At 39.8% G+C, this 128,362-nt stretch overlaps 4 protein-coding genes and 1 long non-coding RNA gene across 17 annotated transcripts; 2 read left to right on the top strand and 3 right to left on the bottom strand.

The window, feature by feature from the left end:
* Positions 1 to 7,346: 7,346 nt before the first annotated feature.
* PLEKHS1 (pleckstrin homology domain containing S1) lies at positions 7,347 to 23,980 on the bottom strand. Of its 5 annotated transcripts, XM_048947060.1 has the most exons (17): positions 23,657 to 23,978; positions 23,397 to 23,579; positions 22,375 to 22,533; positions 22,010 to 22,138; positions 20,770 to 20,861; positions 20,558 to 20,664; positions 19,937 to 20,071; positions 18,912 to 18,984; positions 18,300 to 18,407; positions 17,618 to 17,713; positions 14,107 to 14,214; positions 13,022 to 13,137; positions 11,341 to 11,526; positions 11,125 to 11,226; positions 10,521 to 10,656; positions 9,696 to 9,784; positions 7,348 to 8,049 (listed from the first exon to the last, which is right to left on the bottom strand). In XM_048947060.1, the coding sequence occupies exons 4-16, from the start codon at positions 22,038 to 22,040 to the stop codon at positions 9,716 to 9,718; spliced, it is 1,359 nt and encodes a 452-aa protein (XP_048803017.1). In that variant the 5' UTR covers positions 22,041 to 22,138; positions 22,375 to 22,533; positions 23,397 to 23,579; positions 23,657 to 23,978; the 3' UTR covers positions 7,348 to 8,049; positions 9,696 to 9,715. The 5 variants fall into 5 exon arrangements, with proteins under 5 accessions (XP_048803019.1, XP_048803017.1, XP_048803018.1 ...); XM_048947061.1 differs by having other exon boundaries at positions 20,770 to 20,858; positions 23,397 to 23,980; XM_048947058.1 differs by having other exon boundaries at positions 23,397 to 23,978.
* Positions 23,981 to 25,726: 1,746 nt separating this feature from the next.
* On the bottom strand, positions 25,727 to 46,630 carry CASP7 (caspase 7). 2 transcript variants are annotated; one of them, XM_048947063.1, is made up of 8 exons: positions 46,590 to 46,618; positions 46,216 to 46,301; positions 45,722 to 45,849; positions 30,388 to 30,536; positions 29,317 to 29,445; positions 28,668 to 28,843; positions 27,962 to 28,100; positions 25,727 to 27,295 (listed from the first exon to the last, which is right to left on the bottom strand). In XM_048947063.1, the coding sequence occupies exons 3-8, from the start codon at positions 45,847 to 45,849 to the stop codon at positions 27,072 to 27,074; spliced, it is 945 nt and encodes a 314-aa protein (XP_048803020.1). In that variant the 5' UTR covers positions 46,216 to 46,301; positions 46,590 to 46,618; the 3' UTR covers positions 25,727 to 27,071. The 2 variants fall into 2 exon arrangements, with proteins under 2 accessions (XP_048803020.1, XP_048803021.1); XM_048947064.1 differs by lacking the exon at positions 46,216 to 46,301 and having other exon boundaries at positions 46,590 to 46,630.
* LOC125694198 (uncharacterized) lies at positions 46,313 to 47,961 on the top strand. Its single transcript, XR_007377450.1, has 3 exons — positions 46,313 to 46,504; positions 47,200 to 47,474; positions 47,835 to 47,961. It is a non-coding gene; the product is annotated as an uncharacterized LOC125694198 (long non-coding RNA).
* Positions 47,962 to 53,046: 5,085 nt separating this feature from the next.
* LOC125694191 (nebulin related anchoring protein) lies at positions 53,047 to 98,530 on the top strand. Of its 2 annotated transcripts, none has more exons than XM_048947047.1 (42): positions 53,047 to 53,309; positions 53,576 to 53,670; positions 54,363 to 54,441; positions 56,854 to 56,958; positions 57,436 to 57,540; positions 58,406 to 58,513; positions 59,341 to 59,445; positions 59,712 to 59,819; positions 61,270 to 61,374; positions 63,812 to 63,916; positions 65,859 to 65,975; positions 67,566 to 67,670; positions 68,196 to 68,303; positions 68,995 to 69,099; positions 70,814 to 70,912; positions 71,424 to 71,528; positions 72,539 to 72,646; positions 73,499 to 73,600; positions 73,997 to 74,194; positions 74,419 to 74,523; positions 76,107 to 76,205; positions 78,118 to 78,222; positions 78,683 to 78,790; positions 79,412 to 79,723; positions 80,688 to 80,792; positions 82,943 to 83,041; positions 84,824 to 84,928; positions 85,307 to 85,414; positions 85,753 to 85,866; positions 86,766 to 86,963; positions 87,689 to 87,793; positions 88,779 to 88,877; positions 89,669 to 89,773; positions 90,127 to 90,234; positions 91,877 to 92,188; positions 93,528 to 93,632; positions 94,306 to 94,404; positions 94,514 to 94,618; positions 95,492 to 95,599; positions 96,221 to 96,532; positions 96,795 to 96,947; positions 98,093 to 98,530. In XM_048947047.1, exons 1-42 carry the CDS (start codon positions 53,238 to 53,240, stop codon positions 98,189 to 98,191), a joined length of 5,202 nt encoding a protein of 1,733 aa, XP_048803004.1. In that variant the 5' UTR covers positions 53,047 to 53,237; the 3' UTR covers positions 98,192 to 98,530. The 2 variants fall into 2 exon arrangements, with proteins under 2 accessions (XP_048803004.1, XP_048803003.1); XM_048947046.1 differs by having other exon boundaries at positions 54,363 to 54,450.
* HABP2 (hyaluronan binding protein 2) lies at positions 98,066 to 117,833 on the bottom strand. Of its 7 annotated transcripts, XM_048947057.1 has the most exons (15): positions 111,300 to 112,854; positions 110,749 to 110,782; positions 107,414 to 107,545; positions 107,147 to 107,229; positions 106,436 to 106,546; positions 105,619 to 105,735; positions 105,229 to 105,348; positions 104,529 to 104,700; positions 104,079 to 104,173; positions 103,726 to 103,975; positions 102,909 to 103,051; positions 102,443 to 102,577; positions 100,779 to 100,924; positions 99,681 to 99,878; positions 98,066 to 98,179 (listed from the first exon to the last, which is right to left on the bottom strand). In XM_048947057.1, exons 5-14 carry the CDS (start codon positions 106,497 to 106,499, stop codon positions 99,705 to 99,707), a joined length of 1,416 nt encoding a protein of 471 aa, XP_048803014.1. In that variant the 5' UTR covers positions 106,500 to 106,546; positions 107,147 to 107,229; positions 107,414 to 107,545; positions 110,749 to 110,782; positions 111,300 to 112,854; the 3' UTR covers positions 98,066 to 98,179; positions 99,681 to 99,704. The 7 variants fall into 7 exon arrangements, with proteins under 7 accessions (XP_048803014.1, XP_048803007.1, XP_048803011.1 ...); XM_048947050.1 differs by lacking the exons at positions 107,147 to 107,229; positions 111,300 to 112,854 and adding an exon at positions 117,700 to 117,833; XM_048947054.1 differs by lacking the exons at positions 107,147 to 107,229; positions 111,300 to 112,854 and adding an exon at positions 117,700 to 117,833 and having other exon boundaries at positions 103,726 to 103,948.
* Between the last annotated feature and the right edge of the window lie 10,529 nt (positions 117,834 to 128,362).

Genomic DNA, 128,362 nt, shown 5'->3' with positions numbered 1-128,362 from the left:
TAGTCATGTCTCTGACGTCCTCTTGCTTTTATAGCTGCAGTTTCAAGAATGAATATCCCTGCAGAGAATGAGTAAGTGTGTGGGTTGTGAACATGCTGACATTTTTATGGGCTTGCAGTGCAATTAGTTAGCCTTTATGCAGATTCTAACAGAACCTAAGTAAAGTGGCTTTCACTGCAGCTGCTAGGTGTGAGGCAGCTGGTCCCCCCCACAAGGCTCTGCTTTCTGGTCGCACTTTCTATGCTACCACCCAGAGCAAAGGTTGGGTTTTGTTTACTTTCAAAAGCAAACTTCAATTTCTGCATCTAACCACAAAAATGATGTGTATTGGGAGATGCTGGCATCGGCATCGCTGGGCTGATACAGTTAATGTCCTGACTTGGAACAGATGCCCATAGACTCACAGAGCAAAAGCAGAAGAAGAATGGCATTTGTACTGAATTCCTTTTTTGTCTGTGTGTGCTGGGGTCTGGTTTCAGTTGCCTGCTTTGCTGTAGCTATTCATGTGTCAGCCTCCTGCGTGTTCTTATCCCCTCTTTCTCAATTGTATTTGCACCTCTACCTACCTTCATCTATTTTTGTCAGGGTAGATTTGTCATCCATCTTCTTATTAGGAGTTGTCCATGCTATCGTATATTTAGCCTCCTTCATATGGAATGACAAAAGATCAGAATCTCAACTTGGAAGAAAGGTTTTGGTTGTTTGGGTTTGTTGTTGGTTTGTTTTTTTTTTTTTTGTTCTTCTCCGTATTGTAAAGGAAGAAGGTTAATAATGGGATTAGATTTCTTAGATCGCCACAAGGGACACATAAGCAGATGTGGAAAACCATTTAATTAAGAATTTTGTGGAAAGATTTATAGCAGGATATTTTCTCTTTCCTTTCTGAGATTGTTCCTTAGGGAAGGCTCTCTGATCACAGCTGGTTGAGTCCTCTGAGGGGCACTGATACAATAAACCTCATTTCAGAGTTGGTGTAATTAATTAGGACTTCAGTGACTGCTTTTCCTAATGGCAGAGTGAATATTTTCAGTCTATTAGCAGCATTGGAATTGTAAATACATGAGAAAAAAACCCTTTCCTTTGGTTAAAATTGTTGGCTCCAACTGAAGATGCTGTTGTTTAAAGTCAGTAGATGAGGATTTTTGGTCTGTGTTTTGTTACAGTCAGACTGCACCTGGGTGCCCTGTGTGGTGGATGGGGGAATCGGGCTCTGTGTTCACCACCGCATCCAATGAGTGGCACATGTCAATGTAAATTACAGATTTCACTAAAGCAGAATGGGTTTGTGAGCACTTCCAGTTTGTCTGTTGCTGACAGACTTGGGGCAGAAAGCAAAGCAAAAAGGGCAGCAGTAACACGTGACAATCAGTGCCCAGAACGGTTTTCAAAGCCAACCACTCTAAAGAGCCGCTTTGTATTTCCCATCTGCGCTCTGATTACGTATCTCCCCAATAGCAGATAAATGAGCTAAAAGCAGCCCTGTTTGAACAGGGCAGCGGGAGAGGAGAGGGAAGGGAAGGAAAGCAACTTGCTGAATGTGCTGAGTCAGGTAGAGAGGTTCAGACCGGTTGTGATAAATGAAAACAGCCACAGCAAGCCTGTTCTTTCTCTCACACAGAGCCCTTAGGTGCTGTTAGGGTGAAACTGCTCTGTGGAGCTGCTGGAAGCCTGGAGGACCGCGTGCTGAGCTCTAGCAGGCAGAGCCCTGCGTCCTCCACACATCTCTTGTTCCCGCTTGTTCATCTGAACCTTCACCCGCTGTCGTGTGGTGGCACCTCATTATCGAATCTCCAACAAATACTTTGGCAGGGAAGAGGCTTTTCCACTCGGTCACATTTACATGTGCTGTGCTATCTCAGAGCAGATAGTGTCTTGTTTGTGCCAGTTCCCAGCGAGTGCTCGCATAAGGATTTTTAAAACAGTTTAAGTTTTCCTAATTGCTGTTTGAAAGTAACTTTACTCACCTTTCCTTCTGTGTGCTGCATTGATCGTCATGGATTGAAGAGGAAAATGCACTGTCTTAGGGGAAAAAAGACACAAATACTGCATGTGAGGAAAAGGTGATATGAGGACACAAGTGTAAACAAAGGTGACAGTTTGGCGGGAAGAGCTGGTGATGAGCTCCTGCTCCCCCCTCCTGCGAGACCATTGCTTTCCCTCATAGTTTTCCTGCAACTCCTTCATGTTTCTTCCTGGGACAGGCAATTCCTCCCAGTAGGGAGAGCGCCAGCAGGGCTGATCCTCAGGGCACCCCTCAGCACGGCTGGGGCTGATGTCTTGGGGGTGGAAACAAGGCCTTGGGCTGTGGGGAGGTGCACTGAGGGCTATCGCTGCTGCTGGGGCTGCACAGAGGTCTCCAGGAGCGTGTCAGGGTTTCTGGGTTTCTGCCTTGTGACAGTAAGTGCAGGAACCTGCTGTGAGCTGCCATGCTATGGAGGAACTGATGCTGCAGGGCCTTGGCAGCACCTGTGAGAGCCCGTGGCCTTACCAGATGCTCTCTCCATTTTAATCTCTTGAGGAGTACTGGTGTCAACTGGAGATGCTCAGTGGCTGAGGAGAGAGTCCAGGAAAAGCAGCCGAAGGGCTTTGGGTGCATCTGCAGTAAATAAATAGTGGTGGGGCTTGCCAAAGTGGATGAATATTTGAGAGAGTTGCACGCTGCACCAGCCAATGAAATGTGATGCTGAATCAGTTAGGGAAATTTCAGGGATTTCATAGCAATGGAACTGAATGATGAATGTCTTCTCAGTGGAAGCTGACAGATGTTACAGCTCTTGTTTCCTGCTTTTGTTCTTTCTAGTTTGCTCCCAGGATGTTTATTCTAACAAGCAGCCTGATGCCCACTGGGGACAGAAAGCACTGCTGTCTGCTCAGATCTGGCTGCAGCCCAGGCTGTTCTAGGAAGGAGCATCAGGAGAAGGCTCACAAGAGCCAGCCAGGCAGGATGGCCACTCACTGAGACGAAGGCTCAGGTCATGCCCCCAGGTATCCCTCAATCTGTTATTTCCTTTACCCTTCTTAGAGGTTACAATACATTGCCACAGGCCTGGGACCAAGCGGTTCTGTGCCAGGAGAAGACCAAAGACCACAACCAAGCAGAGGTGCAGAAGCACACCATGAGAAGACACTGATTGCTAGCCATGGGTACAAGCAAAGATGCACTGAGGTGGCCCAGGGCTGGCTGAGGTCTACATCCTGCAGGGGGGCTGGGCTGGGCAGGAACAGCCCTGTGCACACTGGAGCTGTGTAAGTAGCACTAAAGAGTTTGTAGAAGCACTAAACAGCTTGTTGCTCAGTAGCCCCTGGACAAGATAGTTGCTTACTGGCTCTGTTCTGCAGGGGTACGTTGTGTTCCATAATCTTCCTGTCTTGCTGCAATGCCAAAATCTTGCACTCCCTGTAACCTCTTGCTCTTCTGATCAGCAGGACAAGTACAAATGGATGGAAGTGCTCTGGGTGCCAGGAGTATGGAGCTGTTGAATTTAGCAATGTTTCATCATGCTACCAGAGAGACTGGATGCAGTTTTACTCTGAGTTATTCCAGTACTTTAGCTGGGCTTGAAGAACGGATACTGCCATCTGAAGCTTGGGAATCACTGTGAGCTGATTATTTTCAAATCACCAAATATAGCAGATGTATTTACAGCAGAGAATTCCACTTTTACCGTCTTTGATTCTATTTTTTCCTACCATCTTGCTGTTTATAGCAACTCTTCATGACTCTTCACAACCTTTCTCTATCTGTGCTTTCTCCCCATCTACCCTTCCTTTGCTGGGGATTTCTCAGAAATGTTACTCTACCAGCATTCACCTTTGTTCCTAGAAAAAGGAGCACAAGAACATTTGCTTGGAAGCAAGCTGACATCTGTGAAGAATGACACTGGCTTTGGATATGGAATAAAAGCGAAAAGAGGCAAATCAGAGGGCAGGAGGAAGTTCAAGGGCATTTAGCTTGTAAATGGGGTTATTTTGGCAAAACGTGTCCTGGTGTGAAATGTGCCACTGATCAGCTGAGGCTTCTAAGGAGAAATAACTTGAAAATAGGAGATCCTCTTTGGTGAAAAAGTTGTACCACCTTTATGGCTGCTGCTGGTGATATTGGAACAGTGCTTGGAAGGACGTAAATCTGCGGAGACCACCTTAGCAGCACAGGCATGCTGGGGTGGGTGCATCACAGTGCTGCATGGATTTGGGAACTTGGAGAGCCCAGAATTCCTGGGCAAATGTACAAGATTCTTGCAGTTTGCCAGACCAATGTTTCTAGGTTGAAACAGGCATGTCTGAGAAATGCAAATGCGTGAGGGGCTTTTTCAAATGGGTTTGTTTCAAGGCATGCTGCTCATAACCCAGCACACAAGGCCTATGTTCTAAATCTTCCAAGCTATATTTTTTTTTTCCTTTCTCAATTTTCTTCAGGGATTACAAGAGATGGAGACTGAGATTGACTTGTTTTTCTCTTCTGGAGTGTTTGGGGGGATTTTACTTTTCAGAGGAACTTCTGCTATGTGGAGAAAGGTTGGTGGTTTTTTTTTTTTTTTTTAAGTAGGAAGAGGCAGCAGCATCCTTTGTGCTCACGTGGATGCTTTGGATTTTCAGGTAGATTTGGTTAGCTGGAGCACACACAGAGGCAGATATTCTCAACTCCATTTTTTTCATCTGGAAATGAATCAAACCAAGGAGAGTCTGGGGAACCCTGCAGATATAAGCTCTGCACTGATGCATATGTTTTGCTTTGATGGAAGAGATGCTGAGCTCTCTGGGGAAGAAAACCCTGTTCTGGGATCCTGTGGCTTTGAAGCAATGTTTACAATACAGTAACAGACATGACATTTTAAACCATGAGGTTAACACCACTGCTAGCCGTGTCTTAGTACTCCTGCTTGTATCTGAACTTCTTTACTCTCTCTTGCCAGGTTATAAAGGAAACCAGCTTTCAGGCATAGACTTGAACTTGGACAGCTCAGGATGAAAAACGCAACATGACCAGGCTCTTGCCACTGTAAATGCAGTCCTGCTGTACAACAGTGGCTTTGTGCCTGAAGAAGAGCTGATCCTGCTGTCATTTCAGAGTGGGAAGGGTCAGACAATATCAAGAAAACTTCTGCTGAGCATCCTCACTGCTGTCAGACAGAGATACAATTTCTCTTCAGGTGCTTTTGCTGATTGAAAGATTCACATCAACATTGGCTGCCCTCTCATTTTCTTTTAATGATGCAATAAATTAGAAAATGATAAGGCACCAAAGGGAACATTTGAAATTCCAGTGGCATTTCTAGGAATGGCCTGAGATGCTCCAAGTTCCTTGCAGCCTGCTGGCCAGCCTGCAGGAGGGAAGGGGTTGCCTGTGGAAAGGAGTATACTGGGGAGGGGTGACTGTCCCTGAAAAGCAAACCAAAACAGCCCTCAGTACAACTCAGAATACATTATCAGCTTCCTGACAGGCCTGTGGTTAAGGCTTCCTGCTGAGGATTCAGTTTGTGCTCTTCTTCTAATGACCAAAGGAACACCAAGGAGGAAATACCCTTATAAATATTATCATACCCCTTAATGGGGCATGAAGTATTGGCCAGTTGTCCAACCTAAAGGATTTCTGTTTGCTTGCTGCAACTCTACATGAGCTGCACACAACAGCATTGAGCTCTCTGTGGGAGCATCAGCTCTTGTTCACCCATGACTGTGCTCTCTCATGTTCCTGTTGGGCACTAGGGTTGGCTTCTCCATTAGAATCAAGTGGGCACCCCACCACCTCCCCATGGTGCATGTCTCCAGTCTCAAGGAGGTGTCTCCAGGAGATATTCTGGAAGTGAGAGCAGTTGACAGCACTGGATGTGATACTGGAGACCACTGTCATTGTAAGAAGCTACACGCTCTGTCCCTGGAGATGGATGCTCAGTCTTTGGAGGTTCTCAGTGCCAGTTTGGCTGGAGTGCTGGGCAGCCTAATATGGTGAAGTGGCAAGCCTGCCCACAGCAGGCAGGATGAAACTGGATGATCTGTAAGATCCTAAGTTGTTCTATGATTCTACTGCCACAGGTCACCCAGAATACTGGGAACAAAACACTGTCTGGTGCCTGCTGTGTTCATATCACCACTAATCTAGTCTTTGTTCTGTACAAGGTAATACTGCTGTTCTCTATTGCAATTCTCCTTTATTGCTTCTACTTGCTGAAAGCACAGCCCCACCAAACATGCCTGGCTTGGTACTCCAGGTCAAGGGGACTGAAAATCACAGCATTGCTGTGGCTGGGCAGTGCACTGAGAGAGCTTGTCTGTCTATCAGGTTGCGATGGATGCAGGCAGGTAGCACAGAACTCCTTCCTGGCTGGACTCATTCTGCTGCTGTTCTCGTGCTGTCTGATCAGTATATCAGGCCCCATCCCTGGTTCTCAGTCATGTTGCCTTCCAGAGGAAATGCTGGGGCTGTGTGGTTTGTGGTGTCTTGTGCTTTCTATATAATGGGCTTTTTAAAAAAAAAACAAAAAACAAAAAACAAAAAACAAAAAAAAACCCGACCAAACTTAATCGCATCCGTTTGGAGACTTCTCTTCCTGTTAATTTCTCTCCAAGACTTGCTTTTCTCCTGGATGGTTGCCACTTTTCTACTGGAGAAAGTACTAGAGATGCAGAAAGAGCATGATTCATATTTGGGAATTCAGGAGGAAATTAGCAGCCAGTAATAAATGAGTGCAGCATGGGAACGTGCCATGAACTAACAGTCAGGGAAAGAGCCTAAATACACGGGAATAAAATACAGCTGGTGAGGAGCATGTTAATCACTAAACATCGATCATGGAGCCTGTGATGCAGGCTGTTGGTTTTTGTCTCTTACACGCTTAATTTGAAGGCACAGAGCAATTCAAACTTGCAGGTATTGCAGCTCTTCTTCCATGCCTGTAACTTTTTGTTGCCAATGGTACAAGATGTCTTCAGGATCTGCAGCCTTCTGGCTGTGCTTTACAAAGATGTGCTCGTCTGTATGTTTACTGAATTTCAGCTCATGACCGTTTAATCATCTGTGCCAGGAACCCTCCACAGACCAGAAGCTGAGGCCATTTTTAACAGCACAGATCACACTGCAGAAAGAAGTCATGACAATACCTGCTTCTTTAGGTGTCTAACACAGCACCTATAATATGCTACAGGTGATTGAAAAGGTTAGCAGTTCCACATCAGCTGGCATGGACTTAAAGACAGTCTGTTCAGGTCTGCTGGAATTAAATATGAGTGCTGGGTGATGCTGTGCATGTAGGTATTTCTCTTTGCCGTTGCTTCTAGAGGCGAATTAGCAGAATTTGATCATTTGGAGAAGGGTAAAATTTTCAGACTGTGGAAAAATGTTACAGAAGGTTGTTCTTGTTTTAGAAGGGTAGTTTGTTTGCTCGTTTTGTTTTTAATATGACTTGTTTGGTGACCTATCTGGAAGTTACTGGGAAGTTATAGATTGTCTTTGGTGGATGAGGAGGGACCGTATTGGGAAAAGTGAGGTAGCTAGGGAATGCAGTATGTGTTGTAAAGTGGTAACGTATTTATTAATTACACATGCACAGACAGCTTCAGACATCCTAGCAGAATTTACTGTACAGATCTAACTTTCATATCATATGTCTAGCAAGTGTTGTGAATCAGACATTGTGTAAACACTCATCATTTGCATTTAGTGTTGTGCAAATTGACATAATTGATGATCATCACTTGATGATCATCAATTGATAATCAATTGATGTAACACTTCAGTAACTGCTTATAGAAGTACAGAAATAACTCTCAGGTTTTCTGAAATATTCTAGAACCCTTTTGTGTTTGATATCTCTACTGATAGCCCATTCTTGTTCAAAAGTAATGTTCTCCCATGGCTGAGAGGTGCTGTGTGTGTCACTCAAAGTCTGCTTCAGCAGCAATGTTACATGCAAGTTCCAGGGTGGTGGCTTCTTTCTTCTCACCACCATATATGGTTTGGAGCTCCTCTTTGTTTATCTCTTCTTAGACATGATTCCCACAGAGTTTCAGGAAGTTGCTTTAAGGCCGTCTCACCTCTTTGTTCGCTCCTGACTGGAAAAGGAAGTATTTGTTTTGCTGATCAGTGTCATGTGAATGTTTTTGGAAAATGTTAAAAAAAAAAAGTTGAAAGAAAATGCGTGGTAGAAAATAAAGCATTCCCCTTTCCCATTGAAAAGAGCAAGAAAAATCCTAATCACACAGAGATACAAGTCTTGGAACAAGACAGGAGGGCTTCAAGTTTTCTATCGTTCAGAAGAAGAGTTTCTGCAAACCTCTGGCAGGGAAGGTTCAGTAAGAGTCATCAGTGGATACTTGTGACCTCTATGAGCTGTGATTTCAGGATTCTGGCCTACAGGCACATGGTTACGGAGCTGGAAGCAGCCCTTTGTGGTAATGCCCTGGCCACCCCACCCTGCAGGGACTCCTTAGGGCAGAGGAGGAGTTGTTAGGCCCAGGAAAACAGCCTGGAGCAAAGGAACCAATGTAGCAACTTTGGAGCAGGGCTCCTAAGGAATTATTTTTCTTCCATTCTCAGTCTCTGTTATTCCAGATTTCCTTCTGTCTTTATGCAGAATTCAGCACAATTATGCCTTTGAACAAAACTGAAACAAATAGTAAAACATGATCCTTTCCCAATGTAAGGAATCGACATATCACACTTACCCAAAAGCAGAGATGGGCTGTGGAAACACTCTGTGAAAATTAATATTTTGAATAGGAACAGAGTCTGAATTGGTTATACAAATATTTTTGTTTCTTTCGAGTTACTGATGCTGTTTGCATCTCAAGCTAAATATATTTTTATAAATTTTTATTTTTATTTTTTTTTAATGAAACTTCAGATTGGATTTTAATGCCAGTATAGAAATCACCTTTGTCAAATTTGCTACTGGAGTTAAGTGGAGTTAAGTGGCAGCAACTCTGATTTTAGTAAGTGTAGTTTCTTGATTTGGACTAACTTAGCTGGAAGCCAGACAAATGTCTTCATTCGGCCAAATTCACCTTGATGAAAGCTTACATCAGTATGTTAGTAACAGCAAAACTAGGCCTGCTAAACCCAATTGCTATGCTGGTTTATCTGGCAAAACAGAATGATCTGTACTCAAAAATGGTTATGTGGTTCGTTGCCATACTGTCATGTATTAACTGTATATATTTATGTATGTAAATACACACATACACGTATATATGCCAATGTGCACATATCCATATAGAATATACTCTGTTTCTCTATGCATTTTTGAGGTTTTAACGTGAGGGATATAACACCAGAGGAGCTCCCCTGAATCACTACTCAGCTCTCCACCAGCCTTCCAAGACCGCAATTCTCGGTTTGCCTTTGCTTTTCTGAAGCTGAGAGTAAGGTGTTCCAAACTCACTTTGTTCCCACACTCCTAGCTGATTCAAGAGATAGAGGTAAGTCAATATAATGCTGTAAAGAGGCAAGCAGAGACATGAAACTGTACTTCCTACTGCATTACAAGGAATATAGATTTCAAAGGTTATATAAATGATTTATCTTCAGCCTTGCTCGTGTAACAGAAATAGATACATAGGAAAAACACAACCATTCGTTCCACCAAAACAAGCTACTAAGACATAAAATGGAATCTTTTCTGTCTATCGTACAGAATATCTCTGTATGCTACATTTTCCATTCTTCTCCCTGATCCTTTCCCTTGAACTTTGGCACTTACTTCATCATTGACTTCTTTTTTCAGGAACATGAACAGCCTTTAGCATGGAAGGTATCTGAATGTGGAATCCTACATACAGTAAGTTTCACCTTAAAAAGAAAAGGTAGGAGATGCTGCTTTATAGATTGTTACTAATGATAAATATTTGTGCTGCCATGTGACTTGTGTTGTAACTAAGTAAAAAATATTCTGGTTAGAGAGATTAATAGTTTTTTTTTTCTTGTTGAAACTGGCTTACTTTTCTTTAGGTGGCAACAACATCTGCAGACCTCAAGTTTCTCAGCAAAACTAAATATGAAGATATTCCTGTATGGTTCAAAGAACTTCAGTATTGAAATACTGAAAATCTGAAATCTCAGAGAAACATAGATATCTACATGTAACAGATTACTGCAGTGTTAAGCTATCACTTAGAAATCTTACAAACAACCAAAAAAAAGTGGTTAAGCACCAGACAGTGAGTTTGTATAGTGCTTGATAAGAAACTGGAGGTGGGAATCTAGGTGATTCGTTTGCCAAAGTTTTCAGTTCACAAGCCTTAGCCAAAAAATACCAGGTAACTTTAATTTAAATTTTGGGTTATGCAGACTCTTTCAGATCGAGATCTCAAACACAGTGATGCAGATCTTGCCATTCCCCAGGTAGCACAGGACTAAGAAGTGCTACCCTGAGCGATACTGAGGGACTGTTTGGTACAGTTTATTCATACCACAGTCAAAACAGGATGAACTGGTTTGAATAAAGCCATTTGAGAGGCAAGAAGCATCTTGTTTTCTCATTTGGTGCAATTCATTTAACTGTCACTTTGAAGTTAGCCAAGGGTACCTCCTTTTGTGTGGACCTGCTGATGAACAAGGAAGCCTCCTCCATGTTCTGTGGGTGCAGACCATTCACAGCCACTATGCAGTCTCCATGGTTAAATAAGCATCCCAGTCGGCAAGGACCAGTCCACTGTGAGACACTAACATATATGGAGGACAGACAACAAATGAGTCATAAGGGATTTATAATTACCAGTTACTGTTAACAGAAAACAGGGTTGCATTTATGGCTCCGCCCTCTGGAAATGACACATGGACTGCATGACTTTACATCTTCTTGATCTTGGTAGTGAGACCGATGCTAGCAGCATCACCAGAGAGAGCTGGGGATTCCAGCCTGAAAATGGGGCTAGACTTGGTGCAGGTCTGTGTACGTGCTGCATATTTGACCAAAAAAAATTTTCCAAGGCATTTCTGGAGACTGAAATTAAAACTTGCTGTTATGTTTTATTTATGGTACAATTGCGAGGATCAGAGATCTGTTGCTCTCCTGACTGGACCTTTATGCTGCAAAACTCTGCATATGGATGTGTATGCTTCTACCCCTACACTGACTGTGTCACTCATTCACACTTGACAGTCACCACTGCACAAGATCCAGGACTTACCATATTTGTCCTGCTGCTTCAGTAAGTTTTAGGTAACTGTTAATATCTGCCAGGGGGACCAAAATATCCAATTCTTGCAGTTGTGTCTTATCTGTAACTTGACTGTGAGAGAAAACATTCGAGATCAGGCACCCTTTTACCACCTTTAAGTGGAACCCAAAGACTTCTTTGTCTTCTTCTGTCTTCTTAGCAACAAGAAAAGGGGGAGGCACTTACCTGAGCAGTATAGACAACTGAACCACTGAAAGTGGTGATGAGTTTTGCCTTCTTTTGAGGAAAGACTGCTGTGTGGTGCTCTGTGGGAGATTTACATCTGTGTCTGCCTCCAAGCTGCTCGGACTTGCACTGTTTTCCAGGCTTCTGGGAGGAGAATGGAGGCTGTCATGTCTACATGTTAGCCTACTGAAAAAGGAATGGTGATAAAAAGTGAACTGGTTTAGCCATTCCAGACACTCCTGCCGGATCAAATAGCTGTCAGTGAAGAAAAGAATAACAAGTTCTTGTAGAATATCCAGTGGGCAAAATTACGGCTAGGTAAAATAAACTGTCCTTCTAAAAATGGGCCGTAAATCCTAAAATAAACCTTTTCAGTATTTAAAGACTATTTATATAGCCCCAAAACATTCCAGCTAACAACATACTTTTAGAAAGAAATGAGTACAGATTGTTGCCCTTGGCTTTACCACCTTTTGTGGGGATGTAACGCTGTCCTCTGAGGGATACAATGACTCAGATAGGCTTGAATACTTGGGTTATTTGATAAGGCTTGTAATGCCTGTAGTCACCTCTCTTATTCACCTTGAACAAGGTATGGGTTAGTAGCATACTGAGTCCAATGTCATAGACTTGTGATCTTTGTATAGTGAACTACTCCAAAAAGACTCTTAAAAACGCAGGTGAACAAATTTATTGTAATAATAATCTGTCTTCTGGGCCTGCATTTCTGACTGCCTCCCACTGTGTGAAATAACACCTGGCTGTCTGTAGGTGGCAGGACATAGCCAGCAGCTATGGACGAGCCTTTTGGCTCACCACTGTCATGCAGTTATGACGTAGGCACTTCTTTTTATAGCATGCTGTATCATACTGGTTGTAAAGTTTCCTGGTGACACCACAACAGCAATGTTCAGGTCTTTGTTTCTGACATACCAACTACTACACCCTCAAAGTACACAGCATCAGACCTATACTTTGGGGAAATGGTAGGAAGGAGTTGAGAGGTGACCTCCTAGGGCTAACATTGCATCTTACTGAAAAACTAGGAGCTAATGCCACAAGTTTTAGGCCTGCCTTTTTTAACTAGCTAATACAGTTTTCTTTGCAGGGAGCCTATCTGAATTGTTGCTGGGACTTGGCTGAGGTATTTAAGTGCCGTGGTGTGCTGTTATGTCCTTAAGGCCTAGATTAAGTATCAGTCAACAGAACTTGCTGTGCCTCTTGTCAGAGCCTGTCTAAATGCGTGAGTTGAAATGTGAGCTTAAATTTCACTGTGATGAGTTTGAACTTCACTCTGGTATTTCCACAAGCCTTGAACTTTCTGAACCAAGACTGAAGGAAAAACTCATTCAAACAAGATGCAGCCTTTAGGTACTGTGCTATAAACACTATGAACAACAGCTCTAGCTATGCTACTTGTAACATGCAAAGCTTTAATGGAGATGTTCAATGAAGGGTCGAAACACTTGATTTTCCAAAAGAATGGTCAGGCACTGGAATAGGCTGCTTGGGGAGGTGGCAGAGTCACCATCCCTGGAGGTGTTCAGGAAAGGTTTAAGTACTGTACTGAGGGACGTGGTTTAGTAGGGAAATATTGGTGGTAGAAGGACAGTTGGACTTGATGATCTTGGAGGTCTTTACAACTTTGGTGATTCTATGATTCTGTTTTTGTGTTACTTACAGTGACTCCATTGACACATAAGCATTCTCCTTCTCTGGCTGCCTTTGACACGGCTTCTCTTGTACAGGGATATCAGGCTCAGCTGTAGGGTCAATCTCCAATATTTCACTATTGCACTGTTAGAAACACATAACAATGTTAAGAAATAAATATTCTTGCTCTGTCTACAGAAAAAAAGAATCTCAATTACCTTGTTTCGTTCAGTGTTTGTGCTGTTTAAGACCATTAGTTAGTACAGCTTGGTTTACCTCAAGTAATTCACTTCCCAGAAACTGCAAGCTAGAAATGTGGTTGAAACTTAGAAATTCATCCTGTCTGGTATAATAGATACTATCTTTTAAGTTGGAACATAACCAGCTATATTTTCATATATGACCACTTAAAGTTTGGTAATATTAATTTAGGAAAGTCTTTCAATAAGATTATATATGTATAATTTATTTCATTTAAAGCACTTAGATCGTATGATAAAATTAAGTTGTTCATGCCCTTCAGTTATCTGTACAGGCTTTGGAGAGAGGCAGTGACATCTGCAGAAGCCTGCCTGGCCTAACGAGCTTCTCATGACCACTGACTGCATGGGAAACCGTGAGAAATGAACCTCCCAAATTCAGTGCCAGTATTTATTTAAGATTACCAGTATGATTCTTCCTGCTCCCTTCTTTCACACTGAAACGCACACATCAAAATGTTTCCTGGCATTTAAAAATTACTGCTTGGCTTTATGCCACTCACTGATGCTACTGATTTGAAGTAACACTGAAGGTGATGTGCAGTTAGTGCAGTTTTCATTGTTGGTAAAACGAATGTTGATACAATTGACAAAAGTCATTTACAGTGGTCAGTTTGAGGAATGTCAACAAAATCAGCAGTATGCTTTGTGAAAATGCCACTTTTTAGCAGAAAGACCCTTTGGATTCAGCATTTTTCTTGTACACATTGAAGCTTTATTACCTGTTGCTTTATCTATGTACTTCTGTGGCAAGGTATGAGTTGGTTCCTCATACCATTTCCTCTTTGGGGCTTTATGTGTGTGTCTGTCTCCTTGGAGCTGTTAACAAAACAGGACTCAACTAATAAACTACCTTTGCTAAAAGACTGCTGGGAGTTTGGTAATAAGGTTCTTCTTCCTTTTCGAGATCTTCGTTTGAATCTGATGACAGATATTCCTCAGTCTTTCCCAGAGTTTTATCCTGCGAAAAAAATGTTTTTATTTGAACAGGTTCACTTATATGGATTGTTTAACATGGATTTTGCCATTTCCTAGTGAATGTCCACAGGAAACACATGCACAAATTGGCACTAGTATCAGTATTTCTCCTGGATGGATTTGTGGTAACTAGGCAGTTGCAATTGACTTCATGTTCAAAACTGTTATTTTGTTTAAAAATCAAGTAGGCTGAATACTGTATGTATGATTCTGCATGCTTTCATGTGCTTGTGGGCAAAACTCTTATTTGTCTTAAAGTTTTTACACTAGGAAAAAAATCTATGGGAAATCTGGAAGAGGATTGGGAGATATTTGTCGCTTTTAAGCAGCTTTTAAATATTATCAAGTAAAGAATGCATTTGGGACTTCACTTGACTAATGAAAAGTTTATTAACTCTCATTTCTAGAGTTTTCTTATTCTTTCTCATAGTCCAGGGGGCTGAAGATCTGATACTGAATCCTTTGTGTCCTGAACGATATTCATTAATACCTCAATTATTAAGTCTGCGGCTATTTGGTGAGTCAAGGAGAAATCAATCTTTCCACAAACCTTTCTAAATACAAATTACTCATTTTTATGTTTCCTTGTAATGAAGAGTATAGTACTTAGTATTTTGCTGCCTCCCAATGCAATTCTCCATGCCATGTTTGTGATACAACCATTTTTCATCCTTCTACTTACATCCTTGGTTTCCATGGTAATCATTGTAATAATTGCTAAATATGCCAAGCATATATTACTGTTTTCAAGGTAAAGTAAATTAAACTAATTACTCTCTTAGATGTAAAGAGAAGAAACTGACATTGAATAGAAATTAAAGATGATGAATGTATTTTTGTTCTTTGTTGGTGTAAATGACATAAAAAGCAGCCCACGCTGCAGCAGTCAGAACAAACCAGCGAATGGTCCTTCAAGAAGTGCATAACCAAACTCCTTTGGGAATGAAGACTAGCTCTGTGGTCATGATCTAAAGTCATGAACAAGTTTCCTAGTCATGCTTTGGGGGCTTTGGGTCAATCAAGTACGTTAATGCTTGGGGAAAAGGGGAAGGAGGAGGTGACATTAAGACTTGAGATCCTCCAACTCCTATGAAATCTCAGAGTAGACAGCACTCATCAGCTTCCCAAAGTGAGCTTTTGATTGCTGACAGTGGCCACTTTTGGCAAACACGTGTACTGTCTCTCCAAATCATCATCACAGACTACGAGAGCAGTGGAAAAGGTTAAATAGCAGCATCACTGCATTTTCCTAAAGAAATTTGATGACATCTGTGTTCCTCTGAATGTTTTACAACCAGAGAAGTTTAGCTAACTTCAATCTGAAATTATTCTCAACTGTACAGCTAAATGAGTTCAGTAAGGCTGTGTTGAACCACAGTGTGTACTGGCGTTAGAGAGAAAGTGGGCTATGAGGGAAATTGGCTGCAGCAAAAAATGTGAATGATACCTGGAAATCATCTGGGTAATTGCTAGTTTTGGGCTCCTTGGGGAAAAGGCTAAAAGTTACACGCTGCCCTGAATTTCTCTTTCAAAAAATCATGTTCATCATGTATTGGTGCCAGGCTCTTGACCAGTTTGTCTGAGGACCTGTCATACAGTGTGATGCAAATTAGGATTCCTTATTTTGATGCATTTTGGATATTAAATGATGATATTGGATATTTTGGATATTTGGATACGTGCAAATAGCTAGAACTCAGTTGCTGAGTCAGATGTAGTTTGGTAGCTCAAAAACATGGGTTGAAAAGGAACCAGGTTCTCAAAGCATTCCCGGGTAGCTGGGTCCCTGCCTGTGTGACCAAACTTAGCTGACATGGAGAAGCCTGTTTGCATGAACAATGGCTTCTGACCAGTTTTCAAGATCAGGGCCTGGGTGACAGAACTGCCAATAAAAAGCAACACTAATCATACACTAGAAATGAAGAGTCATACTTCCAACAGGAAGTAAATACAAAGGCTTAATCTGGAAGTCAGCTGTCTGGACATCACTGAGCAGAGAACAGATCCGGAGATGTTAGCGGATGTTAAACTTATGAGTCAAGTGTAATATTTTTATCAAATGCAGAAACATTTTTGCTCCTTGTTAGCTGTATGGCAAGGTTATTTATTATGACACATGCTGAAATAATATAAGCTTCCTGATACTCCCTCTGCTTCAGGCTAAAGAGAACAAGAAAATCCAAATTCCTTATCTTTGAATGCTCCTTGTCAGCCTGTCCTGCTCTGGCCAGCTACATACAATAGTGCTCTCAGAGTCACTGTGAGTATAAAGGATTAATGAATAAGACAGAAATGACACGTATAGGAAAGAAGCAGAAGGAGAGCCTTGGTGTGCATCCAAGAGCAGTGGTAGCTCAAGTCAAACTAAGGGCTAACACAATTCATTTCAGAGCTCAGACTCAAAGCTGAGTGACTGCACTTTCACAAATTACAGTGCCTCAGCTGAACTATTATAACAACTCTTGGCATTGCAATGTAATTTCAGCTATTTTCACTTCAGTCCACTAAATCAAAGTGTATTATATCATACTTGCTGCCAGACTGTACAAATAAATGGTGATTGCAGCATGTGATTCGCTGTCCTGTTAGCTGTGAGAGCAGAATAGATTCTTTCCCTGTACCTCAGCTCCTCCAGATCATAGTCCAATGCATGAACTGCCAATAAAGATAGATTTATATTCAACTGCCTAACTGCAAACTGGTGTGCTTGTGCTGTCAGTTCTGTCAGCTGCTGTAAAGGCAGTAACCCAGGGTAGAGGGTGGCTGACAAGTATCTGAAACTGCTGCAGATCTTTTTGTTCAGGGAACAGAGGTCAGAATGCTTTGTTAATAATCCACGGTAGCACTCATCATTCCATCTTTTTAAATAATTCCTGTCAGATATGGAAGCTCAATTACTGGAAGCCATATTTATAATGATACAATGTCAGCTTTAAGGTGTACTTCAGTCTGATTTTGTTTTGTAGCTCGATTACTCTGATTCAACTGCTGCTTGCAGAGGCTGCAGAAGGAAGCCCAGAAGAGTGTGGCACAGCTGAGAAATATGACAGCAGGGACAAATCCTCAAGCACTGCGGCTTCATAGTAGTCTTTTATCAACCTTGGGAGAGCTGCCTCAAGGTGCAATCTCTGCTTGGAAACTCTGAGGAACTGCCCCCAAGAAAAGGTAAATAAAGGGTATTTAAAGTACGTTCTCAGAAGGTTACTTTCAGTGCTAAATGAGGCAACTGACTAGCTACGTTTAAGAAGTCCGTATAATAAAAAGCAGGTCAGTGTGCTAGGAAATAGGTGAATAATCTATGGCTATAGATAGTCAGGTGACATGAGAGCCAGTAGTCACTTCTCCAGGCTAAGCAAGTCAAGAGCAGCTTTATTTGTTGTGCTCACCAGTCTTGGTAGAACTCCTTGTGGCGAGTTGCTCTGAGCCTGATGAGGGCCAGGATCTGAATTTGGCCTGTTCTTATCTTCTGAGGCACCATCATCCTGTATAGAGAAAAAAAAAAGTTGACTCCTAAAGATACACTGGAGATGCTTCACATGCATTCAGCTTCCTCCATCAAGGCTATTTGAGCACAACTTTGTGACTACAGAAACCAACGCCTCTTTGGCAGCTATTCATTCTGCCACCAAAGGACTAAGACTTTCTATTTAAATACTGAGAGGGAATATCTGAAAGGCACAGACAGCAAGAAGTGTGGGCTGCAGTGGGCAGCAATGGGTTGAACTTCCCCACTAGAGTTTAGAGCTCCGAGAGACAAAGAACAGCACAAGCACAGAGCAGCAAGGGTGTGGCTAGCAGCTCCTGACCCTTCTTTATCTGTCTTTACTTACAGACAGACTTATAAACCAACATGCCAGTACTGTTTGGCATGTTACACATTTGTGGGGGCTCTCTGATGATAACATCCTGTTCCTGCTTGGGAACCCCAGTACAGAGCAATACAGACCACGTGGGCACTCACTGCATGAGCTCTGAAGAACTTTTGATCAAAACTACCAACGATATAAATCAAATTTCACAGCCACCCCTCGCAGCAAACTCATTATTAGAGATGGGAAATCCATTTACCTTCAGGTAGCTTTGCCTTGTCGGGGAACCGGTCATATCTGTAGAATTCGAGAACAGTGGCATAGAGAAGGACCGGCTTTTGACTTCTGAATTTGCAAGATCTTGGTTCTAGAGAAATGATAACAGCAAGGTTAGACAGACACCTGAAGGGCTGCAGCTTGAGCTGGCAGGGTCTCCAGCTGTTTCGCAGCACTGTCAGACTAGATGTGTATCACTTTGTAAAACAGCATGTAAATAGATCCAAAAAGCACACAGTAAGAATTACACACACATTTTCATCCTGACACATCAAAGGTACAATTCATTGTAGCACAGTGTCAATCACTTCCTAATTTCCATGTGTCTTAGTCTTCAAAGAGATGCTTTTGGTGTAAGAACAATCCCCATGCAAACAGACTATGCAATGCCTGCTTAATGTGTAAGCCTGGAGTACAGGATTTACATGGAAAAATAATTTCTGATTAACCAAGGCAAGAGACAGGTGACAAGGCCAAAGCAAAAAATTCCTTGCTTTTGCATGGCTTTCTAACAAGATTACAAAATCAGTAGGGTTTGGTAAAAAAAAAAAAAGAAGATTCTTTTCTTCTAAAATCAAGTATAGTAACATGTCACCTGAGGGCAGCATCCACCTCTTTTGGCCTCCCTGATGGAAGATATGGCTGTGACCCAGTCCTCTATTTCCAGCCTGTGGGTTAGAACAATACAAGTTAACACCTATTCCTAGGTAAAACACAGGGAAAACCCGTTTGCTCACCTACTTCCTCTCATGAGCCTAAAATAACACCTCTTGAAACCAACAGGGAAAATCTGCACCATCCCTTCAGGGGATGGATGAAAAAACCTGGCCTCAGAGATGTGTAGATCCAGCCCAGGTATGGCAAGGCTTTGTAGGGGAGGTGCAATAGTGCTTTCTGCTTCATTCTCCATGTGTGGTGCTGCTCTGCTGACTCTTGAAAATAGGGCTCGGGAATGCAAGCAGGGTGAGAAACTCTTGAAAGTACGTGTTCTGTTCAGTGCTTCAAGTGGGTTTCATTGGATTAATTCTACATCACTTCCTATAGAGCCTGGCTGTGAGAGCAGTGCCCTGGGCGAAGGCGTGGAGTGGAACGCTCAAGTGGCACACAGGTATGTGTTTTGCTTCTGTGCTTATCAGCAATTCACACATCAGGTGCTCTTCTGCCCTAGGGCAGAAAAACCCCACTATGCCTGTAGCTGGGAAAGCGAAAAGTGGGAAGCTGCAGTGGAGAAGCACTGTGCCAAATGTCCTGCCTCACTGAGCCGACCACCTAGGCTGTAGCAATTACTGCCCTGCTGCAGGCTGGATTGCAGTGAGCAGAGCAGCTTGTAGGTATGCCCCCAGCTACTCCTTTTGAGATCAGCCTTCTCCCAGCTGGTTCAGCTGTCTGTAACTGCAGGAAATTAACCCAGGCATGGGAAAAATGCAATAGAAGAGAGCAACTTTCCTTCGGATCATTCATCTGAGCCACTTTGGCCTGGGTTGCTCAGACACAGGAAGAGGTGGGAGCTGCTGGCTAGAGCTGCAAAGTAGTGGGATCATGCCTTAGGGCAGCAGCTTAGAGCTACATTAGCTTATCTGCAATATCACACTGCATTCACACATCTCTCAGCCTACCTACCTGCTTTTCCCAATGAGGTAGTAACATCTGTTTTCAGTAGTGATGGATATCACCTCTTCTGGAAAGCATCTGAACATCTTCCTCACCATCACCATTGTTTCAGAATTACTTATGCCTATTTCTACACTTATGATCCTGTTAAGACAACCGCATGAAACATTATTCAATTATACAGCATGCAAACATACTATTCTTTGCAGGGTGAGAGGTACCCTGCCATCTGTAAGGTGAGAAAGTTTGTGTGTCTGCACAGTTACAACTGGCATAGTCCATCCTTATTTTTGTGTAAGTGTGCAAAGCATTATCTTCACAGAAAATATCATCTGCTGTAGGAATACAGCCTTTGGGATCATGGAACCAACCTGTCTGCTTTGTAGGTGTGTCACCACAATTGCTCAAATGAATGTATAAAATTTCATCAAAATATTTAGGATTTTAACTCTGTAAATCATACACTCTAAGTTGTACTTTAGGCCTACAAGATCCCAAAGGACTTTTCATTGTCTTCAGCAGGATTTGGTCAAGAACCTCAATCAGGAACAAGTGCCTGTGCAATTAGTAGTCATTTAAGATGGGTAATAGAATATTTAAATTAAAAAATGATATATTTCAGTTACATACTGATCAACAGCTATGGAGCCTTTCATGGACATTCCTTTTAGGTACTTCAGGATGTAATCGCCCTTGTTGGATTTGGACAGGATGAAAAAGCGCCTTTTCCACGAATTCTGCCAAAGAGGAAGTCATTTGTCTCTTGTTAAAACCTAGGATAGCAGAAGTATCTGACGTTTGGTGGGAGATTGCTGGAATATGACTGATTTGTGTTCATGTACCTTGGAGTTGATAAGATGATGCGGTGGTGACTTGATGAAGAAACCATGCTTGAAAACTCCACCTTCAGGGCAAAATGGGTTTTGAGCTTCTACTAATCAAAGAGAAATGAATGGCACCATTACTCTATTTGTTGCCGATTAATCTCTTAAAAGAAGCTCCTTGAAATGAAAATTGTTGCTAAGCACTTGGTTTCTGAGCTTAAATGACCATAAAGCACATTCAATTAGAGAAGAGAAACACAAATCAAAGCTATAAAATACAGGACCAGGCCCTGCTTCCTTGATGTCATTGTTACTGCTGACAACTGGCCAAAGCTGTCAGCAAATGATAGAGGTAATGTACTGTGTTGAGAGAGGTGGCTCAGAAGATATCATGAAGCTCTGTCTTATTTAAAGTTCTTATTTAACTTCTGGGGTCTGGTCTTACTTAGCTTCCTCATTAGTGAACTGAAAGGCAGTAAATGGCACCCTAATGAAATCTGTAGATGACATTCAATACGGACAGGCAAACACCTCAAATGATAGATCATCTTACACTGCAGATCACAATGCAGCAACTGGAAGAAGTCTTACAGGGTAAATATAAGCTAAAAGCTTAGGGTTAAAAATATGTGAATATATTTGTTCGCAACCCTACATACAAGCAGGTTTTCTCACCACTGGTGGATTTCTGATCAACAGATCAGTTTACTAACACCCGGTGAAAGGAGTACCAATCTCATTCCATTTTTTAAGCCATAAGCCCAATAGGAGATGTTAATGCTTTTAAAGAATCCAGTGACTGAAGAAAGGGCAGTCAACCTCCAACAGTCTAGTGCAAGTTCTGGGAAAGACTGTAATACATCAACATCCAACTCTGTGGAGAGAAACACTTGGTTCTGAGATCCCATTTACTACTGACTTCAGGGGAGGTAAGACTTCATTGTCAGTGTCATAGAGCTACTGACACATCTTCCAGTTCCCAGTCAATTTTTATGGATTTTGATGTTTTTAGAAATGTCAGTCCAATCTGTTTCAGGTACAAGAAAGATTCCGTTGTAACGGAAAATGCTGCATTTAGGACAGATTCTTTAAGGGAGGGAGCTGCAGAGTAGAATTACACAATACACTGTTTTCACTATTTAAAACAAAATACTTGGCAGCTGGAGGCAAGAGAGAATAGTATCAAATATTGAAAAGAATGTTTTGCAACCTGATTCAATCTTACCGCTAACAAATCTTAGTAAATGAAATTTTGTACCTTCAGAGTTATTTGCAGTTCTTGAAGCCATCCTGATTAGTTTTTTACTGAGACAGGGAAGTAAAAACCTTCAAGCTAATTCCTTTCACTCTTTCTTGCTGAGCAACATTTCACTGTGCGCATGGTTGCCTGAGAAAATAACAAATATCTCAGAAATGTTTGTTTTCATAGTGATGGTTAAACTATAGGAAATTAAACAGAAAAATTCCCTAAGAAACTACGGATACGACTATAGTTGTTACTCACTTAAATATATTACTATCGATAATAAAATCATATAAGATTATAAGTTATATGCTATAGTGTTGTATTTTATTCTTAAATCATAAATATAAAACGATGCACTACAAAATTGATTAACTTACATGATTAAGAGGGATGATTTGCTCAGGATGTGAAGAGACCTGCCAACAGAACTGCATTTTGCCCCTTTCATTGCAGTAGCCTCCCCAGCTGTACCCTAGGAACATTGCATCGCACCTGTTTCTGATACTGCCTTGGCAGTAAGATAAGCTCTGTGTGCCCTGAAAGTGCAAGAACACAGCGGTGTGCATCTTTCAGAAGGTAAAAAGTGGCTTTAGTTACTTTGACGTGATTCAGACTGTGGGCTTTCAGGCAATACCCTGCTGTAAAAGGGAACAACCGTTGCTGTAGAACTCTGTGGAGCATTTCTGCTTACGCTGTTTTTAGGGAAATTAGTACAGTTTTGCTTCTTTTGGAGAGCTCTTTGTACAACTCTTCGCTTGGTTGTACAACAGCTGAGACAGACTGTTACAAAATTTAATGCCTAGGTTTTTCATCTATTGCTTACAAAAAAAAAAAGATAAAAATTATTTCCAAAACTGAAAACGGCTGCACAAAAAGTCAGATGTTTAATGTCAGTAGTAGAGGGACACATCTGGGGTTGCAGTGAAAGCCACAGTAATATTCCTGCCAGTGTGACTGACAAAGTCACTCTGACTGCAAGTGATACACCTCTCAAAACAGCCTTCAACAGCTTGTAACAGGATAAAAGTCTCATCTAGGTCTCAGTAAAAGTCAACATTTCCAGGTGGAAAGATGAGATTACAGCAAGCTTTTATCACTGCTGCCTCACTGCATTTTGGAAAAGAAGTTGTGTTTAATCATTTTTTCACTTCAATGGAAGCAACTTATTAAGCACATTATGTTTAATTCAGAACAAACAGTGCCAATTCTGTGATTATACCCCATCAGATTTTTGTATACCTGACATTCAGAGATTTGGTGATTTCAACCTTTTGGAAAAGCAACAAGGTACTTCAGTCAGAATGCAAATAAAGTGCTGCAAACGAGTAAGAAGTGCACTATTATAAATCTTCAAAAATATAATGCCAAGATAAGGAAAACAAAGTGTGTTCATACTTACAGGTGAATGTCTTTCTAGCGTAGAAGGTCTTAGAGAAATGCACCATCAAACATTTCCAGATTTCCTGTATTGTTTTCTGCAGCAAAAGATGAAGTGTCCTCCCTGAACTGACTGCTGACTTATAGCTGGTGCATGAACACAAACACCCTGAAATATGACCCACAAGGAAATTCCAGTTTCTGCCTGGAGAAGCAAATTAAAGACTGTTCTGAAAGGGGAAACCCAGATTAATATTCGCTTACAAACAACTAAAAAAATACCTGTTTGTGGCAGCCATGAATGTCCCTCAGGAGGAAAAAAGCCTGGAGGAGGTACCTTTTATTTTTTTAAACTGGTTTCTAAATAGCCCCTTTCTTTTCCCTGGAGCTGTGCCTGGGAGATTGTACTCACTCGTGACTGGGAGAGAAAGTAACATTAAGAACCATAAAAAGATCATGCAGTGCCATAAAGTGTTACCAAGCTTAGATTACTAAATAAAAAAAAACAAACATGAAGTGGAATGGGCTTTCTTACCCTACCTATGTCCTAACTGTACTTTTATTGCAGGGTCAATGTCTGTCCTGGTTATAGGTGACTTTCTGCATTCTCTCCAGAGACATCCAGCATATCATTAATGATAATGATTTTCAGCTGTTCAGCTATTCCTGCTAATATCAGAAATGCTTTTAGACAAAAAAGATTTTTGAGTGGGAAATAAACTAAAATGGCATTGCTCCAGTCACAGGGTCAGGCTTCCTTACTGGGAACGTGTTCCTGCAGGCTAAATAATATTAATGCTTCTTAGACATGATCTAAAGTAATGCTCCATCTAGCAGAGACATGGGCCCCTATACAAGGGAATTATGTTTTTCTCTCAAAGTTATCTTTCCAAGTTGCTTTCCTCTCTGGCAGCATCTTCATGTATTTTACGTCTGATCTTTGTATACTTCATATGCTGGACAAGCCTGGAGGTTGCTTAAGATTCTGCCTTTATTTCTTCCCTTCTTTGTAAATCAGCATATAGAATTGCTGTGCTCCTTTGTTCTATCATATTATTATTACACTATGTTATCATGTTTTTTTCCAGGAAACCTTTGGTTTACCAGGAGAGATCTCTGAAAACCTGATAATACTTACTTCCTTGACGCATTGGAGAGCTTTAGATAACATTAGTGTTTTGCCTTTCTTCTTAGAGAGACAGCTACTGCTTCACCTGTTAGTTGGAAATTCCCAAGTTGTCTGCATTTACTGTCCATAAGAGTAAATGTACAACAAGATCTGCAGAGACCCACTCTGTCCATCCTTTTTTTAAGACATCACGTCAAGTGGGGCAAGAAGCTTTTCCTACTGCTAGAGTAAACTAACCAATGCTAATTGCTTCTATTCCTCGTCACCACTCACTGGGAACCTCACCAGCCACAAGCTGAATCAGGTACTGTTGGTGAGGCAGCTACAGAGTGGTGAGATGCACACAAACCCTGGCAACGGGACAGAGGTATTTAATGATCCACCTTAATTGCAAGCAATTTTGAATGGCACTGATGGCCTTTTGCTCCACTTGACAGAAGTGGGTAAAGTCTACATTTTTGCAGTGCTTCTGAGCAAAGATAGATTGGCAGTAGTTTTTTAAATGATTAAAGATTGTTCTCAAACAACCTTTATGAATAAACTGCACAAGAAGTCTGCTCCTTAACTGTTAGACTGTTACATTTCTTAGCATTATTTCATAAACCTCAAGTGCTCTGTTTCAGAACCCCGGCTTGCTCCCTTATTGTTCCCAAGGCTTTGTGGCTTCAGAACCACAACGTCCCTCAATGAAAGGGTGGTTTTGGTGTCAGGATATCGTTGTTAGCAGAACCAGCTTAGTAAAAATCTACCAGTGAAGTGCAGTGAAGTGTAAGAGCTGTGTAAAAGTGTAAGAGTAGTGAAAATGTTGAATTGGTACATTTCTCATGGTAAAACATTTCTGGTATTTCTCCAGTGCTAGAAAACAGTTTAAGATAGAGCTGTTTGCAGGAACTGATAAGAACATTTTCATATGAACCACTAGAGCACCGTACAGTGTAATGTATACAAACACTTTATGCACTGGGCAAGATTAAGGGCTGGCAAATCAGGAGATTTCCATTAAAATCTTTTCAATAATTCTGGTTTACTCTATGAAAGGATCCGGCCTACTTAACCCAAACAATCAAATGATTGAATGCCAGCTTATACTGCCAATCCACTTTCCAACTGACACAGGAAACCTCATCTTGATAAAGATGCAGAAGAGCAACATTCAAGACTGAGAAAAACTGTGGGACGTATTTTGGTTGGTTTTCACTTCATCAGATCAAATGACCAACAGGCAGATGTTCATAGGAAATTAAAAAAACAGGTCTTTATTGATATTATGCTCAAGACTTTCACAAAACAATAATTTATTTAATTCAAACAATTGTAAATTTGACTTATGAAAAAGATATGCCTCGCTATGCTACATTTCCTGTAAGAAAATATACTCAATAAAGAGATAACTTGGCATGCACCTGTTTCCTTAGATTTAAAAAAAGTAAGAGTCCATAACTAGGAAAAGGGTGAATAACCTATCATTTATCAGTCTAATCAAACCATTAAAATTACTTTTTTGAGCTATCATATTTAAAAAGAATATAAAAATTAGAAATATAAGCATCATTGACATAACTCCAAAGTACAAAATCAAGACAATATATTAACTAACAAGGCACTTCTGGTTTCTGATTCAAGTATTTCTGGTCTCGGTGAAATTCCTCACAGATAGAAGTTAAATCTAAACGTGCGTTTCTTACTGAAATACATAATTCTGTTGTTTCAACATTAAATTGTAATGTTTTATAACAAAGTCTAGACATCAACTTTTTCTGGGTTCAAAACTTATGAATCAACATGCAGGCGTTCTTATTTCTGCAAGCAGAGAAACTGCACGACTACTGTGTCAGGCTGTTCTCTCAGTTAATTGTCATCTGCAAAAATCTTCACAATGGTATTTTATTAAGGTATTATCTAATTAGATTGCCTACTTTTAGAAAAACCAAAATGAAAATCTTTCTATTTGATACATTTCCATACCATTCAGCTGGATTATCTGCAAATAAAATTAACCTTATGCTAGAATGATAACTAAATTGACATCCATATTAAGCACAGTGCATCCATTACTCTTTAAGAGTGTTCTAAAATGGAAATAAATTTATTAGACTAAGAAGCACCCTTTTGAATAGCTACAAAATCAGTTTCATCTCTGGACATATTTATTGTATGATGGTCTTTGGAAATTTCCAAGGAAGTTACAATTCCATGAGATTGCAGTGAAAGAAAAGATGGAGCTTCATTTATATGTTTTTTTTACAGATTTTACAATCTGTTTTTTGGAGTCAGGTAAGTGACTCTCAGACAGCTACACTAAAAGAAATCAAAACTATTTGTAATAGAATCATGGAGCCTATGATTCTAATACAAATCAGAAATTAGCTACAGGATTGATTCACAGCATGTAGGTGGTCTTTAAAATATTGCCTATTGTCCATTTGTCAGGTACCCCAGCTTATACAATATGTCAATCTAGAGTCATTACAGTTCTGTTATTAAAAATTGTGTTACTGCAATTTATAATCAAATCTTCACCCCCAAATTTATCCCGATCTCACATCACTGGCTGTATTAAATATGCTTTCAGAAGTAAAGTTCCTTAGTAAGCATAGAGACTACACAAGGAATCTGCTTCTTCTCACTGAAGCGTGGATCATCAGACTGTGATTCAAAATTCGTGGCAACCACATAGTTGACCCGTGTGAGGATCTGCATGATCTCAAGTTGTTTTCCATGTTCATTTAGCACAGAGCACAGAGACTGCACAAACCAAGAGCCTCTTCCAGGATTCCTCCAAGAATAATAACCTTACAGAAAAGAGATAAAAAAGCGTGCTTGTTTCCCTTTGCCTTCTTAAGATTTTGTGCTGAAGAGTGGAACATCAGAGAGAAATGTACCAGTTTGTGTGAAAGATTCTGGATAAGCAGTAACTGCACACAAAAACTTCAATTCTTATTACTCCTGTCACAAATCTTGTTTCACAGACAAGGAAAATAATGTGTATTACCTCTCCAACCTTCAGCATATTAAGGTACAATTCTCTATGTTTTCATAAAGCATATTTTTGCAAAGGTTCATGCTATAGCCCATCCTCTTCTTGCATGCAAATTCAACATAGTTACTAAACTAGCCTATCTAAGGTTGGTATCGCCTTCCCCTGCCATCTGTAATGCCTGTGCTTTGTCACCTGCCAGATTTGGGCTTCCTCCTGTTTCAGCTCATTGTAAAAGTAGTAAATGGAACACACTGGTCAAACCAAACACCATGTCTTAGCATTTTGTCCATCACCACTGAAGCTGGGATGCATAAGGGCAGAGAAAAAGCCAGTTCTGTAAAAATAACACGTTTTATTGGAGTAACTATTATAGATAAAAAATGTTGATTGGCAACTGAAGATAGGAGACATTTTTAGGCTTCTTGCCTCTAAAACTCCCTCCCCACCCCCCTCCCTTTTTTTCTTTTTTTTTTTTTACCTGGCACAGTGGAATATGCAAACAGAAAATCTGCTTCTACTGGGATTTTGTATCTAGGATTGGCATCTGTTTCCAGAGTGTCATTTGCAGGTCCAGAGTCAGTTTGTATACCTTCATCAAACTCAGAGCCTCGGCATGCCTGAAACAGCAGTGAAGATGAAGAGAACTTGACCAGTAAGGAGAAATGAGGTATTTTATAATGGTTTTTTTTTTAAACATTTTAAAATGGATGTAGTTTTTGGCAGTACTTTGTATGTATAAGAGGCAAGAAAGTAGAAAACAAGGCTACTCAGGGAGATTGAAGAATTTAGCAGAATGCAGTAATTTGGAGATGCAGCCTTTATCCAAACATACTTGGACAGAATTATTTCTATTGATAATCACATACTCTTCTCAGCACTGTCTGCACAAGATGGAGGTTACCTCTATGGTCTGAAGTTCATGTATTACCCAGCACAAAAGGAATCCACGTGCAAAAAAGTGGATGAGGAATATTTCGATATGTTCTTTACATCTAAGAATCCTGCATGTAAATCACTTTTTGAAAGCAAACAAGATAAAAGTCACCTGTATTTAACTTCTCTCCACACTGTTTTTTTCCTCAAGACCTCTACCAAATTCAGCAAGATAACTTTCAGAGCATTTCACGAGAAGACAAGTGACATAATAGGTTTTCCCCACTGCATCAGAAGGATATAATATTTACCTGAATGAAAAACAATTTGGGTTTGCCTATCAGGCTTTTACATTTGTCTCCTCTGAAGAGTGCAGTCAGGTGTTTGATAGCCATGGGTCCATCAGTGCCATAAATGAGACCTTCTTCCCCATGGCTTAGAAGGATACAGGCAAAACAAGCAGCATCACTGTGATTCTCTTCAGCAGCTACAAATCAAATACTTGTTAGCCAAAAGGGGGCAACGTTTTAAATGACAAATTATATTTATCAAACACATCTTTCTGAGACTAAATGAAGAGTGGCCCTCTACTGGAAGTCATAAAAAGGAGAAGGTAAAGATAACACAGCCCAATTTTTAAGAATGTGATGAATAACTTGAATAAATGAACATAGAGTTCAGCCCACTTGATTCAACAGCTGAACTCTTAACTATATGGAATTATTTTAGTAGATTTGTCATCTACTATGACAACAAAACTATGCATTTCTGAATTTACACTGGAGGAGCTGGAGAATTAAGGCTAATCTGTTCAGAAATCAAATCTTTCTGTAGAGAAAATTCCATTTCGCGGGGCCTAAGCACTCTGTTCTAATCTGACCTTCTCTGTGCAGAGCATTACTTAGGTGACCTCCAGAGGTCCTTTACACAATAAATTACTCTATAATTCTAAATTTTTACCTTGTTTCAGTAGTGTTTTCATATCCTCACAGCTTCGGTCATTGTATGTGTGAACATCAAAACCTAAGCTTCTGAAACTCTTAGAGAGATCTCCAGCATCTTTGTCAGTGCCATTGCGTGTACCCATTCCTACCAGAAAAGAAATAGTGCAGTTGATTGCACATTACACAATTTAAAATAATTTGTATGTCCAAAAGCAACTTTATGTTCTTAATTTATATACAATGTCATGGTGACATGAATTTAAAACAATCCTCTAACAACATCCTTGGCATTCAGAACAAACTATGAGTCTTGTTTCAATGCAAAATAATGCAAGGTCCAATGTGAACATGTATTTTATGCTGAAAAATGCTGGTTTATCTCCAGCATCTTGCAACATGGGACCTCTGTGGAGAATTCTATCTCCTTTTGGTTATGCAGAGTGACAGATGCACAAAGCTCTTCAATAGTTAAAAAAGATTCCCCATGATACCCCCTAAAGGAAATTGACGTAAATTCTTTGGAATAAGCACTTCATTTAATTTGTTTGCCTAACTTGTAGAGAAAAAAAAAGCCTACAAAGTTGGCTATTTCACAAATATCTGTTTCAAAACTGCACGCAATCTGGAAAGTGCAGCCGACACCAGATTGTGAACAGAGCACAGCTATGGCTGTTAGCTTTTGTAGTGCAGCTATAGCTATTAGGAGCAGCTCAGAGACAGAGAAGTGATGACATGGGCCGCAGATACCAAAGTTCAGGTTTTAACAGTACAGCCTTAAATTCTAGGGCAGAAGTTTAGTTGGAAGTTGGCAGAACAAGCTGACGTGCTTTTTGAACCACCTACTGCAAAGAACTACTCTAATGTAAGTTTTAAAGAACAGGAACAAATAGTATGAACAGCTACTTAAAGTGAATATGGTCATTACAATTCCATGCCCTAAAAATAACAGGTTTATTGATTAATGAAAATATGAAAATTCTAAAATCTGTAAGAAGTGTCATGGAATCACAGAATCAAAAATGGCTTAGGTTGGAAAGGACCTCTGAAGGTCATGTGGTTCGTCCTCAAGCAGGACAAAGAATGTTACCTGTTTTGTCTTCAAAATTTTTGTTGTTTATAATGACACATTTGCCAACTTTCTTGTAGTTCATATTATACTGGAATGTGGGTGTAACAATTCGGTACTGGTTACTGAGAGAGGACTTTGGCTGTTCTTCTTCTCCATTCTTCTTTTTCCTGTGTGAATCAAATGAAAAAAACTGTTAATGACCAGTCACAAGCAAGGTGCTTATTTATCTTAAGCCATGCCACTGGGGCAGCACTACCTGATGTTTTTATTTCTCTTATGTTTCTCTTCCTTCATATTTCACACAGAGATGTAGAGATATTAACTCATTGCTTGAGTCTCATGATTTCCATTCAGTATTTGGATACAGATGATGGTAAAATCACCCCTGAGTGAATTGCAGACATGCAGATCTTGACCAAATACCAGGCTGGCAGCAGTCTTTTGCAAACTACGGTTCTGGATGTAAGAACTATTTTAATTTTACTGTAAGTGATTCATGTAAACCCAGACAGATCTTCCTTAATAACTATTCCAAGGATGATGAGAAGACATATGATTTATCCTGTAAACATTCTCCACTAATATAACTGTACACTGATCTTTCTGATATACGATGGAGTCTTAGACTGAATTAGAAAAAGATGCTGAGAGACAGCATGGACTCTACCCACCAATTTATTCTAAATTAAATATTATAGAATGAATCCACGACAACCTGCACGCACACCTGAAATACAAGCATGAGGAACTCAGTAATGCTTGCTTTTTGAGGTGGACTTTTTTGTCCAGCCAAGTGACTTCTGATGTTGATGTGATCTCCACAAGCAGAACTGAAGCGAGGGAAAGCCTTCAAAGGCTCTGATGAAACATTAGAAATATAAGCAAGCTTTGGAGCAGGCCTGCTTAGAGACAATACTTGGGAAAGGGCAGAAGAAAGTATCAGCATCTTGCTTCCAGTAGTACTTACTGCTGCAGTCTGAGCAGAAAACAAACCTATTTTGTCAGCACAACCAACTGTACTATACCATTTCTTTTAAACAAAATTAGATTTGTCCCATAATGTCAATTAAGTACTTTCAGTATTCTCACTTTGACATATTTCCAGAAAATTACCCAAGCTATTTGCTTCACTAATAGTCTTGAGAGATGAGATTGCTGTGGATTGATTAAATGTTTAGGAAAAGTACTTTCTTATCTTCCTGATTTAACAATTGTTGTCTCTAGCAATTGTTGGAGTCTCCAAGTGTCCTATTTTTTATTACTTAGGGGCAAGACTAACTGGAAACCATAATAAAGCATCTCCAGATGATTCATTATGTTCAAATGCCATGGCAATTCAATTTTAAAACAGTTTCTTCTTATGTTTGAGTGTCCTCATGCTCTGTTATAAGTGACCACATTAAATAGTTGCATCTTGCAGGCTTTCTCTACACTCTTTTTTTACCCATCATCTGACTGTCATCTCCTCTCTTAGAATTATTTTAGAAACTGTGAAACAAGATTTTGAATTGTACCTACTTGAGGATTGTCTTTGATACTCTCAAAGTACAGGGTTTTATTCTGTCAAACCCAAATATTGGTATTCTCCCTACATACTGCTTCTTGAGGGCTCTGAGAGCAATAATTAAATGTGCTTAGCCTCAAGAAAAGATTTTAACCATTTTAAAGAATTATCCACAGCTGCATGATGTTAATGTTACATTTGGGTTTCAAAGAGATCATGGATTCTTATTTTAGCCTAAAATTCCCCTTAGTCCAACATCACAAGACAACTCTTTGGAAAAAAGAAAAGAGAAAAAGAACATTCAAAACAAGAAGTAAGCACTCAGGCCAATGAAGAGACTAATTTCCTCAGCCCATGCCCTATTCAAGTTTATACAAATTTATCCAGCTTCACTGACTTCCTGAGTATGCTGTACGACTAGCAGTGGCTGTTACATATACTAAGATATTTTCAGGGGTATTCTACACAAATTTCTGTTGATGTTCAATCCATGAACAGTTTTGCACACTTGGAATAGATCTACCTACGTGGTGCAATATCATATTTACACTGTCCACTCCAGAATGCTAGAAACGATCTAATTTGAGACAAGAAGTCATGCGGTCACATTACCCAACAAAGAACTTCTCTGAAAATAGCAGCTGGGGTTAAGTGGCACAGTAAAGCAGCCACACAACTTCTCTGAAACCACTTAACTTCCGAGTTCAATAGTTTGCACTCATTCATGCAGAAATTCTCAGGACTTTAAGAGATATAGCTACTGCTGGTATTCCCAAAAGCATGCCAGAAGCTCTATGCTGTTCAACATCAAAGGTCACAGACAAGCCTTGCCAGTGCAACAGTCCGCATGAATCCATCGTTTAATTTCCCCATTCTTTCACAAAGGATACTATGCTTTTGTTCTAATGATTGCTTCCAAGCTTAACAGGATAATCAGATCATAAGCAACCACAGCGTATCTTGTGGGGTTACGCCTGTTGTTCCTTTACTGGCAGACAACAAAATAGTTCCAGAAATCTTTTGGTATCTGTCCAAATTGAATGAATAAGAAAGCAAAGGTTGTGCTGTACACTTATCCCACACTGCAATCCAAGGAGAATTCTTTTTTTTTTGTTGGTTTTTTTTTTGATTCTGTTTGCTACGCCAAAATAGGGCAATTTGGGAATTGCCTGAGTGGCTTAAGCTGATTGTTTAAGGTTCCACTCTTCAGTTTAAACAAGTTAAATCATACCTTGTAATAATGACTAATAATGTTATAAATATGTACTAATCAGTCCTAAAGGGAAATTCCTTGTCAGTGACAGGCTGTCTTATGACTGAAAGCACAAAGCTTTCTAGACAAATTTTGATTTTTAAGCTTTGAACTGGACACATTAACATAAATGTTTACCACTGTTGTTCTCTAAGCTTTCTAATCACAGTATTTTCTGAGAGCATTTCCAGGGGTTAATTATGTGCTTTTATAAACTGTTGTCAACTATCTGCTCTTAGTTTTATTTCTTTCTGCTTCTCTGATATCCAACGTCTTTAATTTCCCTCTTTCTGGATTCAAACTTGCCCAGACTAAACAGAAACTTGAATTTTACAACTGTTTCCTCTGCTTTTAGTTTTTAACTACAGCCGTGCCTCAATTCCTCACTCCACTACTCTGATCTTTTCCCTCAGACAGAAACATTCTTCTATCACTGCTCTCACATATTTCGCGTTCTCTTCTTTCAGCTGAGAGTTCAGAAAAATCAAAAGTCCACTCTGGCACCCTCAAGTAACTTGCACATTTTCTTAGTTATTCTTACAGTGTTTCTAAATCTAGGGCTTAGGCCTGACAGCGGCATGCCTAGGAATGTGACTTCATCAAGTCTACACTCAGCGTCAACCCTGGGAAAAACATCATTATCAACTTCTCACATTTCAAATACAAAACGAAAGTTTCCCATAGCATTTATCATTGTGCTACTGAACTTTTAAATAGCAAAGGCCAAATTTCTCATCATTATGACTGACTAAAATCCTGCCAGTGTTAATGGAGATACCTTCATTTGCGCCAGTAGGAACTCAGATCTTGACTGCCTAAAGAAATGACAGTTATCACAACAAACTTTTTTCTGTTATGCTTTGGTAAATCATGATTTCCATATGTAAAGGTATCAGAATTTAAGGATAAAAGCACCCCTGTTAACTATTAAGTATACGTAAAGATTATTTTCAAGAAAATGAAATCTTTACAGTTCTGTTGAAAACAGTGTCTCTGAGCAGTCCCAATTTCCTCTCCTTTGGCTTCCCTTCTTCTAGCATCACTCTGCACTATCTTTGCTACCATGCAGAATTATGACATAGCATCCTTTAACAGGAGAGCTTCCAGTCTCTTGCCATGTCTTAACTTCTAATTCACTTCAAGCAAAGCACAATATTTCTGTGGAGGTCTTCTGCTTCCATTCCATTCCATAATTAATGCCAACCATGAAGTCCGTCTTTGTGCAAGGTGTAAAAGCTAGTAAACATAAAACATTTTTTAAAATGCCTGTCTGCTGTAATATATGGACTCCCCTTGGAACAGTAGCAGCATGACACAGGTAAAAGTCTCAAGAGAGAGGAGTGGATTGAAGGAAGACATGAAAAAGAGGCAATATCTAGGGTAGAAACTATTACACCAATCCATTTACTGAACCTGAAAATAAAAAGTAATTTAAAAAGAGACTGATAGAAACTGACAGACAACTGTTTTTTTCCTGGAAATGTGAGTGTCTCTGCCTTAAAAGCAAGCAATTCAGTGACACCTAGAAACACCCAGGGCAGAAACAAGGCTCTTCAGAAAAGAACAGTCACTTAAATAGGCAAACAGACAGAGGATTAGAAGGATAAAACAAATTTCAAGATAATCACTTCCTTCTCATAGGATAGGAGGAGGTTCCTGTTTGTTTTCCCTGTAGTTCCTTTACATTCTCCATTAGTATGATGGGTAGTTGTATATTGCTTTTTAATACCTTGTTAGCAGATTTCTATAAAAAGAAAATTTGTCTTATAAAACATGCTGTCATTTACAGAACGCATTGTCTCAGGATTGCTTCTGAAATCCCCAGACCTTTTGGCATTGGAGAAGAACTTGATTCTTGTTATTATAGGGTAGTCAGCCTTTGAGTCCAGGCAAGAAGATTATGGCAGTGGCAGACTGATGAAGTCCACAGTACCGATCTTCTCAGGTAACCCATCAAATACCTGCAGAACTTTCATGCACTGCATGTTGTGGGACAGAAGATATCATAAAACTTCAGTGCTCTTTATTCTACTGCTAACCACTTAGATGCCCCCTCATCATTTTTACCTTCTGAGGAAGTTACCAAGAAACAGAATGCATGAATTAGACAAATCAAAGTTCTGCATTTAATTTGTTTGTTTTCACTCTAGTCTCAATAATCAGTGGTCTACTCATGTCTGTTGCTTTCTGATGAATGTTCGTGGGTTTGCCTTGCTCCTATACAACCTTCTCTCCAAACTGTCAGCTTTAATACTTCTGTGCAGCTTTAATACTTTCATCCAGTCTAATTTCACCATACTTAGTACACCTCTAATTACTGTACACACTCCCCTCTGAATTTATTTTTCTCTTGAAATCTATTGGTAATAACAAGCACAAGACACTTGTTAAACCTGACCAGAGCTTTTTAGGTCTTAAGTTCTTTATGGCAGACTCTTTGTTCTTTGTCAGATTTGTTTAGGTAAAATGTCAAGTAGATTTAGAGCTGCATGCAAATAATAGATTATCCTGTTGACTTTTCCCATTGTTACTGCATCAAGTTGGCAGAACTGCAACATTTCTGGACAAGATGATTGTGGCTCCATTTGAAGCATCTCTTGATTATACTTTTATGATTATATTTTTACTGTTAATAACCAAAAAGCATAAATTATATGGGACAAAGACTAAGCATTAGCCATAAATGCTAGTCCAAATACTAACACTGTATTGCACTGTGCCTGATTATGTGATTCTGGGTCATATACTAACAATGCTACATGCTGGAATGCAAAGTGAAATCCACTTTAAATACTAATAGGAGCCACAGCTGGTGACATTGGCTTTTGACAGAACTCCATTCTGTTTCCAATCTGCCTGCCACACACTGTAGGCTCTCAGACTTTTTCTCCTGAGTACTACAGTAGCATATGTGATTTCCATCTATTTTTCAGACACACAGCACCTAAAAAGTAGAAGTTCACCTAAAAGCATCTGAATGATATCCATCATTTCACCTATATTGTTTACTATAGCAAGGAGACTACACAAAATGAATGAAAACCTACCTAACAATTTCAAAAACAATAGCAAATCTAAACAACACAATACAGAAAAGTAACTTTTAAACTCAAAAAAAAGTCCTAGGCTCCTAGTCCCTCTAATAGCCTTGTTTCCTGCCTTAAAGAAATTTTAAATTATGGTGAAACTGATCAAATAGATAGCACTGGAGTCTAACGCTCATATTTATCAATGATACATGAAGTCTGATCGGTGCTTTCTTCTTCATATACACTCTGCCAAAGTTCCTAAGCCAGAACAGTCATTTTTAGGAAGTGGTAAAATGACAGGAAATGGCCCAGCATGCTTATGCAAACTGAAAGCAATAGGACTAGTCAGACAGTAAAAGAAAACCTGCTCGTAACCCTTCTCAAGATCAGAGCCATACTAAATATTTAGCTTCCATCTTTATTTGAAACTGGTAATTAGTTCATGACTTCTTGAGGATGTCTTTTCAGCAAGACTGCCAGCTGACTGAACAAAGATCATTTAAAATCACCGGAGGAAAAGATTTTTTTTGAATGAATCTGATGTGAGGAATTAACAGAGAAAGTATCTCTTGTTTCTTACCAAAAAAACGTGCCCCACATCCTCCTTCTAACTATAAATACGCAATCAAGATTGTTGTAGCAATATTTCTCTCCTTGAAAGAAACGAGTTAAGTCAACAGTGGAATTATTTGCTTGGACTTACAGAGATACTAATAGGGCTGGGAACAAACTAAGCTTTCATTGACATTTTTGCCCATGGTGAGTCTGGGTTCATACCTTCAGTCATATCAAAAGTCTTACTTTGGTTCCTACTACAAAATACGTAGCAGTGCTGTTACAGATTTTGCAAAAAGTCCACAAAATGTTTCCAGTTTTTAAATCGAACCCCTGGCATTTTCTAAGTTTCTTGTAGCATGTTATATCACTTCCAACAGCAGAACAGGAGCCATAAGCAACATTTACTAAGATGTATAGCGACAGGACAAGGGGAAATGGTTTTGAACTGGTAGAGGGTAGGTTTAGAGTAGATACTGGGCAGAGATTCTTTCCTGTGAGGATGGTGAGACACTGGAACAGGCTGCCCAGGGAAGTTGTGAATGCCCATTCCCTGGAAGCACTGAAGGCCAGGCTGGATGGGTCTGTGAGCAACCTGGTCTAGTGGGAGGTGTCTCTGCCTACAGCAGGGGGGGTTGGAAATTCGTGATCTTAAAGGTCCCTTCCAATGCAAACCATTCTATGATTCTGTGATTCTATATTTAGCAGCCACATATTTGCACAGTCTTGCAAATTTACCCAGAGTAGGTGAAGCAGTGTACTGGCATGTACATGTCCCTGGTGGAAAACAGTGCTCGGAACAAATGCATTCCTACTGTGCACGATGGAGGTATACAGAGGATTTCAGTCCAGAAGCAAATACTGATCATTAGCTTCCCTGAATAATTACGTGTAGGCATTAACAGTTTCACGTCAACTGCAAAATACACATGATTGCAGTTCATAGAGTATGGCAGTCCTCAAAGTACAGCCCCAAAGTCTCCCAGGACCTTAACAGTGAATCTAACATGGCTTATGTGGTTGCAATTACTCCCCTGAAATATAGGAAAGACTGCGTTCCACATCCCGTAAACCACAACCTAAAGTCTATTCGCTTCATCCACAGCAGGGCCTCACCTACCACAAAGCTCCACAAGGGCAACAGTTGCAGAGGCGAGCAAAATCAACGTGTGACCAGCGTGCTCACTGCAGTAGCTGACTCACCTGTGTGCGAGCACGCTTCTCGTTTGATCACTTGCAAAACAAACCAGAAAATCTCGTTCAGAAGTTTCTACAAACCTGCAGCTTCTGGTTAATCTGCAGAACGTCTCTTAGATTTAAAACTTTTTTTTCAAAGATCTTATGTGCCTAAATAAAATGTTGCAACGTTGCAGTGTTTCAAACGCTGGCCTCACTTTGAGGGATCTGCTGAACTGATTTTACTTACTGTAAATGTTCACTTTGTTGGATGCACTTTTGAATTCTTTGCTTACAGACAGTGCCTCCCAGCTCCTACTGTTATATTCCATATATTTTACCTTTGTTCCAAGGAAATTACCTTTCAACTTTAGAAAAATGAAATAAAATACATTTTAAATCTCTCAGATATTTTTCAAAACCTGAACTAACCTAGTAGCTTTTTGGTGCCATTTTAGTTTCAGGTTCTTCTCCAATTAAGAGAAGAGGAAATCTTTCTAGGAACTTGGAAAGCAGAGAAACCCAGTTCAGAACATCTAGAAACTAAGTGTGAAGAAAAGGAGTTGAGCTGTTTGAAAGAAGAAGCTTCAGGCTAGAACTTGTGGCATCCTTTGTACACTACAGGTATTCTTGGATTTCTAAAATATATCTAAACTTATCATAGAGTCATAGAATCAACTAGGTTGGAAAAGTCCTTCAAGGTCATCAAGTCCAACCATCAATCTGACCTACTGAGTCCCAGAAGTAAATCATGTCCCTTAGTGCCAAATATCCCACCATCCTTCTAATTCTGTGACTGATGGCCTTAACATAACGAAATCAAAATCAGAGCTGCAATTTTATTCATTACATATACATGAACAAGATGGAGCACGCTGGTGCTAAGCCAGTTCCACTTCATGAAAATGTTTCAGCACAGTTTATTATGTCTAATACTGCCCACATTTCTCAACAGTTGAAAAAAGAAGGAAAAAAAGAATGAGGTACTGTCATCCTTATCTTTGGGCACCTACAACTGTGTGGATGATTGACAGCCTGCATGACAATTCTGTGGTGTGACACCTGCAGTTGACCAAAACTGAGTAAATTCCAGATTCTTAATGATCAATTTGTAATTCAGCTTCCTGATCAATTTCCTGCATGGTATGGAGGAATAATATTCAAATACCATTCAACAGGTAGAATTTTTCCAAAAACAATGTTGCTTGCTGAAAGGCTTTCTGCTCATCTCCGGAAAACCTGAGCACATACACCTTCCAAGGGTGTTCTGGAAACTGAAATGTTGCATGATCATATCCTAAATAATGTACACAGGCAACTCACAAGTATGCAGTAAAAGAAAAATAAAAAGCCTCTTTTATCTGTCATAGGTACTATGAACAGTTAGCAGGTATATATATTTTTACACAGGCTGCTTGGAAGATGACTCAAAACAAAGCAAAACCCCCGAATAACATATCTAGGAGAACATTCTATCTAGGATTACCAATTGCAAAATGCCAGAAGAATTATAATTCACAACTAAACTCCCTTAGGGTGCTCATTCACGAGGTTCCCAAACAGGTGGAAGGGAAGGAAGGAGGTAAATAACTTTCCACAGTACCTTGGCTCATCATCAAATGGCACTCCACACTGCATCTGACTTCAACTTGTGCTCAAGAGCAAGTCTAATCCTCTTGGTAATGCTAGGAGCCCACCATGCTCGGGGCTAGATTGGAGCATGAAACAGGATGCCCTGTGCTCAGGCCCAAAGATCTGCATGTGTCAGCAGTGGGTCACACTGGACTTTTCTATGGGGCTATTCAAACCCTCACAGCTATCGTCCTGCAAACAGAGGTCATGCAGGCCTGATCCACCTTTGCTGACAAGTGGAAAACACACTCTGATCCTGTCACTGTTCCTAGATAAGAGTGTAGGAAAATAGAGCAGATCTTGAGATGGAGGTGACACAGCAAGCTTTACTTTTTAATACAACTCCACACCTTCTTGCAGAACCGGAACCAACCATCAGTACAATATTTGCACAATGAATGCTTCTAAGAAAATGATGAACATCAACATAGATAGTTTACAAGACCTCTTTTGTATTCTAATTCACAGAACTATTTCCCACATATTTACTCTTATGCAGTTTTGGATTATTCAAAAATACAGCTTAATTTATTGTGGTTCCTTTAAAAGGTTAAATATTAAAACCTATTGTAGCTTTCCTCCACATTTTGAGTGCTGACAGCATAGAGTTCATTACAATGAAGGAAATAAATTACTGCAATAAAAAGGAATTAGGCTACTTGATCACTGTTGCGTTTGCTCCAGATACAGTTCAGGAACAATCCAGTGTTTGCTGTGCTTCACCTGAGGAAGTCTCCAAGGAGGCTGGGAGCAAATGCTAACTGAATTAGTTACTTCTTATACTTTAGGTGCTATTTCAAGATACTGGGCATTTCCTACATGGTATATTCAGTAAGCGTCCAAGGGAAAGTACAAGCACTGTGCAGCATTATAACTGTTTGTATGCCTGTGGTGTTTGGTAGAAATTGAGAGCTAGATCTAACAAAAATGATCATAACAAAACTGAAAATGAGCCTCCAGCTCAAGAATGAGTAACGAAAAGGAACACCTCTGTTGTATCACGTCTGTTAAAAGCTCTTTCACTGTATTTGTAGGAATTAACATTAGCAGACAAGAGTTGCTAGAACCCGTTACTTCTAAAACTATGTGTTCATCACTTTGGAGGACATATGTTGGTATTTAGCTTGGGAAAAGCAGAACCCCAAACAAATTAAAATGAAATTGCACTGAACTTCAGAGTGAGGATAGTAAAAGGAAAGATCATCACTCGCTTATAGGATTAAAAAATGCATTCAGTGATTTGCTTAGAAATATAAAGGAAACCTGTGGCTGAACCAGGAGTTCAGTTCGGTTTCAGCTCAGAGCGTAAATTCGGATGATTGTTCGGCTGTTACTCAGTAAGTAACTTACTTATTATACACAATGTAAGGATAAAAGAGATAAGCAGTATTTGATTTTGAAAGGTTTGTAATATTCTGTGGCTGGAAAACCTATAACAGAACTGTATTTTAGAATTTAGAAGTGCAAAAAGTTATGTTGAAAAGATGAAATATCACCCAAAGCATCATCTGAATGTGAACATATTAATTTCAAGGCAGGAACAGCTGGTGTAGAAGCAAATACAGTTACTTCTTAAACATATGATGTTAGCAGTAATTTTTCTAAGCAGTTCATTCAAGTCCACTGTTTCCAAAAGGCCCAAAATACAAAATGGACAACTCTGGAAAAGATACACAGCTTTGAGATGGAAAAAATATAAACTATGTGAAACTGTTCTTTGTCAAGTACTAACTGCAAAACTTCCTATGAACCAAATATAAAGAAACTGTTGAATCAAAACTGGGTAAAAAATACCTCCTGAAAAAATGGAAGAACAACAAAAAAGCAAGACTGAAACAAAGACAATTTTCCACTCCTTTGGAGCTCCATAGCTGAGGTTCAGCTGAAGTTGAATCTCAAAAACGAGTATTTATTCTTTAAAGGACAAGATTATTTATGTTGAGAAATGTGACTATACTGAGATAGAGCTCATGACGTTAAAACAGCTTAAGTAACGTTGTGCTTCCTTATTTTTGTGTCCTGTAGCCTAAATTAATGCCATATGAATGAAAAACAAACAAGACAACATTCCTATGTCTTTTGAATCTAAACACTAGTTGTATGGTAACTGTTGAGTCAGGGCTTGAACCACTGATTGATCACCTGTGGAAAGGACAGAGTCAGTCCTGGGAGCACAGGTGAAGGCAATTCAGCTGCGTGACCAGAGGGGTGAAGCCTGGCTGCACTTCTCTTAGACCTCATATAGGGGCTGACTGCTGCTGGGGTGGGATCTCTGGTTGGAGAGCCTTCTCTTGTGGAGTTTTTTCTGTAAGCCTGGATCTTCAGAGATGGGTGAGCACTTCTTTTCCTCTGTAATGCCTTTCCGTTGCACTAGTGCCTTTGCTGTTACATCTCCTGTATCATCATTCCACTGTGTTGCTCTTTCTGATTGTTACATGAGTTTACAAACTTTGGCTGTTTTATTGGTAGCCATCGTAACTCTTGAACTGTTGCAGTAAGATATGCACTGATGTTTATAGAAAGCTTCCAAATTAATTAGAATGTAGTCCCAAACTTTATGGTGGCCTGATTTAGTAGAAATAAATAACTTTTACTGTCTTAAACAGCTTAAGGACTCTTAGGGAGCACACATGGGTGTACCCCACCAGACTCATAGAGATTTTGTTACAATACATTGCATGTGTTTTACTCTAAAGATACTACTGAATCACACAGTTTCAGTGATAAATAGGCATTTGTAATTTTTAAACATATATTTAAACAACATCTTCCCTTTCCAAATAAGGGAAATTTTGACTGTAAATCAGACAGCAGGGCTGCAGTGAATAAAAGTAACCAAAGGACAAAGGGTTCTACAAAATTAACAAGTGTAAAACTGGTATCTGTATACTACTACTAACTACCTTCTTCTGCATTACACTTCCTCACTGAAGTTCACAGTCCTGATTATTGAACGTGTGAGTGCTGGTCTACCAAACCTTGGGAATTTTTAGATGCAGCTTTAAACAAACAAATGACAAAACACATTAGAAGTAAGAGAAATTCTAGCTCTAGTTAACAATGGGACCTGAATTCTATTCCATGCTAAACTATGCTACCTGGATGCTAAAATAGGTTTGGCTGCTATGTTTCCTCAATCCTCCTAACAGAGTTCTATAGCTGAAGATTCCAAATAAGGAAACTAAATAATCTTTTGGAGAAGCAAGGTTATTTCTAAGGTCTCAAAGATAGTGATGTGAGCACATACAGCACAGAAAAGTTTATATGGGAAAAGTTCTGTCTGCTTTTAATTATCATTAAAAAAATTAAAAACGTGTCTCAATTCCCAACTCAATATTTGCTATCATGTCTTTTAAAATCTTGTTTTGCTCAAGGTTGCCGTAGTGCATCTTGCTGTGTCTGCCTTCTGAAACGGAATTTTCTTGGTCAACTGCGGATCTCACAAAGTTAGTCTTCTGTAAAATTTTGTAGTAAACAAAAGTAAAGCCTTTCTGCCATCTAGTGGCTACAAATACCAACAGCCGCCCAACGATCCCAAACACTTTTCTGCCGTTACTGAAGTTGTAGCACTCTTTCCAAGAAAAGGAAATACGCAGAAGAGAATTCCCCCAAACTGTGGTGCACACAGATGAGTCTGCCCTGTCTGTGGCTTGCTCTGAGCTCTGCTTCCTGCTTGGTGAGCCACGGTCGTGGTCTTATTAGAGAAATGTTGAAGATTCTCACCTATCTCTGTTTACTGCACTGGCTATCTACATTTCTGTTCATAGACAGAGATCTGTGAAGGTACTGGAAGTAGTTGCTCTGTCTGCATAGCTCTGATTTTAGTTTCTTGCTGTTCTGTTTCCTTTCTCATTACAATTCACGTTGTTTAACAGTAGAAAATACTTGTTTTCCCATTGAGTTTATCTTTTTTTTAAGCTTATATTTAAATACATTTTGATTTTTTTATATAAGTGAAACTGTATGCTGACTTCCATAGAATCATAAAATGGCCTGGGTTGAAAAGGACCAGAATGATCATCTGGTTTCAACCCCCCCCTGCTATGTGCAGGGTGTCCAACCACCAAAACAGGCTGCCCAGAGCCACTCTCCATGAAAGTACTGCACAGGTGGTAGAAATTGGATCAGCAAAACAAAAAAATGTAGTCAATCTAAAGCTTTCTAGACACTTTTTTTTTTAAACAAATATTAAGTTTACATTGCCAAAATGGAGCCTTGGCAATCAAATCACAGCTGGTCAGGATCCAATCAAAAGCAAACTGAGCCCAGTACCTGTTATTGACCACTAATGAGTTTTAAGAACAAACTAAAGAAATTTGGTCCAGAATATATTCTCGCAGAAATCTGATTTAGGGGCATCTCATATCAAAGATTTTAACATTATATTTCCACTAGATTTTTCTTCCACACATGCATACGCTGCTATTTCAGATGAGTTCAGAAGAATCTAGATGAGTATCTTGTGGCTTAAATTTTATGACTCTGCTCCATACCATGGAAAAAACATATCTTAGTGATTGTTTTAATCTTACTCTATAAACTTTTCATTGGATGTCTCTTATAATTTTTTTGTGAGGCCAATGAGCAATCAATCATTCTCTATTCACTTTCTCCTTTGTGACTGCCACTCTTTTTGGTAATTAAACCATCTTCCTTTATCCTCTCACATTCCTTTTGTGTTCCTGCAGGCCAGAGAGTATCTATAAGACAATGACCTTATCAGAGCACTTGGATTTTTAAGACCCTCTCTGTAGAACAGCTCATTCCTCTTCAGGCCAACGTCGCTTTTGCCAAGCAGCACTGATAGATAATTCCAGACTCAATTTTTTATTACAAAATCTATATTGAAACATCTCAAACTTCTCATATTTTTTCTTCAGCATTTATTTTATCTGAGTTCCTTTTTACTTCTAGCAAAAGATGTTTCAAATTTGTATCTTCAAGGATTTCCCAAAAGATGAATGTCTCAAGCTGATGAATAGCCAAATTACTTGGAAAATTTCTTATGAAAAAGAAAAGTGATAGAAGTGCTGATTCTTGCTTTTCCTTTGGGAATGATTAACTTTGAGTTGCATAATTGAGTAACAATATTAGCATATTGCTTCTTCTAAAGAAGATGTCATACTTTAAAACACACATTTTAGAAATTTTAAAAGAAAACTTGGGAAAATACTTGAAGTTTTAGGAACAAACATTAAATTGTCTATTTGGTATAATGTGCCTTTGTGGAAATTAATGTGTATACATCTTAAAATGCATTTGAGGAATGAGAAAATGAGAGAAAACTTCAGTGATTTGCTTAACAGCACATCAAAAGTCATCTAAGAAGAAAGCAACTTCACTTCTCTCGCATCTCTCTCAGATTTGTTACACCCATCGTGTTCATATAATATGCTACAAAAATAAAATGACATTCCCCACGTACTTTGAATTATACTGTTCACTTGAATGTGGATATGTCCAAGAACAATAAAAAATTAAGCCTCTGTAATTACAAGTATTTGTAATAAACAGCTGTAATAAAATACAATACATTTACCACATTAATTAGTATTTCCTGATATTCAACAGCATTTGTTACTTTTGCACATTTGTTTTTTAGCTTTTGCGTTTTCGGTCACATTTATGTGCTCCTTGTCTGTAAAACAGTAGATAATTCTTGCTGCCTGTACATTTAATGAAAGTAAAACTATGCTTCGTTGAGTCTACTGGGCTGAAATGAAAGGCTTTTAATTTATTCTGTAATAGGTTACATCTCTAGACTCAGTGAGGCTTCTTTGTGCTACGGTCTAGATGGCACATCCAGGCTTTAAACTAACTTAAATAGTCAGCAGGGGGTTCCAATGATGTAGGAGATTAGCAGAGCTGAATGCAGTAAAATAGATAATTAATGGCATATTTAATTCCCAGCTCCACAAAAGGGCAATGTTTAAGATGAGGGGCTACATCTGATGCTAAATGAACTTAGTGCCCTCTCGACTACCAAGTAAGCTGATGGGAGATATTACGGGTCTCTGTAAATCAGCAGTGTGAAGGCTGTTCAGCAGTAGGGTACAGATTAAATATGTCAGACTTTATACAGCATAGGCTGCCTATCAGACACTCTTTGGCACTTGGGCATGGCAAACTGAACACTGCAATCCCATTAGAAAGGCAGTATCATAGCTGGCAAAAAGAAAAATGGAAATGAAAGTGGTAACTTACTTGGCAAAAAGTAAGAGTCTGCTACTTCTGTCTGGTTTTGCATCGACTATATCATCTTGGTCTCCATCACTTTTCTCTTCAGAGGAACGGCCTGCATGCTGATCTCCTGCATGCTGATCTCCTGACATCTACAAGTAAAAGTACAAGAATGTAAGCATCCCTCAGTGAGCACTGTTATTTCAGTACTTCCTAACCAAAACCACTAACTGGACACGTAGGACTGCCAGTTTGTTATGCCGTGTGGTCCTTCACCAACTAAGCGCACCTATAGATTTCTGGTGATGCAGTACATGCCTGGCCATCACTGTTGTGCCCTGTGGTGAATGCCTAAAAGTCTCTTGTCTAACACCGCTCTGAACACGGCACACAAGAAGTGAAAATCATTTTATGATTTAAGATCTTACAATTAGTTGCCGGAAAATTTTTCATGATCTGGAAAGAAGCGTGTTGGGAAGAAAGGTGATACATGCAAATAGGCTTGAAAGAAACTCTACCGTCTTCCAAGGATGGAATCTCAATTTTTAACTTCTGTTTTGTCTGTATCAACAGCGTACAGGCCTTAGGAAAGAACAAGCGCTTCCTGGAAATGAAACGCAGTTGTGACACGGTGAGGAAGAAAAGCGTGCAGGCCACAGGCAGCAGGAGAAGCTGCCCCAGCGGAGCGGTCCCACCCGTGCAGGTGGAGGAAATCGGCGCCGCCGATTGCAAACGACGCCCCGTGCCCCCCGCGAGGAAACGGCTGTGCAGCCACGCGAAGGGCCGGACCGCTTCCAGCGCCCTGAGGTGCGAGGCGGGAGGGAGAGGGGCGGAGGGGAGGGGAGCGAAGCCCGAAGGACCCGAGGGGCAGGGAACCGGCAGCGGGGCTTGCCTTAGCGCTGAGCTCCGGGCAGGCGGAAGCGAAAGGAAAAGCGAAAGCAGAGGTGGGGCCTGCGGGCAGGGAGCGGGGCGGGGTCTGTCCCGGCCTCCCGGGGCTGTGAGTGCGGCTGGGCTCCTCCGGCTCCGCTCCCCGCGGAGAAGCTCAGTCCCCCCTCAGCTTCGTCCCAGCGAAGAGAATATTGCTGCTTTTTAACAGCGGCGCTCCGTCACACCGCCTCGAAAGAGGAGCCTGAAGTTTCATGGTGACGAGAGATTGTCTAGATCTAAGGAAATTTTTTTTCCTTATATAAACTTCATTGGCATTTCCTGGTCTTTCCAATTATTCACTGTGTTGCATCTCTGCTAATTACGATACCCCACTGTGGAGCCGTTGCATCGGACCCAGCAGTTCAGTGCACGGGCTGGAGATTGGCACAGTCTTGCTAATTACTCCTGGATGCGGGCTCCGATCCTGCAAAATCATACACCTACCCAGCAGCGTGCGGTGTTTAACATTCACAACCTGAAGAGATTCACATCAAAGCGACATTTTTCAGTGTAACTGCCTCATAATTGGCACAAAACACAGGCTTTGTAACAAACAGCCTTTTGCTTCTCGACAGGTCACTGCTTCGATGTGAGCGAGTCTGAGCTGCGCGTGGCTCTCACCAAGTGTCTGTGCTGCTGCCGGGCTGAGCTCTGCTCTGTGGGATTATGCCTGTAGCTCCTGGTTGGAGATAGAGCCAAAGCTTGCTGCTGAAGATTAAGCTCTAACAGAGACCCATGGCTCCTCTCATGCCGTCTGTTAGCTGCTTCTTTTCAAGAAGCCAGCGCCATTTCCAAATCTGTAATAGATCTTTAAGGACAACAGAGGAACTGGGAATGTATGGATCTTCAAGTAAGTGTGTGGAGAGGTGAGATGGGAGAGAATTGTAGAATCGTAGAATGGCTTAGGTCTGATGGGACCTTAAAGAACACTGAGTTTTCCAAACCCCCTGCCATGGGCAGGTTTACCACCCGCCTGACAAGCTGCCCAGGGCTCCAACCAACCTGACCCTGATGCCTCTAGGGGTGGGGAACGCACAGCTTCTCTGGGCAGCCTGTGTCAGCGCCTTACCACCACCACCTTCTGAGTAATTTTCTGCCTAACATCTAACCTAATTTTCCCATTTTTTAGTTTAAAGCCTTTCCCCCCTGTCCTATCTCTTCCAGACCATGTAAAAATTTGGTTCCGCTCCTGCTTATATGCTCTCTTCAGGTACTGGTCTCCCATGAGCCTTCTAAACAAGCCTGACTCCACTTTTCTTCCTAAGAGTGATGCTCCAGCCCTTTGATCAGGACCGTGGCATAATCAGCAATGACTGGGATTGGCTCCTGAACATCCAAATACCCTTTCCTGATGATGTGTGTGTATTACCTTGGAAATCCAGATATGGTATGCCATCTGTGGTTTCCTATATCTCAATGTGAATGTTTATATATTGTCATCTGGTCCTCATGGCCAAATTGGCATATCTAAAAACATCTCCATTCTACAAGTCATTGTAATGCTATTGAAAAAACCGTGTTGTGTTTCACAGAATTGTTTGAGTTTGAAAGAGCCTTTAAAGGTCATCTGGTTCAACTTCCCTTCAGTGAAAAGGGACATCTACAGCTCGATCAGCTTGATTCCTCAGTGTGCTGGAAAACTGTTCTTAACTACATGGTAATTTAATATTTCAGTGGAAAATAAGGTGCTAGATATTTCAGAAAATCTAGCTAGTGATGAGTAAGGGAGAAATTAGAAAATATATAAGTAAAGGGAAATATCTTGCTTCAGGGCACAGAATGATTGCTACCTCAAGAAGGGTCAGGAAGGAAATATTTTCTCACGTGTACTATTGCATAGCTGGCCATATGCATTACTGGGCAGAAGGAAGAGCCAGCAATGTGATGCATCAGCATTCTTCCTCTTATCCCTGGAGACTCACTCTACTCTCTAAAAACATTAATAAGGAAGCCTTTGGCTGGATATTTGCATTGTAGAAAAGAAATGTTTAACCACCGTGTAAGCAGCTGCAGGATGACAATGCAGCATGCCTTTGGGAAATTGAAAGGTAGATGGCAGGTACAAACTAGAAGGCTTGAGGCAACAAAATAGTACCTGTCTGGAATAATAACTGTGCTACGTTCTGCACGACATCTGTGAAAACAAGGATGGGGCTTTGCTGTGACTTGGGAGGCAGAGGCGAGGATATTTCTAGGTGGAAGAACTTGAGTGACTCTCAGGATGTTCCCTCCTAACTTACAGCTGTTAGGTTTTTATGTATATTAAATGGGAATATTGGACCATGTGGATGTTGTCTGCATGGGCTGTGCTGTGCATGCCTTGCACAGTTTTCTTCAAACTTTTAATTTGAGCTATATCCTCTACGTTTCTTTCTCTGCTCTGCCTTTTTGTCCTTTTGATTCTTTTTTTCCCCCATTTCTCTCTATTCCTGCTCTCACTTTCTCTTGCTCTTTGGCAACATTTGCAAAATCTCCCGGCTATTCAGTTTTCCAGACACTGGCAACAAAAGGAAAATGTAAGCAGAAGTTGAGAAATGTGAACAGTTGTTTGCTGGTTTCCAAAACAACAAAAATGCAAAAGCCTACTGTACATATATGGACAGTAGTCCCATAGCTGTTTTTCTTCATGTCTTGATAAATATTTTCCAACTTCTGGTTTTTTTGGAAGCAGTGTTTGCTACTATGCTGAATTTGGTTAACACGAATAAAATGCTGAGCCCAGATTATCTAATTAGCTACATGGTTAGAAAAGATTATGGTGAATTTGGGCTCGTGTCTGAATTTCTACAGGCAGCTTTTAACAGTGGATAGTACCCCCAGTTTGTGTGGTGGAACTGCACCTTTTTCTAATTTCTATTTTTGCAAAAGAGGGAAGATGTGGTTGCCAGGATTTATAGAGCCCGGCTTCCTGCTATTCATGCTGCTGGAAGGGCACAGCTGCTATTCAGGAGTGACAGAGAAGGCGGCCCTGACTTGAATGTCTGTTAAGAGGTTATTTTGTGTGCTTTTAGATTCAGATTCTCGATGCAGGCACGCTGTATAGTTTTCTATGCAGTTAATTCAATGAATAAAAGGTGCTTGGAGAGGTAACAATGTTTCTTCCTACTAATTTGCACTTTCAAGGTACTGTCTCCTTGTACTTTGTGTGTAACTGAGGTACTTTTAAACCACATTGATTAAGGTTCTACTGTTAAGTAAAGCCTTTTAAGATTTTCATTGATATCAAAAAGCCTTTATGGGGCCCTACTAAGGGAGGAAAAAAGCCACAATGAGCTTTTAACTGAAGAAAAAATGTCTTGCTAAGATTTGTCAAGATAACAAACTTGCACTGGTTTTGTGATTTAATTCCTTGCATGATCAAAATGGAACATGTACTTTATAATGACACTGTACAATGCTTGTTTTTTTTGATAAATTCTCTTTTCTGATAGCAACTCTAGTTTCAATCCAGAGTGGTGAAGCACAGGCCATACAACAGGATGGTTTTGAGATGCTCAGGAATGGGAAAGTCTTCAATAGATTCCAGCAGAACTGGGACGGTATGGATGTGAGGGAAAATAGTGTGCTTGGAATGGGCATTGCTGGGAATGATGTTGCTGCACAGGATGTTGTTACCCTACTTCTCTTTTAGGATATGCTGTAACCTCCGAGAAGGAGAACTTGAAAACATTGGCTGACTTTCAGACAAGTTGGTAATCTGTGTTCTGGTGAAAAGAAGCAAGCATGCCCTGTCTCTGCTGACATGAAGTAAGTTCTATTTGTGAAACCTAGCTATGAGAAGCCTCTTGGCTTGGAAGGAACATGTGGTGCACAGAGCATCCTGGAGTCCCGTCCGGATCCTCGGTGTTAAATTGGCTCCTGGTTGAAGTCTTTCTGGTTTGGGGACTGGCTGTTTTCAGCACCTCTCTGCGCTCATTTCAGGAATGTGCTGAAAGAGAAGGAGGACATACATCTTTAGAATCATAGAATCATAGAATCACCAAGGTTGGAAAAGACCTAAAAGATCTTCCAGTCCAACCGTTCACCTATTCCCAATAGCTCCCACTAAACCATGTCCCTCAACACAACATCCAGCCTTTCCTTGAACACCCCCAGGCTTCGTGACTCCACCACCTCCCTGGGCAGTCCATTCCAGTGCCTGACCACCCTTTCTGAAAAGTAATACTTCCTAATGTCCAGCCTGAATCTCCCCTGCCGTAGCTTGAAACCATTCCCCCTGGTCCTATCACTGATGACACGAGAGAAGAGGCCGACCCCCAGCTCACTACAACCTCCCTTCAGGAAGTTATAGAGAGCAATAAGGTCTCCCCTGAGCCTCCTCTTCTCCAGGCTGAACATTCCCAGCTCCTTCAGCCTCTCCTCATATGGCCTGTGTTCCAGACCCCTACCAGCTTTGTTGCCCTCCTTTGAACACGTTCCAGGGCCTCAATATCTTTTTTGCAGTGAGGGGCCCAAAACTGGACACAGTACTCAAGGTGCGGCCTCACTAGTGCTGAATAGAGGGGAACAATCACCTCTCTGCTCCTGCTTGCAACGCTGTTTCTGATGCAAGCCAGGATGCCATTGGCCTTCTTGGCCACCTGGGCACACTGTCGGCTCATGTTCAGCCGAGCATCAATCAATACCCCCACGTCCATTTCCTCTATGCAGTCCTCCAGCCACACCGCCCCAAGCCTGTAGCGTAGCCTGGGGTTGTTGTAGCCGAAGTGCAGGACCCGGCATTTGGCCTTGTTGAACTTCATCCCATTGGCTTCAACCCAGCTCTCCAGCCTGTCCAGGTCCCTCTGTAGGGCCTCGCTACCCCCAGGCAGATCCACACTTCCAGCCAATTTGGTGTCATCTGCGAATTTACTGAGGGTGCACTCCATGCCCTCATCGAGGTCATCAATAAAGATATTGAAGAGGACAGGCCACAGCACCGACCCCTGGGGAACACCACTCATGACCGGTCGCCAGCTGGATTTGACTCCATTCACCACCACTTTCTGTGCCCGGCCCTCCAGCCAGCTCCTTACCCAGCCAAGAGTGTACCCATCCAAGCCTCGGGCTGCCTTTGTTCCTTGTGTGGGATCAAAACAAGGGTTACCTAGAAAATAAATGATAAATTTGCTCCTGGAGTAGATAGACACAAAGAGGCAGCAGCTGGTAGCGTGCCCAGTGCTAAATAAAGAAGAGACAGCCTGGCCACTATGACCCTAATAGCTGTCATCTGTATAAACATAATGGCAGTTTGAAAAAAATGTGAAAAGGTGTGTGAGAAAGGAAACTGGAAGACCACCACATTATTTAGGTTCACAGGTGTGAGCATTATAAATGTTATGGTGATATAACATAGTCAACATAAAATTGCTCCCAGTTCCCTAGGGAATACCGTGAGGAAACACAGCAGTAATTGTAGCACAAGTTTTATTCTGTAACCATATATTTTTAAAAGAAAATGGAAGTATCTGTATGTTCATATTAATCACCTCTTTTGAACAGCCTTAAGTGTTTGCAGGACTTTGTGCCATACCTATTGCTCATCAGATTAGTGTCTATTTTCAGTGTGCCAGTTGTTGACTGCACCTTGTGCCAGTACATTGTCAGCATTCAGGCATAGGTTAAGCAGAACAGTGTATCCCCATCTCTTGCATAGGAGGCTCTCTAAGCATACCTAGTGGAGGTATTATGATCAGCTGAGACAGAAAGCTCAAATCCTGACCATTTGTAGCTGACAAAATTTAATAACTTTTTTTTGTTGTTGTTCAGAGTAGACTTGACAACCATAATAATTTGGTTGAATCCTAACGTCAAACATAATGACTCTTAAATAGTGTTGTCAGCAATTTTTTTACTCAGGTCTGTGCCAACCTGCCCTTTGTGGACACTCTTAAATAGCTGCCTTGTTCATTCCATAAGTAAATTGTTCCTTTCTGATGTTTTTATCCATGGGGGATAGATGTTTGGGTTTGCACCCAGCACATTTAGAGCCCTTTGAGATAAGAGGCCCATGTTGCTGTGTGTCCTATATCTGGAGTGATGGTTGACAAGACAGTGATGGAGAACAAATGTACCTCTTCCAGGTGTAATGAAGGGCTGGGATGCTCCAAACCCATCTCTGGCCTGCTTCTTTGGTGGTACCTCCTAATATAATGCTCCAGAGCAGCCCTACATAAAGTCATTTGCTGTGCATCAGGGTGAGTGGTGACTGATGAATTGCTGCTGTGTAGGCTTTTATCTTCCCCCTGGGCTTACGACAACAGGCTTTAGAACAAAACTGAAATACAAAATGATCAGATTCTAATGTTCACATGGACATGATTCGATTCCATGAGTTCATTCTTCTATTTAGAGAAAGATATTGCTACCCTCCCTTACGCACTGACACAGTTGCCAAAATAACTGCTCTTACTAACTGGCAGCTTTAAAAGCCAGCCTGCAGCTGACTTTGAAACAGAAGGTCAGGAAACGGAGCAACAGACTTCAATTCAGAACTTTAATGGGAGCCATTGACCACGGCAAAAGGCCCTGACTGGAGCGTCTAGAGCGTGCTTTGCGCAGGCCAAAAAGTCACTTTCATACTCTTTGAACCTTTTGTATAAACCTATATATTTTTCACTCTGTGGATTTCAAGATGAATGTGCAGCCCTGTGCTAGATGTGGCTATGGGGTTTACCCTGCTGAGAAGATTAACTGTATAGATCAGGTCAGTTCTTTTTCTTTATTATTTTGGACTATAATAAATGTATAGATTGGAGCTTTTAACACAGTGCAGATCTCTTGGTTCCAGAAGTTCTTAACTCATAATTGGGATCAGATCTGAAATGAGTTAATAATAAGCATGTATTTGAAGAGGAGTTTTTCAGGTTCATGAAATAGGTGGAACGGGTCAATACTGCAATATGAATCTCAATGGAATAATAATGAAACACAAATAATGTCTGTTTGGTTTCTCTTTTGTGGTATTTCCAGACGTGGCATAAAGCCTGTTTTCACTGTGAGGTGTGCAAGATGATGTTAACAGTAAACAACTTTGTTAGCCATGAGAAAAAGCCTTACTGTCAAGTGTAAGTTTGTTTCCTTTGGTTTTTATTTTATTGTATTTTTAAATATTGTGAAGTAATCCTAATGAAACAGATCTCCATTTAGACTCAGTCTGTTCCTATGCAATGCGTAATAATGTATTATTAGAGCCTGAGTGCTTATCTTTGCGTTTAAGTGGCTCAACAATGGTGGGAAACTCTTGTTAAAGATAAAGCTTCCTCATTTGCCCAGCATATTAAAAGATGCCAAATTTGGCTTCATTTCAGTATTTCAGGAAGGAAATGAACCCAACCATAAAATCCAGTGCTTTCCAAATCAATGTTTAAGAGTTAACAGGGTTGAGTTAATCATCAGGAAAATGTATAAAATGCAGATTTTGGAGTTGGTTTGTTCTCGGAAGTTTTTATTTTATAATGATCAGTTCCTGTCAAATTTGTCAGCAGAAAAAGGAGAGATGACAGTTGTTTTTTATTCTATTATTCTCTTTTGTTATTAGAAACACAGCATTGATATGATGATCATTAAAATTAATTTTGCTCTAGGCACCTACTCTATACAATAATAACTTGAACATAATCTGAGATCTATGTTTGAGTGGGGGAAAAGTTGTGTACAGGGGGGGTGGAGGCTGATATTGTTTTCAAGTGCTCAAAGAGAACCTTTCTTGTGGGCTGTCTGGTACATTCCTCAAATCCTTTTATGCTTCCTTTCTTAGGCACAACCCAAAAAACAATGCCTTCACAAGCATATTTGAGACACCAATAAATTTGAATGCCAAAAAGCTATCGGAAGTGGTAAGTGAGGTAAGGAGTTTGATGGCCAAATGTGTTTGGCTCTGATTAAAATTTTGGTAACACGTTTAGGTCTTGTTATAAAAATATAAGTATGTATTCTGTATTTAGCCTTCTGTGCTCTTTAAGAGCAGTAAACGCTTCAGCCCAGGTTTGAATATAATTTTAAAAACTGTTTCATTCATAAGAAACCAAACGATACTTTCAAAAAGAAAAATGGATGGCAGATTCTTATACACCATGTCTGGCAATCCATATGGAAGCGTTGCTTGCATAAGCTGCAGGAGATACTGCCCAGAGTATGCAAACTTAGTAACTAAGCTGGGGGTTTACACAGCTGTCTGAAACAAGAATGACCTACTTGTTTTATGATCTCATCTGAAACTGATACCGAGTGCCATGAAACAAACAAACACATCTATCTCAGTCAGAGCTAGGCAAAAGTTCTCATAAATACTTTGTCCAATATTTCTGGAAAATCTGAGCTGGTATTTCATTTTTGCGAGGCAGCACAAAGCGTGGGGAGCTTTGCATGCTTTGCTGGAAATGTTTTGCTAGAATGTTTTGGCTGGCGCAGCTTTCTGCACCCGACTAAGTGCAGCTATTGCAGAAGGCTGCTGTGCACCTCTGAACCTCTAGAGGTGCTCCGAGTCTTTTTTCTTGCCGAAAGCCACTGCTGTGCCTTGCATTGTTTTCCTCCAGGTGTATTTGTTTCAAACTTACATGCCTACCAACTTTTATAAAACAAGAAACATTGAACCACCCCGTAATCGTTTGCAACCTCAGTTCTATGCCATGTCTCTTTCAGTGCACTAAAATAGCACTACTGATTGCACAGCCATATTTAGTAAAAAAAAAAAAACCAATGTGTTTAAATGTGGTTAGACATTAATAAAAGAAGTAAGTTTCGTTACTTACAGTGCACTACATTATTCTGTTTTTCTGTGTTAGCCATGCAAAGTGGAAGCACATTTAGTGACTTTTATGAGATGCTGTATCTGTATCATTCGTGTGTATGCATCATGCATCAAGTTTGGCATCATCAGAGGCAGTCACTTTTTCAACAGTGACTGTCACACTTTAAGCCGTGTGTGACAGATCTGGTGAGGAATGAGCTTGGGATTACTGTAGGTTCTATTTCTGGTTTTAGGCATGATATGACACAGATACTTCCAGTGCATCTGAATATATACACCAGACAAATTATAGCTCAAAGATCATTCCCCCCCCCCCCCCCCCCCCACCTCCCTGCCTTTATTTTTTTAACACCTCAAGCACCTTCTGTCCTTTTCAATCACATAATGAGGTTCTGCTCCAGAGAGAAAATTGCTCAGGGTAGTAAAGAAGCTGATTCTGCAGTACTTACTTAAAGGGAGCACTTCTGTAGAAATTTTGCTTGTAGGAACACCATTTCATTGGTAAATGTATAAAGTGGTACTAAGTTGCTTCAATTCCTACTGCATTTTTTTCTTATTTTTAAACTTAACCAGAAAAAATATTTCTTCATTTATATCATGCTCTTTTCATGTAAGTGAATATAGAGATAAAAATTCAGCAGCTTCTCTCTACACAGAAGTTCTGTGTTGCAGACAAATCATTAATCTCTGTGTGCCTCTTGTACTTAATTTATAAATTGAAAACTGTGCATGTTGAGTATCTTTTCTCTGTCAGGGCAACAAGGCTTGTGAAGGGCTTGGAGAATATGCCCTACGAGGAGGGACTGAAGGAACAGGGGCTGTTCAGTCTGGGGAAGAGGAGGCTGAGGGGAGACCTTATTCCTCTCTTCCAGTACCTGAAAGGTGCTTACAGCAAGAGCGGGGTTGGTCTCTTCTCAGTGGTGACAGGTGACAGGATGAGGAGAAATGGCCTTAAGTTGTGCCAGGGAAGTTTAGGTTGGATATCAGGAAAGAAAGAGGAAAACAGTGGCCCAGGACTTACTATGGTATTCCCTTGCATTTACACAGTCAGTGTATTGCTCAGCAAGAAGTAGTTATTTCTTCTAATACTGCATTGGTATGTTCTGCTTAAAAGTTCTTTTAGTCCTTGTAGATTTTCTCCCCAAAAAGTGTTATCCGAAGACCAAATTATTCTTTCAGAGCTTCACATCAAATTTCAAGTCTAATATACCATTCCTTTACAGATGTGCAGCTTCATAATAGAACTAGTATTAGGTAGAATCTTGTTGTGTGGGTTGCAACACAAGCTTTGACCTTAAAACTAAAGCCAATTTTGTTGTGTGAACAGCACTGTTTTTGTTGCTTTGATTTGCATTACTCTTTGGTTGCTGCAGTTCCTGCAGATTCCATACCACTGTGGACTAAGACTGCGCTGACCTTGTTTGTCTCTGTTCTCCTGGGAGTGCTGTGTTTAGTCTGTACCAACATGCTACTAATTCCAAGTTAATTTTTTTTGTAGGTAAAATATCGAGAAGAGAGTGAGCAATTCAAATCTGCCTTTCAGTGGGATGGGAGGTCCAGAGACATTGAAGCTGCTTATAAAGCCCAACATCTGGCCAGCCAGGTAAGAGATGACCCTCAAGTCTCCAAGCCTTAAGCCCACAAGATAACAAAGTTTTCCCTTGGCAGGCTTATTCACAATGCTAAAAAAGCAAAATGCTTCTTATTTGGCTGAACTGTTTTTGGCTAAGTAGCTATAGCTTAGGGTGCAGGAACCAAAAGGTGGGAGAGGATGAGCATACCTACCTAGAAATTAGGCTGCTGCTTGTACTGATGTACCAACATGCTTCTTTGCAACTGACACTGAAGCTTTACAACAAGTGATCTGGTTCCCAGGGGAGTTATTTGGGTATCAATCCAGGATCTTATGTCCTGACATCTTGGTGTCTGGCATTTTGAAGGTATGTGGAGGCCTTGTACTATATGTCATCGGAGGGTAAATTTTGCTTCCACAGCATTGTGTGTTTCTTCCTTTCAGACCATCTGCTCCCTTTTTAAAACAAGGGTACAGCTCAGTAGTTATTTAATTTTTGTTTTGTAGAATGCTTACTATGCTGCCTATCAGGGGGGAACATCATGGTACTCAGGAAACATGCCAGATCCTCAGATGGTCAGGATAACTCAGGCACAGAAGACTCTGAATGATGTAAGTGCACTGACATATGAAATACATTCAGTTTCATGGCTGAAAAGTGCATCAAACTCAAACCTTCAGTAAGATGCTACCAAAAGAAATACTGACATATCTACTGCTGCATCAGGGGAGGTTTGGATTGGATATTAGGAAAACATTCTTTACCAGAAGAGTGGTTGGGCACTGAAATAGACACCCCAGGGCAATGGTCATGGCCCCAAGTTGCCAGAGATCAAGAAGTGTTTGGACAGCACTCTAAGACACAGGGTGTGAATTATGGGTTGCTCTGTGTGGAGTCAGGACTTGGAATGGTGATTCTTGTACAAGAAGAAGAATTTTCTAATTCAAGTTATTCTACTTCCATCATTAACAGTATTTAGCCATGTGAGTAATTAGTCACACAACAGTGTTATTGCCTATCCTGAAAACCACACATTTCTATGTTTATGTAACAGAGATGCACTTCAGCTATTATCAAAGATACCTGACCTGACCTTGATTATATCTTTATCTTAGTACTCTTTTCCTCTCTAAAGCAGAACTTATGATGTGTTATTTTTCATGGAGTAGAACTTCCATCGACTGTCTTTCCTTTATAGGGGAAAATCTAAAGTATGACTGTCTCTGCCCTTGCAATGGGTTAGAGCCCTAAATAACACAGAAAACTAACCATGGATTATAGATACAAAGGTGGAATGTTGGTTGGTTGGAGTTTTTTTTTGTCATTTGTTTGATTTTGGAAGTAGGACATATTTCTACCTAACAAACTTATATGGTATAAGCTACAGACCTTCAGGAAGGGGATGTTAAAAAGGTAACAATATTAAACTGCAGTATGTTCCTTTAGAATAACAAAACCCAAATGTTAATTTTGCAGCTCCAGTATACAGAAGAATATGAGCTGCGTCAAGGCAAAGGCAGCTTTCCTGCTATGATCACTCCAGGCTATCAGGTGGCTAAGAGAGCCACTCAACTAAGCAGTAATGTAAGTGTTAGCTTTTTAAATCATGTATTAGATTTCCTGAAGGTGGAGAATCCTGGGTTTTGGCCATTCTTTTCAGACAGTGTACTCTATGATGAACACAGTTCTACAAAATAAAAGTCTAACGTGTTGAGAGAAACATGATTAACAAATTGCTTTGGGAAAAATAATCATATAAGATAAATGACAATGCAGACACTTCCTGGAAGATAAAACAACTTTTTCTGTAATGTATTACAACCTGAATAAAATCATGAGCACTCAAAAACTTTTACTTCAATACTTTTATTTTCATTTGGTGGCTTTATTAATTTTTTTTTCTCATCTTCTGATCTTTTCCACTCTCTTTATTATATGAAATTAAATATTGTTAATATTAAACTTAATTCATTTACAAGATAAATTAGATCATATATACACACAGAATTGCCTTTTCATAAAAATAACAATTCAACTGAAAGTGATCAAATAAAAATAAATCCTGAACAAATGGTTTTAAGGTATTACATTTTTTTCTATACTGCCTGTATTGTTACCACAGTATGACCTTAATAATGTCTGTTAATGTCTGTTTTTGTAATAATTTAATCAAATGTATGGCTCACATAAATTTAGTATCATTTAAAACTTTGATTACCTGGGGCCAGTTCTGTCTCCTTCCAGCATTCACTTTAAGGAAATGGAGATTTCAGCATGCCTAAAATTCAACTCTGCAGTGGGGAATCTCTTTACAATTGCTGCTTACTTCCTACTGATAATTTCTGAGAGAATAAATATATTTGCTACTTCTTGCTTGTAGTATGTATTTTATATATGTATCTTTCCCCCAGGTGGAATATAGGCGGGGACATGAAGAGAGAGTTTCAAAGTTCACCTCTGTTGTAGACACTCCAGATATACTTCATGCAAAGGCTGGAGGGCAGCTTGCAAGTGATGTAAGTGGAAAAAAATATAGGTTGATTCACTTTTGACTCTGAAAGTGACTCTTAAGATATTTATAAATCACTTGCAAATATGAACATAAAAACTTAATACAAGACAGTTTGGCAGTTGACAGCTGTAGAATACTGGACTTTGTAACTTTAAGACCTGATTATGTGTGTAACCAAAATACATTTCTCTGATCAGTCCTGTTTGTTTTGTTTGTTTATTGCTGTTGTTTGTTCTGTGTTTGTTCTATTTTGTTTGTTTGCTTTTACAGCTGAAATACACTGAAGACTTTGAAGAACAGAGAGGGAAAGGCAGCTTTCCTGCTATGATCACTCCAGCTTATCAAATTGCCAAGAGAGCAAATGAATTAGCCAGTGATGTAAGTGTCCAAAGCAGAGTCTCTTTTTGGAAAGAAAATTCATTAACAAAATTATTTTCTTTTTAAGGTATAAGGTTGAATTTTATGCACAAAGGGAAAATCTTTTTATTTGTGAATAAACACTGTAGATACCTGTGGGCAAAATTCTCCACTTTACCCAGCTTCCTGTTGCATGGTAGGTAGAAGGAAGACAATAAAGAGTCTGCTGAAGGTCTCTGATTTCATTCTGCCCAACCACATATCAATTAGAAGGGCTGAAGAGCAGTTCTAACTTACACAGTAGCTGCAATACTCCTTGGTGGCTTTACATCAGGGGAGGGCTGTGTTGGCAGGGCTCTGCTTTGCCACGACTTACCATGCTCCCAGGGAGTTCTTGCAGCTCCATGTCTCTTGTGCACCATTTCAGAATGAGATTTACATGAGGCAAAGAAACAAGCTTCTTGAACACCAATTTTATGTATTTATATACACACAGATACACATGTATATGCATACGTTTGATATAAACAATTGCTTTCTATTCTACTAATTTTACTTTTTATCTTTTGTATGTGTGTGTTTGTTAAACTCCTTGATGTACTGATCTTCATTGGCTTCCTTTTCCATTCCAAACAGAGCAAAACATCCCTGTAATCCTTAAAAAGCATTGTAAAAGGATATCAGCATTGCTTCAGAATGCACAATCAATTGTGTTTTGTCATTGGAGAGTGAAAGTAAAGCTCTATTTGTTGGATAAGATAATATATTGTGCTAACTCAGTGGAAGTGAATTTAAAACATTATTAAGAGTCCTCAAGGAGAATCAGAAGAGATCTGTAGTTCTGAAGGCAAAAGCAACTTACTCTAAAACATTTAAATGCCTTTGTTTGCCTTTGATCTGTGAAAGACCCTTTGTAAGCAAAGAGAAATGCTGATTAAAGGGCAGCATCAGGTTAAAGGCATTATTTTTACTTCAGCAGTAGTGCAGATCTTGGTCCAAATTTGAAGGTTGATTGCCTGGAATTCCCTTGATCATTGGGAGATAGATCATTCAGAAACATTCCACTTTATTAATGGCATGCAGGTGACAATGTTGCAAATTAAGTAGGAAGAAGGGCTCTGTGATAACCATGAATTTACATTACAATTAGTTATGGGTTGTTTTTTTTTTTTTTTTTACCTTGAACATCAGGGATTAGCCTCTGAGAAGCAGGAGGTATTGAATACATTGGACTCCTAGTATGGGTAAAAATGGCAAGTCCAACATTTATTGTGTATGTTATTAAGTACACCACTATTGTTGCTATATCTTTAAGTGGCATACCTGACTTCTGAAGATTGGTGACAACAGGAATTGTCAACATGTGTGTGCCATTGTTTGTTTTTTATTATACAGTATCCGTGGACAGGGTAAAACTCATCCAGATGATTGTTTTCCTTTTATTTATTTATTTTTGTTTAAATCCTTTTAGGTAAAGTATCATCAAATGTATGAAAAAGAAATCAAGGGAAAAGCCAGCCATACAGCTGAAACAGATGTTACTTTTACAAGAGAAAATGTGGATCAATATGGTCAGGTATGCAGCATCTGGGAGATCACTGTCATTGCAGATCCTCATAGGGTCATTTGGGTTATGGGAGGATAAGTCCTACTGTGACAAATCTTATCTGTGTACATGAATGCACTGGACATTTCTGTTACAGTATATTTATGTATCACTCAAATGTGGTCATATGTGGAAAGTTTTCGTTCTGTTGAAAATAAAAATGTAAATTCAGCTGGGAGAAAATGTGGAAGGGTCCTGAAATGATAGAAAGCTAGTTAAAGTAGTAAAGGATATTTCTCCTGCCGTTATTCTAAGAAATCTTAGAAGCTTTGCAGCTCTGAATATGTGCAGGTTTTCTTAGTTGTTGGCTCTTCTACAAAATTGGTATTGTAAGACTCACAGGTTGTAGTTCTATGCACATGGAACCAAATAGGCTTTATTTCTGTTTTAGTCGTCTTCTTAGTTTCATTTCTTTTTAATTGTAACACAGTTATTTTTGTGGTCTGCCAAATAGCATCTGAAGTTCTTTTCTAATTAAGGTATGCCTCTTCCATGGAAATAGCAGAATTAAATAGAACTAAATACAACTAAATGGAATTTGAAAGGAACTGAATGATGTTTCTGTATAAAAGAAATTATATGGTTAGTTTAGTTTCTCTTCCTAACTCCTTATCAGACCTATATTCTTTGGAAGGAATAGGAAGTATGTTGTTCTAAGACACTTGGGAATTTTACATTTGTTCACTGCTTCTGTCCAACTTTACATCTTTGGATGTGTGAAAAGCATTCCATCCTTCAATAATACGAATTTAGAAGGGAGTCTTCAATTAGTTTCTATCTTCAGAGTTCATACAAGTTTTAGTAAGAATAAACAAATAAAATGAGATTGAAAAAGTGCTAATTGCATCTTCTAGGATTGGAATGCTTCTATCATTTGAATTAATTTAAGCCTTTTTTTCTTTGAAAGTATCTTTGAAACTTCAGTCAGAGACTTCAAATTTAATTTGAGTTCTAATCTTAATAGGCTGGATTCTGATTTTTTTATTCAAATAAAAGTGAGCCACTGAATAGATTTCTCTGAATTAAGTATGGGTAAAAGTATCAGAGTTTTAACAGTCAAGATCATGAGGCTACATTATACATATTACACGTGTGCAGATATGTGTGTACATATCATACATCAGGCAATTTAAAGAATTTACTGCATGCTGTTTTATTAATTTTTGAAAAACTAGTTAAAAGTTAAAATTAATTATTTGAAACTTTAAAATGATGCTTTGGAATATGAATGATATTAGAAATAATATAAAACGTATTTGAGGAAGTTGCGAAAAAGAGAAAATGACAACTTAGTCTGAAGAATTCAGGCTCACGAATGTTATTTTAAAAGACTAACTCAGCTGATGAGTCAGCAATATAGATATATTTTACTTTCTGTGCCTGTTTGTAGAATAATTTGGATGCAGTATCTATATTGTTCACAGACTTACAATATGACCTATCATATCCTGTGATATTGATGCTGCACAGAATTGCCAAAGTCAATTGTTTTGCATCGAGAAGTCACCAGAGAGATCCCCCAAACATTTTTAATTTCTATCTATGCTACATTCTCCATGGTACTGCTGACTTGGCATGGATTTATTTGTTTATTTATTTATTTATTTTTGGCTTACATTGGCTCTTTGCCACAAAGAAAAACAAAATATAACAGAGAAGACACACGGCATTATACCTTACTTGTGTATATGCTTATCACATTCTCCCCAGATCTGGAAAGCTTTGAGGTGGTCATTATGTAATACCATGCTAAGAAAGTTCCAGAATTTTGCTATTAAGTCATCAAAAGGCTTTTCAAATGGTAATATTTACTTATAGTTTCAATAGGATAACCCAGAACCTTTTCCTTCTTTTTTTTTTTTTAATCCAGCAAATTGAATTTTGTGAGTTTGTTCCCAAAATAGTTTAGCACTGTAATATCTAGGTATTTCTGTTTCTAGAGAAGTATTATGTTTTGGTTAGTTGTGATGTGAGGAATGGCTATAGCGAGGTCAAGAGATTTCTATCAGGCTCCCACACTAAACTTGGAAAGTTTAAGATCTCCTGGCTGCTCAAACCATTGAATATTTTTCAGGTTTTTTTTTCAGGCAAGTGTATATTAACAAAGACAAGATAGGAAATATTACATCTCTAAGATTTAGGGTGAAATTAAAACGATGTATGTTGTTATACACTTGAATGCTATGTTGGCCACAGCTAATTGTTAACTAAATTCCTCTTGCTGGCACAGTTAATTTGGTGGGTGATTTCATTCTTGAAGTTGATAATCTTACTTTCTCTTTTGTTAAAAAAGTAATAATGACAAAGTAATGAACTTTACTGCTAGCAAGGATTACGGGGTTTTGTGAAATCATTCGTGACACCACCATACATATATGTGGTGAATAAAGACTGATTTTTTCCTCAGGATTACATGAATGAGTACGAAGAACGCAGAGGGAAAGGAAGCTTTCCAGCTATGATCACCCCAGCTTATCAAAATGCCAAGAAGGCAAATGAATTGGCAAGTGATGTAAGTATGAAACCCAGATCAATACCATTCATGAACAATTAAAAACATCAGTTTGTTAGAGCTGTGCTCTAGAAGGAAAATGCTAAAATTACACCTGAGAAGTAAACAAGGATGACATTTCACTGTGTTGCTGGGAACTGGATAGCTCAAGGGATTAATAGTATCTATTAATAAAAGGGGATGCAGCTCCAGCTTCTGTGAGGGTGGAGGTGGAAGCAGCGACTAATGGGGATCCCTACTGTTAGGCTAACCCTCCTGGCAAATCTGCACCTGTATTATTAATGAAACCTTCAACTGTCTTAATCATCCTTTGGACTACTGTGGTATATTCCCAGTAGTGAATAAATGGAGGATGAATGAGCTGAACTGGTTTGATATTTTGATGTAGCATGCCTCCAGCGCAAAGCCAGTCATATGAAGTGTGACATTGTCACCACATAAGGCTTAGCTTATTTCTAAGCTGTTGATTTTTAGTTTTGGGCAATAAGCTGAAGAATTGGCAAAAAAAGATGGTGAAGTGTGATTCCTGCATGCAGCCCACTGATTAAAGAGCTTCAGTCCTGCTTGAGGAGACCGTTTCTAGCCGTGACAAAAATGAGGTTGCTACCCTTGAAGGCTTCCTGTGAGTGACAGACTTTGTTTGTGAGGACACCTGCCCCCCTCTGAGACTATCTGACCTGATGGGCTCAGTCTGTCTGTTGGGAAGTTAACAGGTGCTTGAGCCTTTCAGCTTGTACTAGCCTGGACCAGACACTAGCAATAAACAAGAGTGGAAGAATTGGTGACATTCAGTTACTTGAGCTTACAGATAGAGACCATATTAAAAACCTGAGACCTTCCATGACCAAATCCCATATGACAAACTGAAATATTTCATGTTTAAACAGGGGATCATTGACCACTCCAGCTAAAGATGGCAGTTCCATATTTTTTTCAAACTGAGTGTGGTCAGCAGTTTCCTTATTAATGCTGATGATCTTGAAGGTCTTCCAATTTACGTGATTCTATGAGTTTAATATCTGCAGTGAAGGGATGATTTATAACAGTACCCAGCTGGAGTACTTACAATGCAACTTTAATGTCTCTAAAGCCTTTGAAATGGTGAGCAGGCTTGGAAAATAAAAAGAAATAATAACTTTACATTGAGCACATTTCAAGTAATTCGTTATTTTGTACATTATGAATCTGCATCTCCTTGTGTGCAAGAAACACTGGAATATATTCACAGAATTACAGAACTGTGGGAGTTGGAAGGGACCTCCAGAGATCATCAAGTCCAACACCCCTGTCAAAGCAGGCTCAAGACAGTTCCAAACAGGGTTTTGCTGGGCAAAGTCTGGTAAAGGCCAACACAAATATCTCTCGTTACTCATCCTAGCTCAACTTAAGTCCTCATCCAGATGCCTCAATTAAAATCAGAAGTACCTTATCTAATTGTTGGCTTGGTAGAGCAATGTAATTGTTTTAAAAACTTTAAAAGTGGCAAAAAGATAAGGCTTTTTCATAATGCTGGTTTCTACAAAAGGAAAAAAAATCATAGAAAGCTTGATAACTATCTGTATGCAATTCTCAGAGCAGAATTCTAAAATTAAAGTACTGACAATTAACTTCACTAATAGAACAGCACACAAGCCCCAAGCAGTTTCTTGTCATGAGTCTGTTAGTTATCTGTTTCAGCTATGAACAACAATCAGTACTGTTCTATGTAAAGAAATAGGTTAAAAACTGCTGTCTACTGCAGTGGCTTTGCAGGAATTGTTTTGGCTGTGATTTTATGCCTGGTTTATTTCAGGAAACAAGAACTTGCAATGTTTCAACTTTCTAAATTCTATTTTCTTATGAAAGCAAGAATGGGAAAAGCCATATTGCAACTTTTATAACCAGTCCAAAAAACAGCATAGAAAAGGTAGGCATCTGTTTTATAATTTTTCTTACTTTTCAGATAAAATACAAGAAAGATCTTTCCAAGATGAAAGGTGCAGCTCACTTTCACTCTCTAACAGCTGAAGACAACCTGGTCCTTAAACAAGCCCAAAGTGCTAACAAGCTTGTTAGTGAGGTAAGTGATCTGAAAAATGGTGTAATAGCAGCCCACACAAACTTCTGCATCTGATGAATAAGGACTACAGATTTTAAAATCTTTTGTTTTTGTTGTTCCTTGTGTAGCAGAAATTCTTTGTGTAGTACAGCAACTGGAAAGGAAGGTGCAAGAACAGATCTTTACTGTTATCTGGCCCTTCCAAAGATATGCATGGAAACATGGAATGTTATACCAGGAGAGCGCTTCTAATTCTGGTTACGTGGAGAATAGAAATCTAAGAAAACTCTGTACTGTGCTCTTGATGTGCTCTGAGGTTATAAGCATAAATGGTTGTGGATTATTTGGGAGTATATATGACAGTGTTTCAAAGAATGTTCTGGTTATAAGTGAGAAATAATACCAGCAGAATCAAAAACGTGTGCTATATTGTCAGCGCAGGTTTCTGTTTTCTTACGTGATGTAAAAGAATGACTTGCTCCTAATGCATTCTTCTGCTTAGCCAAGGGAGATTGCTAGGGAATCCTCAGTAGATTATGAATTGTTAATTTATTTATATTGTCATACGAGCTATAAAGCTATTAATAAGTGTGAGTTCCTGCAGGTTTCCCATGGCACTTTAAAAACTTATGCTCTCGAGGTGTCAAAGAATAAAACCTTCAATAATGAAAAACCCCTGGAAGTAGGACTGGAAGGGGCCTCCCGGGCCAATGATTTCTAGCTTCTGCTGTTTTTGCATAGCACTGTATAATCCTCTCTCTTCTAATTTCCAGTCTGTATTTATTCCTGTCCGTTTTATTACTAGTGTGTTTTGTGCCAACATTGCCCTTTGGTTTATAAAGTTCTTTTCCCTCCATGATAATCCTTCTGAGATGCTTGCACACATGTCATTTTCTCTCAGCCTTTGTTTTCCCTGACTAAGCAAGCAAAATTCTTCTTCTCTCATGGTCTTTCACTGCAGCTGTTACAGGCTGAGTGCGTATGCCTTGAACAGGAATGACTGTCAGAATGCATGAGTTCCTGATGAGATCTTGCTGGATCCTGGTACATAGCATGCACACTACCCAGTGCCTGCTGAAAAAAGCTCTTTTTGTTCCTGCTCTGGACTTCACTTACCTTCTTTATGGCTGAATTATTTCAGCATCTTGCCATCCTTGTCTGATCAGCCTACATATGAACTGTTTTCTTTCTCAGCCCTTCCAGGCAATGAATCCTTAAAGCTCAGGTTTTTGTGGCTAGTATCTATGTGTATTAACCTCACATTACTGAATTTAGTCCCAGTCCTTCTGAATATCCCTGCTTCAAAGCAAAAGAACTTAATGAAAATATTAAACCAATTACTCTGAAAAAGTAAGCTAGTAAACCTTTTCCTGTTCAATCCCGAGGTCTGTGTGGATTAAATTAGTAACAATTTTTCTTTTGTCTATAAAATGAGAAGTGAAGATAAGAAATTCATCCTTATAGTAATTTCCACAATACGTTTTCTGGTAAGAGAGATGTATCAGAATGTTTGAACAGCAGTCCTGGCTAATCATCAGTGTGCAGGGGAACTCGATAGAGCAATTTAACATTTTACCATAACTTTTTTCCTTCTGTATTCTTGTCACCAAGGTGGAATATAAGAAGGATCTTGGGAACAACAGAGGGTACAGCATTAATTACTGCGATACTCCGCAATTCAAGAATGCGAGCAAGATCTCAAAATACACCAGTGATGTAAGTTTTCAGTGCCTTGTGTGGTTTGTTGGAAGCTTACTCTGGTAGCAGATGATGGTAGGGTAGATCATTTATCTTGTTATTTTTCCCTGGTTGGTGAGAACACTGGGTATGCATTGGGCTTGGTGAAAGCTGCAGCAAAACAATCTGCTTTTGGTAGATGATTCATTTGTACAAATATTGTAGAAATAATGCTTATTTGCATTATTTATTTTAGTATTTACTTCTGATGGAATAACTTACAGCAGTAGAATGTGGAGGTACTTTCTGAATGTGGTATCCAGGTGTTCTGAAGAATGTACAAAGTACATCTTTTACCTTAGGAAATTCACTGAGTATTCTAGGCTTTGTTTTTAGAAGTGCTGTGGTTGTTTTGTGAGCTTGTGAGTTTCTGTAGTGGCGCAGCATTGACATACCATAGCTGTAGCAATTTTTTTCACTGCTGTAACCCATGGAAACACATGGAAAAAACTAAATAAGTTTTATGAAGGTTTTGTTTGTTTGTTTGTTTGTTTTTAAATACAGATTAAGTACAAAGAAACATACCAGAACCAAATGAAAGGTCATTACACGGGCATTGGTATGGACAAGCGAATGTTACATGCCATGAAAGTGGGCAGCTTGGCAAGCAATGTAAGTCTTTTTAAATCACACTTCTGTAGTCATGGCTTTCTTTATTTTATTTTTCCAGAATTAAGCTGATGGTAGAACATAGGTTATATTGTAGTAAAGATATGAAGGATAGATATGTTGAGAAGAGAAGAAATTCTGGAAACCCTTTTGTACTGCACTGTGTGGGAGAGACTGAAATAAGCAAATTCAGTGATCTGGCAACATACTGAGCTCCTTCAGTTTTCTTTGACATCAGTAGGATGCTGAAGGCTGCTTGCTTCCCTCCTCCAGGGTCAGACCTTTGGTGAAAAAAAACAGCCTTTAATAAAGATTTCTGGATTCCAATTTAATTTACTGGGTTAGTCAAAAAGCTATTTCGTTACATACCATTCCTTCAAGTACATTATTTACAAATCTGTAAGAAGCTTGAGAACTAAGCAGAAAGATAAAAGAGATGTGTCATAGGTAGAAGTTAAGTTAATGCTCCCACTGTTGGCATTGGATTAATTGAGGAGCTGAAAAAGAATCAATTAGTGGCTAAACTATGCAAATAATTTCATTTTCTTTGTCACTCACGACATTGAAATTACTTTGTTTCCTGCATTTAATATTAATATTATTGTTTCTCCTTTCCTCTTGACTGATAATTATTCAAACAAATGACAGCCTAAAAAAAAGAATGATTTTTTTTTTTGTTCTCTCTTTGTTTCAGATAGCCTATAAATCTGATTACAAACATGATGGTGTTGACTACAATTACCCAGCTACTCTCACTCCTTCATACCAGACAACAAGGAAGTTGGTCCCTTTGAAAGATGTAAATAATTTTATGGCTTTTTTACATGGCTTGCATGGCTCATCATCTCTCTGTAGGAGAGATAGTGATAGATTGTGTATGTCAAATGATGATTTAATCATGGAAGAAGACAGCTGGTGATTAAAAAAAAAAGAAAAGGTTAAAGCAAAAATGCAAGGAGTTACAAGGGCTGAGAGGAATAGTGGTGCCACCTCCTGTCATTTGCTTCAGTTGAACACAGTGGGAAAAAATTAGTGCTGCCCCACACTTATGTTCTTCCTAGAATCATAGAATGGCTTGAGTTGGAAGGGACCTTAAAGATCTGCTTCTAACTCCCCTGCTGTGGGCACGGTGGCCACTCTCTAGATCAGGGCTTAGGACTCTGTCCAACCTGGCCTTGAACAACCCCAGGGAGGGGGCATCCACAGCTTCTCTGGACAACCTGGGGTATTTTTGAGGAATTATTTGATAAGCTTCAATTATAAGATGAGTTGTTGCCTCTTGAGCAACAATTTCAGTTTTTTCTTTGAAAAGTCTTCAAAGTAAGCATAATAGCTATCAATAAGTAGATAAATCCTGGGACTACTGTAAAGTACTAGGTGATGATTGTGGGTAGTACAACAGGCTCTGTGGCCAACTGATTTTTGGGTTCCAAAAGCAGCTTCTGACTGAATTGTACAAGAGCAGGAAGTGCTGAAATGTTTAGAGCAAGTAGAACTAATTTCTGTAAGTTCAGGTTTGGTGGACAGTCACCTTTCTGCTTAAAAAATCATAAGCAGGGGTATACATTTTCAGTAAAAAAGAAACGATCTCTTTCTGTGGAAGTAAAATTCTTCTTGTCTCCAAGGGAAGCAAATCAAATGTTTGATTTTGTTGTACTTTGATCAATTTTGAAGTTCTTTCCGAAATGTTATGGTTGTGTCAGAAAGAAGGAAGTTTATGTAAGGATACATGAAATGGAAAGGAATCATAGTCCATTTAACTGGAAATGAGTGTTCTATGAAACTAGGTTTATGTGATTTGCAATGTTTGCAAAGTGGCAATTAGTGAATATTGACCTTGGCCAACAGTGAACGATAATTGTGTTCTGCAGTGTAAAACCTTTGGCAACAACAGGTTTAAAAGAAAGCTTCTTTGTGATTTGTAATCTTGTGTAACTTTGGGTTTAAATATGTTTGTTTGTTTGTTTTAATAGCTTAGCATTGCTGTCATCATGTTAATTTTGTGGACTTCAATACTATGATTGTTACTAATTTTTTGTTTTGTTTTGTAAATATATGGTTTTCTTCTCTCATCCTTCACTCAAAATTCTTACTACATAGGGAACTTCTGTGATTACTGAGTTTTGATCTAATAATTAAAGATAATGCATGAGAGTTCATTTGCTCTGTACAGCATTACACTGGACAGACCTATTAATAAAAAGGAACATTATAACTGTCTTTTAAGATAATCTGATCTGACTGATGGTAAGAAATAAGTTTAATATTAATGCTTTAGAGGACTAATTGTGTTTATGAATTCGTTGTTTTGAGGGAAAGGGATTATAAATGACTGCAGATCTCATCCAAGAGATCCTGGTATTTTTCTCCATCTCAGCTTATTATGATCTAAGTTATGATTTTGCTGGGAAAATAGCTAACAAAACTTTGTCTACTCAAGCACTCATTTTCCAGTCTGAACATTACCTCCCTTACTAAATATTCTCTTTTCCATTTCTTTAATTTTAAATTAGGTAAACTACAGGCAAAGCATAGACAAGATGAAGTATAGCTCTGTTGCCAGCACTCCACAAATTGCTCAAGCCAAAATAAATGCTCAGCAGCTCAGTGATGTAAGTTCTGTCAACAATGGCCATCTTTGTTTATGAATTATCTCATAATTTTATTTCATAGCATTTGAAGCACTTGAATGTTTTTATTGTGGGTGGGTATTTGGCAGATTTACAACCAAAAGAATACAAGTTGAATGAAACTACTTACAGAAACGTAGCAGTCACAGCAGTCAGTAGATACAACATTTTCTTCCATTTTTAACAGTTTTATTACTGTACTTCGTTAGGAATTTATTTTCTGTATATTTATTAATGCATGATTTGTAAAAAAATCAGGTATTTTTTACTTACAGATAATCAATAGTTACTCTATTTATGGAATAGTTATTCCAATTCCTAGCACCTATGTAAAAGTTATGATTGCTGTAGCACCTATGATATTCTTATAGCAAACGTAACATATGACACCAGGAGGCTGAAATTCGGCAGTAGTCAATCAATGCCATTTGCCTATTGCTTAATTAATAAAAAATAACTGAGTTTGATTTTAATGTTTTTCAATCTATGGCAGTTGAACTATCGAGCCCAGTATGAGAAGACAAAAACAAATTACACTCTACCTCAGGACATACCTCAGTTGGTCAAGGCCAAAGCCAATGCAGAATTATATAGTGAGGTAAGTCAAGTTACGTGGAAATATTTGTACTCACAATGCCATCAGAAGAGAGAAATGAATGTAAAGATGATGGCACCGTTTCTGGAAACACTTATGTTTATAAGCTGTCTTCAATAAGCAGCATGAGAATTAGGAACAAAAAGAGATAGGGATGCCATTGCAAGTATGGTGATGCTGCCAGACATTTTTTTTTTCCCCAGTATCTTTTCAAATGCCTTGAATTTGTTTAATAAGTCTATGTTCACTTCACAAATTAGCTACTTCTGTGCTGGTGTTTGTATGAAGAACCAACATTTATGCAGTTCTAATAATTGAAAGGCCACTTAAGTCTGTGCAATGAGTCACAGTGAATTTGTTGAACTTGAGTCAAACCTACTGTTGCTGCCATTCATCATTCTTCACAGTATGTAGTGACTTTCTCAGAGACTTGTGTGTTTAAAATCAAGCACTTACAGGAAAGCCTTAGTTTAAGGAGTTAAACTAAAGAATTACCAGGCCTCAGACCACATGAGTGCCAACTTTTGAAAGATCTCAAACTAAGGATGGCCTCTAGCAGCTCACTTAAAGACCTGCGGCTACAGTTAGGCAGCGAACATTGCTAGATCTAGGTTGGGAGCTATGATGGGGAAAGAAAAATCCTGAAACGTGCAGTGTGATGTCTGATTCTAAACACTTCCTCCCTAGAGATCAGCTCCTATTAATCCACAGTATTTGCATATTTAAAAAAAAACAACAGATGCTTTTGGAAACATTTCCCTCCTCCATGAGACTTTAAAACCTAGAGCTATTGGAGCATCTTTGGGAATTTAAGGTGACTTTAAACTCCAAGCATAAAACTATTGACTCAATCCTAGCCAATTAATTAACTCAAATTATAATGAACTGTGACTTATGTGTTCTAATTTGTGGGCAGAGAAGATTTATAGTTCTGTTTTGCTCTTAGTCACTCTCATGTTCAGTTAAGACACTGTGTGTTGTATACTGACATGTTTCTGTCTCTCCTTTCTCAGGTTAAGTACAAAGAAGGCTGGGAGAAGAGCAAGGGCCAGGGATTTGAAATGAAGCTTGATTCTCTGCCTTTACTTGCTGCCAAAGCATCAAGGGATCTTGCAAGTGATGTAGGTTACATTTAATTACCTAGGAATTATTCTTTACGTAAGTTGTTGTAGCACAGGGAAATAAAACTAAGCTCTCTTCATCTGGGTTTTTAAGACCTGAATTTTACTGTCATACGTTCATCTTTCTCAAAGGCAGATGAACAGCTGGAAACTTCCTTAGACTGTTCTGTGAAATTTCACTCTCTGGAAATTATTTTTTTTTAAATATGAATGTACAGAAGGAAGCAAAGTTTGCAAAAGGACAGTGGGCTCAATCTTTCTATAGTAAAAATTAGTGTTTTGAATCGTTCATATTTTCAAAAATGCTGTTATCATCCACTGCATATTTCTTTAGTCTGCTTCTTTAACATTTAAAAAAAAATCAAAATCAAAACTAGCTGTTTTTAAATGACTTCTCCCACAGTTCTTCACCTGTGGAAAGGAAAAGGAAGAAATTTTGCCTGCAGCTAGAAAGTGCTCAGTACTGAAGATGATTCAAAAATCTATTGATAAAAGAAGAGTTTTATGCTCATTCAGCAGTCTTCCCACCTCATTAAGAAAATCAAGTCTTGCTTGGTTTTTCCATGATTGATTTCTTATCTGGTTCTTAAACCAAAACGTAATTTAGCTATTCAGAAGACAAAGTCTGTAAGAAAATGCATCTCAGAGGAGTGAGCTTTGAAGAATGAGGTTAAACGTAATATGGATAAGACTTGTCCTTCACATTTGGGAATTTCTGAGAACGTGTGGAAATTGGAATAAGCCTTTCTGAATTTTGACCACCCAAATAGTGAAAAACATATTGCTTATCTCTGATGCAAATGAAAGATGTGCTTTGACTTAAACTATTATATTTGATTTTATTTTTTACAGATTAAGTATAAAGAAGAGTATGAGAAAACAAAAGGAAAGGCAACTGAAACAAAAGATTCAAGACTTTTGCACTCTCTGCAGGTGGCCAAGATGAGTAGTGAGGTAAATTATTTATTTCTCTTACTCAGAAGATGTTATCCATAATTATGAGTCTTTCAGCAATGGTATGGGACTTGTTTCTTGCCTCAGACTGTTAATATACAAAGATTACACAGTACATTTGTTCTTGTAGGTGGTTTTGGGTTTTGGGTTGGTGTCCTATTAAAACCTCAACAGAGAACTTTTGTGCAGATAGAAGTATATTGTAAACTAAGATGTACTATAATAATCTGCAATATTAATTCTGCTGTGTTATGGATCTCACATGGGACTTGGTTCATATTAGAACCTATTTTACCCAATCTTCATAAGGAAACAAACAAAACTAGAGATTTAAGATAGGTTTGGATTTGCAGTGCAGTGGTACAAACAAGTTATTTTTGTTCCTACTTTTTCTAGATTGACTACAAAAAAGATTTTGAGGAGAGTAAGACCCATTTCCATCTGCCTATGGATATGGTAAACCTGAGGCATGCTAAGAAGGCCCAAGCACTTGCTAGTGACCTGGATTATAGAAAGAGACTCCATGAATACACAGTGGTTCCAGAAGATATGAAGACAAAATGGGCCAAGAAGGCCTATGGGCTCCAGAGTGATGTAAGATGGTATAAGCTCAGCTTAATTATTAATGCAGTGTGGATGCATATAAACTTCTTCAGAATTTGATGCTACTTTTTATTTCACGTGGACGCAATCTGAGTTACAGTAGGGCTTCTTAAATGGCTTTGACATGTCTTTGAAACTGGCAGGTGTGCTCATGTTCACACCCAAACATTGTACTTCTGCCCCTCATGTCTGTAACTGTTATTTTTCTTCAATAGCTTCAATACAGGGCAGACCTGATGTGGATGAAAGGAGTTGGATGTATTACAGAAGGAAGTCTTAATATACAGCAAGCCAAAAAGGCAGGAGATTTGGTCAGTGAGGTAAGCAAAGTGCTCAGCTTTCTGTCTGTTGCTTATTCGAAGGCTTATACACGCTTATTATGCTATATCATGTGGAATGAGGTGAGGAATTCCTATACTGAAAGATGACACTTTAGATATTCTACAGTGTAGGTGATCCTGGATTCAACGTTAAAAATGTTTTCTGATGATGCAATTACTGATTTCCCTCAAGACTGTGAGCAAAAGGCCCTGTAATTGTACTTTCATCTCTACATAATGGGTAAATGAATTAAAAGGGCAACACAGAAAGGAATCAGAATTTCCTATGGAATCTCCTACACGTACTGTGTAGACTTTTTAAGGAATAATGCTGAAAAATTCGATACTTGACAGTCATGCTTGGCAATTTCAACAGTGCTACATTTCATTCCTTTCCCTCGGTTAATTCATACACTGCTGTTACCTTTACGGAAGTACATTTCTGCAGCTTCTTAGCTGTGCTTGAGTTGTTTCACTAGTGCTTGGAAAACTAGAGAATAGAAGGGTGAATAAATTAAGGGAAGTTTCACAAGAAGGATAAAACCCCTCTTAGTTCTGGGGGAAGGACCAGAAGCCAGTAAGTTACTGGAGATCATACTCTGATACTTTGAGTCTCTGACAGCCTCTCACTGCTACTGCAAGGGGAAAAAAAGTACATCTTAGAAGCAAAAAGAGAGCAGCAACTCTCAGATCCAGTGTCTTGCTAGAGACAGACTTACATCTGCTACTGTGATGTGCTGTATTAGTAATCACTTGCACAATTACTTAATCCACAGTGGTCTACCTTTTCTTTTCAGGGCTATGGCAGGCCAAGAGATGTCTGACAGTCACACTGGTTATACTGGTGGATATTATTTTAGAGATCTCTATTGCCCTATGGTGACTGGCATTTTGTCTTTGCAAAATGTCACTATGTTGTGCTCCATGATATGTAATAAAACATGCTGGTTTTAATCTGCCTCCCTCCCTTCCAGGTTCCTAAAACAAAGCGATGAGCACCTCTTTGAAGTGCTGCATGCTTTTTTAACTTCTGTTTTGTGTTTCTCTAGAAGAGTCACAGCATAAACTGATCTGTTCATCCATCAGTTCAAACGGAATGATTTCTCTCCTGAAATGCCATACCATGAAAAAATGCATTTAAAGCTCTCCTAGGTGGAATGCCCCACCTTATTGTGGAACTATTAGAATAAGAATTTGACTAAAGTATGCAAGAAGTGTTTGCCTGTCATTCTGTTGCCTTGAAATGGTGTTCTGAATTTCCTTTTACTGTCTCAGATAGAAGTGCTTAGCTTGCTCTGAAGTGAGCAGTGTATGAGGCTTGGGCAGAGACATAGATACAAAACAGACCTCATCCAAAGGCTGCTGATGTCAATGGAAGTTTTCCAATCGCTTTAGTGTGTTCCAGATGTAAAGTAAAACAAGATGGAATAAAAGTAGTGCAAGTCTTATTTATCAAACTAGAAATACTATTCGGTATGAAAATTTGTTCTTGTGAATAGATTTTAAGTACTCTATCAGTCATGTGCTTGTGGGAAGGTAAATATTGCAGCAGCTTTTTTATAACTTGCTTTAATTTGATCCAGAAAAAATACCGACAGAAGGCTGATGCTCTGAAATTCACCAGCGTGGCTGACAGTTCTCACATCAAACATGCCAAGAAAAGCCAGGAATTGCAAAGTGATGTGAGTCCTTCTCTTTACAAAAGCTTTTCTCTTAATGGTAATTCCTGAGATATATGTATACTGAGGGTTGAGGGGAGGCAGAACACATCATTGTGAAACTTTGCAATATATGAAAGTTTAAGTTCTTGAGGTTTATTTCTAAGGGTTTTTGTTTGTAGATTTCATGAGTTCTCCCACTGAATTCTCTAAACTAGAACAACAACAAATCAATGGGAACAGAGATATGCAAGCCAGGCTTCCCACAGATGGTGTCAATAGCCAGAGAAAGAAAGGGAAATCCTCTTTCAGAAAGCCTCTGCAACAACCTTGTGGGTGATGCAAGTGAGATTCAAGGATGACTGAAAAGCTTTCATAAGAGGTTGTCTAAATTTTCCTGGGACATTAATGTAGTCTGCACAAAAATGGGTTATCTGTGAGAAAGTAAAAGGAAGCAAGCAGAGGGAAACAGTATTCTCAATATTCACTCTGAGTTTTGAAACTTTGGAGTTTCAAAGCAAAGCAAATGTAAGCACAGGGACTAAGATACACTCACCCCAGGTTCTGTATTTCTCTCCACTGATGGCCCTGTCAGGCTGTGTAATACTATATTAGTGTCTGTGTTCAGTGCCACATTCTTTAGCTGTTGCTGTTAAGGGGTTTTTTGTAAAAGAATTAAGTGAGTACATTTTCCCCAACTGGATACTTTCAGGATGCTCTCTATCCTTCCCTGGGCCCTCGTGACCCTGGCAGATGGTATTTCAGAACTCCTGGCAGCACTTGGCTGAATGCAACTCACTTTTATAATTCCAGAAGGAAGGGAATCTGTTGTTAAAAATCACTGACCAAATGATTTTGTAATAGAAGTAACCTGTTAACCTTTTTTTTTTTTTCTTATAATATGCCATGCCTTGAACTGAAGATGCTGTCAGCACCTCAAATTGCTACATGAATGAAGCATTATTGCTTTATGATTGTCATGGCTTTTTTTTTGTTTGTCTTCTTCAGGCAACTACCTTGTTTCCTTTTTTTTTTTATATTTTTATTCCTTGTATCAGTGAAAAACAGGCACTTATTTGGATGAGTGTTATGTGTCTCAGAGATAACACTAGTATGAATAGGATAAGAATGTTGGTCTCCTGATTCCCATTACTTATCTTCCATTTACTCTATAATGCTACCTTCTTGTATGAGTGTTGAAGATGGAATAGTAATGCTAGATTTAGTGCTCTATAGTAGGGAATATATATATTTTTTCACTGTGAGATTTAAGAAATTTAGCACTTCATGAAATGGGGCATCTTTTCATAGCTTTTCAGTAGCTCTCCCAACTGCTTCACGGGGTTCTGAAACAGGGCAGCAAATTTCTCGGTTGGAGTTGCCCTGAGATGTAAAATGGAAATGTTTGCTGCTTGGATCGTAGAAAGTCCTTGATATTTTCATTCAAAGTTGGAATGGTAGTCCTTGCTGGAATATTATGTCTGCAACTGTATCTTGGTCACATGTTTTCTCTACAGATGAAATTCCTTAGTGTTCTTCATTTCATCCCTGAAATTCACTGTTGTTTATTAAGCTACTACTAAATAATAGCTGCCATTTAGTACTGGAGAAAATATATTCTTACAGATGTTTAATTCAGATTATGAATTATCATCAGATTTATGATCAGTTAAATAACTAACTTTTGGAGAGAGAACTGAAGTATCCTGATATGCTTGCTATTTCTCCACTTCCTTGAAGGAGTAATTTCTTTGTCTTGGCTCTGTCAGCTTTTAAATTGAGACTTGGGGAAAAAAAATGTCATGATGCTAAAGACTAACTCACCAAATAAGTAGAATGAAACAAATCCTTGAATATTTGGGATGTTTTGACCATTGTTTCTTCAAAATTAAGCATGGACTATGGTTTGTTGACCACACTTTGCTTTCTGGGACAGGTTGCCTACAGGTCAGGAAAAGAGCAGTTTCTTCATCAGTACACCATCACCAAAGATGACCCTGTCTTCTTATTGGCCAAAGCAAATGCTGCCAATATCAGTGAGGTACTGTGTGAGACCATGGATTGGATTCTCTAAGCCCTGTGAATAGCTGCACTTGAAATGTTGGTTCTGTGGGTGGAAGTCAGACTCCTTCTATGAGAAGGTCCAACTGTTTTAAATGTGAAAACTTTATGGTCAATTTGTTTTCAATTAAATACTTATCACATCCACTGCTCTGAAGACTTGTCACTTTTAGAGTTTGAAGCTGTGTATTTTCCATGTGCTTACCTTCACTCAGATGAAGGCATACTGAAAGTTTCACTGGAGCCAGTAGGATAGTGGGGTTACAGTATGCACAGTGTGTAAGGGAAGATAGCAAGTGATGAGAGTAAGATCTGATTCTTAAATGTATGGTCATGAGTGTATGGTGGTTTGATATTACTTCAGAGATTTCACTGTGACTAGAAAACAAATAGAATATACTGGCAGTAGTAAGGACACTGTGTTATTTTCATCTCTTTAGAAACTGTACAGAAGTAGCTGGGAGAAGCAGAAGGAAAAAGGATTTGTTCTTCGTCTGGATGCTTTGTCATTCTTGACAGCTAAGGCAAAGAGGGATCTGGCAAGTGATGTGAGTATGGACTTCCTCAAAGTTCTTTAGTATTCAGACAGCTGACAGTCCAGGTTGCTATCAGAGTTTTGAGGATGTGTCACATCTCTTTCTGTGCCTTGAGCCACGCTCACTTGATTCACACTAAGGAGCAATGGAGGAGTTCTCTGGTTGACTGTTACTGTGTAATTATTCAGAAGGTTTGCTCTGAGCAATTCGGAGTTATTTCCCACATGCTGACTATCTTTTCTTACTCTTATTTTGACAAAAGGTTGAATTTTAGTACTTGAAGTGGAATTCTCCTATGAAACAAAGTGACAGTACGTTTCTACCTGACCAGAAAACGTCTGAAAGAACCTTCTGACCTCAGTGCTGAATGAATGCTCATTTTCCTTAGGATAACCAACAGTAAAAGATTTCTTAGAGATTTTTGAGAATGAATAATTAATGAGAAAGCTTTTATTCTTGGTAGACACTTGCTAATTTCTAAGGCATTCCAGTTCTTTCTTGCAAATGGACTTAGGTCCTTGCATTGAGGATCCAGTGTGTCACAATGCTGATAGAGCGTTGCATTACTACAAGTAGAGCTGTCACTTTGGTAACTTAGATGATTTGAATCATGGTCTATGTTTTTCTTCACAGATTAAATATAAGGAAGGTTATGAGAAGATGAAGGGTAAGCTGATTGGAGTAAAAGCTGTGGAGGAAGATTCAAAGATGGCTCATTCCCTTCAAATGTCAAAACTGCAGAGTGATCTGGAGTACAAGAAGGCATTTGAGGACACAAAGAATCAGTTCCAGGTCTCCCTGGATATGGCTAACCTTGTCCATGCCAAAAAGGCTCAGAATTTGGCTTCAGATAAAGGATACAGGACAGCTCTCCATCATTACACTGTTTTGCCTACTGACAGGAAAGTGGCATGGGCCAAGTGGGCGTATGGATTGCAGAGTGACGTAAGTGCAGAGCTTACTGTGTTTCAGTGCCTTTATTCAACTCCTTCAGATGCTTAGTGCTGAATTTCTTTATGTGCTGATGCTTTCTGATGCCATGATGTGCACTTAATTTTTCAAAACTTAAATAGTCAATACAAAGGCAGTAATTATTAACCACCTGTTTAACCACCTTGTGATTCACTTAAGATATACATCAATTAATATGTTTTACCTAATGCACAGGGAGGTTAAATAGCATAAGTAAAATGGTGATAAGGTTCCATATGGAGACCATGTACTCACCTGAAGTGGTCAGTTGCACTGTCTGACACTGTATGTGGTCACTATATGGCAATCTGCCATTCTGAGGTCTTAAGTTAGAACTTTTAAAGGAAACTAAGATAGATATGTTTTCAGATTTTGTTAAGGTGCTGGTGCTGAAATGCTTCCAAGTTCTTTGAGAAAACTGCCTCTGGAGCTTGTATAAGCTTTTGCAATTTAGTAGGCTGTTGGTAGGAAGCATTTTGTGAGGGACTACATCTGTACACTTGCTCCTTAATGTCACACGGAGGAAGAAAAGAAGGCAACACAATGCTTTCCCTCCAGTATAGAAAAATAGTGGTTTGAAAATGTTAATTGTCAATTCATATCATTGCAAATCATTTGTAACCTTCTAAACAGCACACACCAGATGCTACGCACAGTGGAAGTTTTTTGCTAAGTTAGAGCAAAGAGTACAAATAACAGTAAGGTATAGACTACTATTACTATTTGCCTTGCAAAACATGTGCACTAGTGTTAGAGTCTTAGTACTGCTATCTCATTCTGTAATTTATTTTGCTTTCCTTGCAACTGTGCAATAGTGAAAAGAACACAAGCAGGAACTAATTTGACTTGGCTGTAGTTCCTGAGATGGCTGAATATTTAAATGGCATTTTAAGTGTATGAACACCAACAATAGGATGATTTTTTTTTTCTTTGTCAGAACCGATATAGAGCAGATTTGAACTGGATGAAAGGAACTGGATGGATAGCCACTGGGTCATTAAATGTGGAGCAGGCTAAGAAGGCAGGAGAACTCATTAGTGAGGTGAGATTTCATGACAGCATGCAACAGAATTTGCTGCATAATGTCTGCAAAATGTCTGTATAAAATTAAAATAATTTCCACTCAAAGGGAAAAGAAAAAGGCATATCACATGAAAGCCCTCAAAACCAGGGATAGAACTGGTAATTAGAGGGAAACCAGATACCAAACACACACCAGTAGGAGTCCATATAGCCTTTGCAAAAACAAAGTAGGTGACAAATGATATTATGAATAATAATGGCAATCAAACAGTGCTCAATTGCTACCCACTAGCCTACCTTTTTAATGAAGCAAAACAGGAGAGATGATGAAAAGATGTAGTCATTGGACTGAGAACCTTCTTTTGTAACAGATACATGTTCCTCCTTGCTCCTTTTTGAGATATATTCATGTTAGCTATTGAAATTCATATAGATATCTTTGTATGTAGCTGTGTGTGTGTGTATATATATATATATATATATATATATATATATATATATATATATATATATATTTCTGAGTAGTTTTCATCCTTATTTCTCTCTATAACCAATGCCACTTACAGGTAAGGCAAGCTCCAGAATCCTTTGTGCCAGTCCCAAGAGGCCTTCAAAGGAAGTAGTGGTGGAAATGATTCAAAGGCTCATAGCATTCTGTTTCTGTTATTTCAGAGGGAGTCCTATTGGCCAAACCTGCTGTAGTAGTACACTGAGTTTTGTGATTTTATTAGATAACCACTGATGATACAAGAGTCATCTGTCCATTCATTCAGTGAGAATAACGATAAAGCCATTGGTCTCAGAACCACATGGTTGTTCTTCACATCTGCCTGATTGCTACCATTATTTTTCTTTTCCTGTATAACCATCTGCATTGAAGATGGATGTTTATTTTAGATACAATAAATTATATCCTCAGCTAGCATGAAGTGAGATAGCTTCATAAAAGCTAATGTCAGCTGGGACAGTAACTGTGAATCTGTATAAAGCATGCCATTTTGATGCATAGTAGTGACAAATTTGCCATGCAGAAATTTGACCGAGGTAGGTTGTTCATGTCATCTCAAATTTTCACTCACAAAATGTCGACTTTTGTACACAGTCCATGAATTACTTGTTTTACTGCTAAAAAGCAATTGCTTTTTGAATTTTACGTAGGGGATGTTCTCATCAACTAATGTTCGTTTTTACAACTGAACAAGACAAAGAGTAACCCGCTTCTTTCCTCAGTTAAAATCAATGAGATTGCTTGTTTTTAAGGGATTTCTATCTGAAATCAAAATATTGCTTGATACGCTTAAAAGATTTAATATGTTTTACATTGTCATTTTAAGTCCTCAAAGATTCAGTATATTGTCTCAGAGTAACTTCTGGGGATTGTGTTAAATTAAAGGAGGATGACATGGCTTTAGCCTTGGAAACTGTTCACATCTGTGTACAAGAGTCATGAACATACTTATTGACTTGGGAGTTCATCACAGATATCAGGATACTTAGTACATGCTATTTGGAGAAGTGATAAGAGTAATGATGTGTATAGGACCACTCATGCAGGAAGGGAAGATTTTACTGACTGGACCATATGGAAGAAGTGTTTTCTCAGAAAACAGCTTTCATTTTAATTATGTATACATAACAAGATGTCTCAGAGGCTTTTATGGGTCCTTTCAAACACGCAAAATTAGTATCATGTACCACAGCAATTAGGCACGGTGTTAATGGCTGCACAGATTTGCTACAGGTAAGCAAGGAAAAAACCTAGCCCTTGAAACAGTAGTTTAGCCATTGCCATTATTAAAGCATCACAATCATATACCATTTCTTGCTTAAAGGAACTATAAATAAAAAATATAAGTCATACTGTATTTGAAGCTACCTGAAAAAGATTTTCAAATCCTGAGTCCTGGAGTATTTAAGTAGACATATCTGATTTTGAAATGTTTTCTTTATATTTTGGGAGAAATACTTTAATATTAATCGGCAAAAGGTTATTGTTAAATTGAAACAAATATTAATCTGAAAGTACCTAGGACATGAAGATGAGGAAAGAGGAATAATAATTATGTTCACAAATTCACTCTAATCTCCAGCAACCTATGATTTTTCTCTTTCAAATAGCATGAAAGAGCAGCACAAAATTCACAGCTTTGATCTTTTTCTGCTCAACAGAAGAAGTACCGTCAGCATCCATATGCTTTGAAGTTTACCAGTATTAAAGACACTCCTGAGATGATCCAGGCTAGAATTAGTTATAACCAGGCTGTGGATGTAAGTTATAATGTATATACATTATGATTATAAGAGTGGTATCCTCTTTGAACGCCCCGATTGAAGCACTGGCTTTCTCTCTCTTTCTTTCTCTGAGATAATCCTTGGGAACCATAAAACTTCCGTGTTCTGGTGTGGTGCATCTCACAAAAAACATGTTTCTAACTTGAAACGGGAAGTCATACAAATCCCACTAAAGTGAATGCAAATTTCTTGTAAAAAAGACATTCTGACAGTTTTTTTTCTTTTTCTCAGAAGTAAAATTTAGGAGTAAGGCTGACCTTTGACCTTTAGAGAGTGCTGACCTTTTGAGATTCATTGAGGAAGAACCTATTTGGGGTTCCTCTTACTTTTCAAACAATTCTTTCAAATTTCAATTTCTGCATATTCTTTGGAAACAAAATGTGAGACAGCGTGACAAGGAAGAAAAAATAAATTGTTTCAAGCTGTCAACCTGCTGAGAGAGAAATTCAGGAGGGGAAATGTTAAAGGAAAGAATGGAGGCTGTTTGGTGTTTAAACATGTTTATTTTTAATAGTAGAGCGATTTAAAACTATTGTAGACTTAACTGGGATAATGCTGAAGTGAATAATAAGCAAAAGTCACTCAAAAAAGACAAGTTTCAAACATGAGAGGATGTTTCATTGTGAAAATAGATATTTTTAAAGTGAAGAAGAAGATGAAAGACTTTGTGTAAAACACATGCTATTGTAATGCTTATAGTGTCTGTGCCTTTGGTTTAATTAATAAGATCCAAAAGACTTACGTCTCAGGCAGGATAAATATAAGTCATTTTGTTCCACTGAGCCACCATCAAAATCAGTCTGCTGTTCTACTTCTTCACACATGGAGTTCTCATTAATTTTCCTCTCGGGGATCTGCATTACAAGTGGGTGTACTTGCTAAAGAAAGTGACAGCAGGGTGAAACAGACAGGTTCATTCTTATCTCGACGTTCTCAAACACTTATGTGGGAATAACAGCCTGGGAAAGGCAAGCTGGGTGGTCAAGATACAGGTTGTATCTAAGGCCAGAAGGAGAGGTGGCTATATGTGGTAGTCTGAGAACTACAGTGTCAATGTAAGAAGAAACTAATAAAGGAAAGAAAAGTAATTTGAAAGAGGTGAACTCTGGATAGCCATTGTAGGTGAAGTTCCAGTTAACCCCATGGAACATCTCTTATCTGTCTGTACACGTCTTAAAGTCACCTAGTCCTGAGTCCACCCTATAATCTTCCTCCAAAGATTGATAGTAGTCCATGCAGCTGGGATCAGTTGCCTCTGAGTTTTTTTTATTTCTTTCTATTGACTATAGAGCACCCCTTGCAGTTAGCTCTGGAAATAAAATTGGAGTAATTGCACTGATAATTATCAGTGTATTCATCTGCTAAATATGAATGAATTTGGAAAGAAGTGTTATCTCTGTGATATTTCAGAAATGCTGGTGGGCCACTTATGGCTGCATATCCTTAATAAACACTGTTTATTCTCCCTCCCCTTATTCACGTATGCTGGAAGTCTTATCAAATTAATATCCAGAGCTTTGAATTGTCGTATCGATTTATATGCTCATAACTTCAAGGAGTTCCTCTCTAGCATACACTAGCTAATAAATGCATGAAACACCTTAAGTTCTTTTTGACTCATATAGTTGCCTGTATTTAATGCTGCTATCACTTTCTTGTAGTCTTTGCTTTCTATAAATCTATTCATGTACTTTATTTTGGACAAAATTATTTGGTGAACATATATTGAATACTTCTAAAACTCATTTCTGTTTGCAGAGGTTGTACAAGGAGCATGGAGAAAGTGTAAAGCATCAGTATACGCTAACAACAGATCTTCCTGAAATCCTTCGGGCTAAATTAAACACCAAGAATATCAGTGAGGTATAAATCTGTCCTTTAAAATATTAAAGAAAAATGAAAAATTCACAGTGCTTTGCCATTTGTCTTACACAGGCAAACTTTTTTTTTTTCTTACTTTCCCTCGTGTATGATTACTCTGTGGTCTAAATGTCTCCAAAGTAAAATGAGAAATGAAACTTCTTGCCAAACTTCTCGTAAGTTAGAAAGATCGAGATCAACCAACTACAGTTTTATGATGACCATTTGCAATCTAATTATTCCTGTTGCATCTTGATAGTTTCATTTACTGTAGCCTTCTGTGTTAGAATAGAATGAAAATGTTCTGGTAACATCGCTAGGGTAACAATAATGCTGCAATATTAGTCCATCTGTATTTCTTTCCTCTTCTCTATTTGCTAGATATGCTACAAGGAGTCCTGGCAAAAGATGAAAGATGGTGGATATCAGCTGAGACTCGATGCCATTCCCTTCCAGGCAGCTAAGGCTTCGGGTGAAATCATAAGCGATGTAGGTGAACTGCATGTGGGAGACGTTCAGCTTCCTTCTTGTTAGTTATTGTAGTTTTGGAGGTGTAGACACAATTAATTGTTATTGGTAACTACCAAAGGAAGGCTTGCTAAAGCAAAGCCAATCAGACTAGCTGATGTAGGGACTGGGCAATCTTAGGGATTGTTCAGGAGATGTAGGCCACCACAACTACGTATAACCAGAATTTACTATTCGTAGCTCTCCTTCTGCAATATGTAAATCTTTTTATTGGATTTGTAACAGTTCTTCATTTTTAATTCTTCATTCTTAATTTCTCTTCAGTCCTGTTCATATTTCTATTCTTGTTTCTGTCTCAGCACAAGTATAAGGAAGCATTTGAGAAAATGAAAGGGCAGATGATTGGTTCATATGGCCTGGATGGTGATATTCGTATTGCTCATTCAGTCCATGCATCATCCCTGCAGAGCGATGTAAGTATGAAAAGGAAGATGTGGAAGTTTTGGAATTGATTCCTAATGGTGCATGGGTTCTTATGGGAAGTATAATGAGCTGTGAACTAGCTTCTTGTCATGCTATTTCATTTCAGTGAGTTCTGTGCTTGTACTAAGATTCTTTCTTGTGTGATGGTGTTCTTAGACTGATAAAGGTAAAACAAGTGTCTAAAGAATTGAGTCATCTGTCAGATGACTTGAAGTCAGTTTGATCAGTAGATCTGGATTTTCCTTATCTGGATGAACTACCTGAGCATCTCAATTTTGCATTTTCCGATTAGGAAATTTCACATGAAAAAAATTATCTGAAGATTTCTATTAAATCCTCTTCCTGAGACAGCAAGTGAAAAGAAGGGGAAAATCCCAACAACCCTAAAAATAATATTTAATACTGAGGTGAAGCTGGGCACTGAATCAGTAGGCACCAACAAATATTTTGAGTGGGGGTTTGTAGCGTTTCAAATACATGGCTGTGTTTTATTTGCAAGCAGTAGCTTCAACTCCTTGTTGTGCTTTCTAGAGATACAGAAAATTAAGAATTCTGTCATCAGTTTGGTGATTTTTATAGATTCAATGTATTTCACAGTAACAAAAATGAAAATTCTTTATAATATCTCAACTTAGTTAAATATAATGTAGATGGCTACTATTTTGATGAAGAATAGGCTGCCACATACTCTAAATACAAATATTGAGCATGCACAGTATAGTTAAATTCAGGAATGCACTTTTAAAAATTTATGCTGGATATGGATAATGTCCCTTCTGATCAAGATGTGAATTCTGATTACTATGCTGCAATTAGATGTGTGATATGATTATATAACATTGCATTGCTGTGCTGTAATTCTATGTGTGATCTGTTTTTTATTTGATAGGTGAAATATAAGCAAGGTTTTGAGGATACAAAGACTCACTTCCATCTGCCACTCGATATGATAAACTTGGTGCATGCCAGGAAAGCCCAGTCTTTGGTCAGTGAACAAGAATACAGACAGCTGCTACACCAGTACACTTCTTTGACTGATGATCTGAGATTGCAGTGTGCCAAGAATGCATATAAACTACAGAGTGAGGTAATTGCAAAATATCCCAGCAATATTTCCCAGTTGGGTGTGATTGAAAATAATTCGGTTCCAAATTGTGGCAGCTGATGGCATGTATTTGAGTGGGGGCTGGTAGATAAACAATAGCTGTTCCCCCTTGATTGCAACCAGGATGAGTTGCTTATCTGTTGGAGCAGTTGTGCAATGTCTGTGATTGCACCACACTGAGAGATAAAGTAAAGCAGTCTTTGATGACTGGGCAAGGAGTGCTTGCAAGTGAGTATGACTGCACTGTTGATAAAATATTCTTTTTAAGGTCTTGATTACCATGAAAACTATTTAGCAACTATTTGAGTTGATTTGTGTCTGGGTAAGAGTAATTTGTACTTTCAGAAGGAAAATGCTTATTGTTAAAGATCGGACTTGAAAAAGACCTGCAAATAAAAACTATGTAGATGTAATTAATATAAGATACGAATGAAATTTATTTATCTGGAGGAGATTTTCAAGGTTACAAATGGATGTTTGGAGTCCAATCAGTGTTCATGGGATTTAGTACAATTCAGAACCTCTGTAGGTCTGCCAGTGCAATATGCACATAAACAAAAGAATGTAGGGCAAAGAGCCTTAACAGTACCTATCACAGACAAATTTTAGTGGATTTATTTGAATAAATGTATTGTGTATTTTTGGATGAACAAATATAGGGCATTTCAAACACAAACTTGTAATTACTTCTGCTTGGTTTTCCTTAGAATTTATATCGGTCTGACATGAACTTTATGAGAGGAGTTGGATGTATTACTCCAGGGGCCCTAGAGATTGAAGGAAAGAAGAAAGCCTCTGAACTCATCAGTGAGGTAACAAAAGAGGTTTTTGATTTCTCCACAGCATACAAGAGTTTGCCAGATGTCTTTCCATTAAACTGGGCTGGCAAAGTGGCACACAGGATAGAGCTAGTCTCCCTCCCCTTGTGTTTGATCAGTCAGTTCATGTCCTAAGTGCAGATGGGTGAGCCTGAACGAGTTCCAGGATTTGCAGAGTTTGCTGTTTTCACAAATCTTTTCTCCTGACCCAGTAGGTTATTTTATGTGATTTTCATTTAGATTAAAAATGGGATTTTCAACTAAAAATAAGGCCATGACTCTTTCTATTAAGTACCTTGTGCTATTTCTCCAAAATTAGACTGCAGTGCCCAACAGTCAGTTTTTCACTTGCTGCCTTCTTGTATCATTTTTTTTTAACTGCCTCTTTACCTGATTTTTTTTTCTCCTCTGTCGTGTTATCTTCTTATAGTCTCTGATAGCTTCCAATCACTGATCTATTACCCATATTCCAACTGATGTGAAAATAAGAAGAAAAATATTTGCTCTTTGTAGGATGCTCTTCGTAATTGTTTTAGTGAATGGATACCTATTTGCAGTGATGTTGTGGTTACTTTGTTCACAATTCTGACATATGGGTTAGGTGAAATCTCGTCTTTACCACAAAAAAAGTGACTTGTGCAGCACCTTTTCTCTGGACTGGATTGCCTCAGTATAATTCCTCTAGCCAGTGTTAATGGCACCAAGGTGTGAAATAATCTCATGGCTGTATTCAGCATGATAGTTTTTTGCTTGTTTTATTTTACATCTTATTCCTTCCTTACTTTTCTTTTCCCCTATGAGTCTAAAATCCATCAAATTCAGATTTGCAAATAGTAAATTAATTTGAAGGTTGCAAGTTATATATCCTTTGCAAAGTAAAGTAGAGCTTTAAGCAGAAGGGCACCAGTACTGGAAAATGTCCCATATTTGACAGGACAATTTAGTTATTCTGTTCATCTTTCTTTGTGCATGAACTCAGAGTAAATATCGTCAGCAGCCACATTCCTTCAAGTACACATCGGTGACAGACTCTCCTGGCCTCCTTCATGCAAAATTCAGCAATATGATTGCTAATGAGGTAGGCTCTCTTAACGTGAATCAGAAAATATGCTTTTCAAAATGCAGTGAGCGAGGGATGGAGGGAGAAAGAGAATTCTCTTCCGAAAGCAAAATGCATCAAGAAGAAAGCAAGCATCACTGAATTCTGCTTATGCCTAGTTAGATCATGTTTCATTATTTCCAGAAAAATGTTTAATATCATTTTTCAATTCAATCTCTTTAAAAATAAAAAACAAAACCGCTTGAATAGTGTCCGTATGATAGGATCCTCGTATCAAGTGTTTTTACATGAAACAAAACCTCAAAAGATCTGATGCTGTTCTTGTGGGAGCTCATTTGCACAGTATGGGCTACTTTTGAGGCCTCCAGAATAATATCTTCTCTAATTTTGAAAAAAACAGGAGGAAACCCACAGATAAATTATCAGAATTGTCTGTCATAACATGAAGAAAAGTTCTAAGCTAGAAAAGATGGCCAGAAATGCCAGCCCACTTAAATAACATACGTTCAAGGTATAATTAATGGTTTTAGGTACCCTTTAGCCCTGCTGGAAATGTAAATGTAAAGCTACCAACACAGTGGGTTGGCATCCTGGTATATGTATGAAAATTGTTCTTGTCCCGGATTTACTTTCCAGAAAAAAAAAAAAACAAAAAACATTAAATAGCATCGTTATATTTAGTTGCTTGGGGTTTTTTTGTGCTGGCTGATTATAGTTGCCATAATCATAAACAACTTAAGCACTGCTGTTGCATTACTGAGATATTAAGGACAATTAATCACAACTGTCTTTTTTGGTCTCTTTTCTAGCGCCTTTATAAAGCAGCAGGAGAGGACATTCAGCATCACTATACACCAACACTGGGTCTGCCTGAGTTCACACAAGCAAGAATAAATGCAGCCAATCTCAGCGATGTAAATTTTTGTATTTCTTATACTTATTTGAGTTGGAGGATAAATTGTGCAGTGGCAAGGAGGGAGGATAAGTAAAGGACTTCTTAGATCTGTTCTATTTATGCTTTCCCTGATTTGATTATAATGATATTTATTTCCATTAGCATACATGTAGTTGTAAATTAAATCTACATGAAATATAGGACTTGCTTAGCCTGAGATAGTAGGATTTCCTCAAGATAATTTAAAAAAAAAAATCCTTTGATTATGAGGAATGAGTAACTCAGAATAACAAATGAAAGAGGGTTCCTTTGTTTATTCCTTTGTGCATGTAAAAGCGAAAGAGCAATCTACATGTGCCTCTCCTACTTTAGGTGAAATACAGGGAATCTTGGCATAATCTACGTGCTCAAGGCTACAAGCTGACAATGGAAGCACTCCCCTTCCAGACTGCAAGGGCCTCCAGAGAAATTGCCAGTGATGTGAGTTGAATGATTCAACCTTCCATCTTGCCTAATTCCTGTTAACTTCATGTAAAACAATGTCTAAAGCAGATTTTACTGAATTAAAGCAACTCCATAACCATGTGAGACAAGTGTGAGACAGAATATATTACTTATGAATGAGATGCTTTGTGTGAATTAAAAAAAAAAAAAAAAAAAGTAAGAATCCTTGCTAATCGAGAGCCAAGCTCAGTTAAACATCTTCCACTGGGAAATAGCTGGTGAATTAAAGTATTTGCAGACAGATAAATCAGAGAGATTCTGTTCCTCTCCAGGCTTTTAGCTTCTCATATAATAAAGCGCCCACTAATTCTGTCCACCCTGCTTTGAACTGACTTTTGGAAGTGCTCAGGACTCCTGAATTGAGATGAATTCAGAAAAGCATTTTTTGAATCTCCGAAAATCAGGAGATGTCTGTCTGCTTAGGAAGTGAAAATCAGTGAATGTTCCTGTGCATATGTGTCCCCTTAATTTCCAAAAGAGAAGAAACAAATCTTCTTATCCCTAAAAACACACTTTCAGTTGGTTGCTGCTGGCAAAACTTGGACATGGTGGTACCCATTTCTCAGAAAGCCTAAGTTCATCTCTTCCTCACAAGAAATGTAAGAAGAAAAAAAATCTAAAAACTAACTTTGAAAATTCCTTCTTTTGTGTAGTATTTAGCTGCATATTTTATCTCTAACATGATAAAATATGAATCTGTTTCATGTGCATTTGTTTTATGAAGCAAACATATCTAGCTGTAATTTATAATGTATACTTAACTACATTTTGCAGAGTGCTTTTGGTTACAGCTTCAGATCTGCTCTAAAGGGTACAAGTCCGTAATAGAATTACATCCACTTACAACAGATCTGAATTTGGCCCTTCATCTTCGAAGCACTTTGTAAACATTAGCTACAGTAATTTAATCCCCGCAACTCTCCTGTGTGGTAGATAAGTGTTATTATCCCATTTCAACTACATTATGAACTCTTCAGGGCCCAGGCCTTCTCTTTAAAGTTCCAAGCACCCTGTTGATGCTGTATAAATAATCATTATCATCATCATCACTATTTCACAGAGAGGATAAATGCAAGATCATAGGGAGAGTTATAGTCCCAGCTAAGATGAGAACAAGGGGTTGCTGGTGCTTATTCTTCTGTTCAGACCACCATCTTAGGCTTTTCAACATAGTTATTGATCTGGGAAGACTGAATTTACTCTTTAAAATAGCTGGGTGGCATTTGCAAATCTGAAGGCTACAGAGTGCATGATGTTTCACCATAGGGATATTTTTTCTTTCTTTTGTTTATTCCTCTTACATTCTCATTCCTAATTATGGGATTATAACTGAGAGTTAATAAAAGTGCATCATCTGAGGTTTAAATATTATCAGTGCTTTGAAGGTATTCAGAGCATGTATTGAATTGTGCTTAACTTACGTATTGTAACTACTGTGGTATTTAAACTCAAAAGCAATGAGAGATTCTGGGAAATACTTAGCACTGCAGCCTCTGGCTGTTTTTGCAGTCAGCATAGATGTTTCAGTGACTTATCCTAAGCTACTTAGCTACAGCAGTCAGTGTAAGCATGGCACTTTTTCACTTTTACCCTTTATTTTTTTTTTTTTTATTTTTAGTACCAATATAAACACAATTTTGTGATGGAGAGAGGAAAGCACATTGGGGCCCGAAGTGTTCTGGATGATACCAGGTTGCTGCATTGCTTGCGTGCTGCCAAATTACAGAGTGAACAGGAGTATAAGAAGGGATCCCAAGGAGTGTGGTCTCAGTACTGTCTGCCCATGGACATGGTGAATCTTGTCCATGCAAGGAAAGCCCAGGCCTTAGCAAGTGATCAAGATTATAGAAAGAGACTCCATGAATTTACAGCACTCCCGGAAGACTTGAAGATGAAATGGGCCAAAAGAGCCCACATGCTGCAGAGTGAGGTAAACTTTCCTGATGTAAACAGAAAATTGAATTTAGCATTGATAGAGCTTTAAAGGAATGGCACATATTGCTAACATTGGGCAGTGTTTTTGGAAACAGTATTTGCAAACTTACAATGGCTAGCATCAAGATATCTGATTAACTCTATGCCTATAGAATATACATGAATCAGATGTTCCTATGTTATGAACATGACAGACAATCATTGTGGTCCATGTCACTTATCCTAGAGCTCAGGGATATAAAAGAAAAAGTAAAAGTAATAATCAATACTCTCTCAGCATGTTGGATCACAGGCAGACAGTGGTTTGACAGCCATTGTTCTACACATAGAATTATTTGTGCAGAAGGTTAAATGCTCAGAGATTTTTTTGAGGAATGATAGAAAGTCATTTTGCAAGCAGAACTAGTAATATCAAACAACCCAGACACGTTCATAGAAATTGCTCATGCAAGTGTAAGTCCAGGCAAACTTTGACAGACGTAATGAAATCTCAGGATGGGCAAAATCCAGACTCACTTTGCCATAGTATGTGTATCTTTGTTCAGGGACAAGCTATTGGCCATAAACGCTTTTAGATAGATGTAGATATTTAGTGCAAATATAAAGCTGCGTGGGTGCAGATATTTTATCAGTTCAGGGTACTTAGACCCTAAACAGCATGTGCTTCAGAGCTTCCCTAACAAGTGAGAAGACAAGAGATGAATAAGGACATCAAGACTTGTCTCTTTGCTTATGGACACCAAAGGGAAATGATTAAGGTGTTATTGTCTCATCCCATCGCTGCCTAGGAAGAATAATGTAGAGCACCTGTTTAAGCTACATGGTTGCTATCCCTTTTGCTTATAGGAGAGGTATGAATTGTTGGGACTGGGACTACTTTCCTGGCTTTTACTTCTTATAGGGTCTGTCTCATTTTACTGGATAAGAAAGTAGAGGAAGCCTTTAATGTGAATAAAGAAAGAGTCTTAAGTCTCCTCTTAGAAATGGGGTTAATGAGGAAGCCTGCACCAGATAAAATAATTAGTATTCCTGACTTGAACTCACCTCAGAAAATTATTTCAAAAGGGTTTCTTTTACGCCCAGTACAAACAGGTTATTACTGACTGCTTTGAGTCATACTAATTCACTTGTGGGGCCTTCTCTTGTAACTTGCATATGATACATTATTTAATTCCTAGTGGAATGAACAAATGCAAACAGTTTGGCTTTACGATCTGATATGTGCATGGCAAATGAAAAACCTCAAAATGTTAATATGAATCAGAGAGTCTTTTTAAAATACCTTAATAGCTGTGGATGCAAAACTGATAGCTAACGATTTTCATTTTCTACAGCATCGCTATAAATCAGACCTGAACTTCATGAAAGGAGTTGGCTGGATGGCTCTGAGATCTCCGCAGATAGAAAGCGTAAAGAAGGCTGGCGAGCTCATCAGTGAGGTAACTGATAAATCTTTCATGGGTTAGCACGTCTGTAGGAATTGTTTACCATCAAGGCTCCTCGTTACATGACACTTACGAATGTAGCTTATCATTTCCTTTTGATGTGGGAGCCTGTTTATACAAGGTATAAGTTACCAAGAAGCAGTACAGGAGATGCAAGTCCACTGTGTGACACCTGCTGAATATTTTCCATTCCGAATGAATCACAAGAGTATAAACAAAACACGTAGCAATAAATAAATGCAGTAAATTCTATTATGAAATTCTAAGCAGGTCCTTATGGAAGTGATATAGAAAGATACAGCATTGACAGTCACAATGAGGGTGCGTTAGTCTGCTTGGTATCACGTATTAATGGAAGAAAATGATAAGCTGCCAAAAATGCAGTGTTCATAAATTATAATGTGAATTTTCAGTGCAAAGTCCTTACATTTGAAAAAAAAAAAAAAAAAGATGGTTATTCAGAATTACAGCAATGAGACAGTGATATCCTTGTTCAACAGCTGAAAGAGCAAATAAGACTTAAGCAAAACAGTATGTTTTTATTACTGTGGCTTCAGGAAGGTGATTTTTGGTGATTTACTCCAATTATAGCACACCTGGAATCACAATATCATCTAACAGAAGCATCTTCTGTGTGTGTATTTGTTTGTTTGTTTGGCCCCTCCAGACAAAGTACCGTCAGAAGCCAGGAAGTTTGAAGTTCACCGCTGTGGTTGACTCTCCTGATTTGATTCATGCTAAACATAGCTACCTTCAGTGCAACGACGTAGGTTTCGTATGACTATAAATGATCTTAACTTTTGTTGTGCTAAAGGCAGTAAAGAATTGACCTCACTTCCAGAATCAATTGCATTCAATGTCTTTTGACTCCTCAGAGGCTGTACAAGGCTGGAGACTCTGAAGCCAGGCACAGGTATACCCTGCCTCCTGATCATCCAGATTTTATCCGAGCTCGCCAGAATGCACTTCATATCAGTGATGTAAGTAAGATTTTACTTTGAGGAGTAATGTTTGCATTGGTTCTATCCAGGCTACTGGTTCTGGCAGGACTTCTAGCATCTTAATTTACTTTCAAATTAAGCATCAGCTGGCACTAAATCCATCAGTGAAACATGAGAATATTTTTTGAAATATGAAATAGATATCGTGCTGTTTTCCTCATATAATTTCAAACCTTCAAAAGGATGGATCAAAGTCTTCCAGAAAACCAATCAATAAAATCAGAAAGGGACAGCCAAAAGTATCTGCTAAGGTGCAACAGCTGGGTAGTAGGACTGGAAGCTGTCGTAAGAATGCTACTAAAGAAAGAAGAGCCAAATCTAGAGAAATTTCTCTTCAAGATGTAAATGTATTTCACACCCACAAAGTCACATTAAATATGTTAGAACTGGTTGTTATTTCAGATGAATTAATGAAGCCACATGTGGCTATGAAATAGAGACAGGAATCATTAGAAAAGCTTGAACTAACTAGTATTGAAATTATGATGCCATGAAACCCAAGACACTGCAAGTGGATGCATCAAAAGAGAGAATAAGAGTAATATCAATGCAATATTGATGTGACTGATGCATCACAGTTTCTAATATAAATTAAACCCAATCAGAAACAACCACATTCATGTACAAAAGGAAACCCTAGTGGCATTTTTCAGATGAGACATTTTATTGTTATGGGGAATAGAAAACAAGTTGAAGGGCTGTAGAACTGGATCAAAACCTTGGAGATGGTACTGATGACTCTTGAAACAAACAAGCCCAGTAGGATAAAACATTTATTATTACAGTCATGGGACTACACTTAAGAAACTGCAAGGGGGAAATGACTGTTTTGTTCTTTTCTTTTCAACACAGAAAGCGTATAAAACATCTTGGGAACAGACAAGAGCATCTGGCTATGATTTTAGGATTGACGCCATTCCATTCCAGACAGCAAAGGCTTCAAGAGAGATTGCTAGTGATGTAAGAATTGCTCTTCTTCAAACACTTCCCAATCTTATTCCCATGCCACCCCCGCTCTGCAAAAATGGGTGAATAAGACAAAAGGAAACTTTGTGTGTGTGCGTGTGTGTGTGAAAATTGGTAATCAGTGAAGCAAATGCCATTTAAATACGAAGATTTCCAACTATAGGCTCTCATTAATAATGTCCAATACCAAGCTGCTCTGTTTCATTTTTTGTATTGTAGTTACATAAACTAGGTACCAGGCTATGAATAGTCAGGTGTGAGCTAGAATAAAGTGGGTCACCTTTGAACACAGAAGACCTCAGTCAGCAGGAAAGCTGAATATGGAAGAGCTGCATGCTTGAGATGTTTACTTAGTACAGAATAAGACTTCTGGTTACTTTTGAGAGAGGATTACTTTGGGCCCCATTTGTTCCAGTCCCTTAAAAATTAACATCAAGGTCATTCTCCTGTAGTGTCATATTAGATTAGGAGATGTATTTTGATATCAAACAAACCTGTGGTCTCTGTGCAACACAAAAAACGTCACTAAAAGCTAGGGGAGGATGTGTTGTTTCATCATGGAATTTGAAGATAATCTGAATGTGAAAATTATACTTTTCTCTGCATCTTCCTCAGTACAAATACAGAGAAGCCTTCCTGCGAGACAGAGGCCACATGATTGGATTCTTCAATGCAGATGGTGATGCCCACATCGGACATGTCCTCAGAGTGGGAAAACTCCAGAGTGACAACCTGTACAGGAGTGGATATGCCCAAAACAGAGCACGTTTTCAGAGTCACCTTAACCAGCCAGGGTTCCTCCATGCTAAGAGAAGCCAGCAGCTTGCCAGCAATGTTAACTACAAGCAGCCCTTGCACCAATACACTTGTGATCCTGAGCAGCTAAATGTGAAACACGCAAAGCAGGCCTACAAGCTGCAGAGTGATGTAAGTACAACTGAGAGGCACTCTCCTTCCCAGTGCTAAGAGCTATCTGGGTGGCAGTGTCATCACAGACCTAATTTATTAACAAAATCATTCTTAAAACAACTACAGACTGTTTGAAAAAAAAAACAAACAAAAAGCAAAAAACCCACAAAACAATTTGTTCACTATTAACCCTGTTCCTCTTTGTATACTTTCTCTCTTTCTCTTGAAAACACAGAGCATGTGGTTAATAGTAATACATACTATTGTATGTTTCTCTTAGGTAAAATACAAGTCTGACTTGAACTGGCTCAGAGGCATCGGCTGGACTCCCCCAGGTTCTTATAAAGTGGAAAGGGCAAGAAGAGCTGCTGAGCTGGCGTACCTTCGGGAAATGGGGTTGCAGGCTGCTTCTGCTCAGTATGGACCTGAAGCTGTAAGTAACCATGCTTCTCAAATAGCTACAGTTGTGCTCTCGAGAAGGCAGCTAGGCACACGGCCTGTTTAATGCTCCCTGGAGATTACAGTTCTCCCCCTTACTTTAAACAGAATATATGTGATTCCCTCCCCAAGCTTTGTGGCTTTTTGTAGGCTTCAATTTGAAGGGAACCTCACAAGGGAATTCCGATCTGTCATAGCAGAGGAATTCCTGTAGGGACTAAAAGTGTCACAGGATAGGATTTTCTTAAACTACAGGGTGTGTTTCCCTTGACCTTGGATATTGTCTGATCTCTAAGTGGTCTACCCACAGAGAGCAGAAGTGCAGGTGGAAGGGACACCTGGCACAACTCCCTTTTCTTTTCCTAATTTCAGCAAGACACACTTTGTTACCCTGTACTCTCCCCTGACAGCTGTATTGACAGTCTCCCTGTAGACTCTTGACACCATAACTTGTACTATGGTCTCCTCCACTCATCTCAAAACACAAGAAATTACAAGCTATTTTTTTCCAGGTTTTCCTTGTCCTTTACCTCCACAAGGTGGCTTCAATTCTGCTATGTCCCTGTGTAAGAGAGCAAAAGTCCATACAGAGATCTTGTAATGTAGCCCCTATAGTTAAGGAATGTTAAATTACAGTATAAGAAGAGCTATGTGTGCTTTTAATACTTGATTTGTTTAAGTGTTAAAAGTCAAACAATAAGCCCCTGTAAGAGAAACAGGACAAATCCATGATTTACATTCCCATCTCTAAAGCTACTGAGGAAATAAAGTTTAACTATGGACGAGCAATGCAGTCTGCAGTATATTCTTAAGTCTTACATGCAGTGATGATCTGATGGTACCAGAGAAACAGGTGTGCAATACATCTGCAACTCAGGTGTTTGCTAATGCATTCATTATTTAATGCTCAAATTAGAAATTAGGCACCGAGCACATCCTGTCCTTGGATATTTGACATGAATGGGTCAGCTATCCACATTTTGCCATGGCAGAGATTGTCTCAGTACAGAGCAGTAATTCAGACTTTGTCCAGTTGTTTCCAGTCGAGGTAACTTTTAATTAGTAAATATATTTATAGAATAAGATCTTAGCTTTCTGCTTTCAGCTGTCTTCATGATGTAGTTGTGTTTGATCTTACAGGACCAAGTGGGGCCGGAAGGATCTCAGCAGGTCACAGTTAATCCTGATGCTTCGGAAATTCTTCAAGTCAAGAGAAGGAAAATGCATCTGTACAAGTAGTGAACAGGAACATGACAAAACACAAATAGATTTTCATCTTATCCTACAAAGCCTATAGCTTTTCCATTTTTCTGGAAAGCACAATAGATGACATCTAAGAATTTTTTTGTTTTAAAAAACAAACTAGACATTGCAACTAATAATTGATGTTTCTAACTTGTGTGGATATTTTGTGATTTATCACTATATGCATTACAGAGGTTGATATTTATTTAAAGCTGTAAATGAAATTAATACTAGATGACTGGCAGGCTCAGCTTTGTACTACAGATGAATGAACCTGATTAGTAGAATATAAAATCATTTGTATTGAATAAATTTGATGAATCTGGTTCCATACTTCTAGTCTTTAGAGATTTATATTTTCCGTGGCACCACTGTGTATGTTTATGTGTATCATTGGCACTGCTGATTTAAGAGAATACAAAGACAAGATTTGGGTGGCTTAACAGATGAACAAGACAACAGCCAGTGGACACAAAGTTTCTGACTAACCAAAGACACGTCTGTTGGTGGACAACAGAACAGAATTTATTCTTGATTAACAGGACATATTCACATCCCATTCAGGTTGTTTTTTTTGTTCGTTTTTTTTTCCTCAAATCTTCCAAAAGAAAAACAAAAACAATCAAAATTAGCTCCTTAGAAACTACTACTAACAGCTTATTGACAGATTAGGAAGCTTCTTAGAGAAGTTTATAAAGCCTGGTATTCAGATGAAGGAGATATTATTTTAAATAATTGACTCTGCTGGCAAACATGTCTACTTTTTGTATTCTGATTTAATGTCAATCCCTTGTTCTCCAGTTTTCTATATAGAGTTACAGAATCATTGGGCAGAAAAATATATAATTCTACTTGCAAAACTTGTTAACAAACAAAAATTAGCCAATAGATTTAGATTTATTTATTTATTTTTTTTAATTTAATACCCTCTACATATGAATTGAAGTTAAGCACATATATGCCATGGTAGAGCAGGAGAATAATATGTAATCCTCCTCTCATCAGAAGTAAATAAGATATTTCTACTAGTGCTTTACTTTATTTTTTACTTTTCAACCTGGAACTCATCACTGATGGAATTTAGGGTCACTTGCCCTACAGAAGGGCTTTTAAAAATAATTTTCCTGCCTGATCTTCCCTGCTCACATGATTCTAATGGCTCCAGTCTTCCAAACACAGGCAAATTATTAATTTTAAGTACGTGAAAAAATGTCATTGGCTTTCAGAGCACAAACCAATGGCTTTGAGGTGGATAAAAATTGGTATTGCTTTAGTTTCCAAGCTGTTTTGCCTATGAAAGGAGGGTTTATTTCAAAGCCCCCAGCAGAAAAATTGTCACTGAGCTTCTAGAAAACACTGAAAGGTTATTTGTAAGATGGTGATCCAGAACGCCCAGGTAGGACCATGAGAAGCCTTCAATAACAACTTTGGCTAAAGGGGAATTTTGTGTAAGGCTAAGAACAAATAAATATCTCAAACTTACCCTTCACCAAATGAAAGCTGTCAGCTACTGATCCGATGACTCAGTTTGAATTTTGTGTTTAATCCAACGGAGAAATGATGTCACCTGGGTATAAACTCCTGGCTTGTTTTTTAAACCACACTGATCACCCCAGCTCACAATGCCATATACATAATAGAAACCATTTTCTACGCAAGTTAGAGGACCTCCAGAGTCTCCCTGATGAGAAAAAACACAAGATTAGTTTAAAATAAGAAGTGAATCATTCACCAATGTAAGATTTGCCTTCTCTTATCAAAAGACTTAGAGGCAGGAGTGGTGTTTGTTGTTTTTTTTTTCTCCTAGCAGGTGTACCAAAAGGTTCTGATCAATTCCCAAGCCAGCTTGCAGTACTGGAACCAGGTCAAACAATACTAGACTTCTTTAGACATAAGTTTCTGTTTAAGGCTGCAAAATGTATCTGAAAAAGTCAAATGAAATTTCCCAGGCATGGAAGTACCAGGTGTTCAGAGCCTGAGCTGAGAAAGATAAAAATGTGATCCTCAGCATAAAACAAAACACCTGACCTTCCTCACACTGGTCCCCTCAAATAATGACAATTATCACTCCAAGTTGGCTGATCTCATTTTCAGTTTTACTGGTGATTTCTAGTGTAAGTATGCTTGCAGTTTTCACCACAGGAAGCACTGTTCAAACTCCTCACCAGGCTTACATGAACCAGCTTCACATTTTCGCTAGCTACAAGGAAATATCAGTCCTGCCTTCTCTAGTAAGGATAAGCTCTGGTAGCAAAAATCAGATTAGAATTGTTTCTCATAATAGAGGCTGTAATGGAAGTGAGAGGAAAAAGGCAAGTTTTCAAAGTTACTATGACAATCTGCCTCAGAAGCCACCTTTCCCAGGCTATTCTTGAGCTCCCAAAGATCTGCCTGTAGCTGACAGTGATGACATTAGCTCCAGGGATATACATCTCAAACTGTATGGAAGGAAGACAGTGGCTGTTGAAATAATACACTGATGGAAGAAACGGACACACATGCAGTCCCCTGCCAGAGCTTTTGCTCTGCACAGCCTATTTACACAGAAAATTAGTGTTCAAATATGGAAAAAGCAACAGACCTGACAAGAATCAGTTCTACCTCTCCGAAGATTTCCTGCACAAAACATGCTTTCATCCAACCTCTGATCATAAGCTCTGGGTGCATTGCATTGCTTCTGCGAAATCAGCTTGACACTGGCATCTAACAGCTTAGGGGATGTGTCATCTGCAAGGCAGTACACCGAAAAAATTAAGTCACCTCCCTCACATTCCTGTTACATGTCTTTTTTCAAAACACAGATTTGCTCGCCTCATGGATGGAAGGGGCAAAGAGCAGGAAGGGGCTCATTGTCTGGCCTGGAAAGAAAAGAAGTATCTGTCTGCATTAAGTCTGAGCCTGAAAGCTTCATGCAGGACACTGAGCTCTTGCCTGAACAGAACCAAAGTCACACACATCGAGAATCTGGCTCAGATCAGCTCTGCACGTAGCAATGATATCCTGCTTTTCAAAGGTGCTGGCCGTCTGCAGCTCCCACTACTAAGTACAGGAGTACTTAGAGCTGCTCAGCACTTCTCAGGCTGGTGCCATTAGATGTTTTAATACGTGGGCTAATGAAACAGATGAAAACTGAAAATCATGCAATATTTAAAGGCAACGATTAATTACAGTGAATCTAAAGACATAACTTGACATCTAAAGGCGATAGCCAGAGTATCAAAGCACTACCATCTGTAGATAACTAAAGATGGTTTATAAGTTTGGTTCTGCTTGAGTTTCAGGAAATTTTCCATTTCTGCAGTGATTTCCTGAAATGCTAATAATAGCTCTGTGCAAAGAAGGAGCCATCTAGTTTGAACACGTACAGGGTACTTGATATTCTTTGCAGGAAAAAAAAAATAATACAAAAATTCTCTGTATCCTTTTTAAGATACTTTTTATTTGGAACTTTTAGAAAAATGTCTATTAAATTCTGTTCGTGCTTTCTGATCAAATGTACCTGCTTGTCTCTTGTGGACTTCAATGAGACATACATCAGAAGGAAGAATTTGGCCCTACGTACTGTATCAGGCTGTATCAGTCACAAAGCACTAGGACACCTACTGCAGCCTCAGTGACACATTTTCCTTCTGCTGCTTTACAGCAACACATCAATCAGGACATGAGAAAATGCATTTTTCAGAAAATTGCCATTATCTTTTCCAAAGCATAGTAATTTCTCCCCTCAGGATTTACTGTGGGCAAGAAAGGTTTCGGACAGAGCTAGTTGAACTTGAAAAGCTTTGGATTTTTTATTATTTTTTCAGTGCATCTGAAGATCCAGATGCTGCTTCTGAAAAACTTTATCTGACCCAATGGGCTGGAAAAGCACGTGGAAATGCCAGTCTGCCTTGGTCCTCTCTTGGAACATAAGAGTACTATAGCTTCTCTCTTGATACATCTTGCTTCAGTGGCTGGCTCCAGATGAAACCATGACATTGTGTATCAGATGACAAACAACAACAAAAATACATGTTGGGGACTTTTTCAGAACTCTGACAAGTTCTGTGTGTCTAGCAGTTGGAGGCTTCTGCCAATGAATCATTCCCAAAGGAGGGTTTGCTGTCCTTAATTTTTAACTCTGGGCCTTGGTTTCACTCTGTGCTTAGCCCTGCATTTGTGTCTAGCAATTGCCACTAAAAGCACCAGCTCACACTGCCATCGAGCTACCGGCCAAACTACAGCAAGCCTTGAGAGCTCACATACCTGTCTCTGTCTCGCCCCATCCTGAAATGAAGCAATCAGTCCCAACAGGAAACTCAAAATCTGGCAGACAAGCTGTTTTCACATATTTTGTTTCGATGGCACATTGACCACCAGTCGGCTTCAACTTAAGTAATGCTGGAGACAAGAAAAACCACCACAAAAAATATTTGAAACTGGTTTTAATCCCTACCCATCACTGTCAGTCCGTACCACAACTCTGTGCAAGGCTCCAAGCAACTGGCATACAGCTTGCACTACATGCTGAACCTGTCCCTTTATTTTTTTACTCCCCCCACACATGATTTTTCTCTGCCCATCATGATTTGCCTTCCTTCTATGATTCACAGGGGTGTAAGCCAGAACGTGGCCTACTTATTTCCAGTTCACATTCTCAGAGGGGTATTTTATACTGACCTCAGTTCCAGCGAGGTGCTTTCAGACAACTCATTAAATAAGAAGACTTTACCAATATCATTGTATGGGACATCATCCTCCATTCTGTATCTGTGATGCATGATGACCTTCTCCACATCAAATATTTGCTCTTGATTTTCTTTCCTATTGAGGTTTTGCTTTCCCAGGGCCACTTGGAGATTTTCTGCTTGGCGTCTGCGAAGAGTCAAGTAAACTACATTATCCATTGTGGTGGTGCAGAACAGATGTTGTGCAACAGTGGTGAAAACCTGCAGCTTAACTATCTGGAAGCCAAGATACTGTTTCCTGATGTAAGGCACAATGGAAAGATTTCCAAAGTTAGTAATAAGAGAGCTTAGAAGAGAAAGCTGCAGTGCTGGACAGTCCATGCACTCTTAAATAGTTGCAATCATGAAATAAAACATTATTAATGCTGCATGAACATTTTTGTTGCTGCTTTTTTTTTTTTTTTTTTAACCTAGTTTTTTAACATTTAATTTTTAAAATTTATTTTGAGGGAGAACAGCAGCATGCAAATAGTCTATTATTGCAGATGTGATGATGAGTGAATCATAGAATGACCAAGTTTGGAAAAGACTTCCAAGATCATCTAGTGCAACAGCCCACCCACCACCAATATTTGTCCACTAAACTATGTTTTAGATCATTTTAGTTGACTGGGATGTAAGTTTAATTTGTAATTCCAACAAGCACCATTTTTTAAAATGTATGTGCATATTTTCACGTATGTTTTCGTTTCGATGCCCAGAAACAATTTGGAATGTGAATCAGTTCCATTCCAAGTTGTCTTTAATGGCCACTTTGTTTTTCATATGTTTATCTGCCCCAGGCAAAGGACATGCACATACTCAACACAGTGTGCAGCAGTAAGAACCCAGCATGATTTAATTAGCACTCCACCACAGATGTGTGTTACTTTTCTAGAAGAAGACTTTCTCTGCAGAGATACCATCCAGGGGTGCTTGCCAGCTGTAGTTTTAGTTCCACCATAGATTCTCTTGAGTCCCCTTTGACTTTCTGGTTGCCCACAGGTTTTGAACATCTCATTTTCTTGCTCTTGGTTCTCCTTATCTGTGTTGGAAGAAACAGCAACGTGCACTGCAGAAATAATATCAGACAGGAGTTAAGTAACAGGCAGTGACCTGCTCAACAGGACCACCTATGCATGGCCAACCAGCTCTCTCCTAAAGCATTACTCTACCTGTTTCAGAGCACAGTGAGACATCACAGAAGTCCCATTTCACTTTGCCATTTTTTCTGATGAAGCACCAGGGCTTTTGATCATCATCAGGATTTCTGAAAGGAATGGTTGAGAACATCAGCCAAAGTGCAGAAATCTCCTTGAAGCTGCACAAGGAAGCCAAGAATGCTAATAAGAGCACACTTGTGCTTCTACAGGACAGCCAAGCTGCAAGAGATACTCTTCATAAGATTTGATAAAGACAATTCCTAAAATAATGGAGTTGTATCTGCTACCATTTTACTGTCCCCAAACTATTTCACCCTAAGAAAAACAAAGGAAATTAGGCCCGTTTCTGGAATCTTCACTTCAGTAACAATGCCATTTTAATATCATGATTTTAGAAAATTCATGGGAGCAATTTGTATTCAAAGATCTATGTGACACAACTGGCTCTCTTAAAAATGTTACCTGCAGAAGTTATGTTCCCCAATGCCAAAAAGCTCAGCATCCTCCATAAATGCATTAATAGGGAAGTCTAAGAGCAAATGGGAATTCCAGTGCAGGCAAGTCCTGCCATTCTCTGCTTGGTTCACTCTTCCTCTGTAATAAAAGGAGTCCTCTTCATAACAATCATCCGGTCCTGTAAAACCATGTTGATATGAAAGAGCCTTCTCTGTCATTCCTTGCCTAAACTGGTTCTTTTTCCCTCTCTTCCTTCCCTAACATTAATTTCACAAAGGATCAGAAGGACCAACAGGGTTACATGAAGATAGTTCTTACCCTGGATAGGCCAGAAATGAGTTATGTCCCAACATCACTGCAGCATAAGTTCCACTGACTTCAAGTGCCCAAAAGCCTCTTTACTGGGTAAGACCTAGCAGCTAAGACATTTCTCAATGACAAAGCAGAATCTCTTCTCTGGTGACCTATGCAAGAAATGGTACTGGAGGGATGAGGCAGAGCTGGGTACAGAGCTACTGTCACGATAGGGCAAGGGGTGTGCCAAAAGTAAGGTTGCAGGGTTATAATCCTAAACTGTATGGAGAATGGTGCAAAGGTCACCTGCAACATAGAGCAATCAGTGTTATGTTACAAACGTCGTCAAGCTGACTGTGAGGTGAGGGCAATCTGTGGAGGTTCAACCCCTAGCCTCTCCCACAACACTTACCAATCTCACAGAACCTCCCTCGGTAAGGTTCAGGGCACTTGCAGGTGAATTTTGTTCTCATTCTGTGCCGTATACAGATTCCTCCATTTTTGCATGGGTTTGGCCTGCATTGTGAAGAAGCTGTCAAGGTGAAAATGAGAGAACAGCACTGTAACTCCACTGGACACACTATAGCCTCATTCACATCCCCACTGAAAATCAGGGAAAGCCCTCATTTAGCCTTGTAAGAACTTCAAAATTCCTGCCAGCATGGGGTTCATTAGTGATCCACCCATCACACAGAGCACGGATCACCCAGCATCATCCCTTCAGATGGGACCTGCAGCCAACACAGGCTCAGGACTACAGCACCCCACAATGTGGGATCTGTGCCTGCCGAGCTGCACTCACCTTGCTGGCAGTCTGGTAACTTGTAGGGATGGCTACAGCTGCACCGATAGTAAGGTTTGGTTAATGTAACAAGGCAGTCTCCTCTGACACAGCTGTTGTCCACACAGGTGTCCTCCACTGCAGGTAAACAAAAAAAAAAAACAACTTCATCCACATGCAGGAGTGCTGTGCCCTCACAGGCTGATTCTCCTGACCCAGAGAATGATAGAAAATCCCGAGTTGGAAGAAACCAAGGATTGAGTCCACCCAAAAATCACATCGTATGTCTGAGAGTGTTGTCCAAATAAATGCTTCTTGAACTCCAGCAGCTAGGTGCCATGCCCGCTGCCCGGGGCAGCCTGTTCCTTGCTCATTACCCTCTGGTGCAGAGCCTTTACTTACTCTGCACCTACCCCTCCCCAGACACAGCTCCATGCCATTCTCTCAGGCCCTGTCACTGTCACCAGAGAGCAGAGCTCCACACTGCTGATCCACCCCCCTTGAAGAGCAGTGGGCCACCATGAGGACACCTCTCAGCCTCCTCTGCTCTGGGCTGAGCAAACCTCACACACCTTGTCCCACAGATTCTTCGCCATCCTTGTAGCCCTCCTTTGGAGGCTGCCATGGGGTGGCAGAAGACAGAAGTGTGCTTTCTGCACACCTGAAGTGCGCGATGCTGATGCTGCTTTAGACAGACTCCAGCCTGGATCTATTGACACGGCTGAAGAGGGTTGCTAAATCTCTCCCTCCAGGGAAGAGTGGGTTTATAAAACCCTGTACTTGCTTCAGTTGCCTCAGCTGTGAGAACAAGAATATCAGTCAGCAAAGAAGTGATTACCTTTCTCACAGGTATCCCCAGTGTAGGGCCTGGAGCAGAGGCAGGTGAAATTGCTTCCTCTCATCTCACATCGGCCGTTGTTCTTGCAGGGGTTGGGGGAGCACAGATCTTCTAGGGAAGGGACAGAGGGCTTTTAGTTTTCCTTCAGCTTCTCACCAGCATTTTTTCTTGTGTGTGCTTTTTGTGTGACAGGTGCCACCATAGGGCTGTGCAGAAGGTTGGGCAAGCGTCCACCGTAACACAGGCTTGTGCTGATGGCTGGCCCAGCAGTGGCACGAGCTGCTATGGATTGCTGTGGAACTTCCTGTACGCTGTAAGGCTTAGAGCCCAGGAATTCCCATCTCCCTTTACAAGCCTGTGACGGAGCACAAGTGACATCGTACTAGAAGCAGATCCATTAAGAACCAGAGCTTGCCCCGGGCACGTGCCTCTGTGCCATTGGTGTGAAGTTGCCTAGACATTGCCCTGGTTGCAACCTAGCACTAAAACTCCCTTGGAAAAGCCATCCAGAGGAGAAGGGTTATTGCTGTCCCACCTCTCCCCCTGTGATCCCACAGCAGCCCAGGGCATACTTTCCTGCTCTCCTAAAGTTCAGTAAACTAGAAAAAGGAAAAAAAAAGAAAAAAAAAGAAAAAGGGAAACCTGCTCTACATTTGGTTCCCAGCACGAATACAGAACGTACATCCCATGAAAATAGCAATTACGTCTTACAGTGTCTATAGACAAATAAGCCTGTGTTTTTTTGTAGTAGCAATCAGAAATGTTCTGCATGATCAGAATCCATCCTGTGAAACCTAGAGATAAAACACAGGCTCCTTACAAGAGAAACACAAAAGAGAACACAGCAAACAACCCTCCCCACTCATCCCTTTGAAGCAGGCGTTCTGCAGGCAGGCTGGCAGCCGAGCCCTGCCACGCACTGCATACTGGGGCTGGGATTTCACCCCTTCCTCACCCCCTGTCCACCCCCAGGAGCACCTTGCTGGATTCTTCTGTGGTGAGGGGATAGGCCTATCCAGTCGGGTTCCCCCAAGAGCCTAATCACTTCAGAGGGTTCCTCCTCCACCTGCGTGTATTCATCATAGTACTCGTAATACTCATCAGCCTCATCTGTAGGGAAAGGAAATGCAGAAGGGTTATAATTGCTACAAAGCCACCTTTGTGCATGACTGCCCCCAGCTAGGAGCATCTACTGAGGTGCTGGGAGGGGACATGGCTGTTCTTTGTTCAGTTGGTGGTAATGTCCATGCAGACATGGACGAGCCCAATTTGCTGAGAGGGAATGGTCTCAAGTTGCACCAGGGAGATTCAGGCTGAATATTAGGAAAAACATCTCTGAAAGAATGGTGAGACACTGACACAGGCTGCTCAAAGAGATGGCAAAGTCACCATCGTTTTTGAGAAACATGGAGATGTGGTACTTAGGGACATGGTTTTGTGAATACTGATGGTAGGTGGACAGCTGGATGTGAAGATCTTAGGTGTCCTTTCCAATCTTAACGATTTCATGATTCTAAGTGTCCTGGGAAGAGGCAACTCTACAAGAAGAGGCCTCCTTTGTCTTGCTCAGAGCCTCTTTGAGGGAGCAACATCCCCACTGTGCTGGGGGACGTGCCACAAAGCACATGCTTGCTTGATGGAGAGCCTGGAGCTCCACCAGTCCATGTTTGGGGCGGCTGATTTGCATGGGCACACTGCTACCCATAGAAGCCCCGCTGACATGTCAAAGACAAGCTATGATAATGAGCACAGCTAAACAGTGTGCAGAGATTTTAAAAAGCTCTCCCCTAGGGCCGGACCGATGGCCCCATGGATAAAGCTCAGCCTTGAACTGATTATCGACTACATTATCTTAGTTTTCTCTCCTCATTCATTCCCTCGCAGCCTTTATCTTTATTCTTTCTTTGCTTCTGAAAAAAAAAAAAAAAAAAAATTCCACTTTTGTACAATGGGTGTTTTATATTTCATATTAAAATAGAATCATCTTTTTTTTCTTCTTTTTTTTTTCCCCCTTCCTACATGCCAACTTTCGTTTCTCACAAAAAAAAAAAAAAAAAGAAAAGTTTCACCTCATTTATTGCTATGTCAAGTCAAGACTCCTTTTACTCAGCTCATTATTTCCACAGGAGCCGAGTCTCGACAGTGTGCAAGTGTTGCAGAAGTGTGCGCTGTGCTGAGGAACAGAAGGATCTCGTTGGAAGATAAGGACATTGTCTACCGTGAACAAAATTAAATTTAATGCGATGTAGTTAAGAAAGGAAAACAAAAAGAAGGTTTTGCCTGAAATGCAACCTGCAAGCTCACTTCGTCTGAGGGGAGATTCTGCAGGCGGACTCGAGTTTGAGGGAATATTGTGGAGGAGCCTGGTTTTGTTTCCCCTGTTTATTTTCAGAATCTTAGCAGGAAACGTCAGCTTTTGTTCCACAGGTGCTTTAAGGAGCTATTCGGAGAGACAGGGTAGCCTTTTTTCTATCTTTCTTCTCTAAAAGACATAGCTGGTAAAAGTTGTGAAGGATGAGCGGAGGAGTTGGGGCTGCTGAGAGCACCCAGCAGACATGCCCAGCATGCGGTACAGGGAGCGCAAGGGCTTTGCTGAATTGACAGAGGAAAAACAAGTGCTCCAAACAAGCACAGACAGCGAAGCCATTGCAGAAACATCTACAACTGTAAGGACAGTGCTCAGAAATGACGATACCGTCGCTTCGTTTTGCTGTGTTGGTGCCATCACTTAGCAATGAATCAATCATTTATTAAGCACCATAAGAATAAAGAACAGACTCCCCTGACTTGGGTACATCAAACAAAGATGTCTTCCTGTTTATCACTGCTAGATCACTAAATAACTATTTGGCTTCCACATCTCTTACTTAAGAAGTGTTCCCATTCCTTTTTTTTTTTTTTTTTTAATTATTCATAACAAGCCCTGGATTTAGTAAAGCAAAAGCAACATTTTTTTTAATCTGAGTACATAATTAACACACCAAATCTGATACACTGGTTGATTTAAACACATTACTAAATCAGAGTGCTCATTCTCTGTAAGTGCTGGAAAACCTTGACATGCTTTAAAAAGCAGTGATCTGACATTTGTCACCAAAATGTGACTATTACATGAAATTAAATTAGACATCCTGCATGCAAATTTTCAAAGAATAACTTTCTTCTGTGTAGTACAAAAAAAAAAAAAAAAAAAATCCCCCCATAATTGATAGGCAAGAGATTGACTTTTAAAGCTTCAAATCAGCTTTGAGGTCTGGGTGATCTTTTAAACTGCTCAAGCTTTCATCTGCACTTTTTCACATTGCCAAGAGCTGTCAATCACGTAATGGATTTCTGATCAATATCCTCTTGTTCGTTAGCTTACACAGATTGTCTCTTATAGGGAGAACAGATATCTCAATGCTGGCAGTCACACTGTTTTCAAAACCTTGCCTGGATCAAGTCACGACTAATGTTCCAAGTGGGAAAGTGATGCATTAGGATGCCATCGAGTGACCTGAATGGAAAGGTAACTTTGGTGGACTGCAGTTGTCGAGATGAGTGATGTGCAAATTTAAAGCTTATTGCCAACACTGAGGGCACCCGGCATTTATTCAGGCTCTCTGAACCTCTGGGGACGAACTGAAATCTGGCCTAATTTAAGCAGGATGAGTTTTCCTGCCACCTCTCTAAATACTTTCTGTCTGAGGGTCTGTGAATAATACAAAGTTATTTTTATGAAGCTGAAATTGCAATGGTACTTCAAATACCAGTAGGTCTCCCACTTGCTTCTACATAGACCTCTTGGTATTTCCTCCCTTCCACAAAAGCTTTGGCTGTGAGCATTTATGACTTCAGAAAGAAATTGCAAAAGGAATAAGAACAGTGAACAGCCAAACCCTCACTCCTTTCAAACAGCTTTGGGGCTGTTTCACTACAGTAAAATAGCCCGTTTTTAGTTGCAGCTGAAGATGTGGAAACTAAATACTGATCTGGAACATTCTATAAGGAGAGCAGAATTAATCTAGGGAAAGAACCAGAGCTTTATGGATATAGGGCCACAAGACTCACAGGTTGGATCAAATTGACAACAAAATGACATAGTTGCCTTTTGCACCAATGTGAGAAGCAGGAAGGCCTGGGAGTGCAGACCATGCTGCCTGTCCAAAGCACAGTAACTTCCTATTTGATCTCAGCTGTTGCCTTAAGTGCTACAAAGCTGTGCATGAAGTTAAAACTCAACACTAACCATCAGCCATGGAGCTCTATGGACCAGGCTGCCAACATCTCAGGCGCATATGCAGAATTTAATGGAAGAAATCAAAGCTACTTACCATTCAGCAGGTTGGTCAGGGAGGACCAGGAAGGCTGCACAGGATAAAGAAGGGCAGAATCAGTTTCTGGAAAAAAATCCAAGCTGGGTCTTGGTTTATGGCACAACCTGTAGTTAGGTGACTTCACTCCGGTGCTGGACGTCCAGATAAATCCATTGCCCACTCCAGAGATGCCCAAGCAGTACTTTTAAGAGTCCTTTCAGATTTATGTGGCTTTTCTGATAAAACCATATTGCTCCCAACAACCCACAGGGGAACTCCAGATTCTCTAAGCATCCAGCCAAAGTTGCAGTCTGCTTGTAAAACACTGATCCTAAGTAAGTTAATTACTTCTTTGCTTATTAAGTGATGGCATTTTTCTACCAGCAATGCAGCCAGCTACCAGGGCACATCCTTCCCACAAGGAAATGCCATACGTTCACCCTCTGACATGAGGCTCCAGCCTTTCCTTTTTGGCTCCTGATTAAGGTCAAATGACAAAAGGGAATAGGAGGAGGAGGAAAACAGCATTTCAGCCTGTGAGGAGCAAGTGAAGCAGAAAGAAAACGTACCAAAACCACATCAAGATTCATTTCCCCACACAGAGGTGTCAGCAGGCATCCCATTTTGCTGTAAATCCCAGCTGAAGACAGGACTACCCAGCTGCATTGAGGGCACCTGTGCTAGCAGTAGACATATAAGAAATTACATGGAGCTGCTATGCCAACATTCTTAGCTAAAACCTGGCTGCAACTGGGAGCAAATGAATAAGCAGCAGTGAATAAGAATCTTGCCACGTTACTCAGAACAACTCACACCTGCTGCTTCCCCAGCACATACACCTGAGGTTGCCTGAGGCCTGCTCACGACCCCCTGGAGGCAGGGAGTGGGGTTTTTTCTGCTTGGTTTTTATGCTTTGCGGTGCAACCTCTGTGTACCTGCACCTTGTTTCCCTCCTCAGCTTTCCATACTTCTCCTTTGTGTCATTTGCTGAGTGGGTCTGCGGGCAGAATCTTTTGACTTCAAGGAGACTGCTAAAACTCCCCTGCACTCAGGGCAGCCATTTACTCTGCCTGGGAAGGGCAAAGTGCCAGCATGGGCTATATGAGGTATGCATGCATCGTTGCTCAGATGTAAAGAAGAGAAGGAATGGAGCCTAAGCACATTATTATTCCAATTATTACTACTATTTTCCTCAAACCTGTCTCCCTCCAAACCTTCTCCCATGGACAGAGCTGCTTACAAGACAGCAAGATGACCTGACTTCCCTCTTGCAATAACCTGCTGCCCTGGAAAATATACAGGTTTCCATCAGCATCCATTAGTCCTTTGTACTTCAGGGTGGCTAAGCCCTAGATTTGCATTCTTAGTTTTGGATTAAGGCCACTACGTGCTGACACAACGCAAATGTTCCTTCGAATAAATGGTCCCAGGAGATCAACCCAACCTTTATCACAGCTCCACTGTGCTGTTTCTCTTTCCTCCTCTGATGTGTGATGCAGAACTGTAGGGGATAAAATCCCAGGTAGACCTGGTCTCCTAACAAGGAGACTTTACTCCTCCCTTGAGATATCCATTAGATCACACTGCTCAGACAACCTCCACCTCTGCTAGCTGACAAAAAGCCAAATTTCATCTTTTGGTCCCATACATGAATCTTTTTATGGTGCTGCTTGGCTGAGGCCAGCAAAAAGCCCCTCTTTCCCTCCTGCAGGCGTGAACTTGCCCTTTCCTATGTGCCATGCAGGGGGCTGCAGGGCATGGGATGGGCAATATGGCAGGTGGGATGGAGGATGTGGGATGGGGAATGTGGGAGCTGGGATGCAGTATGAGGGAGATGGAATGGAGGACATGGGATGGGGTATGCAGAATGAGGGGGGTGGAATATAACGCGCAAGTGGTGCAACAGGGGACATGGGATGTGGGATGTGAGAGGTGGTTTGCAGGAGGGGATGCAGGTGGGGGTGTAGGAAAGGGACTACAGGCGGAGAACAGAGAATGGAGGCCTGGTGGGGGAGCACAGCAGTGTGGCAAGGCCCCTCGCCGCCGTGCCGTATTGCTCATGGCCAGCAGAGGAGGATCTTGTCCTTCCAACGAGGTGCGATACTGCGCCCAGCCGGGAGCAAGACGCGAACAAAAGGAGGAGAAGCGGGAGGGTGGGGGGGGGGGGGGGGAAGGGGGAGGGGGGAGAAGAAACGAGGCTGTGGGGCTTGTTTCACCAAACAGCCTCCTCTCTGCAGCCTGGCACCGATACTTTGTGCGTTTTCTCAAGAGGGAATAAAATCGCCGGATCCTGCTGGCAGCGTGTCCACAGAGATGGGGGAGTGAAGCTGGAAGAATTCGCAGAGAGCAGTTTTAAATTTTATGACTTTAGGCTCTTAAAAAAGAAACCCTGCAAAAAAAAGAAAAACGCAGGAGAGGCATTTTACTTGGGTTCATAATTTGGAGTCGATTACATTTATAGGGTGCCTAAAAAAAAGGGTGGGCTAATGGCTGAAATTCAAAATACCTGATTTCATCTGACCTTTGTTGTTGTCATCATCATAGGGATTAACACTTCACTGAAGCTTCATTTCTCCAAAGAACCATTGAAACTTTGCTAATTAGGCTTTGTACAAAGGTTAAACGCCACAGAGATATGATGCTCTCCATTTTTCATTTCAGCTCCTTAAGAAAGGCTAATAAAATATAATAGATTTCAAACAGGAGTGCTAGAACCGGGAGCTTTCTTACATCTCAGGACAGAATCCTACAGCTCTTAGACAAAAATGTCCAGTTACTCTCTGGCAGTTCTTTCAGAATAAGGGAAGATTTGACCCTAAATTCAAGGGAAGTTATTTACAGCTGCCAAGGGCATTCCGCAGTTGAATTGTTGCTTGTGTCTTGCTACCCCTTATTACAATCAAGATGAATAATTACAATACAAAGGTGGTGGAGGAACAGGCAGCACAAAGGCTACAAGGCAGGGTTAGGCTGTGAATTTACATATGCGAAAACCAGAAGTAATTCCATAGAAAACAGTATCTATTATTTGAGCTGGTGAGCCAAAGGGATGAAAACTGCCCCTCCATATATATGTATTTCCCAATAAAGCCCTACAGGAGTTCAGAAATTCAGCTGCATCTTGTATGAGTTGCTTGCTTAATTGCACTAAATCAAGGCATTTCTCCTGCAACTCACTGCAAAGTGGCCTCCATGGCAGCAAACCAAGTGTCTGCCCTTTCCTCTGCACAATCTCAGCCTTGCAGCCGGGGAGGTGGTGGCACAGGGCTGTGCTGGAGAGCGAGGAAGGCTATTTGATCAGCTTCCACCCACAGCTGACATCCGGCACTGAGGAGCCACGAGGGCAGGCACAACTACTGCTTTTCCTCGGGAACCCCTTGATCCTGCTGACAGCTCTCAGTGGGAACCTTTGTCTGGGCTCCTCGCCAAAGGAGGAGGGAATTGATGGTTCTGATGCTCTTACAATCGGCCAGATTTTTGCCTGCAACCATCTTGGATAGTGACAGTCTTTGAACTTCAAGGCAAAATGGCTTTTCCAGCAATGACATTACATTACTCAGCCAAGGCGATGGCTGTGGTATAATGAAAGCAGGGCATATTATCATCTGGAGCACACATGCAATGCACGTTGTATTTTTAGCCTGGGAAACCATTCCCTTAAAGGATTCCACCAAAACCCCCAAGTTCTTCACCTCTCTGCTAGCAAGCCATCTCCTGCCTGTGTGCTGAACTGCAGTGTTTGCCCCAGAGTATACAGCACGTTCCTTATTAACTGGTGGCAGGACTTCCAGAGAAGTTTACATACAACATCTTTCTTTTATTTACCTGGTGAGGAATTGGCACATGCTAGCCAGGGAGGTGATGGCATCACCATCCCTTGAGGCATTTAGGAAATGGGAAAATGTATCACTCAGGGACACGGTTAGTGCATGGTGGGGATGAGTTGATGGATGCACTAGATGGTCTTAGTAGTCTTTTCCAGCCTTAATGGTTCTGTGATTTTACTGGTTATTCAGTTGCAGACCCTTCCTGTGGTCACATCTGATCCAAAATGCACGAGGACCCAAAAGAAGCACAGCACAGCTCTCACAGGTGCTGCAGGAGGCAGCTTGCTTCCCTGCACAGGCATGACCTGCTCCTGCCTTCCAAGAGATCAAAGTTTCCAAGTTAATCTTTACTCTGTGGGAGATGGTCTGCTAGCAGCTGGCTGTTTCTAAAGCTGCTCTCACTGGTGGGTGAGGTGTGTGTGTTCCCCGGTGGAAAACAGGACCAGCCTGCAATGCCAGAGTGAAAGAAAGGCATGAAACCCATTCCAAGGAGGTTATGCAAACCCACCCTGTCACACTGAATGCTTTGGCAACCGGTGCTGGGCTCATAGGTTATGCTGCTCGACTTAAAGCTTATGCAAAGTCATTAAGTCCCTTTAGTTACAAGGGATATCAACCTGCATGCTGCAGGGCATAAGCTGATTGCCTTGGGGGGCCAAAGAGACTCGTGTCCCTCTCGGAGTGCAATTAGCTGGAGGCACTCCTGGGGCTTCCTCGCTTTCCTGCTGCATCAGGCAAAGTGATGCGGTGCTGCAGGGGGGCATTGTGCCTCATGGGGTGCAAAGGGTGAGGGGTTTGACAGCCCTTGCTCTGCTCTGTAGTTATGCAGCAGAACGGAGAGTCCTGGGAGAATGGTTGTGTAGAGAAGAAATGGGAGTTTATGACAGGAATGGATCCACAAGTGGGCAGAAAAACTAACATAAGAAGGTGTCAGAGAGACACTTTGGGCCTTTTCAGCCTAACGTATGGTTTTCCAAATGCTCAAGGCACGGAAAGACCTGTGCTTCTGGTAACAGCTTCACACGTGCTGTGGGCCAGCGAGGAAACAGGGATCAATGGGAAGTTTTCATGGAATCACAGAACCACAGAATCATAGAATGTCTTAGGTTGGAATGGACCTTAAAGATCATCCAGTTCCAGCCCACTGCTGAGGGCAGGACTGACAGGTTTTCCTTGCAATTGTTTGATCTTCATGCAATGCTTTGTTCTTTTCCATTCCAATACTAAATGCACTTGATTACTGGACTGGACATGGGTGCAAACTTTAAAACCCTCTTCATCACCCTCTCCATCAGACATCAATTGTTTGAAGATCCAAAATTTTCAGTGAAGAACCACAGCTGCTGCTCCAACTCCTGCACTTCTCTCTCTGCTGCCTGTGGCGCTGAGTCTGGAGGGAACACTGATAGGAGGGAAAAGCCTGATCTGAACATCTGCTGATTTATAAACGTCTAGAGCTTCATTATCTGGAAGCTCAGCACATGAGCAGCTCCTGCCCTGGAATGTGTGGGCTCCAGCTTAGTCTCATCTTTTTGCCAATTTCTTTAGACATGGCATTTAAGTGTATCATTCAAATCCACATGTATTTCAGAAAAGATTCAGTGCAAGCTTGAGTAAGGCAGGATGCTCAGTTGAGTGGCTCTGTCTGAGCTCTGCTTCAGCAGAGCTCACTGAAATTCTTTCTGGCAAAAAGGGAGGAATACTTGAAAACACTGCACTTCATACCAGGAATATTTCTACTGCCGCATCTTATTGAGAAGTAATGTATTGATTTCTTTAAAAAGTCCTTGTCCATACAGAGCCAATGTGTGGATCCATGAGGATCTATAGCAATTAAAAGCAAAACAAACAAAAATAACCCACTCAAAATTGAAAACTGGGAAGACCAGTTACATCCAAAGGCAGTATTTTGTACAGTTGCACACATATGTTATAGCAGGAGCAAATTTTGCTCTCACTTGCGTCCATGATGCATTTTCATGCCATGTATAGAAATATTTTGGATTTGTGCAGGTGAAATCAGTTTTTCCTCAGGGTATGAAAGAACGGACAGAAGTTGTTACTTTATAGTCTTCCAAACCCTCTGGATCCATAAATGTCCCAGATCTTTTCTGACTGACTCAGTATGAGCTACTGTCTAAATCTGTGTTTGACTTCTGCTATATAACATCAGTAGCTTTGTAATGTTACTTACACAAACTCCTGAAACTAGCCTTGAACAAAAGCAAGAAGGATGAAAACAGGAATTTGGCTGTGTATGGGAGGGGAATCCACAGTTACATCAGTGTGCAAAGTCTATTCTTTTTTTGCTTGAGCTATTTCAGCATAACTTCATTACAAAACAAATCATTAAGGGGAAAAATTGCCCTCGTAACATTTGCCATGCAATGGTCACGTCACAGCAACTCACTGCCCTCTTTCTTTTTTTTTTCTGGGATTCACACCAAGTGCTAAGCCAGAAAACCTTGTTATATTAATTATGAAAAAAAAATGTTTTATTAAAAACTAGCCTGCTGAATATTCTGTCGTGCTGCGATTCAGTGACAGCAGAATTGCTTTTGTGTGTTAGCAGTGTTAATCAATTTTCGGGGCTGGGGGAGACATGCACTGCATTTTCCACAGCGCAGTGTAGAACAAAGTCAGACAAGGATTGTCAGAGCAAGTGAACCAACCTAATGCTCAGAACCAGCTAGGAAAATATGCACCAGACTTCATATTGTCTAAGACTGCAACTACACCTGCCTCAATGAGTGCAGACTATCACTGCTTGCAAACCCACCCAGCTCTTCAAAAAGATCCACCGTAAAGCTCCTTACTATACATGTTTCCCAAAGGAATCCATTTAAACATGCAAACACTGAACGTCTGGAAATCAATTTCAGCAAATATGAAATCAGCACACACAGGAATAGGCATTAAGAAAGCAGGGGTTTGAAGGAACCTTCTTTCAAAAGAAAATTCACTTGATAGCCATTCTTGGAGAGACCAAAGTTCAGCCCAGTGCCATCCCTGTACCACCCCAGGGATGAGTTAGGCAGGAGATACCATTACCCACTCTTCACCCTTTCCAGCTGCCCAGGAAGGGCTCAGCAAGTGACAGGGCTGGCATCCAGCAAAAAAAGAAATACTGAAACATACTCACAGACACATATGTGTTCCCTAGGAAAAGGATCAGTGGGAGAACCTGAAGGGACAAAGCACCGTTAACTATCCTCATGCTGCTCTATTTGAGCTGAAATTTGCTTTGTCTTGTTGTCTACATTTTTTCAGATAAGGCACAATTATTTGAGGGTGAGCTAACTCAGTGCAAATAACTGACTTCAAATATTGTTTAATGTTCAACAGATTGCCCTGATTCAACAAGTGCATCCTGCACAGAAAACCACCTCAATGGCTGCTGGTAAATATTCCAAACAAGTAACAAAGCTGGAAATAGTATAAACTAATGACAAAACTTACTGTTTTTCTTGTGTTAGATTTTTTTTCCTGTTATTCTCATTCAAAGCAGGTGTGTCCCATCCCTGGAGGCATTCAAGGCCAGGCTGGAGGTGGCTTTGGGCAGCCTGATCTGGTGGTTGGTGACCCTGCACATAGCAGGGAGGTTGAAACTAGATGGTCATTGTGGTCATTCTCAACCCAGGCCAATCTATGATTCTATCTCAGATTTTTCTCCCATCCACTTGAACAAGCAGTGAATCTCATTATAAAATATAAAATTTTTAGAAACATCAGAGTGTGTTTTTTAATTATTTTCTGGTTTCAAACACCAAGACTCATGTTCTCAAGCATTTTTCCATGGATATGAGAACTCAGAATCTGTTTTCTAATAAAACCTGAAATTCTTGAGTAATCCCCAGTCTCTGTGTGAATACTGAAGCATTTACAACAATAGTGGCAGCTGAGGGAAACAGCACAGTACCACAACCCTCTATGACAGAAATGTCAACAAAATCATACTGATCAGACCTTGTTTGTAATACATGTTGTGAGAACATGTGAAAAACACACTTTTTCTCCCAAATATTTTGGAGCCCAGGAATGAAGGACAAGGATAATAGAGGATAGATATATCCTCTATATATCCTCTAATATAAGGATAATAGAAATATAGAAATCCTTGGTAATATTTCTTCTGTATGTTTATAAAGCTGAGAACATTTTACATCACCAGGAGGAAAAGAACATTTCTGTTGAGAAGACTTGAATAGTCTACAATAAATTGTACACTCATTTTGGAGCACCATAAAGTAGTTTTCATACATCAAAAAATAAATAGTGTGACACTTGTGCCTCACATATATACTTTAAGCGGGTGCCTACAAGCAAAACACATTTGAGATTTAATATGTTGGTGGCCACACATGCAGGTTTAAGATATACCAGGTCCTCTAACTAGTTGGAAAGACAGCAAGATGAAAGGAGTTAGATAATGCACAACTTTATGTAACGTGTCCTTGAGTAAGCTGATTTGCACTGAATTTTAATGGAGCCCTGATTCATCAAATCTCAAACAGAATTAAGGTATGGACTGGATCCTAATAACATCGTGCTTTATACCCATGAAAGATAAATTAAAGGATGCAAAACTGCTATTGACAAACATTGATTATATGTACTTTGATGGACTTTGAAGTTGTGCCAGATGCGTCTTGTCAGCCTCCAAAGTTTTCTTTTAAATCTCATTGCATAAGGCTTTTACTTTTTAATTATTTTTTTCCCTCAGCCTCTTTGATCAAGAAAAAACGTAGATCATATTTGCGTGATGCTATTTCCTATGCATTTTATTTAGATATGCCCTTGTGCACAGCTCATGATACGTTAAAAAAACGTTACATGGCACCTAGTAATCTTAACTTGTTATCCTGGGTGCTGTTTAATACTTTATTGACCTTCTCATATTTTGATTCTTAAAAGGTGTTAGCCCACGTATTCCATCTTGCTTTCCTTGTCCACGAGGACACAGCCAACTCTTTCAAGGCATGGAAGCTGCACAAAGCATGCTGCTGTGCATAGTAAAAGGCTTCAAAAGCAATGAAGGGCTTGGGTCCAGCTGCTCTTTTTTTTGGAGTGGAACTTTCCCTACATCTCCAAACTCATCTTATTGATGCTGTCTTGCTCATCAGATACAAAAAGCTTTTCCGTGACAGTTTAGGTGGATTACACAAAATATGGATAAAAATGTAAAGAGGAACTAATCAGTCCTTTAAAACTGAGAGTGAATAGATGAAAACAACTGTTAAATGTGATGGAAAGAAACGTTGCTGTATTGGAGAGTTTCAGCAGAATCGTATTGCCTTGAACAGATCCTTTACTCTCAGCATTCCTTTTGCTTCCTACTTGAAGCATGTGGGTGGTAACATCTCTTTCACTATGTGTTGCCTATTTAGACAACAAATTCTTCTGGCTCATTTTTTTTCCTACATTAATGAGCAGCTCCAGGCACAAGAGGTGCCTTTTTTTTTTGGCAGTGCTGTCTAGTATAAAAGTAGGAAAAGAGCAACCTAAAGGACTGTACTGTCAGTGATTTATTTGAAATTATTATCGAGTGTAGTACATGACAGTGGTTGGATAACTTTGTTGCCAAAATAAACAGCAGAAACATAGAATCTTAGAATCCTAGAATAGCTTGGGTTGGATGGGACCTTAAAGCCCATCCAATTCCAAGCCCTGCCATGGGCTGGGTGACCCCCACCAGATCAGGGCCCAGGCCCCATTCAACCAGGCCTTGAGCACCTCCAGGGATGGGGCACCCACACTCTCTGGTCAGCACTGCCCTCTGAATAAAGAATTCCTAACATCTAACCTAATTTTCTCCTCTTTTACTTTAAAGCCATTCCCCCTTGTCCTGTAACTATCTGCCTGTAGAAAGTTGATTTCCTTCCTTCCTATTTATTAGATGTTCAGGGATGTGAGAGGCATGGGAATCCTGACTGCATTACTTTGTTCATTTCTATTTTCCTACTAAAATAAGAATTTCCATTAAGAAAACATTTCCCCTGGACATTTTTCTTCCACCATGCACAGTCCTCAATCTCTGATTATGGAAAGCATTTCAAACCCTTCCTCAATGATGCTTTTCATCCTCCACCATCAAGCAGAAGAGCATGAATGAACAACATGCTGTCGTAAATTCCCAAGGTAAAGGAAAAACAACAATATCTAATTGTCAACATTAATGAAAACAGTGATTATTAGAAATAGTTGCCTGCATCAGGCACCAGCACAGTGCCTACAAGAGCATAACGTGGTCTCTAGGAGGGCCAGGAAATCTTTCTTCAGACCCAGCATCAGTGCTGTGGAATATGCAAAATTCAGTGCTCTGACTTTGGCCTTTCCCACTGCTACCATTCTGTGGCTTTCTTTAATTAAACTAATAACTCGAAATCCTTATACATGTTTGTGCTTCTTTTTTAATGCTCCCTCCACTTCCATTAAACACAGGCCTTTTCCAAACTGCAAATAAAAGTGGGAAAGCAGAAGCCCTATTATTCCTCTCTATACAGAAGGACCAGAGTTGAGTGAGAGTAGTGGGAATTGACTTTTAATATCAACTCTGGGAGGGGGAGGAGGGGCATTCTCTTTGTGAAATTCAGCTTGGTGCAGAAAGTCAGCATGAGGTCTAGACACCACTTAAATCAACATTTAAAGTGTTGCGGTTGCATTTTGTTTCATAATTCTCTCTAGCAGCAAAATCCCAGTGATGGTTTCAATTCTTGGGCTCAGATCAAAAGCATTGTTAAAATTTAAAGACAAGCAAACAAACAAAAACCAGAATAAATGCAGGCGGCAGAAAGTTCTGTTGGACGTGCAAGAACTCTTCCCTTGTCCCCGCTGCTATAACCCAGAAGTAATTCTTCAAAGGCTTTATGCAAATAGATAGAGCACGGCAGAACTTGGCTAATTAGGAAGGGAAGCAATTCAGCTCCAGTGGCACACACTGTGCCCAGCAACCTCTCTGATACTGATTTGGTGCCAGGCTTTTCAAGTGAAGGCACATAAGCACCAACGAGACCTCGAAGAGCAACCTGCCACTGAGGAGCTTTACTCCTGTCCCCAGCCCAAGGTGTGTGGTTGCCCCAGCCATGATTTCTGTCCCTTTCTGCCTTTTGAGTGTTCTTTTAAATCTTCCCCATCAGAGCTCCGGATATTGTTAGCTGCACTGCCTTATGAGCCCATTTTTGTGTCTTGAAGCTGCCTGCTAAAAGCATTAAAACTGCAAAGCAGTGGATAAAAGTAGTTTTGCTTTCAAGCTGAAAAACATGCATCAAAGCTCCTGCAGTAAATATATAGAGTATTAAAAACAAACAAAATGTGACTGCAGGGTAACATCATTTTAGGAAAGTTGCGATGGCCTACCTCAAAGTCTCAATTTAATGTGCACAGCTCTCACTTTAACCTGCGTAGGCTATGAATCCCAAGGGCCGAATTCTGTTCAGCCATCCTAAAGCAGATATTTTTACTTTGAAAAGGTAGAACTAATATAATTTCTTTGCAGTGCCTTCACAGGCTCCGCTGACATACAGTGCCAAGCCTGTAGTGCTCAAACCTCCAGGTATTCACCAGCTCCTGTTTGAGTTCTGAGAAAGGCACTGTTTCTCCCAGGTGCCAAGCCATCCAGCCATGCTGTGCTGCAAGACTTGGCATGGGGGTCTTGGTGTCCCTTCAGCCAGTATGCATGCTTTTTCTCCTCTTGCTGCAGTGCTGATGACACAAGCTGCACTACTAATTTATTTATTCTTGCAATCCCCAGGCAGGCCAAATATAATGAACAGGATGGCAACCACTTTTTATTGAGGCAGCAAATCCATAATGAAGGTTGAACTCCATGCTATGTTACATGTATTTAGAGGCAACCATAAACAAAACAACATTTGAATTAAAAATAATAATAATAATAAAAGCGCCTCCAAAACAGATGTTAAAAGAATTTTCTGGAAATTTTGACTATTTTTTTTTCTTCCTTATTCACTGCAGTGCTGCTACTTGAATGGGAGTCAGGTATTGTTCAGCGTGACAGTGGGATATCATGTTTCCAGATGGGTTTCCAGGGGTATCTAATAGGATATCATGGAATAATACATATCCTAAATATCTGGGAAATCTTTGGTGGAATATATAGTATGTGATGTAATTAATTGATGAATAAAATAACAGAGATAAATCGTTCCAGGTGCAACTGTGCACAGCTGCTATGAATACTGCCATGCAGTTCTGATGGAGCCAACAAATCTTACTTGAGCAAGAATCATGTACCTACATTACTGTTCTGAGGTGTGCAGAGTTCTAAATAAGAATATATTTTTTTGTAAAAAAACAGCAAAAAACAAAACAAAACAAAACCCTACAACTATTTGACACTACATATGGCAAAGAGTTGGCAGTGACCTGAAGGATGCATTGCTGAAGCAGCACAGTTGCAGCCCATGTCCTACCTCCTTGGTCCTCACACCTCATGGAGGTGATGAAATATCTAGCAGTCCTGGTACTAATCATTTTTATCTTGGCTTTGTGCTTAATTTGGCCGGTCGAGAATGATGAGCAGGGCCAGTTTGGTTGCAGATTGAGTTTTTTTCAATCCCAGCTTCCCCAGACGGCAGTTTCTGTTTCTGACTCATCATCCTAGATCTGTATTTTATCCCTGGATTTTCTTTATGAGAAGCAATTTTTCTGTGGACACTGATATACAATTCAAGATCATTTTTTACACTGCTGAAGTCAAGCAAGCATTTTTTTTCATTAAAAAAAAATAAAATACAGTCTCTCACTGAAGCAACACAGCCCTCTGTGCTTTTCTCCATGTAATAATGGCAACCACAAATAAAATTGATTCTGGTTTTTATAAAACTGTCTCTTGAGTAGCAATGCTAAACGTGAGGTCTGGGTCAATAACTGTGAGACTAATAGATTGTAAATTAGTCACTGGATCTGTGTACAGGTCCCTAAGGAATTTCCTGTCCCGCACTCCCTGAATTCTCCCATTTTCTTCCTTTGAAAGTCCCATCTCCAGTTCCTGCATTCAGCACTATTTATCTGCTTCTCTCAGGTCCTCTTTAACCAATACTTGTTTGGCTTAGCTGCTTCCAAACCTGTGTGTTCCATTTTTCATTCTGCACTGTCATCAAACCAGCCATCTCTTAGGCTCTTATGTCCTAGCTGTGGTGGCTGCTCAAAGCTGGGTCAGGGAGAGCAATGGGAGTGAGATGCTCAAGCCACTGGAGTGTGGCTTTCCTTCTTCAGGGTCCTAAATAAAAGTAAACATTTTTAAGGTTGGAAAGCTTTGGTATGAACCAACCATCACAGTGGTTCATGGCAGCAGCAGTTACGTTCCTTCTCACCTGAGTTTACAGTGGTGGTAACAGGAACCTCCTGATGCACTGTAGTGTCCTGCAGAGCAGAGCTAAAAGTCACCACTCCTTGTTTTCACAAACAAGGTACTGGTGAATGTTTTCTATTGTCGTTAAAAAGAACTTTCCAGGAAGAAGTTGATATTTTATGCAGCACTTTACAAAGAGTATTTTTAGACAAGCCCCTAACATTTGAAGGAGGGAAGATTTAGGTTGGATGTTAGGGGGAAGTTCTTTACTAGGAGAGTGGTTAGGCCCTGGAACGGGCTGCCCAGGGAGGTTGTGGATGCCCCGTCCTTGGACGTGTTCAAGGCCAGGTTGGACGGGGTCCTGGGCAACCTGATCTGAATGTGTATGTTTGGTGGCCCTGCTAGACAGGGGGGTTGGAACTACATGATCCTTGGGGTCCCTTCCAACCCGGGTGATTCTGTGATTCTGTGATTCTGTGATTCTAACATTTCACTGCAAATTCTGAGTGTTGAGGTTCTGGTAGAGGTGGCAGCATTCATCAGTATTTACATTGAAGGTAGTACCAGTGATGCTATAGCCATCTCTAAGCCAGGCATTGCACAACGGGACACTTTACCATGAAAGTTTATTAAAATGTGCTCCAGAGGGGAACTGATTCTTGTGCAGTCTGGGCTCAGTTCTATAACATCCTAAAGTAAGCACAGGAACACAGTCCCATTGCTTTAGAGTCTATGGTCTTACATAGACTCTATGTATGCTTACAGCATGCCAGTTTTTAAAGGTGCATTTATTCCCTCTTCTGTTCTTTTTCCCATCCCGTGGTGCTTCCCTCCCTTAAGCACAAAGGATCCTCCACACTGACACCCAACCCCAGGCACACTCCTGGCCTAATCCTCGTACTCATAACCTTCTCATATCCCTCTTAGCTCTCCATGACTCTATGACCATCCTTCAGCCTGCCTCACCTTCTCAGTGCTAATATCACAGAATCAATAAGATCAGAAAGACCACTGAAATCATCCAGTCCAACCATCAACCCATCCATACCACTAAACCATGTCATTCAATGACATATCCCACAGGGCACATCCATTTTGGTAGGGGGAAAAAGCACGTCTGAAGTTAGCAACTTCCCTTGCCCTGCCCTTGTCTCTCTGAGCAGATGCACACCCCGGAGCTCACACTTCCAAACTTTCTGCTTCTTTGAGCGATTTCCATACTAGGAAACGGCGTCATTGAATTTTGCTTAGTTAAGGGAAGACAGCTCATGTCAGAAGATGTTTGCTAGATTGGGTCTCATTTTGTAACATTTCCCCTCAAAGGATCATTCAATGATGCATCTTAGAATCAGATTCCAGAGAGGGAACTAAAAGAAACATCAATAAAAAGAGAAACTGTGAGGAAACTAAATATAGAAAGGCCAATATGAATTAAACAACATACTAGAAATCTTCACACAATAATTGATTTGCTCATTTGTACTTCTTTCTATTCTTTAATCTTTCAGCAGGGCTTCAATCCTCCCCCCACTGCTTTTTTAATATTCTCTGTTCATCTGTTGTCTACAATATTGTTTCTGATCTCTCTCATCCCATCAATCATCTATAAAAAGAGACTAGTCCACACGCTCTGGTCTCCAATCCTAATGACTGTAAAGAACTAATCACCTAAACTGAGTGATGTTCATTGTTGTAAGTGTCGCTTTGATTTATTAAACATCTCTGTATAAATTCCTGCATGTTCTGCAAGTTGTTTCCCAGAACCTGTATGAAGGCACTTTGAAATCCTAAAACTGTCTGCTTATGGGGTTTTTGGTTCACCTAATAAATGGATTCCTGTCATGAAAAATGAGCTTTTACTTAGATGGGAGGACCACTTAATTCCAAATTCAGGTCAGATCCTTGTTTGAGCTTTCCTGAACACACAGCAAACTTACAAAGGCCACTCATATACATTTTGTATTAATCTGAAAATACTACATGCATTGTTTCAGCATGCCTGCCTGTTAACAAAGAGCCATAGACATGATGGAAATACTCCTAATGATGGCACTTTACCTGGCTGTCACTTTCACATGCTATTGCAAGCTGCCTGGTTGAGCAAGGAGGTTTCCAATCTGTTTAAATAAAGTTTAAAACCTGAATATGTTCACACATAGTTGTAGTCCAAACTATGCATTCAGCACCATGCCATCTGTGTGCAACCATTCCTTGTGATGAGGTTTGATGTCATTTCTGAAGTCAGCCTCTTGGACCTCATATCCACAGTGAGACCTCAAGGGGCCACCAAATCCTCCTCACAGGATCTAAGTGTCACCAGACTCAGGCTCCCACCTCTCCTGCTCCCACCCAAATGAAAACAAACATTTAGGACAGAGTAGAATTCAACATGGACAAGGCGTGTTGAATATGACTCTTCCAAAGGGTCCCAATGTGAAGGTCTCACAAATGAACTATGGAAATGGGAATTAGGCAAAATCCTGCTCATCCCTGGGTCTGCCTTAGAGTTGGCACTACTCCTGGTCTTTACCAGCACCTTGGGGTGCAGGACTAGACAGAAAAGGTGTAAAGTACCTAAATGACACAATTCTAGGAAGGACTGATTGTTTGTGAGATGTTTATAAGTTCAATTCCCTTGTCTCTTACTGTATTTGCAGAGAATATTGAATGCCTGCTAAAAATAGATGCATACTCCACAATGTTCACTGCACTCTTTACAGCAGGCCCTGCTATTGAATCTGTTGCTTTTACAGGTGGGGTAGTATTATGCATTAATTGCTTTAGTGCTCCATACTAAGTAAAAGAGACAGTAATTTTTTATTACAGAAACATCATGGAAACTCATAAATATAGATTCAACAGTTAGATCACAAAACTGTGAAAAAGTCTTTTTTCAGCTCAGTACAGGCATAGTGGTGCTGGCAGGCAAAAGAAGTAGGGGAAAATAACTTCAATCTATTCTATAGATTTACCCACTTTTTCTGTTTACAAAACGTGCATCAATACCTTAAGCTTTTGTGTTCTGCAACTTACATGAGACCAGTCTTACACAATCCTCAAGTAGGGGTAGTTTAAGCTGGGATGGTAACTCTTGGTTTGGGGTGTAAATACATGGCTTTCCTTTCCACCACTTGATTAGCAGATGGTCACAGGTTACTCTTGAATTTGTTTCCAGACATTGACTTCAGCTCTGAAAATTTTCTTTCTGAAAAAAGCTCATGCAAGCATCAGTGTTTTTATGACTGCAGTTTTCAGCTGGAGAAGACATGGACAGTGATTAGGTCCTTCACAACTGTGTACACTTGGGAAGAGCTGCAACATAACAGTGCAGCAGGATCTCAGTGCTTGAAAAAACAAACCATAATACTTTAAAACTGATTTGTGAAGTTTAAAATGTCCCCGTCCCCTGTACTCATGTATATAATTTTGCTGTAAAAAGATTTTTCTATTAATATCAGATGAGAGAACTCCATTATCCAGTAGGGAGCACATAAATAAATAATAACCACCTGCAATACTGGTGTTAGCAACATCAGCATAGGTGCTGATGTGGGCCAGGTGATATCCAAATTCTCAGGAAGGGGAGGCTCATTCCCATTGTGAGGAGCCCCTGCTCAAAGGGCCATCTCACAAATAGGCAAGATAGAAACCTCCAACAATTTCTACATAGGTGAACTCTGCACTGCAGAAAGGACTGCACAGAGAAGTGTTTTTAAAGAGCTTAAGAAGTGCAGGCAGGATACAGGCTTTACACTGCGAGAAAAAAGGCATGAATGTGACAGTTGAACAAAGAATTTAACCCCCAAACAAGTCCAATTGAAACATTTCCTTAGAGTAGTGTCAGCCTATTCTGTGGGTAGATCACCCATATTAACACTACATACTTAAAATACCTGCTGGTGACAGAGTCCATCTGTTCGTTTGGTTTGGTTTCACTGCAAAATGAGCTGTGATTTTTCTGTGTGTAACACATACATAAAATCTGTTATCTTGTAGTCTATGTTGGACTTAAAATTGACTGCTTACTCTCTTCTCAGATAAATAATTCCCAAATATCTATGGGATAAGTGTGGTGGTGGTTTAACCTGTTTTATAACAGATTGAACCTTAAACATGTTAGCTTATCTAAGAAAGGTTATTATGAATTTTACAGCTTTGGTTTGGGAGAAAATTGTGCAGCCTAAAGGAGTGAAACAAAGACTTTCTTTATCTGATTGGTGTGGTTTTTGTTGTTTGCTTTTGTTTTGTTTTATCTTGCTTTCCCAGAAGGAAGGTTGCTGATGGAGAAGCACTGAGAAGCAAAGAAGGCTGGAAGTAGTTAGTTTGGTGGAGGTGAACTGCGCGGTTAGAGGGCAGAAAAAGAGGTCAGAGGTATAGATGATCAATACAGTATTGCACAGGAATTGCCACAGTGAACACCTCGTGCCTACTTTGTGTGTGCACTTATAATACCTGTCCGTTATGCCAATCCCTGGCTCAGCTGAAAAAGGTT

This window comes from Lagopus muta, chromosome 5, assembly GCF_023343835.1.
Source record: "Lagopus muta isolate bLagMut1 chromosome 5, bLagMut1 primary, whole genome shotgun sequence".
Lineage (NCBI taxonomy): Eukaryota > Metazoa > Chordata > Aves > Galliformes > Phasianidae > Lagopus > Lagopus muta.
Note: the sequence above shows the minus strand (reverse complement) of the source record. Positions and strands in the feature narration are given on the sequence as shown.

What these genes read in the sequence shown, in the direction of transcription:
- PLEKHS1 (XM_048947058.1), bottom strand. Translation starts at nt 22,040, where the DNA reads ATGGCTTCAAGAACTGCAAATAACTCTGAAG. An exon ending in TACCTCATTGGGAAAAGCAG is followed by an intron (nt 18,985 to 19,936) that starts GTAGGTAGGCTG and finishes TCTAACCCACAG; the next exon opens with GCTGGAAATAGAGGACTGGG. An exon ending in CAAGGCAAAGCTACCTGAAG is followed by an intron (nt 17,714 to 18,299) that starts GTAAATGGATTT and finishes TTCTCTATACAG; the next exon opens with GATGATGGTGCCTCAGAAGA.
- LOC125694191 (XM_048947046.1), top strand. Translation starts at nt 53,238, where the DNA reads ATGAATGTGCAGCCCTGTGCTAGATGTGGCTATGGGGTTTACCCTGCT. An exon ending in CAAATGAATTAGCCAGTGAT is followed by an intron (nt 59,820 to 61,269) that starts GTAAGTGTCCAA and finishes AAATCCTTTTAG; the next exon opens with GTAAAGTATCATCAAATGTA. An exon ending in CTGGCGAGCTCATCAGTGAG is followed by an intron (nt 93,633 to 94,305) that starts GTAACTGATAAA and finishes TGGCCCCTCCAG; the next exon opens with ACAAAGTACCGTCAGAAGCC.
- HABP2 (XM_048947050.1), bottom strand. Translation starts at nt 117,774, where the DNA reads ATGAGGATAGTTAACGGTGCTTTGTCCCTTCAGGTTCTCCCACTGATC. An exon ending in AGGGAGGTTCTGTGAGATTG is followed by an intron (nt 104,701 to 105,228) that starts GTAAGTGTTGTG and finishes ATGGTTTTACAG; the next exon opens with GACCGGATGATTGTTATGAA. An exon ending in TGTCCCATACAATGATATTG is followed by an intron (nt 102,578 to 102,908) that starts GTAAAGTCTTCT and finishes TCTTGTCTCCAG; the next exon opens with CATTACTTAAGTTGAAGCCG.
- CASP7 (XM_048947064.1), bottom strand. Translation starts at nt 45,849, where the DNA reads ATGTCAGGAGATCAGCATGCAGGAGATCAGCATGCAGGCCGTTCCTCT. An exon ending in CCAAATTGTTTTTCATTCAG is followed by an intron (nt 28,101 to 28,667) that starts GTAAATATTATA and finishes CTGCTGTTTCAG; the next exon opens with GCATGCCGAGGCTCTGAGTT. An exon ending in TGCATATTCCACTGTGCCAG is followed by an intron (nt 27,296 to 27,961) that starts GTAAAAAAAAAA and finishes CTTTTCTGTAAG; the next exon opens with GTTATTATTCTTGGAGGAAT.